This window comes from Chionomys nivalis, chromosome 17 (assembly GCF_950005125.1).
Source record: "Chionomys nivalis chromosome 17, mChiNiv1.1, whole genome shotgun sequence".
Taxonomy (NCBI): domain Eukaryota; kingdom Metazoa; phylum Chordata; class Mammalia; order Rodentia; family Cricetidae; genus Chionomys; species Chionomys nivalis.
Genome location: NC_080102.1, coordinates 46,539,528 through 46,683,706, shown reverse-complemented (window position 1 = coordinate 46,683,706; position 144,179 = coordinate 46,539,528). Strand labels below are relative to the sequence as shown.

The following is a 144,179-nucleotide window of genomic DNA, read 5'->3' as shown; positions in this document are numbered from 1 at the left end:
CAAGGAATTTAAATGATCATAAGCATTAAGTACAGAATACCTATCAGGTAACAATTCATTTCCCTAATAAAGGACTATTGATTCTTGCTATATAGGCTTAAAAATCAGAAGGAAAAACGAATATGTTATATAAAACAAATTTCAAATATTTCTGTTAAGAAATCATGCAAATTGCAATATCAGAAAACAATGCTTTCATGATTTTGACTGCTTACCATCTTTTCCATACAGAGAGAGAGATACTAGAGTTTCTACTATACTAACTGAGGATTTACTTTTTTCACTAATCCATGTTGTCACAGGTCTTTGAACTATACATGGCTTATATTATCATCTAGTCCAGTCTGAAACACCCATTGTGTATTAAGGGAACATTTAAATATTTGCATTGTTTAAATGTTTAAGATGTTCCCATAATGTGGTCTATGATTATGTATATTACATATAATCAACATAATCAAAATATAATAAATATTTATAATATATATAAAACAAATTTCATATACTCCTGTTAAGAAATCATACAATATATATTACAGTATATATACTTTTATATGTAATGCTTATATATACAACAGTGTTCATAAAACAGATGTCTCTGAATGTTTCATTTTAAGTATTTACTATTATATATTTTTTGTATTCCAAATATTTTAACTTTTATAATAATCTTTTGAGATCAAATATTTTTCATTCCAAAATAAACATAGATTCAATTATACTGCATCTGAACTTACTACAACCTTAGTAATAAAACACCAGCTCAGAAACAAAGAAGGTTAAATCAGTTAGTGAAAGGAGGAGAGGAAACAGAAAGATGCAGTATACACAAGAACAAGGTAAGTGTGGCGTTATATTTAAGGATAGGCATAATTACCAACTGGAATTTATCTAATGGGCTGACTTTCTTAACTAAGGTAATACAGGGAGATGAAACAACCAAAATAAAATGAAGTTATTCACTAGTTAAACAGTTGCAAAGGAAATAAGATACAATCAAATATATAACTGAAGAAAAAATATCTGCCAAAGTCCAACCTCCCTTTCTAGTAACATTCTGAATAATCTTGGAATAGAAGGGAGGCAAAAAGAAAAGAAATACCTTTATCTGGTAAAAATATCTGTAAAAAATCTAAAGTTGATATATTCTGTGATGAAACCTTGGCAATGTCTCTCGATGGAAGGAACAGAACTAAGTGATATCACCACTTATAATGGTTATACCAAGTCTCTACCCATGTTATATAGCAACAAGGGAATAAAAGATATCTACATCAAAAGGTAAAAAATCTCAACAATTTTTATTTTTTCAGTTTCATGAACTTCCACTTATTAATTGTTGATCTTAGTGCCTGAGCTAGCAGTATTCTGTTCAGAAAGTCTTCTCCTAGGCCAACGAGTTCAAAGAAATTCCTCTCTTTCTCTTCCATCAGGTCAGTGTATCTGGATTTAGGTTGAGGTCTTTGATTCATTTCTAGTTGAGTTTTGTGCAGGATGATGGATATGGATCTATTTGGATTCCTCTATAGGCAATCATCCAGTTTGACCAGCACTGTTTTTTAAAGATGCTGTTTTCTTTTTCCAGTATGTATTTCTGGTCTCTCTACCAAAAAATAAGGTGTCTATAAGTATATGGATTTGTGCATGCATCTTCACCTTCTATTAATCAACATACCTGTTTTTGTGCCATGCTGTTTTTATTATTTAAAGTCACCTGTGTATACACTCAAATCATGTACAAATAAGGATATTTTGACTTCTTCCATTCCTATTTGTATCCCTCTGATCTCCTTTAGTTGTCTTAAGGCTCTAGCTAAGACTTCAAGTACTATAATGAATGGGTATAGAGAGAGTAGACAACCTTGTTCTTAATTTTAGTAGAATTAAGTTTCCTCCCACCCCTATGATAATTAGGGGCTGTGGTATGACCGATCAGTCCTTCCCTCTCATAACGCTAGGAACCTTTTATTATACCTTACCCCTGGAACAATAAAATGAGCCGTCTCTCTGAAGTTGACCCCCAGTTCTTCCTGTCGTACTCATGGTCAACTGAACCCTACTTACTGCTTCTAGTCCCTTCACCCTTGTGCACTGATGGCCAGCAATGCCGGAGGGAAAGGAGATCCATATTCTAGAAAGTCTTTCATTTCTTTCTTAATCTCTATTCTGATCCAGTTTTCATTCAGTAGTAAGTTGTTCAGCTTCCATGAGTTTATAATCTTTCTGTTGTTCTTGTTGTTTCTAATGCCCAGCTTTAATCCATGATGATTATATAGGATGTAGGGTATTGTTTCAATTTTCTTGTATCTGTTGGGATTCTTTCTGTGTCCAAATATGTGGTCAATTTTAAAGAAGTTCCATGAGCTGCTAATAAGGAGGTATTTTGTTTGGGTGAAATGTTCTATAAATACTGTTAGGTCAATTTGGTTTATGAGGTCAATTAGAGCCAGCATTTCTCTGTTTAGTTTTTGTCTGGATGATCTGTCTATTGGCAGGAGGTAGTATTAAAGTCTCCCACTATTAGTGTGTGAAGGTCAATATGTGATTTAATCTGTAATAATGTTTCTTTGAAGATCTTGGGCACCCTTGTGTTTGATGCCTAAAGATTCAGAATTACAATATCTTCTTAGTGATTTTTTTTTCTTTGATGACTCTTTATCATCTTCCGCTTTTTCTTCTGATGATTTTGGTTTGAAGTCTATTTTCTTAGATGTTACAATGCATACCCTGGCTTGCTTCTTGCATCCATTTGACTTAAATAACTTCTCAGTCCTTTTACCTGAGGTGATATCTATCCTTTATGTTAAGATGTATTTCTTGAATGCAAATGAAGGATTGGTCTTGGTTTTGCATCCATTCTCTTAGTCTGTGTTTTTTGATTGTGGCATTGAGACTATTTGGTGCTAAGAGATACCAAGAAGCAGTGTTTGTTGATTTCCGTTTTTTTGTAGGGTGTTCTACCAGGATCTGCTTATTCCCCTCAGAATGTAACATAATGAGAACAAGCCACAACAGGAGATCTGCTACAGAGCTAAGGATGAAACGGGAGACTGGATTGGAGGGGAGGAGGAAGAGTGAAGATCTGAAGCTTGCCGACATGCTGCACTGGCCTACTTGTTTCTCTGGCAGTCTTGGCTTGTGGGTTCCCAAGGAATGTGTTCTGGAGTTGGGAGTGCTGATAAAGCAATAACCTGGAGGAAGGAAGGTTGAATGAGAAGATCTGTGTGGTTCACTGGAGATGGGGGTATGGAGGGAGGGAAGGCATGTCCTTTGTTACTGAGCTGGGGATGAAACTGGAGGGATTGGGTTTGGAAAGGGGGAGGGAGAGATGAAGATCTATAGTTAGCCTACCTTCTTCCCTGACCCTTATGGTCTGTGGGTTCCCAGGTCTGTACTAGTCTTTCTTTGTTCCTGGGATAATGGAATAACTGGGGGAATGAAGGTTGAGGGATGGACTCTCTATATGAGCCATTGGAGATGGGGGTCAGAGAGGAAGGGGAGGCTATATATAGCATGTGGTCTGCTAGTGAGCTGAGGATGAACCTGCAGGACTGGATTTGGAGGAAAGAGGGGAAAGGTTAAGATCTACAGTTAGCCTATCTTACCTGTTTCCTTGGCTACAGATGAATGCAGGAGTTGGGGACAATTCATGAAGTAAAGGACAGGATCAAGCAGACTCACTGGCTGGATCCTGGAGAAGGATATCAATGAATTTTTTAAAATTTGTCTATATAATAATAAACTTGATATATTACCTAATTATTAGAAAAATAAATTTTACATATAAAAATAAATGTAGTTCTTCCCTGATATCAAAGCTGCCATTTCATTTTCTCAATGAAACTTTAAAGGCTGAGTAGACTGAAAATCGGAGCACTACTGAAGGCAAAGTAGTCAGGCAAAGAGCAGGACAATGGCACAGCACAATGAGAAGATTGATTGGCAGCAGCAGAACACACAAGCTCCAGAATTTCCATGTACCAAAATTCAGATTTACTGTTTGACTAAAGTCCTTTTTCACTGCATGTAGACAAAAGGCAAAAATACTGGCTTATGCCGGGCGATGGTGGCGCACGCCTTTAATCCCAGCCCTCGGGAGGCAGAGGCAGGCGGATCTCTGTGAGTTCGAGACCAACCTGGTCTACAGAGCTAGTTTCAGGACAGGCTCCAAAACCACAGAGAAACCCTGTCTCGAAAAACCAAAAAAAAAAAAAAAAATACTGGCTTATATCTAGGAATACTGATGTGGTATATAAAGTATCACTTTTAATAGATGCAGTATAAACCTGTGTATTAGGATTTGCTTTCAAATACTTCTTTGCTTTCCTGGTCCAATCAATAGTCACAGACACTGATGTGTTTCTCAATGCCCGGACCTTTCTGTGATATCACACCAGAGGGAGTGAGATCAGTTCTCGTGCAGTGGCAGGAAGAGATGAGGAGAGATTGCTGCCCCTAGATGCCAAGGCCCAATATCACTTGGGGTACTATAAAACCACATTTTTTAAAATTAACTTTTCAATAAAATGTGATTTCTTAAGCACATAAATGGAATGTGGGATTCCACTCTGTATGCTGTGAATATCATTGGATAATAAAGAAACTAGCTTGGCCTAATAGAATAGAACAGAGCTAGGTAGGAAAAAAACTAAACTGAATGCTGGGAAAAAGAAGGCAGAGTCAGGAGAAGCCATGTAACCCCACCATAGACAGACACTGAAGCTTTATTTGGTAAGCCACAGCCACATGGCAATACATAGATTAACAGAAATGGATTAAATTAAGATGTAAGAGTTAGCCAATAAGAAGCTAGAACTAATGGGCCAAGCAGTGGTTTAATTAATACAGTATCTGTGTGGTTATTTCAGAGCTGAGCAGCTGGGAACCAACAAGCAGGCTCCTACAACATAAATGGGCTAAATTAAGTCCTATATATTTCTTCAACCTGCTCCATGAGAAGAATTGATTGCTTTATTTCCTTTATTTTGCAATATTACACACATGAATGGGTAAATCAAAGTTTTGTTCACCTCTTTCAATCAGGACATATTCAAAAACAACACTAATTACTTGCATTAATTATGTTGTTATTGAAATGTAAAACAGAATTTTTGGGTGTGAATCTAGATAAAGGGGCAAATCATAGGCTAAATAAGTAAAATATGCATGCTAGAAATGCGAGAAAACAATAATCATTAAAGGGAAAATAAAGGGTAGGAATGGGATAGACACTGCTTGGTTAAAAACCTGTTGAGAATTTAGCATCAGATTACAAATAGGAAAAGGTGAGGACGGAGTCATATGACAAGAGTCTACAGACTCAAGACTCAGCTGGCATGGAAGTCTCCATTGATTAAAGTCATATTTCTGTGGGAAAGGAAAATAGAAACAGAGAAGTAGCCAGGTAAGTTTGTATGGGAGATTATGGAGAGCTTTTTAAGGTTAGCAAAAATCAAAAATCAACTTGGCCTTTACTGTGGGGAAATAAGTACAAACAGTGTTCTGAGGGAAGGAGTGATATTGTATATTTCAAACATTCCAGGCTTACACCCTAACCCTAAACCATCAAGTAAGTATAGCCCCTCCGGTTACTGAACTGATGGCTGATAGAAGTAAAACTAGAAGCTGAAAAAAAAAAACAATTTGGAATAGGACTCAAGAATTGAGAGTGGTTTGGAAAGAAATGACTATAAAATAGGTGGAAAGAAGAGATCTGAGTTTGGATCAACTTTATAGCAAAATAAATAGCTGAATGTTCTGGTCTGAATAAGTTAATAAGTATAGAAAAATCAAGGGAAGGCAACTATCATGAGGGTAAAGCTACTCCTTGACATAGCAGTAATCATCTCTTAAAATCAGATGGTTCCCTCAAGCAGCAAAGCCAGTTTCCTTTTTCCATTTCCTTACATAGGCTTCCAGCAGAAAGCATGACCCACATTAGAGGATTTTCCCAGCTCAAAAGATCCAGATTAAAAGTATGTCTTCTTAATTCAAAGATCCAGATTAGAAATAGATCTTCTCACTTGAAATTAAGCAAAAATCCCTCCTAAGTGTTCCCCTCCACTTGGGGGTTTTAGTTAATTCCAGATGCAGTCAGGTTGACAACAAAGAATTGCCATTGCAGCAACTTACAGAAGAAAGGGTTTGTTCAGGACTTACAGTTTCAGTGGGTGAGAGTCCATGAACATCACATCAGGCAGCATGGGGAAGGATTTTTCCAACTACACATCTGATAGAGGACTAAATTCTAAATGGTATGAATAATTTAAAAACCTGGATGTCAAGAAAAAATAATCCAATTAAAAATGGGTTACAGAGAGTATTCGGAGTACAGAGAGGGAACACAGTGAGTATAAAGCACTTGAACGCTTGTCTTCTTCAGTCATCAGGGAAATAGAAATCAAAATTGCCTTGAGATCTCATTTTATTCCAGTCAAAGTGACCCAGACCAATAAAATAAATGAAATCTCAGGCTGGCTAGGATTGAAGTAAGGGGAACCCTCATCCATTACTGTTGGGAGTTCAAATTTGTACAGTCACTATGGAAATCAGTATGGAAGTTCCTCAGGAAGTCTAATGCAAAACCTAGCTATAATACTCTTGGGTATAACCCAAAGAAAATTCTACCACAGCTACTTTTGTTTGACTGTGTTCATTGCTGCTCTATTCGCAGTAGCCAGAAAGTGGAAATAGTCTAGATGTCAGCCAACAGATTATTGGATTAAGAAAATGTAGTACATTCACACAATGGAATATTACTCAGCTGTTTAAAAAATGACATTTACAGGTAAGTGCATAGAGCTATAAAAATCATCCTGGCTATGGTAAACCAACTCAAAAATGCAAATAAAGTATGTATTCTGTTATATATAATGTTAGCTGTTAAGTCTTTCATAAGCAGGCTATAATAAGCATAACCACATAGATTATGTTTAGAGTAAGGAAATAAGAGGAATGGAAGGCTCTCCTAAAGAAAGGAGAAATAGAATAGATATGAACAATGGGAGTGTCTCACAGAAAGGAGAAATATAATAGATATGAATGATGGGGGTATACTGGAATGGGAAAGTCAAACAGAGAGAAGTGAGTGGTGTTCGGGGAGGTACAGGTAAAATAAAGGACCATTTGAGGGTTCATGTGGAAACAATACATTAGACGCTTCTTAAAATGTATACATACAGAAATTAAACCTAAATTGAAATCACCAAATAGTGAGAGAGACAAATTCCCATCTAGAAACCTCTCATCAACAAATAAGACCTCAGGTGCTGGGAATGGGTTCCATCTAATTGACTTGTTGGCCAAAGGAGTTCCATGGAAATGCACAAACAACCCAGGCTATTGCTAAGACTATTGGTTGCTCTACACAAACTGATAGTAAGGCTCTATTGCTGAAGATGCCTATACAAATCACCAAACACAGAGAAGTAGAGCTGGTGCCAAATTAGAGCCTTCAAACCTACGGAATAGTTAGTGTTCATAGAGCTGGAAGGCACTCTGCATGATGCCAAAGAAGAAAGGTCAACACTAGCCAAGTTATAAATCTTTTGAACTATAATGGTGACCTGCCTGCAAAATCATCTGGTAATAGTGGCAAAAGCTTGTGGGTGTAACCAACCAATATACGACTTGAGTTAAGGCCCACTTCATGAGTTGGAGTTCGTACCTTCTGCATCTTGGGTGATCAAGAACCTGAGACTAGATAGACCATGGACAGATGGGAAAACCAAACACTACTATTCTACTAAAGAAAATATCAATAAAATGACTCCCAATGATATTCTTCCACAGTCATAGATCATTTCCTTGCTCAGCCATCACTGAAAAAACTTCCTCCTGCAACAGAAAAGAGTAAATACAGAGATAACACTGCTGGACAACATGCAGAAAGTGAGGGAACTTGAAACACTCAACCCTAAATGGGATTAGGGTTAACACCATCAATTCCCTCCCTCAGGGTTCAGAGAACCCTGCAGAAGAGGAAGAGTAAAGATCGCCAGAGTCAGTGGGGATGGAGGACACCAAGTGAACGAAGTCTTCTAGACACAACAAAACGGAGACTCATGATTTCCCAGAGCCTGCGGCAACATATACAGAGCCTGCACAGGTCTAAACCAGATTGCTTCTGATGCTGAGAGAGAAAGTGAACCCAAAAGCTGCCTCCAATGAATAACTGTTCACAAAGGAAAAAAATCATTTTCTCAATGGAGTCTCACTGGTGTAAGACCCACACTCACAGGTAGGTGAGCCCCATAACCAACAATAAGTGGTCAACACAAAATTAACCCAGTGGGGTTTTTTTTGGAGGGTGGTTCATTTGTTTTTGTTTGTTTGTCTGTTTTTTGGCCCCCCTTTTGTCTCAGAATGCTTTGTCAGAGCTTTTTGTTTTAATATTACAGATCTTTTGCTTACATATTATGATTCCTGATTTTGTTTCAATGGGTTTGCTGTGTGTGTGAATGTGTGTTTATCAGTGTCAGTGTGTGTTTCCTACAATTCTTCTTTTGCATTTTTTTCTGTTTATTTGTTTCATTCTATTAAGGCATGTTTGTTTTTAATTTATTTTATTTATTAGTAGTAGTATTATCATTATTTCAGAAGCATGTTTGTATTCTAATAAGAGAGAAAAAGAGAGACTGTGCAGAGAGAAGTAGGGGGATCTGGGAGGAGTTAAGAGAGGAGAATTATAGTCATAATATTAGTATAAAAATACTATTTTCTGTAAGAAAGAAAGAAATCAGGCAGTGGAAGCAGAGACAGGCAGATTACAATAGCCAAAAATAACTTAATATATCTTGGGGGTAACACTGACCAAAGAAGTGAAAGACCTGTTCGACAAGAACTTTAAGTCTTTGAAAAAATAAATTAAAGAAGATACCAGAAAATTGAAAGATCTCCCATGATCCTAGATAGGTAAGATCAACATAATAAAAATAACAATCCTACCAAAAGCAATCTGTAGATTCAATGCAATCCCCATCAAAATCCCAACAAAATTCTTCACAGATTTTGAAAGAACAATAATCAACTTAGATGGAAAAATAAAAAACTCAGGATAACCAAAACAATCCTGTATAATACAGGAACTTCCAGAGGCATCTCCATCCCTGACATCAAACTCTATTATAGAGCTACAGTAAAGAAAACAGCTTGGTATTGGCACAGAAACAGACAGGTTGACCAATGTAATTGAATCAAATACCTAAATATTAATCCATACACCTATGAACACTTGATTTTTCACAAATAAGCTAAAAATATACAATAGACAAAAAAAAGCATCTTCAACAAATGCTGGCATAACTGGATATCAATGTGTAGAAAATTCAAATAAATCTATAGCTATCCCCATGCACAAAACTCAAGTCCAAATAGATTAAAGACTTCAATATAAATCTGACCACACTGAACCTATAAAAAAAGAGAGTGGGAAGTAACCTTAAATGCATGGGCACAGGAGATCACTTCCTAAATATAACATCAGTAACACAGACACTAAGAGCAACAATAAATAAACGGGACCTCCTGAAACTGAGAAGCTTCTGTAAAGTAAAGGACATGGTCAATAAGACAAAACGGCAGCCTACTGAATGGGAAAAGATCTTCAACAACCCCACATCAGACAGAGGACTGATCTCCAAAATATAAAAAGAACTCAAGAAATTAGACACCAAAATTCCAAATAATCCAATTTTAAAAATGGGGTACAGAGCTAAATAGAATTCTCAACAGAAGAATCTCAAATGACCAAAAGACACTTAAAGAAATGTTCAACATCCTTAGCTATCAGAGAAATGCAAATCAAAACGATTCTGAGATACCATCTTACACCAGTCAGAATGAGTAAGATCAAATGATAGCTTATACCGTAGAGAATGTGGAATGCTCCTCCATTGCTGGTGGGAATGCAAACCTGTACAACCACTCTAGTAATCAGTATGGTGGTTTCTTAGGAAATTGAGAATCAACCTACCTCAGGACCCAACAATACTACTCAAATATGTACCCAAATGATGCTCAATCATACTACAAGGACATTTGTTCAACTATGTTCATAGCAGCATGTAATAGCCAGAACCTGAAAACAACCAAGATACCCCTCAACCAAAGAATGGATAAGGAAAATGTGGTACATTTACACAATGGAGTACTACTCAGCCGAAAAAAAAAATTACATCTTGAAATTTGCATGTAAATAAATGGAACTAAAAAACAAAAAAAGAAAAAAAAAAAAAAAAAAAAAAAAAAAAAAAAAAAAACATGCTGAGTGAGGTAACCCAGAAAAGTGAGCATGGTATGTATTCACCCGTAAGTGGATACTAGTTATAGAGCAAAGGCTAACAAACCTGTAGTCCATGATCCTAGAGCAGCTAAATAAAGTTAACTCTAAGAAAAACATACATAGATTTGACCTGGAAATAGAAAATAGGTTAGGTCACTTAACAAAATTGGGAGCATGGGAGTGGAGGGAGAAGTAAGAACAGAAGAGGAAGAGAAACAAAGGAGAAATTGAGTGAACGGGACAGCCACGATGGAGGAAGGACAACAATATTTTGATTGAGGGAGCCATTATGGGCTAGCAAGAAACCGAGCACTAGAGAAGTTCCCAGAAATCCACAAGGATGACCCCAGCTAAGACCCTAAGCAAAAGAGGAGAGGGTGCCCAGACTGGCCTTGCCCTGTAGTTGGACTGATGAATATCTTAAATGTCACCATAGAATGTTCATCCAGTAACTGATGGAAACAGAGGCAGAGACCTGCAGCGGAGCACTGGGTTGAGCTTCAAAAGTCTAGTTGAAAAGTGGGAAGAGTGAAAATGTGAGCATAAAAGTCAAAACCATGATGGGGACACCCACTGAAACAGCTTACCTGAGCTAATGGGAGCTCAGCAACTCCAGCCAGACAAGGAAGGAACCAGCACAGGTTCAAACTAGATCCTCTGAATGTGGGTGACAGCTGTATGGCTGAGACGGACCGTGAGATCACTAACAGCGGTACCAGAATTTATTCCTACTACTTGTACTACTCTCTGGATGAATACATTGCTCAGCCTAGATGTGGTAGGGAGGGCCTTGAACCTTCCGCAAAGTGATGTGCCTTATCTTCTCTGAGGAGTGTATAGGGGGTGAGTAGGGTAGTCGGTGGAGGGAATAGGAGCAGGGGAGGGAGTGGGAACAGGGATTGGTATATAAAATGAAAAAAGATAGTTTATTTTCTTTTAAAATATAAAATAAAATAAAAATACCCATTTTGATTTCCTGAAAAAAAAATTAGCCAACAAACTAAATAAAACAAATTTACCAATGAGCTCTAAATTTTCAGCAGGATTAAACACATTAAGAATGCTTGAGCTTGGTAGAACCCAATGCACTCTTGTTGTGGTTGTTATAATTTAATTAAAATTAGTATATTGTGGTATTAGCACATAAACATATCAAATTTTCAACAGAGGTTGTCAGCTAAACCAACAGACAAAATGAAATATAAATAATTACATGAAATTGCTACTTATGAGGACAAGAAACTAAATACGTCCGTTTTGATGGCTATTCTTCATTGCCAACTTGACTATATCTGGAATGAACTGCAATCCAGAAATGGAGGGCACACCTGTTAAAGATTGTCTGCTTGATGTGAAGTGGGTGGACCCAGTTCTAGTCCTGACCTTTGAGGTAGGAAGACATACACCGTTGATCCAGATCTTAAGGCAGAAGACACAGGCCTTTAACACAGATCTTGAGGTGGAGAGAGATACCTTGAATGCTGGAAGTCTATATAAGGACATAGAAGAAGCAAGCTTTTGCTCTTTGCCTGCTGGCTCTCACCTTGCCAGCACATCTGTTCCTTCAATGGCATTGGAGCCTTTTTCTTAGGGATTCCACCATATACAGAAGACCAACTGAGACACCCAGCCTTGTGAGGTGGATTCTTGGTCTTTCCATTCACAGCTAGCCATTGTTGGATTATCTAGACTACAGCCTGTAAATCATTCCAAAAAAATCTCATATATACATTGAGAGAGAGAGAGAGAGAGAGAGAGAGAGAGAGAGAGAGAGAGAGAGAGAGAGATTTCATTGCATAAGTTCTGTGACTCTAGAGAATTCTGACTAGGAAATCAATCACATAAAATCAAAGAAGTGAAATATCAGTTCCAACAGAAAAGCATAAAAGATTCTTTAAATGGAAGGAAAAGGTCAGAAGTAGCATTTATTATGTAAGCCTAAGGCAATATCATTTCTCATTTTAAGAGCTAAGCAACAGAATGGGGATGCCTTTAGAAAGGGAAATTAAGAGAAGTCAGGTTATACAATTGTGTAAGTCAATCTTGGGAAATTCCCCGACGGTCCTGATATGACCCAGGAAACTGCATAAAGTTAAGCCTACCTTCTGTCCAGGGATCAGAGAGAGTATATGGTTAATTTTCTGCCATCAAAAGAGAACAAATAAGAACCTGTTGGTTCTGAGCACAGACGAACGGAGTGAACACTGAAGGAGGTGGGTTGAGCTGCTTTCCCCTAAGAGCTACGAGCACATGCTCCAATGTGTCTCTCTCGTCTTCTATATCCATCATTAGCTTCATTCACATTCCATTCCGGTGATTTGTCTTTCTGCCAAGATCACTAACTGCTACCCAGCTCAGAATTGGCAGTTGGCTTCACTTCATGCTTGCAAGAGGAAGTGTTATAGCATGCACCCTACTCCACCCCTGCTGTCAGCCTACAGATGTGACCGGCTCCCCAGGATCTTCCTGCCTTCTCTCTTCCTCTGGATTATGCACAACCTGGTTTCTTCTCTCAGCATACTGCTGGCATAATTTATCTTTCCAACAATAGCATTCTAATTTATGAGTACCTGAAGGCCTGCCCTCATGTTGTGACTGGCATACCCAGAAAGAATGTGGGCAAGATCATCACCAACAAGCCTATCCAGAGGTTCTTTCCAAGGTGGTCCCAGATCCTGTCAAGTTGACAACTGAGATGAACCATGAACTAAGACTGAGAGAAAAATGTTATTATGGTATTTCCAAAAGATATCTGAAATTCTAAAATGAGTAAACAGTAACTTACAAAAACCCCTCTAAATAATATACATGAAAATATATTTTGCTGAATTATTGAGGTGGTTTTGTGTTTTGGGAATACTTCTGATATTCAAGTAATAGAGATTTTTATTATAGATATGATATATAACATGGTGGATATATGTATATCAAAGATCATTATATTAAATTCTCTCCTTATAATGAAAACAAAGCTTAAGCCTTGCTTAAACCTGGTAGCTCAAGCCTAGTCCTAGCTACTATGGAGACTGAGGAAGAATTACAAATTAAAGGCCTGCCTAGGCAACTGTGTGAGAATTTATCTCAAAGATAAAAAGCAAAAGATCTAAAGATGTCGATTAATATTAGGGCACTTGCCTAGTGTACCCAAGATTAAGGTCCCAGCATGGTAAAGCATATAAAGATTCATTAAAAATAGTTACAGACTCAACGCATGTTTGTTTCACACCTGTCTATCTAAAGCTTCCCAAGGACCAGAGTATATCCATCAAGGCACCACAGTGAGGTGCCTATAATTTTATTGTGTGGTCCTTTTAATATTCATTCATTGATTTTATTTGAGTGAAAATTTAATGATAGATCTATCATATAATCCTACCAATGTCAACTATTTCTAGACCCTATCTCTATTCCTCTATACCTGAAATTTTATAAATTGCCTTTAACTTACACCTACTTTGAGAGTCTCATTAAAAAAAATACTGGCCGGGTGGTGGTGGTGGCACACGCCTTTAATCCCAGCACTCAGGAGGCAGAGGCAGGCCGATCTCTGTGAGTTCAAGGCCAGCCTGGATTACAAGAGTGATGGAGGAAGGTCATTGGTTAAATAATAAAGAAACTGCTTGTCCCTCATAGGTTAGAACATAGGTGGGTGGAGTAAACAGGACAGAATGCTGGGGGGAAGAGGAAGTGAGCTCAGACGCAGGGCAGCTCATCGCCAGGGCAGATGCAATGAACCTCTGACCCAGGATGGACATAGGCTAGAATCTTCCCAGTAAGCACACCTTGGGGTGCTACACACATTATTAGAAATGGGCTAGTCCAGGTGCGAGAGTTAGCCGAGAAGAGGTTAGATATAATGGGCCAAGCAGTGTTTAAAAGAATACAGTTTGTGTGTTGTTATTTCGGGGCATAAGCTAGTCAGGCAACCAGGAGCTGGGGCGACAGGAACACAGCCCGCAGCTCCTACTACACAAGAGCTAGTTCCAGAACAGGAACCAAAAACTACGGAGAAACCCTGTCTCGAAAATCAAAAAATAATAATAATAATAATAATAATAATAATAATACTGCATACTAAGGGGTTTTTCCCCATCTAGTTTTTTCCCAGTATCTTCTATTATTAAAATAATTTGTGGTGCATATGCTCTGGAGAAAACTTTATCTTTCTGTGTACTGACTTGGGAGAAAAGCAAAAGTAGACATAGGAAGAGTGCGTTCCCAGTCACATTTACATTTTTAAATTTTTGACATGGTTTTATTTACCTATTGTGTATACAATGCTGTTCCAGTATGTATGCCTACACACCAGAAGAGGGCACCAGATCTTATTATAGGTGGTTGTGAGCCACTGTGTGGTTGCTGGGAATTAATCAGTGCCCTTAACCTCTGAGCCATCTCTCCAGCTTGTCATGGTTTTAAATATGCAAGAGACATTTTTAAAATGACCCCCAGACTTCTTTTTCATAAACATGAGATGTAACCTCACCATAGGAATAAAGCTAGGTCAGTGTCAGACCAGGTTAAAAACTAACACAACAGTCAAGTGCTGTGTTGAATAGCCTGGTACTACAATTTTGTATGTTTCTCTTATCAAAACAGGAAGAAAAAGATCTAATTCATCCTATCTTACTGATTAATCAGTAGCCTTTATTTATTATTTATGCTTTTCAGTAGTTTTTACCTTTGCTTAAGGGGAAAGTTAGGTGTCATTTTGCCGCAAAATATGCTAAGACCAAGTAAAATGTCCTGTGCAAAACTCAGAGCCTGAGAAAATGGAAGAACACAAACATCAACAATGATTCTAACCCACTACCATTTGAAATGCAACGTAGGGCAGTGAAGGGAATTCTAGCTCCATTGAGCAAACATCAAAGGGACGAATTTATCAGAATATTGCCTTGTTTGACCCAAAACTTCCTGTGAAATGAATCTGTGGGCATTATAACTATAGTTCTTTGTTGACTGTGATACTTTAGGTCCTCAACAAAAATATTGTGTGTTTTGATCATATAAAGATTGTAATCTTTTTTTACTATTATATTATCATGGTTTATTTTTGGTTGGTAGTGTTCTGTAACTAGTATAAAAAAAGATTACCTCCTCTGCTCTGCCTTCTCTGCTAACCAGAGAGCAATGTGTTCCCATGGACTAAGTAAGAAATATGTGAATAGCCCGACTTATTATAATTTGCTCTGTTTTCTCTGCAGTACATCCAGGAGGCAAAGTCAAGATAACATTTAATACTATGTAAACATATTTTCTGTATTGTTTACCAGAAAAAAATTGCCTTCATCTCAAATATGTAAAGCAATTTGAGTTAATAAGCTGTGGTTAATAAGTCTTTATTCACAAATGCCCACCATTTCAAATGGAGTGTCAGAACTATTCTTTCCCCATAAAGAACAATAGATTTTAAAATATGGATTTGGAGCCGGGCGATGGTGGTGCACGCCTTTAATCCCAGCACTCGGGAGGCACTGGCAGGCGGATCTCTGTGAGTTCGAGACCAGCCTGGTCTACAGAGCTAGTTCCAGGACAGGCTCCAAAGCCACAGAGAAACCCTGTCTCGAAAAACCAAAAAAATAAATAAATAAATAAATAAAAATAAAATAAAATATGGATTTGGATGTTATTTCGCCAACAAAGATCTGAAGATATGAAATTATGCTAAGTTACAGTCTACTATCCCTAATTCTCCTTTGAAGTGACACAAAAATTAAATAATTAAAATAAGGTAACATATTCTGATCTTTTTTGGGGAGGGAGGTGTTTCAAGACATGGTTTCTCTGTGTAGCTGTGGCTGTTCTGGAACTCATTTTGTAGGCCAGGGAGACCTCAGACTCACAAAGATCCACCTGCCTCTGCCTCTGCTTCCTGAGTGCTAGGATTAAAGGCATACATTACTATGGCCAACATTTAATATGGGATGTCCTTTTGCACACTGTGAATATATATTGCTTTTATTGGCTGATGAATGAAGCTACATTGGCCTATGGCAGGGCAGAAGACATCTGGGTGGGAACTTCAAGCAGAGAAATGGGTGAAGAAGGGCAGGATCAAGAAAAAAAGCAGTGAGCCACTGGAGCAGAAAGATGTGCTAGAAAACAAGTGATGTCACAAAGTCACGTGGTGGTACACAGATTGTTAGAAATGGGTTAATTTAAGAGTTACTCAGTAATAAGCCTGAGCCATCTGCTAAGCAATTGTATTTAATATTAAGACTCTGAATAATTATTTTATAAGTGGTTGTGGGAACTGGTGGATGGAGAGAAATTGGTCCAGTGGGACTGGGCAGAACAGAGAAAAGCATCAAAGCTACAGGCATTGATCCTGACTTTTATAGTTGAACTAAATACACAAATAATTTATTGAAATCGCCATTATATAGATATAAATAGTGACTGGAATTAGTAAGAAAACAACTTTCTTCAGATTAAAAGTCAGTAGAAGGTCTTGAGATATCTAGCCAGCTCACGGTCTTATTCTCTATGTATGTTTAATATGTATTCATACTATGTACAAATAAACATATGTACTTTATTCTCTTCCCCAAGAACACTTGTTAAGAACATGAAAGAAAATAAGACACTGTTTCGTGTGACTTCAGTTCTTAGACAGAAGCAATGGATGCCATAACCTATTTTCCACTTTATCAGCCTTAATATGACAAATAGAAGACCACAGCCAAGCAAGCTGAGTGACAGTAGATACACTATCCTTAATCTAACTCCCTGACATATACATGTTTGCATGAAAATAAGAGCATGCTAATGAATTATATCCCAATAGTTTACATGTAAACCAATCATGTTAATATATTAGTATAAATTATTCATTTAAGTTTTATATTTTGGTTGGGTTTGGTTTGTGATGGAGTTGAACTTACTATGTAGCCTTGAGCTCCTGATCCTCCTGCCTCTACTTCCCAAATGCCAGGACTGCAAGTATATGACCCCTACAATGACCTCTGGTTAAATTATTCATTCGGGGTGCTTTACATTTTTTCTAATGGAGAATGCTTTATTCTCTGAAGACAGTCTTTTGACATGAATGAAATGTCCCTGATGTTCAATATTATTGTATTTCTATCCTGAGACACCATCACAGTCACGTCTCCTAATTAACCACACAAGTGCTCGCTTCAGGTGTCTTTCCATGGGACTTCATTTCAAATGTGAAGAACGTTTCCCTTTGAGACATGGCCAGTGATACAGCAGAAGTGACCGGCCACTGACAGGACAACACGTCATTGCCATCTGCTAAATTCATGCTCAAAATCTGCACAATCGTGTTACCAAAAAAGAAAAAAGGGTTACATTAAAATGTCATAAACTTCTAAGTAGACCTATGATTTTGCAGGGGGCAGCCTTTATGATTTTCCTGACTGCATGTTAGATTTCTCCAGCTTTCCATTTAGTCTATGGCTTTTTGAGCCACAGCATTGTAACAGCTAGAAAATAATTAAGTTCCCAGCTGATCAAGCAATGAAAATGCCACCTCCCTTTCTACAAGGGTTTCCACACATAATGTAGGTTACACAGGTTTTAGGGTGCCAAAGGAGCAAAAGAGGGTGCTGTGCTAACTCAGGGAAAATAATAGTGGGAAACCAATTATGTGGAATTATGTGGAAAAATTTGTGTTCTCAGGCACTAGGAGTTCAGGGGTAAAGTTTTGAAATACTGGAACTCACATTTTTTTGAAGTTTGATTTCTTTTTTATGTGTTTGAGTGATTCATCTGCTTGTGTGTGGTGCCCTTCTGTGTTCCTGGTGCCCACAGAGGAAAGGACAGGTCATCATATCCCCTAGAATGATCTACAGATGGTTATGAGATCTGTGTAGGTGCTAGCTAGACACAAGAGGTCCTCTGCAAGAGAGAAAGCACCACTTGCTCTTAAATTTTGAGCCAGATTGTAGCCTCTGGAAGACTCGTATTTAAAGAGAAGTATCTTGGTAACCACATCTACCTTAAGAAATTGAAGGAAGCTCTCGGGCCCTTGAGGAAGTATTGGCAGTAAAACATAGCCTTTTCTGATACTCTCTGGAGAACAAGGAGAGCATCCTAAGGAACATAAAGAGTATGTAAATAGGAGCCACTGCCCCCTACAATGACCACTGCTGTTCTAGAGCTGTAAGGGAGTTCAACAACCTAGGGAAGACCACTTGTCTGCCACCATGCTGTCCTGAAGTCGTTCTTGCCCCTAGTTTTTTACTACAGTTCTCTGACCATTGTTCCCAATGATCAGACACCAAGTTCACACATGTGTGCAATGAAATCTAAATTTGAAGAAACAAAAGCTCTTAACAGTTGTCAGAGTGTACCATGTAACTCTAGTTTGTGGCCAGTGTTGAGAGACGCCATGGTCGGAGTCCTCTGATAAATGGACAGCTTTTCTGCTCCAGAACCAGAGAAGAGAGTGGAAGCATGATACGGAGTCAAGATGATAGCAAACTGGTCAAAATTGGCCAACACTTCTCAGAGAAAAAAAGCAAACAAAGTGGCAGAAATGATTGCAAGAATATATTCACAGTTTATGTAGACTTATACCAATATGGCTAATACATTACAAAATGTGTATCGGTTAAAAAATGCATAGGGTCCAAAGTATACGATTTCCTAAGGTAATATATAACCTGATCATTTGATGTTTTCAAGTTATAGAAACAGAGAGAAAAGTGAAGGGATGGCTTAGTGGGTAAGAGCACTTGGTACATAACCATGAAGAACTGAGTTCAAATGCCCAGAACCCACAGAAGCAAATGTGGTCTGATAAGTCTGCAGTCCAGGCCTATGGAAGAACAGAGAAGAGGATGCTAGGGGATTATTGGTAATGTAGGAGAGAGGAAAGACCTTGACCCAGAGGAGGAAGATGAAGAGTGACAGGGTGAGACACACAACCACTGGTCTCCAAACAGACACACGGGTGCATGCGTCTTCACACACAATTGCACATGTACACATACACACAGACAAATACAAGTAAACCTACAGAAAAGTTTTTAAGGAATATATAAAGGTTATGATTTAATCTTTCTTACCCTACTTCTGCCACATAATTTTTAAAAGTTGAATAATTTGTCATAAAAATGTATACTCAAGATATTGGTAATTTTCATAAAGAAATGGAATGTAGCTCACTTAATATCCAGACTTTATTCAGTATACAAATAGCAAAACTGTCTTAATATTAAATATAGTATCACCTTTCAACGGATTTAATTTACCATGTGAGTAGAGAAATATATTCTCATCCCATCCTGAGTACTTGAAAGCAAATAACTAATTTTACTATTGTGCTAGAAGATACTCTAAATTCTGCATATACTGAATTAGGGAAATAAATATGAAGCATCTTAAAAATATGATTATTGCATAATGCAATGGACTTTGTAAACACATCTTAAGATTAGCCAAGATTCAGACAGTCAACACAAGGAAGAATTTGCAAACAACTTACTATAAGACAACCCCTTCATTCTCTACTGTCCCAATGTGTATATCATCACATGACTTGACTTCCTTGCCTCTCTTACCAGAGGTGCAAACCTAAAGGGCTACCTAAACTTGCATTTGAAATTCTGAAACTGAGTTAACTAAACTTTACTATTGTAATAGCAAAACCAGGTAAAGAAGCAACAAAGAAAACTATAGGCCAAATAAATACCTCTGATGAAGACAGATGCAAAACTCTTTAATAAAAAACATTTGCGAAATGAATACAGACATCTATCAGAAAGATCACCCACCATGATCAAGAAAGCTTTATCCTGGAAATACAGGAATGGTTTAACATATGTATGTCAATAAATGTAATAAATCATGTAAATGAACTTAAAAACAAAATCACATGATTATCTCAGTAGATGCAGAAAAGGCCTTTGACAAAAATCTCAGGGTGCCTTCATAGTAAAAGTCTGAGAACAGGAGCAGAATAAACACCCCTCAACACAATAAAGGCTACATATGACAAACAGCAGTCAATATTATCCTAAGTGGAGGAAAACTCAAAGCAATTCCATTAAAATAAGAAATATGAGCTGGGCGGCGGTGGCGCATGCCTTTAATCCCAGCACTCGGGAGGCAGAGGCAGGCGGATCTCTGTGAGTTTGAGGCCAGCCTGGACTACAAGAGCTAGTTCCAGGACAGGAACCAAAAAACTACAGAGAAACCCTGTCTCAAAAAAATAAAAATAAAAAAATAAGAAATATGAGAGGGATATCTACTGTTTCTATTCTTTTTCAACACTAATTCTTTAAGCACTGGGTGTAGCAATAAAGTAAGAAAAGGCAATTAAAGGAATAAATAGAAAAAGAATTACTCAAATTATTTTTATTTACAAATGATATAATATGATATATAAGAAATGCTAAATATTCTATCCAAAATATTGTAGAAATAATCAACAATTTCAGCAAAGTGACAGCATACAAAATCAACTTACAAAAGTACAGCCTTTCTGTATAGCAGCAACAAACACACTGAGAAAGAGATCGTGGACACTGCCATTATCAACAGCCTCAAAGAAAATAAAGTATCTAAGAATAAACCTAAGAATGTGAAAGACCTCTGCACTAAGAAATATAAATCTCTGAAGAAAGAGATTAAGGATTAGTGTGTCCTAAAAAACATGAAAATATCTCTCATGCTAGTAGATTGGTAGAATTACTTTTGTGAAAGTAACAATTCTACCCAAAGCATTTATGTTTCAATGCAATCTTGATCAAAATATCTAGGAGATTCTTCACAGAAATAATAAAAACATACTAGAATTCATATGGAACCACAAGAGAACTAAATACCCAAAGCTATCTCGAGCAAAGGAAAAAAGCTAGAGAGATTATCATTACAGATTTCAAAATATATTACAGAATTATAGTCATAAAAGCAGCATGGTACTGGCACTAAAACTGACATATAGACTAGAGCATGTGGTAGAAGACTTAAACTTGAGTACATTTAACTACCATCATCTGATATTTGACAAAGAGTTGAAAACCACACACTAGAGAAAAGTCAGTTTTGTCAACAAATGGTGCTGGAAAAACTAGATGTCCACATTTAGAAAAATGACATTAAACTCATATATATTACTTTGAAAGATAAAACTAACTCCAAATGGATCAAATTGAAACCTGAAATTTCTAGAAGAAAACATGCAATACCTTTAAGATGCAGTTGTAAGAAAAAAACTCTAGGGGTACAACTCAATTTTCCCAGGAATTAAGGTCAACAGTTGATGAGTAGGACCTCATAAACAAAAAGCTTCCACACAGCTAAGGAAACAACCAATTATGGAAGAAAAAACCCACAGAGTGGGAAGGAATCTTTGACAGTAAATACATCTGATAGTGGGTTAGTATCCAGAATATATGAAGGACCCAAAAAACAAAGAATGAAGTAAACAATATAAATAAATTAAAAAAAAAAAAAGACATGCCGTGGATCCAAACAGAGAGTTCTCAAAAGAAGAAATTAAAAAATGGTTAAGAAATATCTCAAAATTGCTTAATATTCTTGGCAAGTAGAGAAATGAAAACTAAACTACTGTGAGATTTCATCTTCCCTCCGTCAAGATGGCTGACATCAACGAAACAACTGAAGAGCATGTTAAAAGTACCAGAGAAGGAAGACAAATCCTCATTCACTGTTGGAGGAATTGCAGACTGGTGTAGCCACTGTGGAAGTCAAAGTGGAAATTTTTCAAAAGGCTAGAACAGAAACTACCACATGGCCCAGCCATACCACTCCTGGGCATATACCCAAAGGACTCAACTGTCCACCTCACAAATACTTGCGCAGCCATGCACATTGGTCCACCTCACAAATACTTGCACAGCCATGCACATTGCTGAGGTAATCCCGATCCAGTAAGACAAACATCACAAAATTTCTCTAATGTGTAGTTCCTACCCCCAAATTATTAGGTGTGAGTATATATAATTTGGAGTAATAACCAGGAAATTAAAAATAGTGCAGAAGGGGCACTGGGAAGTGGGAGAGCAGGAAATGAGTGCAATGAAGATAAAAGGTGGAACCAGGAGCAGTTTTTTTCTGGGAAGGGGGACGGAGGTCAATCCAGAGAGAGAGGGAGAGCAGAAGGGTAAATAACATTGAGGATGTTTGAAAAAGTCCTAAAGAATCATGCTGTTTTATGTCTTCCTAAGTTTTGCAAATATTATATATAAGTGTGTGTGTGTGTGTGTGTGTGTGTGTGTGTGTGTGTGTGTGTGTGTGTGTGTGGTTCAAATGAAGTTATACCAACATAGCTACTACTAGAGGTGGTCATTTTCCACCAAGACCCATACACTACCTAATAAAAACCCCAGTACAAGTTTGAGAGATCTTATTTCAAACTGTTGATCCAGGAAGTCCAAGACACCCCAAAACAATGCAGGTTATTGGTGTTGCTTTGGTTGCCTTCCAGACAAAGATAAGGTAATTGCTTAACATGGCACATACTTCAGACACAGGATTTGGAGAACTTAATTGGCTCTGCCCTGTCACTCTCTTCCTTGAGGACTAGCTCCCAGTTTCTGTAGGAGATATGTAAGCTGTCAAGGGGGAAACAGTTAGTAGTCCTACCTAGATGTGATGTTTATAAACTACAATAACCACCAGCATGTCAAGATATCCCCAAAAGTGCAGTAGTGGCCCTTATACCTTCTTATACCTCAGAGTTAACCAACAGCTGTCTAATTGGACTTAAGTCCTGTTCAATAGCAACCAAAACCATGCCTGGTTCCACAAACACAGCTTATGAGCACAATGCAGTAACTGTTTTCCATTGATTATTGGTTAGGGTGGATTGCAGGAATGGTATCCCCTCCCAGTGAATTCCAAATGTCCCAACACTTAATTCCCTTATGTAAAATGACACAGTATTTGCACATAATATGCACACCACCTCCTGCGTACCTTAAATATAAATGCATAATACAATATAAATGTTACATGGATTATAGAAATACTGTCATTTAGTGAATAAGAAAGGTCTATACCTGCTCATTTGATGCATTTTTTTCCTAATATTTTCAGACAGTTTTGATCGAACCTAAGGATATAGAATACAAACTGTATTCCATTTTGGAAGGCAACAGTTAAAAAGAGAGCACAAGAATTGAAGTAACAGATTGGAAAACTTTTGAAGGTCTTGATTCAGGAAGACAGGGAGACAAGGGAGAGGCTTAGAGCCAAGGAAAACAGGTGACATTGTCAAAGCAGATGCATGCTGATTCCATTCTTGTAAAACAAGGCCGTCTTTGTGTTCTTACTCATTGTTTTCTATTGCTCATGTGATTTCCTCCTTATTCATTCATTGCCACCCCTCAAAACATCCCATTATCTTTCTATAGAATTAGTGTTTATTAAATGCCTGTAGGGTGTATTTGCTCCATAGAATAGATTCAGGCAAAAGCCAAAAGCTATAGGCAACTCACTCAGAAATCCTTTGAAAAGAAATATGATTAGGATAGGTCACATGAGAGGCAGATCATGTGATTATTGAGAATTACATTGTATGATCACAGTGCCTCCAGAAATGCTTCTAAAATATCACCTTTTCCTCAGCGCCACCTTTCTTTAAGGTTTTCTTCCCTTCTGAGCTCATCTGTGGAGAAAGAAAGAGCAGCCTCACAACTGGAAAGAGCCAGGACATCCATCTCCTCAGGCTCAAAATTAGTGGAGGCAAAGATAATTAACAGATAATGTCAATGCAATGAAGTGTTGTCATAAGATAATGGTCTCCTGCTGCTGTACAAATGTGACGAGGAGCTCATTCTTCAGAAACAAATTTCAAAGTTGAGAAAGGATTTTCATCCCGTAAAATAATAACCTTTACACAATGCTCTATTCCAGCAATGTATTTCTAGCACATTGTACTTTGCGCTAAGAAAATGCTAGAAAAAATAATCATCTTAGAATAGGGATGCTGTAATTGTATCACTGGTTATTTGTACAATAGTCAATGTTATGGTTATTCAACTTGGTCTGAATCTGGTTTTATTTTTGATGATCGTAAAGTCTTCTTGCTAACACAGTTAGTTCTCTATGTATGTGGGTTCCCTATAGAAGCTACCCTTGGTAGTGCTGATTAGAACGGGAGTACCTGACTGGCAGATTTATGCCCCCATTATTAATAAGAGTGCCTTGCTATTAGAGGAACGTTTTAAAATCCATTATTACATTTAATCAGATATTATCAATTAGCATTGTATTAAAATATGTATATTTAGGAAAATAACTACGCTTTTCCTTTTAATAAATGCATCTTGATAACTTCCTGGTAATTAAAAGTACTATCATAGACCAATAAAACAGCAAAGAGGTCAAATGAATGAAGAGGATTATTTTTACCATCAGATATAAATGATCTAAACTCAATTTAGTAGAATAATTTTGTGCCAGGTTTCTATTTACTCTCTCAGATGAAACCTCTCCTTAATTCACTGCTGAGCATCAGTGCAGGTGAGCCCTGAGCGCACACTTCTTCACTAGCTGACACAGTCTTGTGCTTTATCAGTGTTCACTGATGGTGCGCAGTGTCGGGACAGAAAGTCAGGCCTTCTTCCCCATACATAGCTTCTCCCTCAAGGCATGCTTATCATATTTCTGATCTTAGATTCCGATTTTCTTCATCAAGTATGCTGTTATGGGGCTTTCTTAAGTTTTAAGTTCTTTAATACTGTGTGGAAGTCCTTCTCTATCTCACTTAGGGTTTCTATTGCTGCAATAAAACACCATAGACAAAAAGCAAGTTGGGAGGAGAGGGTGTATTAGGCTTATAGTTCAGCATTGCTGTTCATCCCTGAAGGAAGTCAGAACAGGAGAGAGAGAGAGAGAGAGAGAGAGAGAGAGAGAGAGAGAGAGCAGGATGCCAGAAGTAGGAACTGATGCAGAATCCATGGAGGGGCGCTGCTTGCTGGCTTGCTTCCCATGACTTGCTCAGCCCACCTTCTTATAGAATCCAGGACCAACGGCCCAGGGATATAGCACCACCCACCATGGGCTGGGCCCTCCACCATTGATCACTAAATGAGAAAATGCCTTCCAGCTGGATCTCATGGAGGCATTTCCTCAACTGAGGATTCCTCCTCTCTGGTGACTCCAGCTTGTGTCAAGTTCACACACCAATCAGCCAGTTCGACTGACCCCCTGTCAACTTGACACACAAACACATCACTATTAAGCCACAACCCTTCTTTTCTTATTTATTCCCAAGATCTCACATTAAAATCATAAGTAATTTTAAAACTCTACAGTCTTTACAAATTTAATCTTTAAAATTTCAGTCTCTTTAGAACATCCAGTCTCTTTTGAAAGTTCAAGTCTTTTATCTGTGGGGTCTTTTAAAAATCACAATTAAATACCTTCTTCAAGGGGGAAGAATAAGGGCACCATCACAACCTGAACCAAACAAAACCAAACTCCAACAGGATAAATAACTCAGTGTCTGATTGTGTGGGATTTACCCACAATCTTCTGTGCTCCTCCAAAGGGCTTAGGCTATTCCTCTAGCTCTGCCCGCTGCAGCACACACAGGTTGTCTTCCAGGCTCTGACTGTTCCCATCCCACTGCCTCTGCTGTTCTTAGTGCTCATCCCATGATCCTGGAATCTCCAATATGCTGCAACTGGGCTGCATTTTCACCAATAGCCTCTCATAGGCTCTCTTCATGGAGCCAAGCCTCAACTTCTTTGCATGACCCCTTCAGGCCTAGGCCTTCAGTTGCTGCTGAGGCTGCACCTTCACCAATGGTCTTTCCTGGCCTCTCACAGTGCCAAGCCTCAGATGCTCTCCGTGACCCCTTCAGGCCTTCAAAACCGGTACCACTTGGATGACTCTTATACATTACCAAGCACAGTTGCCAGCATAAGGTAGAACCTCATCCCATTTCCCCTTTGCCCCATGCCACCTCACCCGCAAGTTGATGAGAAGCCAAGGACAATGGCACTAGGTTTCGATCCTAATACATGAACTGGCTTTGTGGGAGCTTAGCCTGTTTGGACGCTCACCTTTCTGGACGTAGATAGAAGGACCTTGGTCTTCCCGCAGGGCAGGGAATTTGGACTGCTCTTCAGTATCGAGAGGGAGGGGGAATGGAGTGGGGGGAGGAGAAGAGGAGTGGGGATAGGGGGAGGGAAGTGGGGGGAGGGCAATATTTGGGAGGAGGGGAGGGAAATGGGAAATGGGGAGGAGGTGGAAATTTTAATTAAAAAAGAATAAAAATAAATAAATAAGTAAAAAAAAAAAAAAAAAAAGGTAGAACCTCAACCACGTCTGGAAAACAGCTTCTCTATGTTTTCAGCAAACAAATCCCAGAAGATTTCACCTCAGTGATGCTGGTCTCTTCTTAATCACCATGAATTTCTTAGCTCCAGCTAACCAGCATCAAGTATCCCAGCAAAGCAAAGTTTTGCTTTAGAGGTTTTGATATCTTGTTTTGGTATCTTAGTCCCAGCTAACCAGAACCATAGAAGCTTAATTCAGAATAAACAAATGGCCCTGATAGAGTCTGGAAACTTCACAAACCAGGCCTCCATCCTCTCCCTGCATGCCTCTCAATGTTCTTATCTTCCAAGTTCCCACAGAACATCCCACTGAGTTCTCAAGACTCAATGACTTTTCTAGCCCAAAATTCCAGAGTCTCTCCATAATCCTCTCCAAAACATGGTCATGTCTGCCATAGCATACCCACTATGCTGGTACCAACCTGTCAGAGTTTCTATTGCTGTGACAAAAAAATATGACCAAAAAGCAAGTTGGAGAGGAAAAGATTTATTTGACTTACACTTCCATGTCGCTGTTCATCACCAAAGGAAGTCAGGACAAGAACTCAAACAGGGCAGGAACCTAGAGGCAGGAGCTGATGTAAAGGTCATGGAGGGGTGCTGCTTACTGGCTTGCTCCCCATGGCCTGCTCAACCTCCCATGTTACAGAACCTAGGAACAACACCCTAGGGATGGCATCACCCACCATGGGCTGGCCCCTGCCTTACTGATCACTAAATGAGAATTTAAGTGAATGCCTTACAGTTGGATCTCATGGATGCATTTCTTCAACTGAGGCTTCTTCCTTTCTCATGACTCTAGCATGTGTCAAGTTGTCACAAAAGCAGCCAGTATACTCTCTATCTTAGTTTATCTTAAATTTTTTTATTATGAAAACATGTCAAATTTCATTAAATATTCAATCTAGATGGTTCATACTGGTTGTGAGAGTTATTTCCATGTGTCTCATTATAATGATTTTTTTCAAGTTGAATCATATTGTCATAGCTGAAACAAAACCCTTAGGTCCCAATGTGCAATCCTTTTCATACTTATTAGATTTGGATTGTTAGAATTGTATAGACTATATTTTCATATTTATTTAAAAGGAACTAGTTTTGCCTTATTTTGGTGTCTTAGTATATACTATATATTAGCTCTGCTAATAAGGTAATATTGGCACAAACAAAGTAGCAAGACATATTTCTCTACCTTATACTTTTTGGGAAAGTTACGTGAAAATTAGCTTCAATTCTTAAATGTTTGATAGGAATGAGCTTCAGGTATCAGTCTCTGGATTTATTTTGTTCTTGTTGTTTTATTGTATACACATTGGAGTTTGGCTTATATGTATGTCTTTCACCACATGAGTGAATTGTGCCTGAGGAGGACAAAAAAGGGCATCAGATTCCTAGGAACTGAAGTTACAAATGAATATAAGTTACTGTATGGGTTCTGGGAATGTAACCCAGGTCCTCTGGAAGAGCAGCAATTATTCTTAGCCACTGGGCCATTGCTCTAGCTCCAGAGCATCCTCTTTGGAAGGTTTCTGCTGTAAAATTCCATCAATTTAATAGTGGTGAGTCTATTTTGCTTCTTAAGTCAGTTTTGGTTCCTTAAGTATTTCTAAGACTTTGCCCACCTCATTCACACCATCTAAATTGATACCAGTTATTCTTGTATGACTCTTTATTTCTGGGGATATTTAAGTGTTTGTAAGCCATTTGAGTGTCCTCTTTGAGAATTTTCTGTTTAGATATGTAACCCATTTTTTGATTGGGTTATCTTGATATCCCGCTTTTTTTTTAGTTCTTTGTATATTTTGGAATATTAACCCTATATCAGATGTGTAGTTGACAAAATTTTTCCCCATTCTGTAGGCTGCTGCTTTGTCTAACTGTTGGTGTTTGCTGCCATGCAGAACCATCTCAGATTCTTGAGATCTCATTTATTAATTGTTGATCTTAGTGCCTCTGCTAATGATGTTTATTTAAAAAGTCTTTTCCTGTGCCAGTGAGTTCAAGGTTATTTTTTTATTTTCTCTTCTATCAGGTTCAATGTATCTGGATTTATATTGAGGTCATTGATCCACTTGGACTTGAGTTTTGTGCAGGATGATAAGTATATGTGGATTACTCTATATGAAATCATCTAATTTGACCAGTACCATTTGCTGAAGATGCTGTCTTTCTGCCAGTGACGTTTTTAAATAAAAAGTCAAGTGTCCCTATGTGTGTGGATTTATGTCTTGCTCTTCAACTCAATTCCCTGATTAATGTTGATACCTCCAGCAATATTTTACTGATCAGAATTCTATTGGGGGTGGTGGAACTATCGTCCTGTGTGTGTGTTTCCATACAAAACTGAAAATTATTCTTTTAAGATCTTTGAAGAATTGTATTGGAATTTTGATGGGATTGCATTGAATCTGCAGATTGTTTTTGGCAAAATAGACATTTTTATTATGTTAATCCTACTAATATATGAACATGGAAGATCTTTCCATCTCGGATAGATCCTTTAACTTCTTTCTTCAATGCCTTGGATTTTTTATCATACAAGTTTTTCACTCACTTGGTAAAAGAAACCACTAAATATTTTTATATTATTTGAGGCCATTGTGAAGTGTTTCCTTTCCTTAATTTCTTTCTCAGAACATTTTTCGTTTGTAAATAGGAAGGTTGCTGGTTTTGTGAAATACTTTTGTGTCCTACTTTTCTGAAAGTGTTTATCAGCTGTAGGAGTTTCCCGGTAGAAATTTTTAGGTCACTTATGGATACTATCATGCCATCTGCAAATAAAGATACTTTGACTTCCTTCCTTTATAATTTGTAACCCTTTGATCTCATTCAGTTGTCTTACTATTCTAGCTAAGACGTCAAGCACTATATTGAATAAGTATGGAAAGAGTAAACAATCTTGTCTTCTTCCTCTTTTCAGTGAAACTGATTTGAGGTTTTTCTCCCTTTAAGTAGATATTGGCTTTGGGCTTGCTATAAACTGATTTTAGTATGTTGAGTTATGTTCCTTGTATCTCTAATATCTCCAGTACTTTTATCATAAAATGTATTGGATTTTGTCAAAGGCCTTTTCTGCATCTAATAAAATGATCATGCTCTTTTTCTTTCAGTTTGTTTATATGGTGGATCACATTTACTGATTTTCATATTTTGAACCAACCCTTCATCTCTGGGATGAAGCCTGCTTAATAATCATGGTGGATTATCTGTGTTCTTAGATTTGCAAGCTACTCTTAAAGGTAGTCTGCATGCCCAGAGAAGATGGCTATGTCTATCCTTAAGGTTGAGATATGTTTCTTGAATGCAATAGAAGGATAGATCCTAGTTTCATGACCATTCTGTTAGTCTGTGTCTTTTTCTTAGGGAATTGAGACCATTGATATTAAGAGATATCAATGACGAATGATTGTTGATTCCTGTTATTTTGTTATTATTGTTGGTGGTAGTAAGAGTGGTAGTGTTGGTGTGTGTGTCTGTGTGCAAGTAAGTGTGTGAGAGAGAAAGGGAGAAAGAGTTTATGTGTGTGTGCTTCCTTTTTTGGTTTTGCTGGTATGAGATTATTTATTTTTTATATTTTCATGGCTATAGTTAACCTTTTTAGGTTGGATGGAGTTTTCTTTCTAGTACCTTCCACAGGGCTCAATTTATAGATAGATACTGTTTAAACTTGGTTTTATTATGAAATATCTTAGTTTCTCCATCTATACAATTTTTTTATTTATTTTTTTATTGAAAAAAAAATTTTCGCCTCCTCTCAGCCTCCCATTTCCCTCCCCCTCCTCCCACTCCTCTCTGCCTCCTCCCACTCCTTTCCCCCTCCCTCTCCAGTCCTAAGAGGAGTCAGGGTTCCCTGCACTGTGCAAAGTCCAAGGTCCTCCCCCTCCATCCAGGTCTGAATATGGGAAGTAGACAAGATTGCTGGGCAAAAAATTGGGATCTTGGGGGTGGGGTGGGATGGGGGTAAGGGGAGATGGGGAGAGAAAAGTGAGAAGGGGAGGATGGGGGGAACTTGGGGAAATGGAATGGTTGGGATAGAGGAGGGGTGAATATGGGAGCAGGGAAGTATATGTCTTGATTGGGAGAGCCATCTTAGGGTTGGCAAGAGACTTGAACCTAGAGGGGCTCCCAGGTGCCCAGGGCGATGTCCCCAGTTAGTTCCTTGGGCAGCTGAGGATAGGGAACCATCTATACAATTGAATGATTTTCTGGGTATAGTAGTCTGGGCTGGCGTCTGTGGTCTTTAAAAGTCTGTAGTACATCTATCCGTCCAGGCCCTCCTGTTTTTTAGAGTATCCATTGAGAAGTCGGGAGTTATTCTAATACCTCTGCCTTTATACATTGCATAGTCTTTTCTCCTTGCAATGTTTAATATTCCTTGTTTAGCACTTTCAGTGTTTTGATTATTACATGACAAGAAAATTTTCTTTCCTGGCACAGCTTATTGGTGTTCTGCATGCTTCTTGTGCCTTGATAGGCATTTTCTTCCAGAGGTTAGGGAAATTTTCCTCTACGATTTTCATTGGAAATATTTTCTGTGCCTTTGACCCGAGTTTCTTCTTCTTTCTCCATTTCTATTATTCTCAGATTTGGTCTTTTCACAGAGTCCCAGATTTCCTGAAAGTTCTGTGTTTTAGATTTTCTTTGACTGATGTGTCCATTTCTTCTGTTGTATCTTCAATGTCTGAGAATCTCCATTCTAGCTCTTGTATTATGGTGATGCAGCTTGCTGCTATAGTTACTATTTAAATTCATAAATGTTTCATTTCCAGAATATCTCTATTTGAGTTTTATTTACATTTTCAAGTCTCAAATAGTTTTACTCATTTCTTTGTTTGTTTGTGTTTCATAATTTCTGTAAAGATTCATTCATTTCCTCCTTAAAGACCTCCATCATAGTTTAAAGACCTTGTCTTGTGTATATTTCAATTCTCAAGGCCTACTGTAGTAGGATTGCTGGGCTCTATTGTTGATGAAATATCCTGGCTTGTATTGTGCTTTTATGCTGGTGTCTAGGCATCTCAATTTGGGATAAATGTATTAGCTCTAGGTGCTAATATCTGCTTTTGTCTTGGTGGAGTGGGTGTTTTCTTCCTTGGTTTCTTTTTTCTTTTTTTTTCTTTTTAGTTTTTCGAGGCAGGGTTTCTCTGTAACCTTTTGGGGGTCTAGTTTCATTCCAATAACCCCCCAAAAGTCTTAATTCATTCCAGCATCAACTCATAAGTACAAAATTGTAAGCATCATCTTAATTCAATACGTGTGAGACTTAAGGACATGTTTCATGAGGAAAATTCTTCTCAGGTTGTGAGCCTATAAACAAGTTGCATGCTTGCTTAAAAGCAAACATTAAAATGAATGCAAAAGACATATTGTGTCAAATTGAAGAAATAGGAAAGAAGAAAAGGTGAGTGTAAAACCCAATGAGGTACACAATTGATGTGGGATTCACCTTTGTATGCTGTGAATACCATTGTTTAATAAAGAAACTGACTTGGCCTAGTAGGGTAGAACTTAGTTAGGCAGGAAAAACTAAGGTAAATGCTGGGAGAAAGGAGGTGGAGTCAGAGAGAAGCCATAGATAGACGCTGGATGGAACTTTACCCTATAAGCCACAGCTATGTGGCAATACACAGATTAATAGAAATGGTTTAAATTAATATGTAAGGGTTAGCCACTAAGAAGCTAGAGCTAATGAGCTAAGCAGTGGTTTAATAATACAGTTTCTGTGTGGTTATTTAGGGGCTGAGCAGCCAGGAACAAACAAGCAGTCTTCTACTACAAATTGGCACTCCAGAATGGTCGACTAAATCCATGTAAAACCTGAGAAAACTTAGAAAAGAAATACTAGATACAAAAGAACAGAATTAAGTATGGTTTGGTAGCAGCATTTTCTTTGGTGGGCTCTGTTTGCTGGAAGCAAGCAGAGGAATGCCTCCTTTAAGAGAGGTTTTCCTGACTCAGCAGTAGCATGAAAAATAACCACACTCTTTTGAAATGCTGGATTTCTGGGCCATGCTGCCAATGCGACCTCTGGCTCTTTCAGGAGGCCAAGCATTTAAATGGAGTTTGGGGGCAACGTGCTACAACTTGCTTAATGGCAACATAGACCTGCTATGTGCCTAAAAATGGGGCAATGTACATGACTCTCAGAGGCAGAAAACAGTTCTACCATGCTGGACTGGGCAGGACAAGCAGGAAGGGCCATATATACACTGGCAAGGCTACAGCTTAGATTCTTAAGAAGCACTTAGCATTTTAAGAAGTACTTCTGGTCAGAAAATAATTACAGATCTGCAATAAAGACAAATCCAGATTAAAAAAAAAACTCTAAATGGGTCACAGTGTTGGATAAATGTATGTAGGCTTGCAAGAGAGAAGAAAAAATATAGACAATTATAAAAGAAAGTAAATGGTTTTAAAAAATAAAACCAAGTCTTTAAAGAGACAGAGTACAGACAGTCATAGATTAAAGGAATAAAGATAATAAAATAAATATTAAAAACAAATAAGCCACATAAAGATGAAGTGTGCACAGAGAATCTGGATTGTGTATATTATTGTGTTTTCTTTGAATTTTTTGACTGAAAAGGAAGTAAGTTATCAACATATATACTTTAAAGGTATCTTGTCTTCAAAATTTGAGTTTAAGGATATGTTGCTTTGGAAAAGAGGTTCTTCTTTTGATTCCACAGAGGATGAGAACCATGGATTGCTTCTAGACTAATATGGTTTGATGGACCAAGACCCCCTGAAAGGTTGTTATGAACACCCCTAAAATTACTTTGCCCAACAAAAAGCAGGAAACTGTTTGCAGAGAACTACGCCCATATTCCCAAATATTGTCTGTAAATGTTTGCTTACATTTAAAGGGGGATATGCTATAGAGATTTGCATGGGTATGGATCTTGGTTTATTGATACAAATTTAAGGTCAATTTTGTTATACAGTGTATATGTTTTTCTGGCCTTGATTAAAGTATTGTGTAGGTACAGTTCATTTAAAATGTAATGTATAATTAAGAAATATAGGTTAATAAATATTTATCTATAATAGTCAAGCTTGTAGTCATGTTAGATTTTCTAGATATATAGAGATGTATTTCAGATAGTTAGGTATTCTTCAAATTTTTCAGAAACCTTCAGAATATGGCATTTCAGTTTTGAGAACTTAAGACTTTTCATGACAGTGAGACACATCTGCTCTTCGCAGCACCAATTACTTCAAGAGGAAGATGGGCATCAAAGAGGCTACATATGGAGTTTGTTAGCCATTTGGGTAAGAAACTTCTCTTGCCTGGACTGCTTGATGAACTGAACATGCAGGACCCACAGAGAAATGACTGTTGAACTTGCCTAAAGGTGAGATGATCTTTTGGGGTTCCTGCTTCATGAAAACTCTGCTAGACATTCTTCAGGATACAGAAGAAAGTGACTGACAAACTGCCAATATAAGCAGAACTATCTTTGGAATTTCCTGCTTCATGGAAAAGTCTGATGGATACTATGGGCCTGTAGGCTGAAGATGGATGCCTCATAGGTGCAGAAGAACTTTGGGTGAATGTCCAGGCAGCGAGATGTCTCTGTCAATTCTAGAGTTTTGGAAGTTGCTCACAGTGCCCTTCCTGTTTACTTAAGTAATATTATATCCTTCTGAGGTCTTTGATGGAGTTGAAGAATGTATATTTATAGTTTTCCTTAGCTATGACAAAAGATAAAGTAGATATAAATTGTAACTATAATTCTTACTTGATACCTATTTTGTTATATGTAATTTTACTATGTTAAAGTTAAAACCTTCCTTTTTTATTTAAACAGAAAAGGGGAGGTAATGTGGGATTCCCCTCTGTATGCTGTGAATACCATTGGTTAATAAAGAAACTGCTTTGGACCTATAGCAGGACAAAACTAGCTAGACAGGGAAAACTAAACTGAATTCTGGGAGGAAGAAGGCAGAGGCAGAGGGAGAAGTCATGAAACCGCCACCAGAGACAGATACACCAAAATTTTACTGGTAGGCCACAACCTCATGGTGATGCACAGATTAATGGAGATGGGTTAAATTAAGATGTAAGAGTTAGCCAATAAGAAGATAGAGCTAATAGGCCAAGCAGTGATTTAAATAATATGGTTTCTGTGTGATTATTTCAGTGCTGAGTAGCCAGGAACAAACAAGTGACCTTCTCACTACATACAATAGTTCTTAGGACCTAACAATAATACCCTCTAATTCCTGGCCTCAGTGAGGCTAGGGGTTCTCAGTGCTCCAGACAGTTGATTACAGCTGTGTCCAGTACAGCCCATTCCACAGTTATCACAAGGTGGAGTCAAATATTGGTCAGTCTATAGTTCTTGGCCTCAGGGTAACCCACCCACACAATTTCACTAGACAGCTTAAGTGGGGCCTCTGAAGCTTCCAAGTACAGGGTCATGTAAATTCCATAATCTTTGCTTTCAAGTCCTTAATTCTCCCATCGATTTCTATAATCCCCCATTATTGCAATATTGACGTTGGTCTATCATATTCTTAGGAAGATGCAATTATAGTGGTTTTTTTATTATGAGTTTTTGCATGGGACAGATATATAAATGGAGTATGATGGAAATTACTACCCCTGCATCTATCAAGCCCTTGATTCTCCCATTGATTTCTATAATCCTCCATTATTGCAGTATTGACTTTGGTCTATCATATTCTTAGGAAGATGCAATTATAGATGTTTCTACTTGACCTTTCCCACCACAGTAGCCATCACTCCATGGAACAGGAAAACAGCTGCCTATTGCTTACTACATTTATCCTAACGACATACTTTGTAACTTGAACAATAACTACAGGTTTCTCATAACCTGCTGTGCTCTCTTTGACACAGGCAGGAGCTCAGGATATACTCATAAACTAGGAAAGTGACTCTTGTCAGCCCCTATTTTGATTAGTGGAACCCTTTTTGAGTCTCCAGTAATTAAAATAAACTGAGATCTATTATACCATATTCTCTAGTGCATGGTTAATGCATGGTTCACCCCAGTAAAAAGGAAGGCTAGGCAAAGGATTTACCAGGACAAATTGTTAACCAGATAATGAAACACTTCCTCAAAGACAGCAAACTTCCTCTCCATTCAAGTGATGATGGGGCCATCATCACACAGTCCTGGGAATGAGGGGTTATGGTACTCTGTTCAAGATCATATTCAAGTCATCTTCTGAATATTTGTCTTAGAATTCCTCCACTTATATAAACCACATAATGGCATATTGTCTGTATCTTTTTTTCGAGAAGAATCATAATCAATGTACCAACAAAACAGGTCTATGTCTCTTACTGATTTGGCCCCACTCCTAGCTGCCTACTGCAAAAATCATGGTCCCCTTGTCTTTGGTGGCTGCCAGCACTTGTACAGAATAGTTTTCATTGTGTTCTTGGACTGCTTTCATTAGCAGCATTTCTCATTAAAACTGTGACTCAATAAATAGATAAATAAAATGTAGATCTATAGAAAAAACTCATCCACAAAGAAGAGGGATTACAGGACTTTTCAAAGATGTTCAAATTGTTCTCACAATTTCTCACAGATATAGAGAAAGTTATGTTTTCTATTTGTGCAAGCAATTCTTACATAAGCCCAGTCAGTCATTCTGAACATTCTAAGTTCTTGTATTGTTTCTTTTTAGCTTTACAGAGACTATTCTGTTATTTCACCTTCAGTTAATGTAGGCAAATGTTGATCTATGTTTGAGGCAACCAAACTCCATTAAAGATTGCAACTTCTTGTGCTAAAACATTAGATTTAAAAGCCGTATTTGATGGACCCATATTAATAAATGTGGCCTAATTTAATTTTGTGTCTTGCAACATCATCCCAAAGTTTTAACATCCATTTCACATAACTCTGTATGTATAAAGTAGAACCATCAGGCAGTTTTTGTTTGGGTGTATAGGACACTTCTATCTGGATTGCATTTTGTGCCTTACTCCATGAGAATTTAGTGGAAACTGCATCTAATCATGAGTCTACAAACCCAAGGACTTGATAATGTATTCTCGAGAGCTTGGGGCTTTTTAGAAGACAACTATATCAAAGGAATCTATTCAAGGTTTTGGGTAAAGCAGGCTGAATTTTCTCAGACAGACTGAAAAATCTGTTTCTGCTGTGAAAGAAGATGAAGAGATGAGAATTCAATGTACTGAGTTTTATTGTGGTCTGTCTAATTTTCCAATCCAATATTCAGAATTCCATTCTTAGCCCATTCTCTTAGCTTTGACATACACTGTTAAGTGGAAGTTTTAATTTAGTCACCTATAAAATGAACCACTGAGTCAATTTTGTTTTAGTTTTAGTTTCTTAGAGAGCTGAGCCCTGCACCTACATGAATGAAGGGCTTATTTCAGGCAGACATGTAAAAGTTTACATAGTAAGTGCAACACCAATCTATGATTTGAAACCCACAGCTTTTTCCTTTCTACTTTTCTTGTGGCCACTAGGAATGACCACCTGAGCTGCTGAGATTCCTCCGAATGGAGAAATGTTAACAGAGGTCCAAAGGAACTACAAATAGATAGGAAGATACATAGGTAAGCAGGCAGGTAAGTAAGTAGAGAAACATGGTTTAAAACTATAGTAATTAGAGTTATACTATAAAGTGATAAGGCTCACCTGGGAAGCTATAGATTATCAAACAAAAGCCCAGTGACAGACTAAGAATATTTCCCTTCAATTTGTTCATCAGGAGATCCCAGAAACCCCCAAAACAAAACAGGGTATAGTACTTATGATAGCTTGAATGTAACTGATGCCCATGAGCTCATAGGGGGTGAGACTATTAGAAGATGTGGCTTTGTTGGAGTAGTTATAGCCTTGTTTGAGGATGTGCATCACTGTAGGGGTGGGCATTGAGGTCTCATACATGCTCAAGACACTCGGTGTTTCAGGTCACTTCCGATTGCCTATGGGATCAAGATATAGATCCTTCTCTACTCTCAGCTCCTTCTCCAGCACTATGTCTGCCTACATGCTCATGTTCTGATGATAATAAACTAAACTTCTGAAACTGTAAGCCATCCAATTAAATGTTTTCCTTTATAAGAGTTGTTATGGTCATGGTGTCTCTTCATAGCAATAGAAACCCTAAGACAGAAGTTGGTACCAGAGACTGGGGTATTTCTATAATACAATAATTGTATTTTGGTTTGGAGTAATATGGACTTTGGGAGTTTGGATTAGGAAAACAAGAGAATGATTTGAGCACTGCCTAATGGAATATTCTAGTAGGAGCATGGAATACCATGGTTCCAAGAGTTATTCGAACTGTGGAGGCCTGACTGAAGCGGTTTCAAAGATGAAGAATATTAATATGTGACCTAGAAATCATTCTTGTGATACTTAGGTAAAAAATATGGCTTCTTTTTGTCCTTATCCAAAGAATATGTCTGAGGCTAAATTAAGAGATTTTGACTAATTCCACTGGCAAAGGAAATCTCAAAACAGTCTAGTATTGATGCTGTTGTATGGTTATCATTGGTCATTCTTATAAAGATTTATAATGAAAAAAGCTGATCAAAAAAAAATACCAAACATACAATTTGAGGAGAAAAGGATCAACAAGAAGTAGAATGAAGTTAGTTCTGTATTCACGGAGATAAACAGATTAAGAAATGGAATAAATGGAGTGATGACCTCAGGGCAAGATCCTGCCCAGGTAAATTTCCAACTTGTGAAAAGGAATTAAAGAAAAGTTTAAAGCAAGGTGTGGTGGTGCACATCTTTAATCCCAGCATTCAGAAGGCAGAGGCAGGAGGATATCTGAGTCTGAGACCAGTCTGGTCTACAGATCCAATTTTAGTACAACCAAGCTTAAGCAGTGAAAGAGACTATCAAAAATAGAAAGTTGGTGAAGATATAATTGAATGAGAGGTCCATGTTCCCGCCCCAGTTAACTGCAGAACTTGGTAACTTCAGGGACGTGATTTTGGAGTTAATGATAGAAAAAAGGGGTTATGGAATTTGCCTCTGCAACTAAGAAAATCTGCTGAATCTAGGCATGTGTTGGGGTGTCCCTGAATGGAGGCTTAGTGAGGTCATTGTGTAAAGCTTTAAAGTTGAAGCCTCGATTGCATTAGAGACCCCAAGATACTGGAGATACCAGAGCCATGGAATACCTGCTGTGGAGAGCTTCTAATAATGGGTAGAACCAGTCCAAGGGAAGAAGTGTGTTTCAGTCAAAAAAGGCTAAATATAATTGGAGATCTGAAAAATATTTTGAAATAAGTCATGGAGATGCAGAGTTTGGAGTTTGCCCAGATGTTTTTTGGTCTTCTTTGGTCCAGTATTTTCTCACTATGCCTCCTTCCCTACATTTTGGAACAGTAATATGTATCCTGTGCCATTATATGTTAGACCTTTTTTTAAAAAAGTTTGATTTTAAAAGAAATTACAGTTAAGAGATTATATGAATCTCAGGAGAGACTTTAAACTTTAGACTTTTAAATGTTGTAGAGATGTTATAGACTATAGAATGTTGTAGAGATTGTTATAGACTTCAATATATAAGTTTAACTAAATGCATCATGCATTATGATATTACTATAAGCTTATGGGGGCCAGGGAGTGGAATGTGGTAGTTTGAATGTAATTGGCCCCCATAAACTCATAAGAGGGGCACTATTGGGAGGTATTGTTTTGTTGGAGCGGGTATTGTCTTGTTGGAGGAAGTGTGTCACTGTGGGGGTGGACATTCAGGTCTCATATATGCTCAAGCCACACCTAGTGTATCAGATCACTTTCTCTTGCCTATGGGATCAAGATGTAGCTCATTCACCACTCTCAGTTCCTTCTCCAGCACCATGTCTGCCTGCATGTTACCATGCCTACCATTATGATAACGGACTAAACTTCTGAAACTGTAAGCCACCCAATTAAATGTTTTCCTTTATAAGAGTTGTCGTGGTCATGGTGTCTCTTCACAGCAGTACCCTTCTTGGTTACCTGCTAGAACTAAATGATAAGTCTTTTTGCAAAAGATGCCACAAATTTTGATCACAGGGCATTGAAAGAAATCAACCTGGTATTGATCTGCAAGTTTCTTCACTGCTGGATAGCTTTCAACATTTTCAAAAGGTGTTATGCAGACTGTGGAGGAAGAAAAGTCATCAACAGTCTTACCCAGGTGTGAATTTTGTGAGTTATAGTAATGACCAGCCTGGAAATATATGTCCATTGGCACAAGAGTGTCATAAAAATCAACAACTTTCTGATTGAATTTAAGACCCACTCCACAGGAGGAAACTCATGACTAGTACTGTAATTCTGGCTAAGAATTCCTCATGGCTTGGGTTACAGTCACAGAATCTGGTGGTCATAGGACCTAAGGGCAAAACCTGTTACTATTACTTTGACAGAAGGACATAGTATCAAACTTCTTTCCGAATACATATCTTTGTGTCAATAGATTACAGGAGCATTGACAACTCAAAGACAGCTGCATAACAAAGCACCAACACAGCAGGGGTTGCAAGAGCATGTCAAGAGCAATGGACCTCTCTTGACAATTTGCAGGCATCTACAGAAGTCATAGAGTTTTCTCCCCACCACAATCACTACTGCTCATATAACCTCGGTGAGGGGCTTTGTGAACCACCGTGATTTAGAAGTTTTGTTTACTTTCAGAATCTTTAGAACCTCCCCTTCCCATCTAGGAAGGAGTGGATTCAACTCAGAGGTAGTCGCTACACAGCACAAGGGAAGCACAAGGGGGAAAAAAGGAAGTCTTAGGAGGGGTGTGTGTGTGTGTGTGTGTGTGTGTGTTTGTGTGTGTGGCTGGGGTGGAGTAGTATAACTCACTGACCTGAAAGAGCAGAGGTGAGTCAATAGGGTCTGGTAGTGAAGAGGCAGGGGGAAACAAACAAAAACAAATTATTATAAAATTTTATAGTAAAACCTATTATTCCATATGCTGGTTTTAAAAAAGAATTAGTGAGAAACTAAGTAAAAGAAAATAAATTGTGTGCATTATAGCTCATATCTGCAAACCCCATACTTGATAGATACAGACAGAAGAATTGCAAGCAAGCCTGAGCTACAAAGTAAATCCCTATCACAAGTAAATGATTGAACTTATAAAGTAAGTTGTTTGTTTTTCATATGTTTATATAGTTTTAAAATATTTTCTTCTCTAGAGTCGAGAAGCTAAATAAGAAGGTGAACCCAAAGAAAAACATATAAGCATCCCCCTGAATATTAACCTTCATCAGGCGATGAAAGAAGACAGAGACAGAGACCAACATTGGAGCACTGGACTGAAGTCTCACGATCCAAAGGAGGAGCAGAAGGAGAGTGAGCACGAGCAAGGAACTCAGGACGGCGAGGGGTGCACCCACACACTGAGGCAATGGGGATGATCTATCGGGAACTCACCAAGGCCAGCTGGCCGGGGACTGAAAAAGCATGGGACAAAACCGGTCTCGCTGAACATAATGGACAATGAGGACTACTGCGAACTGAAGAACAATGGCAATGGGTTCTTGATCCTATTGCATGTAATGGCTTTGTGGGAGCCCAGGTAGTTTGGATGCTCACCTTAATAGACCTGGATGGAGGTGGGTGGTCCTTGGACCTCCCACAGGGCAGAGAAACCTGCTTGCTCTTTGGGCTGAGGAGGAAGGAAGACTTGATTGGGGGAGGGGAGGGAACGGGAGGTGGTGGCGGGGAAGAGGCAGAAATCTTTAATAATTAAATTAATTAATTAATAAAAAAAATCAGCAAGGAAAAAAAAATAAAATAAAATAAAATAAAATATTTTCTTTGCAATACTAGGCATGACTTCCCTCTTGTTGAACCAGTCTGAAGATCAATTAGACAACTGTTGTTTACTACCAAGGTACACACACCACATCTTCCCCCTCAGGGTTTCTGTGCCATGCTGTTCATTGTTGTAGTTCATAGGTGTCATAGCTGTGTAGGACTATTGGCTGTTTCCCTCCTTTGGAAGCTCATATGGTACCTCTGTTGCCATGAAAACTAGGGAGGAAAACTCAGGGAGGAGGTTTTCAGGTCATGTCCATCTCAAGTACTCTAGTGCAAAGTGTCTTCAGAAGTAGGGACTTACCTTCCACCTCTGGCAGGCAACCAAGGCCAATGCCAATAGTCTTTAATGTTTGGGGGTCTTTTGGACAACCCTAACCAACAACTAGATGGATTAGTGTTTCCCTTACTCCACATCCTAACCAGCATGATCTGGCATTTGTTTTATTGATCATGGACATTCTGTTGAATATAAGATGAAATATAAAAAAGTTTTGATTTGAATTTCCCTGATAAATAAGGACATTGAACATTTCTTTAAGTATTTTTGAGCCATTTGAGTCTCTTCTTTTGAGAATTCTATGTTTAGGTCTACACCCCCTTTTTTTTTAATTGGGTTATTTGTTTACTTGATGTCCAGGTTTTTTCATTCTTTACTTATTTTAGAAACTATCCCTCTATCAGATGTGTAATAGGTAGAGATCTTTTCCTGTTCTGTACGCTGCCTTGTCCAAATGATGGTGTCCTTTGCCATACAGAAATATTTTGGTTTCATAAAGTTCCAATTATTAATTTTTGTTCTTAGTGCCTATGCTATCAGTGTTCTATTCAAAAAGTCATTCCTCTGTGTCATTAAGTTCAAAACTTTCTTTTCTACCAGACCCAGCATATCTGGCCTTATATTGAGGTCTGTGATCCATTTGGAGTTGAGGCTTGTGCAAACTGATATGTATGTATTTACATTCTTCTATATGCAGCCTTCCAGTTTGACCAGCACCATTTATTTTCTCTCTTTTTTCAAGTGCTAGGATTAAAGCCAGAGCCTTTCAATGCTGACCATGCATCCTGCCACTAAACTAGATCCTCAATTCTTGTCTAATGTAATTTTAATGGTATCTTCAAGCCCACGTCTTTACTCACGGATCATTTTATGCACCCCCAATAAAAGTTCTCCCTTGAAAATATTAAATTATAAAGGTCCCAATCTCTAAACAATTAGTCCAAGAGAAGGCACAGTGAGACTTCAGAAAGAAACAAACAAACAAAGGAATGTTAAATAAAAAGAAGACTTTATTACTCAAGACCTCTAGTGAGAGATCATTTTTAAGGGAATAATAGCATATTTCCAGAAAATAAATATGGATGTCCTCTAGTGAGGGGCACAGGTCAGTTCATTTGCATATTTTGCTGATGTAACTAGGCTTTAAACATGTATTAAATGGAGAACCAATGATCTAGACACCCCCTCATAGACCCACTAACATAAAGGACAACAATATAACAACAAAAAACAGAGAGACTTATTTAAAGGAAAAAGACAAAAAGCTAAAAGACAGTATTGGGAGCTAAAAATATGTTATTAGAAATCTGGGGGTATAGTTCAGTGTTAAATTGCTTGGTTGACATGTGTGAGATCTTGAGACTGATCTCCAACATGATAGGAGAACAGGAAACATAATTAACATGCTCTATGCATGTAGTAAGGGAAAGTGTCCATGGAGAAAACTGACTGCAAGGATGGGGTTAAGAGAAAGATTAAGACTTAAAATGTCAAAGGCTGAAGCACTGACTAAGAAAGATGAATGAGAGGACATATATCTGGGGATGAGATAATTCAACTAAGCTCAGAAGAAGAAGGACAAGGCTCTGGGCCAGTGATGGCAGGCTGGATGCCCTCAGCCCCCAGAGCCCTTCTGTAAGTCACAATGGTCCGTTCGTACTTGTTCTAATGTAGTTAGGTGCAACGGGCCAATTTTAAGCAGGTATGGTTCCTAACAAGAAGTTTCCAGCGATTTCAGTAAGTGACTCCAGAGCATCCTGTAGACAAGGAGTCCACGAAGAGAAACTGCAGCTGCACCATGATAGCTCTGAGAACAGCAACACAAAAGCATCTTAGTGTTCTGGGTGCACTTGAGAAGCTGGGCCAGCAAGCACACTGAGCAAGAAATTCAACAGGATTTTATTACAACACAGGAGTACTGTATCTTTTTCCCATTGGTTGGGCTCTAACCTCACAGTCTCTTGTGGATAGATCTCTTTAAAAGCATAAACACAACGAAAATGATGAAAAGGGGGAAGGAGTTGGGAGCTCTGGGCCCTAAAATTCCAGTAATGAGTACAGCAGGGCCTTTGAGTAAACAAATGTTTTACCCTTTGGGGGAAGATTAAAATATTTGCATGAAGGTTTTTCAAGGTTGGGAGATTAAAGGATTTTAAAGTTCCAAAAGGTGGAGGAGGCTGATGGATTATTGGCCATTGGTGGTCTAGCTGAGTCTAATAGAATGAGAAAACAATGTTTCTCACATACCTAAGACAAGTAGTTCTCAACATGGTTTGGGGCGCAAACAGCCACCAGCCACTCCCCACCCTGTCGAACATTACCACTGCTACTGAGGAGAGTTTGCCTTGAATAGCCACAACATGACGAACACAGTCAAGAAAACTCCACACATGAGGCACAAATGGAGAGCACAAGAGCTAGCCAGTAAAAGACAGGGAATAGAGCCAAAACAAAGGGTCAGGCAAGGAGGCTCAGCATCCAGGCCAGTGACTTCACTCACTGTTTCCAGCCAACTCTCCTCCCTTCCCTTTAGCTACATCTTATTTATATACCATTGTAGGGCAGTGTAGTAAGGCAACACCGTTCACAGACATCCCCAGTCCCTTACTCTCAATCCTCCTTTCTTTCTTTCCTTCTTTTCTTGTTTTGTTTGTTTCCAGTATCCATTCTTCTTATTACATTTCCCAAAACCCAGTGGCTGACTTGGTTTATAATATCTGGATACTGATATTTATGTCCTTTTTTTAGTCTATTGTTAAGCCAACCTCCCACATATTCATCCCATTTTTCCCCTTTGCCTCAGTTAGTCTCACTTCTCTGTATGTGCCTCTCCCTACTTTTTCTAACTAATACTAAACACTAGTATCACCATGTGCTTACATCTTCTCTTTTGCTTTTTTTCCCACTCAGACTAACATATTGCTACACACAGTATCATTGGGGTCACTTACTCTATAACTAACTGTCTAAGAAAGTGTCTGTTTTGTATGCACCTGCTACTCTAGGGTAAGAATGGGTAACTACTCTATAATGACTGTTGCTGCAGACAATATTCAGTCCACAGAGGCAGAACTAGAGATGGAGCCCTGTATCTGGAACATGAGTCTAGCTGATGAAAATATCATCCCCACTGTGCTGCAACAAGTCTCTCTTGAACACTGGAAACCCAACCACTGAAAGAAGGGAAGTAATAAATTAAAATAACAAAAGCAACAACAAATCTTAACTAACAATCTAATCCCAGATGGGCAGATCCCAGGGCAAAAAATACATGGAACATAAAAACCAAGATACTGTCTCTTCCAAAAGTTAAAATTCCTAGTAATGACCCAGAAGAGAATGACTGAGATGAAATTCCAGATGAAAAATTCAAAAAGAATGATTATAAATATGTTAAACCAACTCAAAAAGATTCTAAGTATTTTCATAAAGGACATAAATAGACACAAGAATGAAATAAGGATGTCAATCAATGATATGAAAATAAAATTTAGCCAGGTGGTGGTGATGAAAGCCTTCAATCCCAGCACTCAGAGGCAGAAGCAGGCATATCTCTGAGTTCAAGTCCAGCCTGGTGTACAAAGTGAGTTCCAGGATATCCTGAGCTACATAGAGAACCCTGTCTTCAAAAAAAGGAAGGAAGAGAAGGAGGAAAGAAAATAGAATTTAATAAGGGATAGAAATACTGTAGAAAACACAAACCAAAATGATAATGGAAAATCATTGAAATAAAAAACACAGTAGGACAATTAAAAAGTTCAGTGAAAAGCCTGACCAATTAGAATGAATCTATGAAAGATAGAATATCAAAGATTTGAAGATGAAAATGGAGAAATAAAAACATTTGTTAAGGCTGTTGATAAATTTTTAATGTAGAAACTGAATATGTAAAAATTGTTGGGACCCATGAAAAGAAAAATCTATATATTAAAGTCATATAGAAGGGATAAGAATTTCATGTAAAAGGTACAAAACTATTTTTAATTACATTATAGAAGAAAATTTCTCAAATCTAGGGAAAGAAAAAATAATCAGGATGCAAGAGAAACACAGAACACCAAACACAACAGCAATAGAAATTGAACTTTATTTATCATATTATAGTTAAAACATTAAATGTATAGAACAAAGAAAAGACGTTGAAAGATACAAAAGAGAAGGGGGAACTCACATACAAAGATGGTCCATAAGAATAATTGCTGATATTTCAGTCCAAACCATGAAAGCAAGATGTACTTGGTCTACTGACTTTCAAATTCCCAAAGATCACAGTTGCCAACCCAGTCAAATATATCCAGCATCATTTTCTATAGTAATTGACGGTTGTGGTGACTTGAATGAGAAAGGGCCCCATTGACTGTATCTGAATGCTTGGCTCCCCATTAGTAGAACTGTTTGGGAAGGATTAGGAAGTGTGGCCTTGCTCCATTGTCAGAATAGATGTGGCCTTGTTGGAGGAGATGAACCACTGGAGATGGGTTTTGAGATTTCAAAATCCTATGCCAAGCCTAGTCAGTCATAGCCAGCCCCCCTGCCACCTCACTCCCCTGCTTGCTTCCTACATATCAGGATATGAAGATTTCAGTGAATGGTCCAATGCTGTGCCTGTCTGCTCCCCACCATGATGATCATGGACAAACCATATAAAGCTATAAACAAGCCATGATTAAATGGTTTTTTAAATAAGAGTTGCATTGGCCATAGTATCTCTTCACAGCAATAGAACACAGACTAAGATAACAGTGGAAGAAAAGGAGATTAAGGAATGCATGAACACTAAGTCAGCACTACAGAGGATGGTAGAAGAAATACTTCGGCCTAAGGAGGAAGATAAAAACGCTCAAGGGACTTTAGGAGTTAAAATAAGTGGTGTCTTGTGACTCTTTAAACAAAATAAGACTAAGAAAATTCCAAATAATACAAAATCAAGAAAATAACAGGTGGCAATGTATATCTTCCAACAATACCTCTCAATATCAATGACCTAAATTCACCCATCAAAGAACATAGACCAACAGATTGGATTAGAAAACAAAATCCCTCTTTCTGATGCCTCCAAGAAACACATCTTACTGCCAAAGATAAACACTATCTTAGGGTAAAATGACAGAAAAATATTCCAAGCAAATAAACTAAGAAACAAGTAGGTGTTAGTATTTTAATACCTGACAAAATAGACTTCAAAACTTTTTCTCCAATAGAGATAAATTGAGTTATTTAGTGTTGATCAAGAGGTCAATATATCAAGAGAAAATTACAATTCTAAATATATGTGTACTGAATATAGATAGGCTCATCCAAATTTATAAAGCAATTATTGCTATATTTAAAGTCACAAATTAATACCAACACAATAAAGTTGGGAAGTTCATTACCCCACTCTCACCATTAGACAAAATGACTGTTAAAAATGAATAAAGAAATACTGGAATTTATAACATCATAAATCAAATTTACTTAGCAGAAATCTACAGAACATTCCATCTAAATACCAAAGAATACACATTCTCTTCAGCATCATATAGACCTTTCTCTAAAGTATATTAAATATCAACACACAAATAAAGTCTAAACAAATATTGGAAAATTAAAACATCTTATGTTGTATCTTAAAACAATGAGATAAAACTATAAATCAACAGCAGAAGAAATTACTAATGGAGATAAAATAACATACTACTGAGTGATGACTTGGGTCAATGAAGTGTAGACAGAATTTTCCTGCCCTGCAGTAGCTCTTAAATAAACACACTGAGGTTTATAATAATTACAAATGCTTAGCCAATAGCTCAGGCTTATTACTAATTAGCTCTTAAATTTTAAGTTAGGGGGAGAGGAGTGGGGGGAGGGAGAGAGGAGTGGGAGGATGGGGAGGGAAATGGGAGACTGGGAGGAGGCAGAAATTTTTTTCAACAAAAAATAAATAAATAAATAAAAATGAACAGAGGAAAAAAAAGTTAACACATATTCCTTATTTACGCTCTGCCACATGGCAGTACCTTTATAAACATGGTACATTCATCTCCTGCTTCCTCTGCATCTGGCTGGCAATTCTAGATTCCTCTCTTTTTCCTCCCAGAATTCTCCTAGTCTGCTCTCCTGCCTAAGCTTATTCTGTTCAGCTATTGGACAGTCAGCTTCTTTATTAAACCAACCACAGCAACATATATTCATACAATGTAAATTAATATTTCACAGCATTGCATAAATCAATATATAAATTTTAAAAAATATAAAATTAAGTGAAAACAAGATATCCAAATCTGCAGGATACAGTGAAGACATACCTAAAAGAAAAGCTTGGAATTTTAAGTGTTTACATTTTTAAAAATCAAGGAGATAGAAAAAAATGTAAAAAGGCAAGAAAAAATCTGATGATGCACCTAATGGCATTGGTAAAGCCAAAACAAACCAATACCAAAAGCAGTAGATGGAGAGAAACAATGAAGAAAATAAGAGCAAAAATTAGTGATAGTGAAAGAAAAAAATAGGATTAATGAAACATAATTGTTTCTTTGAAAAGTTAAAACTGACAAATCCTTAGCCAAATTAACCAGAAGAAAAAAAGAGGGAAAAGACACAAGTTAATACAACTAGAAAGGGAAAAATAGATGTTAGAACAGATACTAGGGAAATTCAGAGACTCACAAAGATAATCACTAAAATAGGGTCAAGGGCACTGGAAGAAAACCCACAGAACCAAGATAACCCAGGCTCATGGAGACTGAACTGACAAATAGGAGCCTGTGTGGGACTGACCTGGCTCCATATGTGTTATGGATGTGTAACTTGGTCTTCTTGTAGGACTCCTGACAGTGGCTATCTCTGGTTCTATTGCCTGATTTTGGGATCCTTTACTCCTGCCAGATTGCCTTGACCAGTCTTAATAGAAGAGGAAGTGCCTGGTCTTATGGTCAGTCTTACTGCAACTTGATATACAGTGGTTGGCTGGTGTCCTTGGGAGGCCTGCCCTTTTCACATTACTCATTATTGCTTGCGGGTGTTAATTAATTAAATATTTAAACAATCCTTTATATCCCTCTATGGAAAAACAAGTTTAGGCCATGTATTTAGGTCATGGACAATCACTTGCCCTTGTCATTGTACACAGCCTGAACTCACGAGAACTTGGCTCATGTAATTCTTCTTACCCCTCAGAGTATAAATTGTCTGATGCTCTCAGTAAAGCTGGCTATTGTATGACACTTTAGTTTGCCTCATTTCTTGGCTTTATTCCTTGAGGTCACATCACCCCTAGAGCAGTGACATAACCCTATTTACAGATAGCAAGATTCTATACACAAGAGACGCCAAAGACTCCACCAGGAAACTCCTAAAGTTGACAAACACGTCTAGCAAAGATTGCAGAACTAAAATAAACAAATTGGAAACCTTCCTATGTAGCAAATATAATAAAAACCCAGAGACAGATATTGGGGTTCAAGTTGAAGATCAGAAAAGCAAAGCAGCCAAGCCACTAGAGTGACCTTACCTCTACCAGGACTCTACAAAAGGATGATCCTGCCTCTACGAATCCTCAGATTAAAACTGAGTTTGATTCCTGTCTCCTCCCATTTCACAGTCCTCTCTAGTGCTGGGATTAAAGGCATGCAACACCACTGCCAGCCTCTATGGCTATCTAGTGTGGCTGCTGGGATTAAAAGTGTGTGCAACCACTGTCTGGGTTGTATGGCTGACTAGTGTGGCTGCTTTGCACTGATCTTCGGGCAAACCTTATTTATTTCAACACAAATAATATACCATCATATTCCTATATATCAAATACAAGCAGACTGAGAAAGAAATCGGGGAAACAATATCACAATAGCCTCAAGAAAAATGAAAATATGTGGAATAAACCTAAACAAAGGCCATGAAAGACCTGTACAATGCCTCCTTTCACATACTGAAGAAAGCAAGGATGTCAGAAAGCATCCTTTCAATTACATAGATTTGTATTACTAGTACTGTGAGAATTACTGTTCTACCAAAAGTGATCTATAAAGTCAATGTAATTGTCATCAAGATTCCCAGACAATTTTCAAAGAACTAAAAAAAAAAAAAAATTCATATGGAAACACAGAAGATCCTGGGTAGCCAAAACAACCCTGAATAATAAAAGCACTGCTAAAGATATCATCATTCCTAATTTGAAGTTACACTACAGAATCAGAGTAGTAAAAAACAGTATGGCACTGGCATTAAAATAGATATATTAATATATTAATGAATGGAATAGAATCAAGGACCCAATATAGGTTCATATACTGACAGCTGCAGGGGGCTAATGAAATCCTGGTGCTTAATAAGTGTGTAGCCATGTCAAGGACCCCAAAACCTTAGACCTGACCTAGGCTCAAGAAAAGGCAACGCCTTCTCCTGGTCCATGTGTTGGTGTTGATAGTGTGTGCAGAAAATGCCCACCGTAGCTTTCTTCCCATGGATATTTACAGCCTGAAAACAGCTTCTATCATCTATATTAGCTAAATCTGACTCTTTGTTCAGTTGTATATAATAACTGACCCTTTGTTCAGTTGTATATAATAACCATGCCTATTTGTTTAGATGAATACAGTAATTCTTTCTCTGTGTTCAACTGTATTAAAATAAACATGGTTATTTTCCTAGGTACTGCTGCTTCTTCACCAGAGAGCCCAGAACAACCAATACCAATTTTTCTGTCCATGTGTCCATGAGTCTGTCCTTTCCTTGTTCCCTTATAATTAGAGTTCTAGAATCCAGCCATGAAAAGATACAGCAGACAGCCACCTGTTTTTAAACATTTTTGTCAAAATACATATTTGTAAAAAAAAAAAAGCATCTTTAGCAAATAGTGTTAGGAAAACTTGAAATCAACATGTAGAAGAATGAAACTTGAAACTGCACACAAATCAATCCAAATGGATAAAACTTCTAGAAGAATGATTAAAGAGTACAGGATATAGTCTCAGCTAAGGACTTTCTTGAAGCATGATTAATAAAAACTCAGAGACAGATATTGGAGTTCGACCTAAAGATCCAAAAAGCAAAACAGCTAGCCATTTTTTCTTACAATGACCTTAGTCTGAAATGGCGATCCTGCCTCCAGGAATCTCAGAATGAGACTGAGCATGAGAGCTGTCTCCTCCCATTTTATAATACTCTCTAGGGCTGGGATTAAAGGTGTGCACCACTGGGATTAAAGGCATGCACCACCTGGTTTCTATGACAAACTAATGTGCCACCACTGCCTGGTCTGTAAGACTGACCAGTGGAGGCTGTTTTACTCTCTGAGTCTCAGCAAAGTTTTATTATCAAAATACAAGTGAAACGCCACCACACTTTCTGACTAGTGTTCCAGTTGTTTAGGAAATAAAACCAGCAACTCAACCAATAAAGTCAACAGCTGGGACTTCATAAAATTAAAGTTTCTATACATCAAAGAAAATTGTCAATCTACTGAAGAGGCAGCCTATAATAGAATGGGAAACAATTTTTGCCAGTTATACATAAAGCAGGAGATTAGTGTCTAGAATAAATAAAGAACTCAAAAACCTGAACACCAAGAAAACAAAAGAAATCTAATTTTTTTTAAAAAAAAAAAAAAGGTTCTCAGAAGAAGCACAAATAGCTAAAAAAAAAAAAAAAAAAATTTACCATCCTTGGCCATCAGGGAAATGCAAATTAACAACTACTTTGAGATTTACCTTATCTCAGTCAGAATAATATCAAACTGCTCTCTAAATTTACATCTCTGTACCCATACATTAGTCATCTCTCAGACCTCATCAGAGATGTGGTCTGTGCAGTGGGTGATGTTTGTTCAGAAACTCACAACTGATAAAAAGTGCAAAGTGTGAGTATCAGAAGAGTCCTAGACATAAAGGAGACATCTATTACTCCCCCCCACACACACACCACATACACACACCAAAAAAAAGGTAAGCGCTAGAGGCCAGAGACAACTGATCAAAACAATGTCTTCTAGCTATGACTAGACTGATGTACTCAGGAACTCATACCAGTTGTGGTTGCCTGAACAAGACCTCCACAAGATCCAGCTAGTCAACATTCTAGCACAAGGGAGGAAGGGTTTGTGATCCCTTCCATTCAGTTGAGAAACTAGTGACAGTTGATGGCTTCTGGAGGTGAAAGAGACATTTTAAGGGCAGAGCCCTTGGTAGAGCAACCATGCTCTAGAGGGTGGTTTTATCGCCAGGAGTATATGGCCAACACAACCTGGACTTTGTGGGGTATTTTCTTTAAAAGTATAAAAAGAAGACATGAGATTGAGAGTGGGTAGTGGGGGAGGGACATATCTGAGAGGAGCTACAGGGAGGAGTAGGGTGTGGATATGGTCAGAATACACTGTATGAAATTCTCAAAGAGTGAAAGGACCCTGTAAACAAAGGAGCAAGACAGTTATGATTCTGAGTTGTGTGTAGAACATAGAAAAGGAGAACATTTGGACAAAATTAAACGCTTGACTATGATCTTCATTCAAGCTGAGATTTCTTCTAATCGTCTTCTTAGTTCCTTTATTGGGGATGGGATCAAGTAATAACTGAAGTCTAGTCTTGGGAAAGATTCCCATGTATCTCTTATGATTCTTCTTCTTTGAGGATTGGAAAAGGGTTTGAAAACGGGAAAAGAAGGAAATGGAAGAGACTTGAGTAAATGGGGGGGGGGAATCACAGTATTGAGTGCTCAACATTACCTCTAGGGATTTCTCTTAGAACCGTCATCTCCAAGCCAGTTTCTCTGACACATCATACAGAAGCCACGGGAAAGCAGGCAGTGACAGAAGTCATTGAAAGGAATGGCTTTGTAGTGCTGTTGCTGCTGCTGCTGTTGTTATTTGACATGATTTCATTATGTAACCCTGTCCGGCTTGGGATTCACAGATATGAGTGCCACCATGTTAGGCATGAGCAGCAGTTTTAAACTAAGGTACAGTTGAATAATGTACTTGTAACAGATAGTGCTCAATGGCTGTCACTCTAAACAGTGCACTACAGCAGGATTCTCCTGTGTGGATCAGGGACTCGAAGGCGTGTCTGGACTGAAGGCATTTACTTTTTAAGCTGAAATAACTGGCAAGAAGTAAGAAAAATAAAGACTACATATTTAAATTCTTGTCATCTTAACCTCCAACACCAGAGCAGGGGACGACTTTGAATGTAGTGCTTTCTCCCAACTCCTACTGAGATATTAACAAACAGCAGGAAGCAATGTCTTATGAATGATTTGTGGAAAGGACCAAACAACAGAGAGAAGAGACAGGCCATAAGGGCATTCATTGAAGAAGAAAGAAGACCTTCAGATGAAGGATCGCCTGAGGCAGCGATTCTCTGTCTGTGGTTCCAGACCTCTCAAGGGTGAAGTGACCCCTGTGAAGGGGTCGCTTAAAACCATCAGGAAACACTGATATTTACATTAGGATTCATAACAGTAGCTAAATTACAGTTATGAAGTACCAACAGAATGAATTGATGGTTTGGAGGGGGGGGGGTCACTTAATACAGGCACTGTATTAAGCCACAGCATTAGGAAGGCTGAGACCCACCAAGACGTTTATGCAGGTTACAGAAACACAAATGAGCGTAGCAGTGGGGCCAGGACACTGCAAACAAACACCCTCACAATGTGTTTACTTAATGCTAAAGCAGAAATCAAACATAAGAGTGTTATTGGAGGGCTCTGCATCTCTCTGCATCTGCATCCCTCACTTTCCTTAAGCAAGTGGATGCTGGAAGCGGTATAAAAGACAAATTACTCATCTGTCCCTCCACACAGCGTTTTGTGCAGCCAGTGCCTTCAGAAGCACACAATGCGCTGCACACTGTTCTGCCCAGACTGCAGATACATGGAGGGCAAGGACGACTGGAAAAAGCTCTACTCAAATGTGTCGCTTAACTTCTAGCGTACCGTAGATAGCCAGTATTTTTAAACTAGCAGTTTAATTATTTTTTATTTCTATCTAGAAACCACCACTCATTATGCAATAAGGAAAAAAAATCAAATAAAGCCTGCAGATTTTAGTGTCTCTTAATCCATGGTAAAAATAGTCTCAGACCACCCAATTTTCCTATGAATCAGGTAAAAATGATTCAACTAATGACTACTTACTCACAGCACTGCAGTGCCTTGTTCTTACTGTGAGCTTTACCATATCGTCCATCTGACAGACACAAACCACGGATTGACTAGTAGCTTAAAATAAAGCTATACATTTTACCAGAATGGGCAAGCAAACATGTTCAGGATGTTCCTTTTCAGAAATTATGTCTCCCTTGCCTAATAATAGATAATCAAATCCCCGGGTTACAATATGGGAACAAACCACAGGAAAATGTGAGGGTTTTTTCTTTCTATTTTCCTTTTATTGAAATATATTTCTTATTAGCACAACATTATTCTGATTTTTACCTTCCCCCAGCTCCTCCCAGATTCTCCCCGACCACATCTCCCATACAAATCCACACACACCCTTTCTTTCTCTCTCTCTTGTCCAAAAACAGGCATCTAAAAACTAATAATAAAATAAAAAAGATAAAATGTGGAATATGACAAAACAGAAGAAAAAGAGTTAAAGGAGAACACATAGAGATGCAGGGATGCATACATAAATCCCATAAAATACAAAACCATGAACCATAATATATACACAAAGGAATTGTAAGATTAAAACAAAAAATCCTGAGCCAAAGAACCTACAAAAAAAAAAAATGCCAGTGAGTTAGTTTAGTGTTGACCATCTACTGCTGGGCATGTGGCCTGGCCTTAAATGTGATTTGTATCCCCAGTGAGACTCTTTTGGAGAAAACTAATTTTAATTTTCAAGCAGTTACCAATTGGAGATAGTGTCTGGGTAATGGGTGGGGGTTTGTATCTACTTCTTCTCTCAGCACTAGGACCCCGAATGTGGCCCAGACCTGTGCAGGCTCTGTGAGTTTGTATGTGTGCTGCTCCTGTTGTGTTTGGAGGGCCTTGTTTCTTTGGTGTCCTCCCATCCACTCTGGCTCTTACAATCTTTTTGCTTCCTCACCTGAAGGGTTCCCTAAGGCCTGAAAGGAGGGATTTGGCGGCAACATCCCATAAAGGATTGACGACTATTCTAGAGTCTCTCTTTCTATGCACATTGTCTAGCTATGGATCTTGTATTTATTCCTGTCTACTGTAGAAGGAAGCTTCTCTGATGATGGCTGAGCAAAGAGGTACCGATCTATGAGTATAGCAGAATGCCAATTGTAGTTCCTATGTAATCTAACTAGTCTGAGGTTCTTGGGCACCCAAGCACCATTGTGTATGAGTTCCATCTCCTGGAGTAGAATGTGCATGCAATCGGATATTGGTTGGTTATTCCCACAACTTCTGTACCAATACTACCCCAGTGTATCTTGCAGGCAGGTCACAATTGTAGATGGAAGGGTTTAGAGCCGGGTTGGTGTTTACCTTTCTCCTTTGGAAGCATGCAGAGTACCTGCCAAAACCATGAACACTAGTTCACAGGGGCGCAGGCCCTAGATAGGTGATAGATTCCCTTCTCCATGTTCAGTGAGTGGTGTAGGTGGTGTCTATCAATTAGGGCTTCACTGTCAACAACAGATTGGGGTGTGTGGGAGTTTCCATAGGGTTGCTTTGGACAACAACTCTATTAGATTTAACTTATTCCTGGAACTGGAGGCTCGTTTGGTGCTAAGAGATGTCCAGGTGGGTCTCTGTTTCCTCTATCATTTGGCAATGTCAGTTAGATCACTTTCATATATGTATAAATTTTAGAAGCTTCTACTGTATTAAGTTTCTATATGAACCCCCAAGTGGCTCTTAAGTGTCCCTCGCCTATTCCCTCTCTCGCCTCTAGCTTCCCTCCTTCTCCCTCTTTGATAGTCTCTCCCAGTACCCCTCCCTTGTGGTTGTTTGAACAAGAATGGCCCCCACAGGCTCACGGATTTGAATACTTAATCACCTGGAAGTGGTACTATTTGAGCAGATCGGGAGGTGAGAGCCTGTCAGGTATGGCCACTGGGGTTCCTGGGGTAGAAAGTCTTTCTGGATACAGGGAGTTGACCCAAGAAATGGGAACAGGCTAGAAGGAGTAGTGGGGCTGAGGGGGTTCGCGAGGTGGAGGGAGGAAAGCAGGGTCCGCAGCAGGATCTAAATAGTCCCCTGGAGATAAGGATCTGAGAGGAAGGAGAGGCACAGCAGGTGGCCTGCTTCAGGTCCCAGCGGAGGGTTTAGGTAATCAGATTTGGAGCAGAGAAGAAAGTGAAGATCGCCTACCTGATTCCCAGACTAGTATAGCCAGATTTCCAGGGAGAACCTCCGGAGTTTGTAGGCTGAACCAAAGGGGTCCGGTGAAGGTCTAAGACTGTAGTAAGGCTCTGTTTTATCCCTGGAAACCCTGGGAAGGTGGCCAAGAGGGAGGCGGGGCGACAGCAGCTGGCCTGCTCGGCAGCTGAGGATAAGACTGGGGGAACTGGAATTGGCGGACCTAAGGAAGGTGACGATCGTCCACCTTGACTGGCCGGCGTGAAAATGGTTTTTTAAACTAAGTAGTTGCATTTATCAAAGCCTGTGGCAACTGTTTTCTAATTTTATTTTGTATCTTCAGCTTCATTGGTGGTTTACACCCATTTGAATTAGAGAAATTCAGACAGGGGGAGTCATGATGCCCCAATTAATGCCTTTTGTTCTAGACAGGCTGAGAAAAAAAGACTTCAAAACAATGTCTTTACAAATAAACCCGTGCCGGTAGCAGACTGCATTTACCCTAATCCCCCACACCCCTCCTTTTGTCACGGAAATCTTGTCTTTGCACTGTTGAAATCGCTAAGAGGAAGGGGGATCAAGTCGCGCATCTCCGCCACCAGTTAAGATTTTAATAAATAAAACCCTGACTGGTGACATGTTTCGTTCTATTATCTACCTGAGAGGGCTGAATGCAATGAATTAAAGATGCCATGTTCTCAGCACCAGGTAAACCAGCTTCGGAGGAACCAAACTGCTGTTGACTAGATGTTCTCACCTAGAATGCTCCCTATCCCATAATCATCATTGTCCCAAGTCGTTTGAAAACAAATTTTAAACAGGTGTCCCTCCGCTTTGCATGGACCTGTCCTCTGGTTACTCTTGCATTTAAAAAAAAAAAAATTCATCAGTTCTGGAATGGGGAATGACTTTTTTTTTAAGAGATGCAGACTCTGGGAGGGACCAGGGAAAGTTGGATTGCAAGGGGAAAATGGGAAGAGGGTAGCGGGGCTTCAGGTGGGTGTGGGGGAACCGCGGAAGGGTCGAGTCACTGCTGCCCCCGCTGCCCGCGCGAGCCTGCGATTGGCCGCGCCGCCTAGCACTCGGGGAGGCGCCGCTCCGCGCGCCACCGCCCCTCGCTCCCCGCCGGCTGGGCTCCGCGCGCCTCCGAGCGCTCCGAGGAGAAGCGCAGAGCTGGCAACAGCGTCCATCTGTGCGCGCTGCCCTCCTGCGCCCTAGCCCGCCATGGGGCCAACTTGCAACTCCTAGGGCTCAGCTTCGGGACAAGAGAAATCTGAGAAGCATCAAGCAGAAACCAAGATGAGTTTCCGCAAGGAGGATGGCGTGAGCAGCCTGTGCCAGAAGGCACTGCACATCATCACCGAGCTGTGCTTCGCGGGCCAAGTGGAGTGGGACAAGTGCTCGGGCATCTTTCCCGCCGATAGGGCCAGCCAGGGAGGAAGTGGCACAGGTAAGGGGATCGACCTGAGCTGTCCCGGACAAGAGGTATCTTCGGGGCAACCTCCTGACTGGCGCCTGTCTCGCCCGGCCAGGGCGACTTGCTCGCTTAGTTTGTCGCCAGCACCTGCTGGTCTCTGCTCCTTGGCGGATCTCGCGCTCTCCCACCTGCTGCTCTGGCGCCCCAGGGACTCGGTGCCCTGGCTCGTCCTGCCGGTCGCAAATGGGACCACCAGGCCTGGCGGGAGAATCTGCACTTGGCCTCAAGGAACCTGCTCATAGAGGTCGTAGGACTGAGTCGGTCCTAAAATGCAGAAAGGGTCCCTCAGCTGTAACTTTCAGATGCAACCTGTCGAGCTCTCTAAAGCTTCCAAGGCCTTTCATAACGCACATGTAATTTTTTAGTACTTCTTGGCAGCGCTGGCTAAAGGCTAGCGATTATTGATACCTGCCGCTCAGGTCACTTGTCAAGGAAAAGAGATTCTAAAATCCTTTCCACACTACTTGCTGGTCTCCAGAGCCATGGAAGCAAATGATGGGGGGCGGGGGGAAGCGAGGGGGATGGGGGAGAGAGGAGGAGATGTGATCAAATGACCCCAGGGTCACTTGATCGCTTTCGGAGATGCACTGTTTCCTTATGTAGAGTCCTTGTGGCATTCGCTTTGTTTTCTCCGGTCCTTTTGGTCCCTGGGCAAGGGTTTCTGGCTTGAGAAGGGAGGATAGCTAGGGCAACAGGTAAACGCAACCCCAAAGTCAGGCTCAGGAGAGAGGTACGAAGATGAAGGAGAACACAGTTACTGCTCCATCATCCACCCTGGGCACTAGACAAAGGAAGGGAGAGGTGGTGGGGTAGGAATGGGTTTGATTTAGCTGGGACTTAGGGCTGTTTACATGGACCGTCTCTAAGGTTTCAAATGCTCTGCCGATGGCAACAGAAGCAGAGAGGGGGGGTTGTCTGCGCCTGTCAGAGCCAGGGATTCATGAAGCAGAATGAAACACTATTGCTGCTGTCAGTGTGATAGGGGCAGGCAGTTTTTGAGTGTATGAACACAATCCAACGTCATTTCTGTTGTTTAGTGGGTGTTAGAGTCTTGAGAGTAAATGAAACTGAACAGTGGAAGGGGCCATTTAAACAGTGTGCGTGTGTGTGTGTGTGTGTGTGTGTGTGTGAGTGTGTGTGTGTGGTATGCCTGATGTGCTAGAGTGTAATAAATACCGACGTGCCAGAACTGTAGAGATCTCTAGAAAGATCTCTAGAGCTCTTTTGAAATGTCTTTAAGCGACCATTACGCCAAGGCTGAGAGCTCAGGAAGCCAGCGAGAATACTTCATTCTAAGGACATGCGTCTTTGTCACTTACATTTGTTGCTGAGGCTACAGCTCTTAATTCTTATTCTTTCTTGACCCTTGTGACCACACACCAAGAAGTGGGTTCCTGGCGCTCATTGGCAGCAATGTGGAAATTGCTTGACGACTGGAAACTAAAACAGGACTGGGTCCTAAACTGTCCAAAATGTGTGATTGTGTAAATTCGGGGTGAAACACATTATATAAACCGGAGAAAGAGTTCTGAGTTTATCCTAATCACTACACTCTAATCACATCACTCTAGCCCTAATTCCGTAAGACATTCTCTTCTCTCGGGAACAAAGATGAAGAAAAATGATTCTTAACAATGGTGTGACTATTTTTCTCTCTTTAAGGAAAACATGTACTATAAAAGTGGGGTGCTAGGTCTAATATGTGAACATACAGAACAGCTCTCACTAGAGAGGGGTAGTTCATAAACTGCATATGACATATGAAGATAGACAAGATTCCTCTGCTTTTTCCCATTTGTAACTTGCAAAACAGTTAAAAACAAACTGCTCTGATTTTAAAGTAGCATTCCAAATTTAATGGATCGTTGAAGCAGATTCAATGATTGTTTGCTAAAGGTTTAATCCCATCAGCTAGGCACTCGGATGCACGTTGTTCTGTAGATTGTCTTACAGTGTGTTCCTTTTATTACAGCTCCTACATAAAAGCACTTCCAATAGTTGATGCCGACTGCATTGTAGACAGAACACCAGTGACTGCTATTGAAACAGCTAATGGCTCACTTTTAAAGAAACCATCACATGGTATTAGACTTACATTACAGTAACAATCTCAAGATTTGAAATTGCATCACTGTTCATTCCTTCATATAATGATAGCAAGAGAAAGGGTCACGTAATCCCAGATAACGTCATCACCACAGTAAGGGAGCTAGATTTCGAGTTTATCACTAAGAGAGAGATGCGGCCCCTGAGGGCCCACAGGCCAGCCAACCAAGCCCAGGTATTGGTAAATGTTTAAGATTTAGATTGTTGCGGCTAATGCTAATTAAACTGCCCATTTAAAATACTTTATAAAAGTCACTCTATGAATCAACATAGTACTACGAAGTCCATCATGTGTAAGTTTTAGAAAATTAGATGTGGGAGAAGTTTAAAAACAACAACAAAGAAAACCAGTGATTGATTGGTGTCTTCTTCCCCAAAACGGATATGTCACCCTACAAATTCATTTAGTGCACAGGATATAATTGAGAAAACTTATGAAAAATGCAAAAATATTAGCTTTGTCTTTGGTATTATTTCTAAAATATACCATAGTAGCATGCAGAATCATGTTAAAGTGGTTTTAGGCTCATTTCTGGATAGTCTTTGATTGCTACTGAGATGTTTATTGAGTTTAAGAAGCTTGAACTTTCTGAGAGTCAGAGCTGCTAATCCACAAGCTAATCAAGGTCACTGAAGTTTAACTTCACAGCCACACTCACACCATAGCTGTGGATAGCTAACCTTAATATAAGTATTTTAATGAGCATTTAATCCATCAGTGTTCAGATTTTTTGTGTGCAATTTCAATATGTGAATACAATTCTTTAAAAAAATGGATAAATTATTCCAAGTTTTTTTATTCTTTAGAGACACATTAATGAGCAGATATTTAACCAAAAAAAAATCTTTCTAGTCGACATTGATACAGTTAATGTGCACGTTAAGCCCACAAATATATGCCTAGAAAAATCTGAGTGCATTCTAAGGACTCAATAAATATTTGCGTACAGTAAAATTCTAGCAAAGTAGGAAGTCTGTATAAAAAACAAATACCCTTTGAGTTATAATGAGGAGGTGTCCCAGTTAGAAGCTGATAAAAAAATCTGAAGTGCACTTAATAAACCCAGTCTACTGAGCTGGAAGTGCAAACACTTTATCTTAACCTGTACTAGATAAACTCAAATCATTACTTCAGCCTACAGCCAAGCATCACAAGATTATACCGATATTGCTAACCTAAGAAAAGGCCAGCATTCCAAATTCAAAATATGATCTCTACCTTATGTCTTGTACCATTATAAAATAAAAAAATCGTGAATCAGAGCCACTCGGTGGCAATTGTCTGCATTTTGAGAGTGTAATGAACTCTCTAGATTTACACTGATAGGATTAATGTGCACTTTAAATCACTAGGAGCCTATGTCTTCAAAGACAGAGCTTTGTTTCCTGTAACATCCCCATACTGGAAAGATCCGGAGCGCAGACTAGAGACTGGATAATTTGTTGAATGAATAAAATGGCTTCCGTAATGACCCCTAAGTGAAGGAGCATGTGGCTTAAGTAGCAAGTACTTGATGCAATAAAAACCCATCACTAAAACTTTTGCTAGTTGTTCAAGCTTAACCAGGAATCATTATTTTGTAGATATGAAAACAGAAGCAAACAAGAAAGAGTTTACACTTTAATTACAAATCACAACTAGTTACTGATGAATATATTTAAGAACCTAGACCTGCCGGGCCGGGGTGGCACACACCTTCAGTCTCAGCACTCGAGAGGCAGAGGCAGGCGATCTCTAAGTTTGAGGCCAGTCTGGTCTACAAGAGCTAGTTCCAGGACAGACTCCAAAGCTACAGAGAAACCCTGTCTTCAAAAACAAAAACAAAAAAGAACCTTCTTAAATCCTAGCTGTTATAGCAAATACTGGTAAACTGGAATTTTAACTATTTTTTTAGATTTATTTATTTATTATGTATACAACATTCCTTCCATGTACACCTGCACACCAGAAAGGGGCACCAGATCTCATTACAGATGGCTGTGAGCCACCATGTGGTTGCTGGGAATTGAACTCAGGACCTCTGGAAGAGCAGTCAGTGCTCTTAACTGCTGAGCCTTCTTGCCAGTCCCGAATTTTAACTATTTAACTATTCCATTTATTCTGTTCTCTATAATGTATGAGAGGGTACCAATAAAATTTCCCATCTAAAATTAACTCAAAGCCAGGACCTTTCTTCATGTTAGATTTCCTTCCCTCCAAATAGAACATAGGTTATTCACTTGTCACACTTGAACATATGCATTCATGTACACCTAAGTGTGTGCAACTATCTGCTCATAGTCTAGTCTAAATAGAATTGATTTATATTAATTCTATTAATTAATTCTAAATAAAATATTATATATTATATAATATATAAATTTTTATATATTATAAATCTAATATTAATTCTAAATAAAAGCATGTAAAAGATTACCATTATTAATGATATTATTGTTATTATTTTATGTGTATTGGTGTTTTCCCTGCATATATGCCTGTGCCCCATATGTGGGAGGACCCACAGGCCAGCATGTCAGAGCCCCTGGAACCAGAGTTACAAATGACTGACAATTGCAAGGTGGGTGCTAGGAACCAAACCTGGGTTCTCTGCTGAGCAAGTTCTCTAACCCAATGTAAAGGAGTTTACAGTATTAAATGTAGGTAATGTTGAATTCATACAGTTTCACATATGCCTCTTTTTATCTGCTCATAGGTAAATGTATAATGGAGAAAGATGTTAGAACAAAATAAATTATTTTTTCTTATTCATAATTATTTTTTCAAAGATCAGTAAAAACTCTGATTTGTATATTTTCCTGTCAAATTTAGGAACTAACAGTCTCTTTTGTTACTAAAATGTATTTATTTATTTATTTATTTATTTATTTATTTATTTATTTTGGATTTTTGAGACAGGGTTTCTCTGTGGTTTTGGTTCCTGTCCTGGAACTAGCTCTTGTAGACCAGGCTGGCCTCGAACTCACAGAGATCCTCCTGCCTCTGCCTCCCGAGTGCTGGGATTAAAGGCGTGCGCCACCACCGCCCGGCTGTTACTAAAATTTATAATCGTGAAACCATGAAAGCAGAATGACAGTGCAAAGGAGCGAAATTCCTCTTCTCAGAGGTCCTGAAATATAATTAGTTCATGTGCCAAGGAGACGGGACTCTCTGATAACAAGTATTTTAATAAAGGCCAATAAATTATACTTTCTCATTTCTCACTTGTACAGTGTCAATTCTACTGACCAAGTTTAGAAATTTAACCCCGGTGTGAAGGTATAGTTTCTTATTACTAACAATAGATTTCCTTTGCTTTATAGCATCAAATCTACCATAAGGACCCTCTGAGCTGTAAGAACTGAGAGGAATATGGGTCTAGCAGACTGTCATGGAAAACTACATGCACACATTCTATTTCCTGTATGCTCAATACAAAGTCAGCCCCATAAGTCCATGGGCTCCACACTAGTGGATGGGAAAGACTTAGAGAAACAACTGCGTCAAGCTTGCGCAGATTCTTCTCCTTGCCATTGCTCTTTGAGTGAGCAGTGTAGCGGCAATCTACAGAGCATTTGCATAGTGTTAGGTACTGCAGGGAATCTAAGGATGATTTAAAGTGCTCTGAAGGATGTGTACTGGTCTGGCGATGTCACCCCAATTTATGTAAGAGAATGGAACAGCTAGAGGACCATTTCCACTCAGTGCTGTAGAGTAGTTCATTTTCATCTCTCTCCGCAGCCCCTCCCTCTCCTCTGTGAAGTTGTGCTATGAAGGATACAGCCATCTGGGATGGATGGAAGGAAGAAAGGACCACTTGTTATGTTTTTGTTGAATAAGAAACATTACTGCCAGTTCTTAACTGTCACCCTCTCCTTGGTCTTCCCTTAGTCCTGTCTCAGAACTCAGAGAATTATAGAAAAATAGGCTAAATATTCTAAATTTTATTGTAATTTCTAATCTACTGCACTAGGAGTTGATGATACATCTGAAAGACAGTTTTAGCCTTGTGCTTTTATTCAAGTGTGTTTTGAGTTCTTACTGTGTGAAATACGGTGCACCATTATTTTATACAACACCAAGAAATCTAAGAGAATGTTGTCGATAGATTAGGTGTCAATGCTCTCATTTTAAAATTTAATTTGATTTATTTTAAAAGTTATTATTTTTTATTTTAGAGCATATAATGTAATTACATCATTTCCCCTTCCTTTTCTTCTCTCTAATGTGGTTGTTCTCAACCTTCCTAATCCTGCGACCTTTAATACAATTCCTCGTGATGTGGTGACCCCCAGCCTTAAGATTATTTCATTGCTACTTCAGAACTGTAATTTATATCTGTTTTTTGATGGTGACCCTTGTGAAAAGGTCATTTGGCTTCAATGGGGTTGCGATCCACAGGTTGAAAACTGCTCCAAACCTTACCACATACAAAAATGCATGACCTTTTTTTATCATTTCTTATTACATGCCTATAGGTACAGAATATATGCATATTCCTAAACAGCACCTGTTCGATCTATAGGTTATTTGCATGTATGTTTTCAGGCTGACTGCTTGGTATTGATAACCAGTTGGTGTGCTCTTCCCTGGAGAAGACCACCTCTGCCAGTCCCAGCTGTCTTAGTTACCTGTAGTTCTTTTTGTAGGGAGGAGGCCTCCAGGGCTTCTCCCTATCCACTTTGGCATGTCTATTGCCATCCTTGTTCAGCTCATGTGTAGGAAGTCATAGAGACTTTATGGGTGTAGCTTCTGACGTTCCGAAGAGACCCAGTCTCACAGCAAACTCCCTAATACTCTGGCTCTTCAGCAATATTTCCTGAGCCTTAGGTGTGATCGTTCAGTGTTTTCTCATCACATGAAATGTTAATATCATACATATAGAAAGATATCCTTTAAACTTAAGTGCATTTTTTAAATTGCGTTTCCTAAACATGTAAGAAGAAAAAAGTCCAAAAGTTCTAAGTTGATTGGAGTAATTTTAAAACTTAACTTTTTGTTTGTTTGTTTTTGTTTTTTCTAGACAGGGTTTCACTGTGTAACAGCTCTGGCTGTCCTGGAACTCAGTCTGTAACCCAGGCTGGCCTTGAATCACAGAGATCCCCCTGCCTCTGGTGCCCAAGTGCTGGGATGATAAGCTGTGCCACCACTACCTGGAAAAACTTAACTTCTTTACATTTTCCCTTAAAAAGTGGAGAATTGAACCCAGGGTCTGTGTGTACTGAGCAAACAATCTTACCACTGAGCTACATCTCAGGCCTCAAAGCTAAAATTCTGAGTCCAATTCCCATGAGTCGGTTTTTAATTCAGAATCAATATTGTACTTGTTTTTCAGCCATTTTCAGACTGTGTCATGGAGAGAATTGACGCATCATTTCTTTCTAAAAGGAATTCATATTAATATAAAATCCATTACTTATTGTTTCATGTAGCTTTCTGTGCAAAATGTTGAATGTTAACAACATGGCCAATAAATTTTATTCCATCACCTTTATTAGCAATTCCCACTAAGAACCTAGTGTGTAAGGATGAAGTACTATATTACCATTTGCTGAAGTACATTTCTTCACGCTGTAAAATTCTTATATGGATTTGTATATGGGTGTGTTTGTTTTACTGCAGATGTGACTACACCATAGTCCCTTCCTGGCTATTAGAAACTTTATTAAGCCATAACTACTCATGCATGTTGCAGTGGTTCTCAACCTTCCTAATGCTGAGACCCTCATGTTGTGATGACATATAGCCATAAAATCATTTCATTGCTACTTCGTAGCTGTAATTTTGCTACTGTTACGAATCATAATATAAATATCTGATATGCAGGACATCTGATGTGTGACCCTCCCCACAAAGGGGTTGCAGCCCACAGCTTAAGACCTACTAATATATTGTGACCTCGGCAACAGGAGATATTTAAAAACACAATTTTATCATCAGTTAAGTATGGTATTAATGCAAACATTTTTCATTTACTGTAACTCAAAGGAAGGGCAAGGGGAAATGAAATTAAAATGGAACTCCTCAGAGGCACTGCGCAAGGGCATGCTGATTGTATTATATGCCTAATGCAGAAATGAGCAGTAATTGCTTGCCAGTGTTCAGATCCCCTTTCCATCATAGAGAACTCTTGGTGCCTAGTTCAGTCTGTGGTGTGACCACTGACTAACTTGTGAAGGTGGGGACATCAGAATGTGAGCCTCGGTCTGAAGTGTCAAATACAAAGACTGTATCCTCCAAAACCATGATGAGCTATCCCCTCATTCTCCTTTCCCCCGGATATTTTCATTCAGACACCTGGGATGTGGGCTTGGTAGCTTTCCCTGGAACCCTGGGAAATAAAAACTCATCAGGGGAGCAAAAAATTCCTTGGTGTTGCTGAATCTGCCCTTGGCTGCTTAAATTTTCACTCTTTCTCCCTTAATGAAAGAAACATCCCCCTGTCTAAGTCAGTATGAACTTGGTGCTTTGTTACAGAAACCAGAGCTGTGGCTGAACTATTATAACACGAATACCCAACGAATAGTATAAATAAGTGAACTTCATCAATAATCCCCCAAAATCCTTTCATTTAATGAAATACACTGGTTTGAGTTTTACTCTCGGCTCCCTCTCTCTTGTGGTATGGTGCCACAAACAAAGGTGTGGTCTATGGTCTAGAATCTGTGGTCATGCAATGAAGAATCAAAGAACCACCAGCAAACAAAATACTTAAAACACCCCCGCACAAAACTACAGTTGCTCATTAACTTTAAATTTTCACTGTGACACATTTTGAAAAACTAAAATGAGTGTAATTTCAAAAAAAAATAAATAAAAGCTAAAGTAGGAAGTCATGAGTTTGAGAGGGAGAGGAGACAAGTTAGGAGCTTGCAAAGAAGGAAGGGACAGGTTTGACGTAGAAGCATTGCTCATAAATGAAGCTATCAACAAAATACTAATAACCTAAAACAATCAGAAAAGGTTCAGGCAGAAACAGTATTAATGAAGCAGAGGCTGTTGAGGGTGTGACATTCAGTGTATGCTTTTCTAAGCGATTACCACCAACTGTGTAGGTCAAATGTCAACAGATCTGACCTACTCACAGGCCATAGTGAATCCCGCACTTCGAAATCTGAAGACCAAATTATTTGGTCTTCATCAAAGACTCCGTTCATCTGGAATCTTCTGCAGACACATGCCTCCTTAGAGTGGTCTGACATCTTTTTTCAGAACTCTGAGGCTTTATTTCGCTGTGTTAAATCATGCTAAACCGTAAAGTTAGAGCATGCGCAGTCGCACGGACGCGACTACATACGTAGCAATAGGACAGTGCTTATGCAAATGTATGCACGCAAACCACAGTTCCAATAGTTTCATCTGATTGTCTGGAAGCCTAATCTAATTTCTGTAAACTTTATTTACTGCCAATCTCATCAAGATATAATGCAATGACAGTTGTGTAATGAAATCTTTTAAATTGTCTGGAGACTGAGATTTTCAGCTCCGGGAGGCCTACTCCTCAAGCTCGCCTGTTGTAGTGAGTAGCTTGATTCGAAGGCAAGGTGTTCAGACTGCCACCCAGGCATAGACGCTGAGCCTCTTTGCTTAATGGTCTCCCCATATCCCCCTTTCCTCTCTTCTGTAATGATCTTGTGTAAACTGGGGTGAACAACACTACCACAGGTTTACAAATTCAAACATTCCAATTCTCAAACCATGGGCCAGGCATCTCACTTGGAAACTCACACCCGTTAGCCAACGTCTTCGCACGAATTCCCTTACTGAGGACAGACCCATACTGGGTCATTTCATAAATGCACGCACTTATGCCCTTGGAGTTTATCACATTCTCCTGGAGAGCCGAACAGCAAACAAGTAAAAACTAGAGAGACCTGGACAGCTGCAGCTGAGTCTTACACTAAAGCAATCATGGCTTCCAGATTTCTGAAGCAGACAGGCAGGTGCGTGTACAACCATCCCGTGCTTTTCTATGGAGTTTTCTCCCTCCTTTATCTAGAGACTCCATTTCTATTTTTTTACTCTCTAAACTTTTCATAGACTATCGCAAATTGATTGACGATTGACTGGGAAAACAATAACAAGAACATTTTACCTCTCCTGTCCCGAGACCTATTCTCCCAGCAACTTTCAGGACCATCCTGGAAAACCAAGTGGGCCAGCTCTTCCATCTTTGCCTCAGACCTTCCATGGGACTTCGGCTTTAGCGCTCTGCCTGCGCCTCTGGTATTGTTTACCAATTCCCTTCGTCAATTTTAAGCGTGCTGAAATGTTTCATTTCAACTAGAAAGAAAAGCCTGTGTCCGCGCCATATGCCACTCTAGTTGCTGCCCTTCCTTCTATTCTCTCTCTCTCTCTCTCTCTCTCTCTCTCTCTCTCTCTCTCTCTCTCTCTCTCTCTCTCTCTGAGTACAGTTTCTTGAAGTGATTATCTCTGCCCACAGAATGCAGTCCCTCACTATCACTTATTTCTTTTTATTAAAATTTGTTTTTTAGATTAATGTTATGCATATGAGTGTTGGATGTCTGTGCGTCACATGCATGCCTGGTGCCCAAAGGGGACACCAGGACATTGGATTCCCTGGAACTGGCGTTAGGACACCTGAAGCTCCATGTCGGGACTGAGAATGGAATCCAGGTACTCTGCAAGAGTTCTTATCCTTGGAGCCATCTCCAGTCCCTTTCATTTATTTCTTAAACCATATTAATCATGTTATATCACAATTACAAAAATACCATTGAAAAATTTCTGGATCTTTGCTTAGCCCTTCAATGGGATTCTTACTTTGTTGAATTAATTTTGTTGTAAAATATTAAATCATAAGGACCTGGGCATCAAGCCTTTGCTCTCATTTTGAATATTTATACAAAATACAGTGCTAAATAATTTCCCCCAAGTTTCTCAGTGGTAGGATAGATATCGACACCAGTATCTGAATGGTGCTGTAAAACAGGTCTGTTGTTCTATCTTCCTTCTAGAAGACTCTGCACATTCCCTCCAAATGACCCTCTAGCTCTCTAGTTAGCCAGAAATCAACAGACAATGGAGGAGCTCTTTAAATGGAAAGGTTTAAATCTGACATGCTCTGCACAAAGCCATGTATTCTATACCGCCCCTCCAGCTAGTGATACTGCTTCAGAATGTGGTAGAAACTACAGCAGGCACAGCCCAGCTGGAGAAAGTAGAACACTAAGCACTGAGTCTGTCTTTGGGAATCAGGTGTGTGTGTGTGTGTGTGTGTGTGTGTGTGTGTGTGTGCAGTTTTTTGAGCCAGCATCTCACTGTATAGCTCAGGCTTCCACAAACTTATTCCGTAGTCTAAATTTATTGCAAACGCCTGTGATGTTCCTTCCTCAGTTTGCTGAGTGCTGGGATTAGAGGCATGAGAGACCACTCCTGTCTTTGGAGGCCATCTCTATCTTAGCCCTGAGCCCTTTTGCATTTTCTACTTCCTGTGTACTATAAAGAAATTACACATGCCAGATGGTAGTGGTGCATGCCTTTAATTCCAGCACTCAGGAGGCAGAGACAGGCAGATCTCTGTGAGTTCGAGGCCAGCCTGGACTGCAAGGAGAGTTCCAGGACAGGCTCCAAAGCTACAGAGAAACCCTTTCTTGAAAGAAAAAAAAAGTGTAAAAAAAGAACTTGCACGCTTTCATCATCATGATGTTCCGCTCAAGCATGTGCGGCTAAGTGACCATGGACCAAACCTTCTGCATCTGTGATCCAGAAATCTCCCTTCATTTGGAGGTGTCTTGTCACAATGAGAACACCAGCAATCACATGACTTCTAATGCATGTTTTCAATTAACTCCGCATGACCATGCCATAGAAAACAGTCACTGAACACAGAAGGTTGAGTAAGTGTGTCCCTGACTGGAGGACCAAGTGGTGGGAATATTGGTAAGACGACACTGGTGCCAGAGGGACAGCAAGAGTCAACCCAAAGTCCCTCATCCATATATAAAGCCCTCAAAACTCTGAAAATTGATAAAGGGTTTGTGAACGGTACCAGTCTGACACTAGTAACTTACCTGACTTGACATTAATTAAGGCCGTACATTATTATGGCCTATAATAATACCACGTATGTTATGTGGTTACAGATATTAGTATTGTGCTTGACTTCTGGATAATATCGTAGGTAGTGTATATATACTGATATCTAATATCAAAATAAAAATATTTTCAAATACATTGCATTTTAACAATTTGGGTTAAAAGAATGGCAAGACTGGTCAATTCATAATGATAATACTAGTGTCTAGTGTGTGTGCATGAGAAGGCCGTGGAGTAGAAGAGGCAGAAAGGAACCCATGGGAGTGACATCATTGGCCTTACTATTATAGGATGAACAAAAGAATGCCCCTTGATAAAACAGAAAGAAAAATGCATTGAGACTGCAGGAAGCCTCTAAAAGTCACAACCAAGTAACACTGATCAGAATAAAGAACAGACAGCAAAGCTGAACCCAAAGCCAGAGGCAGAAGCCCAGAGGCACTGTCAGATGTCCAGAAAAGTCTGGGTCCATCGAAAGGTACATGAGATCAAGAAGATGGAGTGAGCAAGCATCTCAGCTGCAAAAACAAGACTTGTTGCTTTCTGCTGTCTTGTTTGTGCTGATAGGATAACCTACCACTATCAGAAGTGTTCTGGTGGTTTTGCAGAAGTATTTGATGGCTCCCAAACTGATGTGATAATTTTAGAAAGAAAAAAATGGTAGAAGAAAAATAGAAAACATACTCAGGTTCACACAGGGCTCTGAACTAAATTAGTACTTTGAATATCAAAGCTTTCTCTCTGGGACAGTGCTACCACAGAATGTTCCACTCAAAGGAAGAGAAGAGATATTACCAATAACCACTGAAATCCCACATAATCCTGTGGGTCTCCATCTTTGTTCTTGGCTCCAATTTTGTTAGAATAACTGTTGGGAACTTTAGTTTTAAAGTGTACAGAATAATATAAGGTAAATGGTACCTTAGTTTATAAGGTACCATTAATTAAGGTAAATTAAGACCTCAGAGTTGGATCTGTTTTTATGTTACTCCAATAATTACATAGTTGGTAAATAAAGACTTACTTCATAGTTCTAAAACTAAGAAATTTGATATCAAGGGCCTTCGTGCTGGGCCAGAATTAGCAAGCTGAACAATTACCCTTCAGTTACTAACCACTCTTGGAATGACATCAGTCCATGACTGAACTATGGACTGACCCTCGTGACTATGGCCCCTCTTATTTGGCCGCACTTTGCAGCCCAACTGCTTTTGTGTTAATGTTTGCAAGATAAAAAACCTTGGGGAATACTTTGAAAGCCTAACAGACATGCCATCATCTTTATTCATCTTGTAAAACATAGTTAATAGACAGAAAGCAGTTTAATCTCACACATTTTTCTCTTTTCCTCAATTTATGGTGATAATATATAATACAATGGTAAAAATTAAACTCTAAAATGTGAAGCAAAGCCTTCCTTATCAACAGGCTGTGAATAGAAAGCTGCTGTAGTAGTATAGAGACATATCAATGCCTATCACAATTAGGCAGTAGTAAGAAAACTGGAAAATGGCCTCCCATTTCAGTTAGGAGAAAAACAAATCTTTGGAAGATTAGTAAAAATTAAGAGACAATATTTCTCTAAAATTGTAGAAATTTGTAACCTATATGGTATCTCTTTCACAAGTAGAACTATGAAAATATCCAATAAAACTAAATATATATGAAATACATGCCAGTAATTCCTTTTTAGAATATTAGTCACAAACAAGAAGAAAGATACAAAGATGCTCAATGTAGCTGTGTTATACTCCCAAGCTGGGCTTAAGCTACATATCTGTTATGATTAATTATTATAGAAAATTATATCAACATGAAATTATAATCCATTACTGGGGGGAAAGGTAAATTGAAGGAAGAATTATGTAGCAAATAATTTATATAAAATATTATGTAATTATAAATATTTAAAATTTTATAAGATACTTTTTGTCTATAAGTGCCAGACTTACACATATGTATCCAGTTAGTGTCAATGATTAATTCCAAAGATTGTGACGCAATGTAACAACAACCATGTTTAAAAGAATTTGAAGCTATTCACCTTTGGTGTCCTGGGACTGTCATAAAAATAGACTCCAGAATGAATGGTCTAAAGAACAGCATCTTACTTCTCCATTCAAGCAGCTACAGTCTGAGGTCAAGGTATTGGCAGGGTTGAGACTGCTGTTCTTGACCAATGTGATGGCTAGAGTTATTTCAAGGGATACCAACTACAGCTTCTGAAAGGAGGGAACCTCAACTGAGAAAATGCTTCCATAAGACTGTAGAGTCAGCCTGTAGAACGTTTCCTTAATTAGTGATTGATGGGGGCACCAAGCCTATGGCAGGGGGGACACCATTGGTATAGTGGTCCTGGATTCCATAGGAAGGCAGGCCGAGCAACCCGTGGAGAGCAAGCCAGTAAACAGCTCTCCTCCATGGCCCCTGCCTCAGCTCCTGCCTCCAGGCTCCTCCTTGCTTAAGTTCCTATCCTGACTTCCTTTGATGATGAATAGTGATAAGGAATAGGTGAGTAAACCCTTTCCTGCCCAACTTGGTTTTGTTGTTGTTGTTGTTGTTGTTGTTGTTGTTGTTGTTTTGTCATTGTGTTTTGTCGCTGCAAGAGAAACCCTGACTACCATCCCATCCCATGTCTTTATGTGATTTTTCCATCTGGATGTATCTGTGCCCTCACCTCTCCTCCTCTTTAAATGTGTCAATGGGTAAGGCTGGATCATATTACTTGATTTTACCAAAATTCCTAAAAGTTGCTTTTCTCAAATAAAGTCATGTTTTGAAGTTATTACATCAAGAGATAAATTTAGATAGGGATAAAAGACAGACTTGATCAGTTTGTGATGTATTCCTAACATTTTTGCTTGAAGCAAACAGAGGAAATTGGATTTATATTTGATATTGAGGGTAAACAAATTTGGTAATAGAAAAGTATAAGGTTAATCAAATCTAGAAAAATTGTCTTTTATTGAGAATCTATTTGACATTAAAAATTTAAATAATGCTATAATGCCACGTGGCTAGTTTAGGTTTCTTTAGAAAGACGGAAATGGGTAATGTAAAGATTAATTTGTTTTTGTTTAGTCTTCATGTTTTCTAACAGTTTCAGAATTATGGAAAAACAACATAGTACAGACTCCTGTCATATCCATGTTCAGTTTCTCCTAATACTTATGCCTTACATTGAAACAGCACATTTGTTATTTATTATTCATACACTGTTATTGGGAGATTAACTAAATCCCATATCTTTTTCTTTGGGCTTTCCTTCACCTTTGGATAACGGCTTTTAACCATTCCAGGACCTTATCCAAGATGATCTACAACATTTGCTGGTTAAGTCGACTTAGAAGCTCCTTGACTAGGACATTTTCCCGGAACTTTTGCTGATGACCTTGATGATCTATGGGAGTACTGGTTGGGTGTTTTTAGAATGTCTACTTCTCGGAACTTGTTGAATTTTTTTTTTTTATCATGATTAACTTGGACTATTGGTATAAGGCATGAAGGCTACAGAAGTAAAGAACCACTTACATCATTCCATGCCAAGGTTGGATACCGTCACCACAGGTCATCACTGTGGACTTCCATCACCTTCATTGTCAGCAGTACTCTTGGGGGGAATATCACTAAGAAGGTATGCAGCCCACACCAAAGAAGTAAGGAGCTGTGCTTCCTCCTGGAGAGTAGACTATGTACATAAACTGCTTAGAAGTCTTCCAAAAGGAACCTTGCTGCTTTTCTCCACTTATCTGTTTATTCAGCCTCAACCTTTAAACTATGTTTCTATCATTTTACATGATAAGCATATATTCGTGCTATAATTATTTTAATGTGTATATTTTTAAATTCCCGAATAACAATATTTTAACCTATTCAGATTGCTTTTGAAAAACAGTATTAACTGGGCAGCATATAAAGAACAGAAATATGTTTCTCAGAGTCTGCAGACTGGGAAGTTTAGGATTAAGTATGGGCAAATTCAGTAGTTCATGAGAACCTGTCTTTGTTTTCTTTTACCACTGGAGAATACCTAAGATTGGATAAGTGTGAAGGTAAGAGATTCATTTTGACTCATCATCCGGAGGCTGGTAAGTCTACCTCCACCTAGAGAGGGCCTGCTGCCACTTGGGCTCATAACAGACCTTTAACGATGCAAAGCAAGGAGCAGGCTTGCTCTTTTACAAGTCCTCTCTCTAACCTAGTAGTCTGGTCCCCAGAGAGGTAAAACTCCAGTGTTAGAGTGGAGCCATGCCTAGATGCTCCATCCTTATCACTTGCACACCTCCCAAAAAGGTCCTGTCCCCAGCACTAGCATTAAAGAACTAACCTAATCCACACATTTTAGGCGAAATGCATTATAGTCGAGCTTTATTCTTGGTTCATAGCTGGCAACTACTTTCTGTAGCCTCGTGTGGTAGAAGGACACAAAAGCTCCCTTGGACCTATCTTAAAGGGCACTATAATCTCATCCACGAAGACTCTCCTCTCATGACCTAGTCACCTCCCCAGAGGCTGTTTCTTCTATGTATTAACATCCATTACCATGGTGTTTATATCTGAGAGAACAAGTTGAGGAAAGGATTGGTTTACTTCGTGTTTCAGTTCATCATGTTGAGGCAAGAGACAGAATAAGAATGTCAAATCTCACCTGACTTTTTCTTTATTTCCTATTTGTTTATTTGTGTCTCTAGACAATGAGACAGAGTCATTACAATTCTAGGTAGTTCATCACCCACCCCCTCCAATTAGTCCTATCAGGAAAAGCCCATAGTCGTGCCCAGACAAATTCAGACAAGGAAATTGAAGGTAACCATCACATCCCAATGACATCGCCTGCCTTGGGATTTCAGGTTTAAACCTAAGAGTTTTAGGAGAGCACAGACATTCAGATGATCGCCCAATTCATTTATTAACTTGGGACTTAAAATTGTATGCATACTAACTTAAAAGTGCATACATACAGAATTATTAGAAAACACTTGCTGAGTTTGAAAGCCTTATTATGTTCTCATAGCATGGTGCTTTTCTTATTTAGAGTACAGAAAGATGAGCCCAGTACTTAATGCTGTTCTCTACATAGAAGGGGGAAAGAGATCGTTCAATGAAAGAGGAAGTAAATAGTTTCTATTATACACAGCTTCGGAGTGTAACTTTCTGGCTTTGTGGCAGGAGATAAGTTGGCCACGTTTCACTTGCAAAATCTTGAATCTCTTGTGGTGTGCTTAAGTATGACATGCGTATGTCATGTGTTTCCTGAATCCAGTTGATAACTTCCCATTTGTATCGCTATTTCTGCTTCGAATTTATAATGCCAATTGATATTTCTCTTGGTTGTGATTTTTTTTCCAGATATTTCAGTCAGCCTATTAGCTGTTGTCGTAAGCTTCTGTGGCCTAGCCTTGTTGGTTGTCTCCCTTTTCGTCTTCTGGAAGTTGTGCTGGCCATGCTGGAAGAGCAAGCTTGTGGCTCCCAATGTCAGTGCCCTTCCACAAAGCATTTCAAGTGCTCCAACGGAAGTTTTTGAGACTGAAGAGAAAAAAGAAGTAGAAGAAAACGAAAAGCCAGCGCCAAAAGCTATTGAGCCTGCAATAAAAATCAGCCACACTTCCCCTGACATCCCAGCGGAAGTTCAGACCGCTCTAAAGGAACATTTGATTAAACATGCTCGTGTACAAAGACAAACCACTGAGCCTACATCTTCATCCCGGTAAGGAAGGGTCCTGTCATGTGTCATCCCATGAATGGTTTCAAAAGAGCAAAGCCACAAGCAGAGAGAGAAAGCAGAAAAGAAACAGGAAGAGTCAGTAGCAAGAATGGGAGAGAGGGACGAAGGGAGGGGGGAGGGAGGAAGGAAGTGGGGGAGGGAGGGAGGGAGGGAGGGAGGGAGGGAGGGAGGGAGGGAGGGAGGGAGGGAGGGAGGGAGGGAGGGAGGAGAGAAACAGGAAAGATGGAAAGGTAAGTATATCAGACAGTCAAAAGACAAAGGGTAGGACACAGAAGGGAACGCAGAGAGAAAATCAAGGGCAAAGAAGCTGAAATTGAGTGGTGTATGACAAGGACTTGGTAGTGTTTGATATCTCAGTGAGATGATAATACACTAGTTATTTGACTCTTGCCCTTCAAATGTCATCAGCTCATAGCTGGCACTTGCAAGTTTTCAGTTTAGTTCTGTTAGCTAGTAAGTAGTGTACAAACAGTCATTGAAAATGCATATTACAGAAGCATGAGTATACACAAACACACACACAAAACTACCGAACCACTCGCAATAATAACAAACAGAAGGTAGTTTTTAGTCTGCAGTAGTCAGCACCTAAACTGCAAAATAAAAATGTGTTCTTTATCTGAGCCCATGTAGATGAAACTTTTATACCAGGTAATTCTAAATGTCATGGGCATACCGTGAAGCACACACTTCTTTCTGAAATGTGTCCCCGAGAGGGGAGTGAGAAACTGTTACCAGTGAGGTCAGGAACTTCAGAACGAAGAAAGCAGGTAGAACTGTCCCTCGGGATAGCCTCCTGTGCTGGTTAAAATTTATAATCCAGCCACAGATGCTAACTAGTTATTTTGAGAACATTTTTAACCAGTGGCGTTTATGGTCACTTAAAACTGTTCACATGTGTGAAATGATCCCATATGCCTCCTTCGTTATTATGCTATTATTCCTGAAAAACACGAAGCAATTTTTTAAAGGAGCAGATCCCCCTGTCCACCAGGGATATGTTCTGAGACCCCAGTGGGTTCCTGAAAGCACTGAGCTCTATGAATGCTATATTTTCCTGTGTGTACACACCTATAGTAAAGAGGTAGGAACAACAGTGGTCAATAATGAAGTAGAATGGAGATAATTATAACTGTATGAATCTGGTCCCTTTGTCTCAAAGTACTCTACATATATATATATATATATACATATATATATATATAATAGTTTTCTTCTTGTTGTGATATGCAATCATATTTCCTCCATGATGCAATAAAGGGAAATAAATGATGCAGGTATTGTGACATAGAGTTGAACTTCTACATCAGAGTAACTTGAGTGAATTGTGGCGGTACATAGATACAGCAGTGTATCTGGGCACCAAGATGACATGTTAGTGACTGAGAAGCAGGCTACACAAACTGCATGGATGTGATGAGCAGAAGAGTGAGCTGCATCCCCTGGGACACAGAGCAAAGTGAACAATAATTCGTCTCACCAGTCAGAACAGTATTCACTCACTCATAAATTGATAAGTTTATGAATTGTTTGCTTCCAGAATGTTACATTTAGTATTTCCAGCCGTCGGTTGACCACTGGTAACCAAGACAACAGTTGACAAGGACCAGAAAACATAAAATAAGAGAAGAGGAACTGCGGTTCTAACAATTATGAATAAGTGATTAGCATGATGTTCAGAATTAGTCAACTGCAGTTGATAAGTATACACCTCACATAAATAAATTCAGGTAGTAAAGATGATGCAGGTATTCTCTTTGGGGGAGTATCATAAAGGTGAAATTTTATCTCCAAATTACTATCTTTTGATTATAAAGAGGCCATCTGATTATCCCTAGTAAACGGAGAATGACAGCCTACGACGTACTGAAAACGCACGCGAAAGCCAAGCTTTAGCTATGGCATAGCCTCTTGCAGTCGATACACATAATTTAACCTGGGTTTTTCAGTAATTATATGCAAAAAACAGCAATTAGGTCAGAAAACTTTTCCTCACTCAGTCTTATAAAACATAAAAATAGTTTGTACACATCTGGTATTCTCTAAGTGAAAAGAAACTGCACAAATCAACAATTTGGCCGGAATGTTGCTGTTTGATCTGCTTCTTGAAGTGCCCTTGTCTATATGGTAGGTTGTGGAAGAAGAAAGAAAACCCTTTCCTTGCTATGCCTTCACTATTCTGCAGAAATTATTAGTAATCATCTCTATTATTTGTGAATTATCCAATGCCCAGGGGGATTAAATATTTTGCCTGACATAAGGAAAACTTCCAGAACTAGTAATTCAAATTTATCGAGATGGACGGAACGTTTCAATTTTTAAACATAATCTTGGTTTTATGCAAAGAAAATGGAGTAACAAAGTCGGCTGAAGACAGGCAGTTTGGAGTTGAAAAATACCTTCCACTTAATCAAAGGTCTGAAATGGGGTGTGGCTCCTGTGAAGGATTAGAGTCAGGATTCCAAATCTGCTTGGCATGGGGATGGATGCCTTGGAAAAAATTTTCATCACTCCTTCTTCTCAACATCCCTCATCTTCATCCCTCATCCCTCATCTTCATCCCTCATCTTCATCATATTGTACGATCTCTTTATACGAAGAAGAGGAGATTGTAGAGCTCATTATGCCGTCACCCCGGACATGACATGGAGATTACTTTTTAATAAATCAAATTGTCCAGCTCAAATGCCAATTCTGCCTGACATGGCAAAATCAAAGCTGCATGCATATGCATGCACACGTGTCCAAAACAAACTTAGCTTTAATTTTTCTCATTTCCACATCTTATTAGTTCAGACAAGAGATGACATCATGTTTTTTCAAGGTTCAGTTATCCCTTTCTCTTTTGAAGTAACTTTCTGACAAGTCTAGAAATTAACGGCATTGCTGGACACTGGAAAAATTTCTCCCATTTTCAAATGCTGGAAAGTTTTTCAATTTCTCATCCCCATCTTCAAATCCCTGGACGTTTGACTCCTCCAGCTGTTGGACAAACTACTCAGCTTCATTTGTGTGTTTCTTTGTCACTAACGTTCTCGTATGCCCCTCCTGATTGGCCCCACACTCACAGTAAACACTTACATGTTTACTTCCAGATGAAATAAATGTGCTCTGTCCTCTGTCCACTCCAAGACTCTGAGAGTCTCTAAAGAGATTTACATCCTGTGAAACCGACTTCAATGTAAGCAAGTTATAAATGTCACTTGTGTGGTAGAAAAGGCGAACTTCAGAGTACAGACGGAATATTTCCAACTGAGCCATAAAGAAGCGTCACTAAGATGAGAGGCAGATAGGAATCCATCTATTACATGGGAATTACATCTCCCATGGAGATGTAAGAGTGCATTGCGATAGAAACACACAAAGTCATAGAACACAACGTACGGTTAAGAGCGATTTGGTGGCATCGTAATATATGAGGCCTTAAAATTATGGTTGAGATGTTCAAAGGCTGTCGTTGCCAATATATGTTCAGTAGAAGTCTCTTGTTTCCAAGAGTTACGTTTTGGGATAACTAACTCGACAGCTGTTTATGGGAAAGACTGTAAGGGACGGTGTGTCTTTTGAAACTAATGTAGTCAATTTAAAAAGAAACATGAGTCCTGTATCAGACTTACTTAGGTGATATGTTAGTGATCATCTGTCTCGTCCAAGCTTTCGGAAACTTGAAACTACAAGATTTTACAATCTGACTTTACCTAAATTCTGAATGTTTCTACGTGGATAGCTCTGTGCATTTTCCTGATACATTTCATGTCTATTCTGCTTTTCATAGTAGAAAATGCGCTACAGAAACTCTGCATGATGTAGTGAATTTCAAAGTCAATGAATGAGTTCCATCTCCTTTTCTTGTCCATCAAAATGGATCATGTTGTTTTCCATCTAAATTATCTTTTATTTACTCTAAAATCCTTACTGAAAATATATCTGAGTCTACTTTTATTGCAAGACATATGCTGTTATCTCTGCTATTTAAAATTAAAGTTATAAGCTGGTATAGTGTCTTATTCTTGAGCTCGTAGAACTAAAGGCTAAATTCTTAAGCTACAAAGACGTGTGACCTACTTTTATACCCTCCTACAGTCCAGCACAGTATAGGCAGGTGCACAGCAATTGTCAAAGGGTGTTTTTGATTGATTGATCATTACTTCATTTCACTTTATTCTGCTAGATATCAGGTGGTAAGGCGGCACTGTGTTCACATAAGGAGGTTAATGGTGCTGTGTTCACAGATGAGTATAAAAACCAATTTTCTGTTCATTCATTAATGGTGTAAAGATTAAATGAATAGTCATGGGTTCATCACTGTTCATGGTTTCTAAGGACCCATCGAAATGATGAGAAAACAGGAGAGATCTAATCAAACGTGAACAAAAGCAAGGAAATGTGTATAAGATAAATGCTGACTACATGTTCTGATGGAATTAGCTATGACTGATTATAAAACAATTCATAAAATGATCATGTACAATTTTACAAAGAATAATTCAATGTACCTTGCTAAACGGAAAGTGAAAAATTATGTAAAACTGTGAGCACTGTGTAATTTTATTTACTGTAAGGTTTTTTATATAAATTAAATTTCTTTCAAAAGAGAACAAAAAACTGAAATTACTCATTCCAGGTCATTGTAAGGAATAGAAAACAAGATATAATAATAACAAAAAGGAGCATTTGAAAAAGATGTAGCTAGGAGATCAAGAAGCAATTTTTGCCCAGAAAATAGATGAGATTAAGGTCAACCTCTTTGAGCTGAAAGTTCGTGAGGCAGGTGGTCATGATTCAGTGCATAAGCTGTCTGGTAAAGGGGGTGTACTTGGTGTGTGCACCTACTGCTTTTCTCAAATGGGGTACCTCCTTCGATCACGGCTGTACCTAACAAAACAACCAGAAAAAAAAATCTTTTAGTTTCCTGGTCCTAATAAATAATATTTTTTTCCGTAGAAGCCCTACTTTTATGTTGATTGGATGCTTCTTTATAATTTGATAAGTCTTAGAACATTTTATGGTATTCGTCACAAGGACACCAGCATAAATCATTTATATAAACAGTCATTTGTATGGCTCCATAATGCTTTTAATTGAAAATATAGGAAGATGAATAGTAATTTTTGACATTATGAACACCATAGCCTATTAAAATACTGAAGAACGGCAGACAGGAAAGAAAATATGTAATTCCAATAGATCAAGGACTTTGCACTAAAGGACAGGAAGGGCAGAAAGGTGGCAGATGTGTGGGGGTCAATTCAGCTCAGGTGTACGACTGTTCTTCAGAACCTAGCTCGCTCAGCCAAGAGCTGGGCTTCGGGTGGTCAAAACAGATCAATTTATAAGGCAAAGCCTAAATTGGAGCACTGAGTACAGAAATTTAAGGCCAAAATATTTTCAGCCAGAATACTTCTGAAGGTTCTAGAAGCAATATAAAGTGAGTCTAAGATTTGTTATATTAATCATGTTGTTGATAATTTTTAAAAGATTACTATTTACTTTTGAGTTTTTAATGTAGTTGCATCATTTGCCCCTTCCTCCCGCCAAACCTTCCTATATATCTCTACTTGCTCTTTTTTAAATTCAAGGACTCTTTTTCGTTAATTGTTGTTTTATATGGATATGTATACTTACATGTGCATATGTATACCTATAAACACCATCTGCTCAGTTTATGTGAAGTTTCACGTTGTCAGGGCTGACTGTTGTAGAATAAGCAGTTGGTGTGCTTTTCCCTGGGGAAGACTATTTCACTTGCTCTCAACCCTCATTAGCTGTCTGAGCTTTGTGTAGGGTTGAGGCCCTCTGGGCTTCCCTCATCCACGATGGCATGTCTATTGTTATTCTTGTTCAGTTCATGTTGCGCAGTCAGTCATGTTAGGGAGACTTTATGGGTGTCGCTTCTGACATTTCTAGGAAACACAGTCTCACAGCAAACTCTTTGATCTTACTTTTTTTTTTCCCTCCGTTCTTCCACAGTGTTCCCTGAGCCTTGGGTGCAGGAGTGTTTTATAGATGTACCATTGGCCTCTATATCAATGTGTTTTGTTTGGTTGTGGTTTTCTATAATGGTCTCCCTCTATTGCAAGGAGAATTCCCTTGATGAGGGCTGAGGGTAAGAACTATTCCTATCTGTGGGTATAAGGACAAATATTTACAAATTAGTTTAATGATTTTGCAGGCTTACTAATGTAGTTGTAGGAGCTCTAAGATGTATGACTTCCCTAGTCCTGCATAGTTGGCTAAGTTTTCAGTACCAGGCATGGTTTTCCACTTATTGAGTGGGTCTTAAGTCTTGGATAACTGTTGATTACCTCCAAGGTGGCACTAAGACACCTTTAGAGTTATCATGCTATCCATTGTTATGGTTTATAAGCACCGTAGCTGGGTAGGTCTACCAGTTGCTTCCCTCCTTTGGAAGCTTGCATGGCAACTTCTGGTACCATAAAAGCTAGTCCTCGGGGTGTGGACTTTCAGGACTTATCCATCTCAAAGCTTCTGGGTCCTGCGTCTAAAGCTCATGAATTCTTCATCAAGAAGGATTTCCATTGCAGGGGAACAGTCAAAGGCAATAACAATAGCCTATAGCATTTAGGGAGTCATTTGAACTATGCTCACTCAAAAGAGGGCTTCTCATGACTGGTGTTGAGGTTTTTGTTAGATAGTCGTTGGTTCTTGGAAGGAACATTGTCAGCCAGGAGAGGAAAATTTAATTTAAAGTATGATACACTGACTTACTTACATTTATAAGTGTTTTTTTATGTATGTAGTAACTGTATTATTGTTTATGACTTTTTCAGACATCCTTACTCTGTTTTTCCATCCTCAATCTTCTGTATTTATCTCCTTCATCCTCCCTAACTAGAGTTCCACCAATTTTCTCCTTTTCCCCTTCAGATCACTGGTACTCTGGTAGTTCCCCTCCCTGCTGCTCATCCACCCTGGAAATGGTCCCTTTTTATCCCTTTTATTTTCCTGGGTTTTGTAGTTATTCCAGGATGTGTACTCACATCTGAAGATCTGGAGTTAGGAGCCTCAGAAGAACATGTTGTGTTTGTCTTCCTGGGAACTGGGTTAACTCCCCCAATATGATCTTTTCTAGTTCCATTCATCTACCAGCAAATTCCATGGTTTCATTCTCTGTGTAGCTGAATAGTATTTCTTAATGTTCATGTACCACATTTTCATTATCCATTTGCGTGCTGCAGGACATTTAGATTGTTTCAATTTCCTAGGTATTGTGAATAGAAAGAACATCAACAAACAAGAAGGCAAGTATCTGTGGAGGAGACTGTCTAATCCTTTATGTATTTGCTAACAAGTAGTGAAAGCTGGTTCATATAGTAGATTTAATTTTAGGTTTGCTTTTTTAAGAGAGACATACATGGATCTAATATACATGGGAAGTAGAAAAAGACAAGATCTTCTGAGTAAATTAGAAGCATAGGGATCATGGGAGAGGGTAGAAGGGGAGGGGAGAAGAAGGGAGGGGAACAGAGAAAAATACATAGCTCAATAAAAAACAATTTAAAAAATAGAGCTGAGACAATAATGGCTTGTGTAATTTTTAATAAAATAATCAAACCTATCATGCAAAACTAAATGCAAAGGGACTGCTTCTATTTGTATGATCTGGATATGGACAAATGAAATCTCATGGTTTCCAGAGCCTGGAGCAGCTTCCAATCCCCCAATGGTGAATGACGATCATTTTCATCACCCCACCCAACCTCCTCATCTCCTCCAGTATTTGTTGATCTTTGTCATTCTGACTGGGATAAAATTAATCTCAAAGTTGTTTTGATTTTCATTTCCCTAATTGGTAGGGAAGATGAACTTGTTATATATATATATATATATATATATATATATATATATATGATATGATATATATAAATCTTAGTTGTTCATCTTTTGAGATCTTTCTGTTCAGGTACTAGGCCTGTTTTCTGAATGAGTCATTTGTTTTAGGACTTTTGCTTTTCTTAGCTCTTTGTGTATTCTGGATATTAATACTCTGCCAGATGTGTAACTAATGAAGTTTTTCTCTCATTTGGTGTACTTCCTCTTCACCTGGTTGATTTTATTTTAGCTGTGCAGAAACTTTTTAGTTTTATAAAGTCCCACGTGTTAATTTTTGGCCTTACTTCTTAGGCAAATGGAGTCCTCTTCACAATGTCCTTTCCTGTGCCTCTGTCTCTGTTTTCTTCTAGCAGTTTCAGTATTTCAAGTTTGACAGTTAAGTCTTTGATCCGTTTGTGGCTAGTTTTTGTGCAAGTTGATAGCTATGGGTCTAATTTCATTTTTCTACATGTCGACATCCAGTTTTCCTAGAACCGTTTGTTGAAGATGCTTTCTTTCCTTCATCTTACATTTTTGGGATCTTTGTCAAATATTAAGTGGCTGAAGTTGTCTGTACTCACGTTTGGGTTTTCAGTTCTGTTCCATTGGTCTTGTGTCTGTTGTTGTACCAGTAACATATTGTTTTTTACTATGGTTCTGTAATATATTACTTGTGTCTTTTGATGGGGGAATTGAGACCATTTATATTTAAAATTATTATTGAAGTGTATGTGAGTTAATTGCAATCATCATATTTTTGATTTTTGGTGCTTGTGTTCTCAGTGGTACTTCATGTTTTAGTAATTATGACTTTGTATTTATTTCCTTGTTTTTGTTATGCTCATTCCTGTTTTCAGCCTGAAATATTGCTTCCTGTATTATCTTTAGGTTTGGCTTGTTGTATATAGTTTTGGACTATTAATATCATAAAAGTTTTTCTTTCTCTTTAACTATGAAGAATAGTTTTGCTGGATATGTTAATCAAGTGTGACTATCATGGTCTTTCAGGTCTTAGAATACCCTGCTCCAGGCTCTTCCTGTGTTCAAAGTTTTCATTGAGAAATCCTGTTATTCTCATGAGTTTTCCTTTATACACGATTTGCAGTTTTTTCTTTGCAGCTTTCAGTACATGTTTCTTTTGTTCTATATTCTTAGTGTTTTAATTATAATAGGCCACAAGGATTTTCTTTCCTGGTCTTGTCTACTCATTGTTTTGTGTGCTTCTATCTGTATGTGCATGTTTTTTCATAATTTGAGGAAGATTTCTTCTATGATTTTGTTGATGGTATGTTCTATGACATTGACTTCATTTTCTTCTCCCTCATCTATGCCTATAATTCAATGGAATATTCCTTGCTGATTCAGCATAGATCTTCTGCTTTGCCTATGAGTCCTGATAGTCTGTCTTCTGCTTGATTTATTATACTTATAAGACTTTCTATCCTTTGAGTTTTGTAGTTTTATTTATACCTATGAAATTTGAGTTTTGGTTTGATTTAATTGTGATTATCCCCTGGTTCTTCATTCTTGGAATAAGAAAATATGTAACTTGTTTTTTATTTTATAGGAGCCCACCCTTGAGAGATTTTGAATATTTTAAAGAGATTGAACTTTTAAGATGTTTGAATTTTTAAAGACTATGGAACTTCTAATGTTATTTATGCTTTCTTTTTTTCATAATGCTAGTGTTAATATGAGATCTCGAGGTCGAACAAGAAAAGAATATTTACCATTGAATAGGGATGTCTCTGTGTACTAACTTTCACAGAGTCAAGTATCATGGGGTTTTTGTTGTTGTTTGTTTACTTGTTCATTTTTGTCGACTTGGCACAACTTAGAGTTATCTAAGAAGAAGAACCCCTATCTTTCAAATGCCTTCATCCAGACTACCAATAGCAAATCTGTAAGGACTATTTTCTTGATTAATGATTGATGTGGGAGGGTCCAGACTTTTGGGGTGGTGCAACTTCTGGGATAGTGGTACTGGTTTGTATAAGAAAGCAAACTGAACAAGTCATAAGAAGCAAGACAATAAGCAGAACTCCTCAATGGCTTCTGCTTCCATTCTTGCCTCCAGGTTCCTGCCTTGAATTTCTGCCCTGGATTCCGTCAGCAATAGACTGTTCCTGAGAAGTACAAGATGAAACAAATCCTTTCCTCTTCATGTTGTTTTTGGTTGTGATATTTTACCATAGTAGTGGAAACTCTCCCTAAGACAACCATGCCTTAATCTCATACTAGATCGTCCCTTGTTGCTGAGTTTTATTCTTCTTTTATTCTCCTTTTAAAATGTTCCTCTCTGACTCAGCATCATCACTTCTCTTTAGTTGATGATAGGTCTTCAATTTCAAAAGATCATGGAAAGTAGGAAACAGAAGTATACTCAAGTTGGAGCTGTGGAATAGTTTCCAGTTAACGGTAAAACAGACTCTAACTATTTGCATGATAGTGACTAAGATATAAGGCATCACTGTAGGGAAGTAGATCATTAAACTTAGAGATAAAACTTGGGAAAAAACAGGTGTATGGCGGCAATCAGAACAAGTGTCCAAAGTGATATGGAACCAGGAGACTAAAATTTCAAGGGAATGACTTGAGTAGCAAGACACAGCTAATAACAGGTGATTACCATGCTTAGCTAACAAATCAGAGAGTTTTATTTCTGAACTGCATAAATGTGGTAATGGGAGACAAGAGCTATGGAGCATTCCAGACCAAGATGCAGTGGAATAAGGGATGTCGGGAAAGCATCAGCAACCGTATGAGAAGGCTAGGATGGGTTTCCAACGAACAAGAAAGTGCACAAAACCATTCCTACCCTCAGTGTTTTCTGCAGTTAGCCTTTCTATATCAGACACCTGAGGACCAGCTGCAGTCCCTCACGGTCCAGCGCTTCTCCCAGAGAGCCTGTGTGGGTCTCTGGAAGCTGGAAGGGTCAGAGGTGCAGTGGTTCACATTTTCATTGTTTGAACATTTGCTCCTCACTGTCATTCCAAAAGAGTAAAGGGGGAAGAGGGAGCAGCTGCGTGTTGTCAATGGCGACGGTTCAGCACTGTCGCAATGAGTGCTTTTCTTAGCCTACTAGCTGAAGTGACACAGAATGTGTGCCATTTACCCTGTAATTAGGACAGGGCTGCCTGAACAAAGGGGATGCTACAGTTTTCACTCCATTGAAAGGAGCCCTGTAGAAGTGAGTCCCGTTAGTAGCTTTACAACCGTGCACACCACACTCAGAGACACGAAGAAGAAATTTCTTAGTTTTGAGAGGACAGAGGATTAAATTATTACCTTTGAAAGTCTTTGAAATTATGAAATAAGCTGATGAGATTCCGTAATTCCCTCCTTTCAGGTTCTGTTCGTACAAATCAAAATCTCTGGACAAGTGAAAGTGATTTTAATAGAAACATTGTTGTTTAATGAACCTTCTCAAGAAGCTAAGGGCTGCCCCATTACGTAGTGATTAACACCCGAGACTTTGTTGCAAATTGGATTGTAGTGGGCCACTTTCATGGTTCATAACAACAATGGAGCCTATGGGAACGTTTTTCCTGCTGTTTCATAAATTCTCTCTGGCCTTACTCTGAATATAATCCAGGCTTCTGACCTTTTATTTTGTGATAAGTTTAGGGTCCATATTCATTACATGGAGTGTCTAGTGAATTATAATGGGATAGGTCTAAGGAGACAGATTGCTTCAAGGTTTGCAGTCAAGTCTTAGTAAAGACTTTCATATACATGTTTATATGCTCAATTACAGAAACTGAAGTACTGAGTCTTAACTATAGTTTTAATTAAAAGCTAATTTTTATCTGACCTAAGATTCCTAGTTTATTTCTTTGCATGAAAATAATTTTTCCTCAAAAAAACAAAAGTAATAATAATAATTTTTAAATTATGGTCAAATTTTAATGTGGTCAATATTATTATATAATAGCAAATTGTTACATATTTATATTACTGTTTTCAATATATATTGAATATATAGACATAGTACAAAGTATACTTTAATAATATACTTAACAGAATTTTTTACACCATGGAATCATTATACTTTGTCTTACAAATTCAGCATCCTTTAGCATTTTAGTTTTAGATAGCTATTTAAAGAAATGAAGGAAAAACTCTAAAATTATACTTTAAGATATTTCAACCAAGTAAGCTTTGAAATTTAGTATGTTTAAGTATGTTACATATAATGTTTAACCGAAAAAGTTGTATCAAGCATATATGAGTATTTTTAAGTATTTTTATGGTTGCTTAATACAACACATTACTTAGAGCTATTGGTGATTATAAGAGAGGAAATTGCTGTGGCAGCAAAAAGGAGAAAATAATGAATTTGCTTGAGTTTGGGGGAGGGTTGTTAGGACATCTGTTCTGAAATCCTAGAGATTTGGAGACATTGGGGGAGAATCTTATTTAGCAGGGACTTATCTGAGGAACTATCTGACTCAAATAGGAATTATAGCCCAAACCTGTAATTTTTTGCTAGATAGATTGAAGAGAGAAAAGAACAAAGACCTGGAGTGAAGACCGCGGGAGGCTCCCGGACTGGCATAGCTCATGCTAGATGGAAACCCCAGAGGGTGTCTAAGGAAAAGGATCTCAGTCCCAGTTAAACAGACTTGACACTCATGACAGTCAGATGTGTAATAGCTGGAATTTTTATTTAATTTTTAAACCATCTTTTCTCACCAGGTGGTGGTGGTGCACACCTTTAATTCCAACATTCAGGAGGCAGAGACAGGCAGATCTCTGTGAGTTCCAAGCCAGCCTAGTCTACAGAACAATAAACAACACTGAAACAAACAAACAAACTTTTCTCATTTTACTTAACTATCCCAGTTCCCACTCCTTCCCCTCCTCCTGCTCCCCCTACATTTCCCCTCACCCCACCCCCTATCCACTCCTTAAAGATGATAAAGCTTCCCATGGGGAGTCAACAAAGTCCAGCACATTGCTTTAAGGCAGGACCACCCCACTCCCCCATATCTAGGCTGAGCAAGGTATCCCTCCAAAGAGAATGGGCTCCAAAAAGCCAGTTCAAGCACTAGGGAAAAATTCTGGTCCCCCTGCCAGTGACCCCACAGTCTGCCCCAGCCACACATCTGTCACCCAAATTCAGAGGGACTAGTTTGGAATTTTTTAAGACTCATTTTTACATCATTAAAATTGTTCACTCTTATTTGTCCTTAAAGTTTTGAGGCCCACTCCAACTTAAATAAGGGGAATACACTCACTTGGGTTGTCACAACTCTATTGATTTTAAAAACTAGTATTCATCTAGTTATCTTAAATATGAAAAGTGATTGGTGTGTAAGAATATGTTTTTATAGAATTTTATTTTAGTAGCGGAGTTACTAAAACATAAAATTCGTATATCCAGATGTAAAGAAGACCAAATGAACAACTGTCTTCAGTGTGGATGTGAGCAATGGGCGAAGACATGTAATGTTTGTGGAGTAGAACGCCATTGAGACTCCTGTTTCTTCACAATGGTGTTTAATGAGGTGTTTATGAGTGAAAAATACACAATCTCTTCTAAAATGCGCAACTGTGTGTTTCAACTGTTTGTCACATTTTAGACTTTTCCTTTGACTGCTGTCACTCTGGCTTTTCACATCCACCCTTTGCATCACGTGAGGATGGGACAGTGTTGACACAGACATAGGTTCAATAATCCTGAGTGTGGACAGTAACATTCTTTCCTGATCCTGGATGGTGGGGAGGGTGTGTATGGCACTTCGTAACTACTATCAGAAGTGACTAACCAAAGCGATTTTGTGTATGTGTGTCTGTATGTTTACAGCCACAATTCCTTCAGGAGACACCTACCAAGGCAAATGAACGTCTCCAGTGTTGACTTTAGCATGGGCGCCGAACCTGTTTTACAAAGAGGAGAGACGAGGACCAGCATTGGGAGGATCAAACCAGAGCTCTATAAGCAGAAATCGGTTGACTCCGAGGGCAACAGAAAAGACGATGTCAAAACCTGTGGGAAACTTAACTTCACGCTCCAGTATGATTATGAAAACGAACTCCTAGTCGTTAATATTGTCAAAGCTTTAGAGCTCCCAGCTAAAGATTTTACAGGCACTTCTGATCCTTACGTGAAGATCTATCTTCTTCCAGACAGGAAAAAGAAATTTCAGACGCGCGTCCACAGGAAGACGCTAAACCCCCTGTTTGATGAGATATTTCAGTTTCCAGTGGCCTATGATCAGCTAAGCAACCGGAAACTACACTTTAGCATATATGATTTTGACAGATTTTCCAGGCACGACATGATTGGGGAAGTGATTCTTGATAACTTATTTGAAGTCTCTGATCTCTCCAGGGAAGCCACAGTGTGGAAAGATATCCACTGTGCTACCACGGTAAGCAATAAATCTGCCAACTTCTATTTGGCTTCTGGTGATATTTAAGACCAGTTGTTGCCCGTATTATTAGATTAAACTCAAAAAAGCTGTAGAACGTAAACCACAGGTTCCTGCAAAGTGCTGTTTGATTACATACCAATATAACTTGGGTACCTAATACAGCATAGGAAACATTTGCAGGGATAAAGGCAAGGCAGCTTTTATACATGACTCCAAACTGAAAGACTTCTCTATTACAAAATACTTACGTGTAACCTGTTCCCCATACCAGTTTCTTCATGAGTGATGCTGGATTTCATTTTTTGAAGTGATTTAGTTTCACAGGTAAAACCTGAGATGTACACTGATACAACATGGTTTGACCTCAAACAGTCCATGACTTTAGAAGCTTCCATGGAATGCACATGGTTACAGTACATGGGATGCTAAAGAATCAAGAGATAATTCTCCATACTAAAATTATTTTTTATGATATGTATTTTTCAATTGCAAAATGATATCAACTATGGTATTGAGATTTTTAAAAGCAGCAAAAACAGTAGAAATAAAGCAATCAACAATGTTACCAATTAGGTAAATGTTTTTGGGTGTTATTTTCCTGTTTCTGCTCTGAATACATTAAAATAATTGTGATTACACGGAGTTTTTATTTTCGCACTGATTTTGTTCCATGCTAATTTGTTTCAGTGCATGATCTTTATCATTGAAAATTTTAAACTGTGTGTGTGTCTGTGTCTGTGTGTGTGTGCAGTGATGTGTGGTTACATTTACCATGGCACACACTTACAAAAGACCGAGGACCAGTCTGTGGAGTTGGTACCTTTCTACATTTCCATGGGTTTCCACAGGTTGAATTCAGATTCCCAGGCTTGCATTGCAAGTACTTTGACCTGCTGAACGATATTGTTGGCCACATAATGCATGATATCTAAATATGCTATCCATTTATGTAACCATTTTCTTGTTACACCCTCCAGTGAAGCATCAATTTTGTTTTTAAAGAGTGTGTTTTTTAGCTCACTTTTATAAGTCCATGTGTCTGACAGAATTACAGATGAGGTATTGGAAAATTGTTCTCAGGTTAGATTATTAACTTGTTTTGATTCACTAATTTTAAAGTTGGACCATTTTTTTGTCATCAGATTGTCTTCATACATTTAGCGCTTTTTCTTAACATTCATTTTCTAACTCAGCATTTGCCAAGTATTATGAAAAGAGTCAACCTTGACTTGAAAAGTAAAAAAGTAAAAGGAATATCTTGTTCCTGGGGCCAGTCATTCGGAGTTCTGAATGCTCCCACTGACCTTCCAATTGAATATAAATAAATACATTTTATCATCTACTATTAAATTTCTTTGAGTACCGAAGTTTTCTTAAGTGGATTTTCTTATTTCTGAGGCTGCATTCTTCATTTTACCTTCCGCTGTACTAGATCTGTCACAGGACCAGAATGAGGCTATTTTTTTAAATTTTCCTATTAATGAATTTTCTTCTAAACTCTGAGATGATATATTCACCGATACAATTTTCAAAATGATCAAATTTCAGTTTCCTTTTAAGTATAAATGTGCGGTAAAAGGCTAGTGACTTGGCTCTTTGTCTCATTGCTCACCGGGTGGACCAGTAGGCAATATTACAGGCGGGGGCTGCAGGTTAGCAAAAACTCTTCCCTCCTGCTAATTTGTATAAGCCAAGGAAATTGGAACTCATCCTGACAGCAGAGAAAATTGAAGCGGAGATAAAGTTCAGTTGACTGGGTGTTTGCTTTCTAAGCACGACGCCCGAAATTGCATTTCCAGCATCTTATAACTGTGCGTGGTGGCACACACCTGTCATCCCAGCACTGAGAAACGAAGGCCAGAGGATGGTGAGTTGAAGGTCATCCTTCCCTACTTAGAGACCCTGCCTCACAAACCAGGAAAACAAGCAAACAACACCAGAACCCAGAAAATGCAAGTTCATTAGATGCTTCGGAGGAGAGGCCATCTAGAATATGGCTAGTGTTGTCGATGTCATTTGAACTGTGTTAGATGAGGTTGCCCTGGAAATCCTTCCTGCATGGCCTGGCCCTTGTCCATCCTCCCATCCCAGAGCCTCTGTGAATGTTTTCACTGCTGCAATCCACCCTACTTTTCCTCAGAGTATTTGTCACTCTCCATTGGAAATTAGATACATTGGAAAGAATTAGGTTGTATTTTTTAAATCATTGTTCTATTATTTAAAAACCACCCAAATCCCTAAGATGCTTTAAGATGATAAAGACCCGTGTTTTAATTCTGTGTTGTCCCCTAATTAATTGTGTGACATTTTGAAAGGTCAAGATACTTGTTCAGAATCAGCCGTAAGAACCTTGGGAGACAGCATTTATCTTGATCACTAGTGTCCCCATGACTAGCCAAGTGCCTGGTGTTTGGGAGTGTTCTCACTAAATGTGAGCGTGATGGATGAACAAATCTTTAAAGATTGATAGGGTATTTGATACAGTTGAAATCGGAGCTTGGGAAATGTGAGAGAAAAATAAGAAATTCATAATGATAATGAAATAAGCCAAACTATTAGGGACCTGTGTGTGTCATGATATGAAGTTTGGACTTTATATTTTAAGATCTCTGTAAGATCACGGCAGATCTCTTTGAGGGTTTTAGCAGAATCAGGTATTACTGGAGTTGTTGAAGCCTGTGACTGCATAGTCCCAGGAAGCCGTATCAGGCCAGTTATTCTTAGTAAACCAACTAAGAAAACAGATAGCAGTAAAAAGCAGATTCAAGATGGCCATGCTGGGGAAAGGGATAAAAAAGATTCAGTGACATCACCCCTCCTCCTCCCCTCCCTTTGCCAAGTCCATCTTCAGGGTTCTGACACAAGGGTAGATTGTAAACAGAAGGAAGAGAGATAATCATAACTAAGCAGTCTTGCTTCTGCTCAACATTGACCCAATCTGTCTTCCCTGACTAGCAATCTTAAAAGTTCTTGGTAACAACATCTTTCAGGACACAAGGTCCCTCTCTCTGGAAGGCACCAGGATTCGGGCTTTCCCTTTGCCCATTGTGAGATTGCTTGGAGAGAAATCTCAAATGCCTGGGTGCCTTGTTTCAATGGTCCAGATTGTTAGTACGCAGGACACCAGGTCTTTTTAGAATGTCCTTATATCTTCCAGGCATCCTAATTATACAAGAACAAGGTAAATAACACTGTACATCCGTTAACCTTCATGGCTTTCCTCACTAATCTCCACTTAAATGAACTTAGATGCTGACTGGTTTTAGGGTTATTGCCTCCCTCATCAGACACATTTTTGCAGCAACTGAAGTTTTGTGATCACGTTTTCTTCTCTCGAATTTGAGCTATTAAATCCAATGATCCTTTGTGGGCTTTTCTGGCTCTCTACCAGCTATAGCAAAGAAGCCTGAAACGGTTGTTCTGACATTATTTTATTATTTTAATATATTTATTTTATGGGTGTGGGTTTTTTTGCCTGAATGTGTGTCTATGCACTGTGTGTGTGTGTGTGTGTGTGTGTGTGTGTGTGTGTGTGTGTGTGTGTGTGTATGCTTGGTATGGGGAATCAGAATAGGGTGTGAAATCTTTTGAGACTGGAGTTACAGGTGTTGTGGGCTACTGTGTGGATGCTGGGAATTGAACCCTGGTCCTCTGGAAGAGCAACCACTTCTCTTACCTGCTGAGCCTTATCTCCAGCCCCAGGTTCATACATTCTTGAACATGCTCCAACTAGATATCCTCCATGGGCCTCATTTTTACTAGTCCTAGTAGTTATAACATTGAGTTGGAAGACAAATTATTTCACCTTACTGAACACTTTCATTTTAAACCAAGGACAGAGAGGCCAAGTAAGGGTGGGTTGATTGCTCAAGATTAAATTCCATGAGCTGTGTCAAGAAAAACATAATAAGAATTTTATAGTTCCTTGAACCCTGTACAGCATTCTGATTTTCACTATAAATACATTTCCTTGGAGGTGGACAAAGGGCTAGTAATTTGATGAAGGAGCTCACTTGATCTGCTTAGTAGCACATCTTGCTTTTAGCAGTAGACTACAGAAGAAAAAAACCATCTGTTTTCTTACCCTCAAGGAAATGTGGAAGTCAGGCTACATTTAGGGTGCTAAGTTGATGTGATGACTGCTGTAACCATAGCAACCAGTGGCTTTCTGAAGGTTTTTTTTTCAATATGTCTTCATTAGTGCACTTCCCAATATATCCTTGAATTCAGAGGAAACTTTTCCTGAGCCAACACCCCCATCCCTATTTCACTTAATTTCCCTCTTCCCTCTCTTCTCCTAACCTAGGTCACAAAATATAAAGATGGATTGCAAATAATATTGCTGTCGTTATTGTGTTCTGTGTATCTGTTTACATAAAGTGCTTGTTTGGCCTTGTAAGGTAAAAGTTATTCCCATTTTACTTGCAAATAAACCCAGTTTAAGAAGGTCAAGTTTTTTGCTTTATGGTTGGGAATTAATTCATGGAAGATGTACAGTTTTTGTTGGTGTTTGTGTGCATATCCATAATTCCTCCTGGGATATGGTGTTGTCTTTGATTCACTGTTTTCCCTGATAGAGGCAAGTCCAAAGGCTTTCATTTGGCCTTTTCAACCATAATAGCCCTAATTCCACAAATCAGGGGATCAGTGTGGGAATTCTGCCAACTCGTAATTATATGTTACCCAATTACACATTCTGGAACTGGAGAAATAGCTACAGGGTGATTTTAGGGAATCACTGGACCTACTGTGACTTGGACTTCAGCCAAAGCAATATTAATCACCTGACTTCCATAAGCCCCTACTTTAACTGGAGGGTGTCAATGTGTCTTTGAGTCTCCAGGAATCAGTCTCATTTCTGAACCAGTATCAAACAGATTCCAGAATGTCTGAATGGATGGAAAGACTTCTATTTCAACAATGGCTGTCTTCCAATGGAAAGGCCAAGAATCCGGTAGTTGTTCAGTCCATAAGGATTGATGTTTCAGGTGGTCTTCAGACTCCCAAAGAAGGTTCTAATACCAATGAAGAAATGAACTTATCAGAGAGAGTGAGAGCAAGCAGGCAAAGAGCAAGAGTGTCCATCTTCCATGTCCTTTATATAGACTGCCACCAGAGGTGTCACCCTGATTTAAGGTGAACTTTCCTACCTCAAAAGATACGGATTTAGGGTGGGTCCTCCCACTTCAAGTAATTCAATTAATAAAAATCCCTCACAGGTGTATCCAGCTGCTTGAATTTTAGTTCATTCCAGATGAGTCAAGTTAATAACCAAGAATAGCTATCACACTACTTATTCTTTGACAGTTTCATACATATATACACTGTGTTTTGATCATATCTTCCTCCAAGGATCCTCTTCGACTCCCGAGCAGTTCCCCTTCCCCACTGACTCCCCCTTTCCTTTCCAACTATTGTGGTTCTTTCCATCTCCCATCTCTTTTTGTTTTTCTCTTATATTTAAGATAGATTTTTTTTCTCACATAATATATCCTAATCTAAAAAAATCTTAAGAATTTTTTTAACACCTTAAGATGGCTTTGGAGCAAGGAGGATGATGCAAATGTTCCATTTAGGACTGACCACGTTACACTCAATTATTCTCTGCATATTGGCCAGTTGTGGGTCTTCGTGGTAACCCCTGTCTACTGCAATAAGAAGTGTATCTGATGAGCGGCAAGAGCGTCACTAATCTATGGCCTAAGGACAAGTAGAGAGACTCGAGAAGGCACAAAATATTAGTAGTAGGTTCTGCCCTTGGGACTGTGACCTCGTCAGCCAGGGGTTGTAGTACCAGCCATGAATTGCCTTGTATGGAGCAGGCTTTAAATTTAATTTTAAACATTATGCTGATTATCCCCATGACTTTATGTCACTCTGTCACCTAAGGGCATATCTTGTCATTGCTGCTGCCGGTGCTCACAGCTGGATGAGACTGGTTATGACCTTTCTCCCTGGACAGCCTTCACAGCACCTTCCTGCCACACCACCCTGAATGCACCTGATCCTGTCTATTCGTTTTTCATGCTTATTTTAAGTACACCTTACCTCATCACCCTACATCCACATCTGCCCAGCCCTCTTCCTGTTTGGATCTTCCCACATTCAATTTACTGTCTCCTCGCCTTCATATTATCTATGTGCTCTTCCATGTGCTGCCACCCACTTCCTTTAAGGCAAGACACCTCTAGACCTTTCATCTCTATTCTAGTGGCCTGGTTTTCAGGGAACCCCAAATTAAGCACCCACAATCAAAGAGTTGGGTGAGAGAACACAAGCAATTTTGTTTCTGAGGGTAGTTTACCTCATTCAGTACATTTTTTGTTTAATTTTTCTTTATAGCTGAATAAAATTCCCAGTGTGTACATTTGCAACATTTCCATTATCCATTTGGGCCTCTGGACTGATTCCATTTTCTGTCTATTGTGGATCGAAGGGCAATGGACCTGGATGTGTTAATATAAATATCTCTGTATTAAGATAGTCATTTGGGTATATGGCAAGGACCGATACACCTGTATCGTGTGGTCTTTGGAAAAACCTCCAGGTTGGTTTCCAAAGAGACTGGAGTAGTTTGCATTCCCGCTGACAGAATATAAAGTTCTCCTGTCCTCATACCCATCATCAGTGCCCTTGTTATCATCAGTGCCCTTGACTGAGATATAATCTCAGACTAGTTTTAATCTGCATCCCCCTGATAGCAAAGAATGTCGAATACTTTTTGAATGTTTCCGAACCATTTGTAATTCTTCTATTGAGAACTTCCTGTTCAGTGCAAAATCCCGTTTTCCAGTCGGGTTGTTTTCTTTGAGTTTAGCTTTGTGAATGTCTTGTATATTCTAGTTCCTAATCCTATATCAGATATATAGCTAATCTGAAAAGATTCTCTCCCATTCTACTTACTCCCTTAGCAGTTTCCTTTGCTGTAGAGAAGCTTTTTAGTTTGATGAGGCTTTATGTGTCAAACATTGGTCTTATTTCCCAGGTAACTGGAATCCTGTTTAGAAAATCATTACCTATATTTATGTTGCAATCAAGGCTACCGTGAACTCACAACTAGACTCCTCCATGGGTAGAAAATGAATTTTTTTATTCAAACTGCCACGGCTATCTCTTGGGATTCAGAGATAATAGAAAATGGTGGGGAGATTCTTGACAGTTTTAAGGGGTTATGTTGCAGCAGGAAGTAGCCGAGTTAGCTGGAACAGCCTGGGAACGAACAGGGCACTTAGGTCTGCTGAAGGTTTTGAGTTAAAAGGGAACTAGATGCCCATGCTGGAGATAGTTAGCTGAATGGGACAGAGAGGGAAGTGATGGCTCTTTATTACAAACAGAAACCCACTTGTCAAGATTTCTGAGGAATGCTGGTTTTCAGCAGCAATCCTTCTGTGTACCTGTGAGAGTCCAGCCTGAGCTGCGCCCAGACTGTCATTTTGGACATTGCCAGTGGCCTTGCCATTTGGGAGGTTGGGAGCCCACTTTGGACCTAGTGTATATTTTGCACTCCCCTGCTTTTACTTTTAACAGTTCAAAGATATCTGGACTTTATAAGATCTTTTTAAAAATTACAGAATTATTAAGTTTTGTGCAGGGCAAGATAATATGTTTGTAGTTTCATTCTTCTACATGTTAATGTCCAGGTTTCTAGAACCATTCACTGAAGATGGTGTCTTTTTTAATGTATATTTTTGGATATTTTACAAAAAAAATCTGATAGTCATTATTTGTACATGTATCTGGTTCCTCTATCCTATTTTATTGATTTATGTGGGGGTTTTAGTGCTGGAGTCATGCTGTTTTTATTACTATGACCCTGTGCATAAAACGTATAATCAGGTATGATAATAATACCTCACACAATATTATTCTTGCAAATGACTGCTTTAGTTATCCTTGGTCTTTTTTGCACCCATACATATTTTAAGAAGTGTGTGTGTCTCTGTGTGTGTGTGTCTATGGAGTATGTCCCTGGGATCTTGATTGTGATTTTTTTGAATATATAGATTGCTTCTGATAGAATAACCATTTTCATTTTGATTCTTCCTATCCATGAGTAAGGAAGGATTTTCCACCTCTTAGTGCCTTCTCCAATTTCTTTCTTCAGTGTCTTAAAGTTTTATTATAGAAGTTGTAGAAAGGTTTTTTATCAGACTTTCTTTAGACCACCAGCCCACCAACAATGACAAAGAAACTTATTATTAATTATGAAAGCTTAGGCTTGTTTCCACTAGCTTTTACAACTTAGCTAACCTATATTTTTAAACCTACGCTCTAGCACATGGCTCCTTTACTTTCCTCAGTACAGCTCATCTGACCTGTTTTAGTGGCTATTTTGAATGAGATTGTTTCATCAATTTCTTTTTCAATATATTTGTTATTAATATGAAGAGAGTCTACTGATTTATGTCTGTTAATTTTATATTCTTCCTTTTCTGCAGGTTTTTTTTTTTAGTTTTCAGAGCCTTTTGCTAGAATCTGTTGGGTGTCTTATGTATAAAATGTCATCTGCAAAAGGGAACACTTTGGTTTCTCTTATTTGTATCACTTTTATTCCCTCCTTCTGTCTTGTTGTTCCAGATAAGACTTCAAGCCCTTCATTGAGTAGGAATGAAGAGGATATGTATTCTTGTCTTGTTTCTGATCTTTTTTATTTTATTTTTTAAAAACTATCTTTTCTCATTCTATCTGCCAAATCTAGTGTCCACTCCCTCTCCTCCTCCCACTCCCTCCACCTTTCCCTTATCCTATCCCCATCCCACCCCCATTTCACCCCCATCCCACCCCCTTCCCAACCACTCAGAGAGGATAAGGCTTCCCATGGGAAGTCAACAAAGTCTAGCACATTGATTTAAGGCAGGACCAAGGCACTCTCCCCTATCTCTAGGCTAAATAAAGTATACATTCAGAGAGAATGGGTTCCAAAAAGCCAGAACAAGCAGTAGTGATAAATCCTGGTCTCACTGCCAGTGGCCTCTCAGTCTGCCCCAGCCATACAACTGTCACCCACATTCAGAGGACCTCGTTTGGTCCTATGCTAGTTCCCTCTCTATCAGGTCAGAGTTGGAAGGCTTCCACCAGCTCAGGTAAGCTGTTTCAGTGGGTAACCCCATCATGGTCCTGACCTCTTTACTCATTCTCACTGCTCCCTCTCGAACTTTGGGAGCTCAGTCCAGTGCTCTGCTGTGGTTCTCTGCATCTGCTTCCATCAGTTGCTGGATGAAGGTTCTAATGGTGACATTTAAGATAGTCATCAATCTGACTACAGGGCAAGGCCAGTTCAGACACCCTCTTCACTATTGCTTAGGGTCTTAGCTGGGGTCATCCTTGTGGATTCCTGGGAATTTCTCTAGTGCCAGATTTCTCGTTAGCTCCATGACAGCTTCCTCAATCAAGATATCTCTTTCCCTGTTCTCAGTCTCTGTCCTTCCCCATCTCAACCACCCAGTGCCCTCAAGTTCTCCTCCTTACTCCCCTTCTTTTCTCTTCCCCCCTTCTGCATTCCCTTCTCCCCGAACTCCATGCTCCTATTTTTCTCAGGTGATCTTGTCTATTTCCCCTTTCCCGGGGGATCTATGTATGTTTCTCTTAGGGTTCTCGTTGCTACTTAGTTTCTCTGGAGTCATGGACTATAGGCTCCTTGCCCTTAGCTTTACAGCTAGCATTCACCTATGATTGGGTACATACTATGTTCATTTTTCTGGATCTGGGTTACCTCACTCGGGATGGTTTTTTCTAGTTCCATCCATTTAATTTTGCATTCTTTGTATATTCTAGATATTAATCCTCCATCTGATATGCAAGCAGCATAGATTTCTCCCATTTTTACATGCTGTCTCTTCACCCAATTGTTTCCTCTTCTGTGCTGAAGGTTTTTAATTTGATAAGGTCTCATTTGTCCACTTTTAGCTTTGTTTCCCAAGAGACTCGATTCCTAGTCACATAATCCTCCCAATGCATATATCTTAAAAATGTTTTCCCCACTGCTCCCTCTAACAGTTTCAGAGTTTACGATCTTTATTCTGTTTAGATTTGATTATATACAGGATAAGAAATAGGGATTTTGTTTTATTCTTCCATATGTGCATATACAGTGTTCTCGGCACCATTAGTTAAGAGGTTGTCTTCTTTTCCACTGTGTGTTGCGGCCATCACATGGCTGTCGCTGTGGGGTTTTATCTGGGTTATTCTACTCATTGATCACTCTCTGTTTGTTCCAGTACTTTGCTTGTTATAGTTTATGGCATAGCTTAAAATCAGCATCATTTTACCTCCTGAATTAATTCGTTTTGCTCCAAATTGTTTTCACTATCTGAGTTCTTTTGTGTTTCCACAAACTGTGGCCACCATTATACTAAATAGGGAAAAATATCCAAGCATTTCCACTAAAATCAGAAACAAGACAAGGCTGTTCACTCTCTCCCCTAGTCAGTATTGTGCTTGAAAGTCTTAAGTCTTAGTCAGCAGTAAGACAAGAGAAGAAATACACAGGAAGAGAAGAACGTTCAGAGTTCCTGTTTGCAGGTGCTGTGATTCTGTACATGAGACCCCAAAGACTCCTAGAAAGTGAAACCCTTTCAGGAAAGTGGCAGGATACAAGCTAACAGACAAAAGCCAACAGCCCTCCTATACACCAGTAAGCCACATGCTAGAAAAAGATCAAGGAAACACTCCTATTTAAAAGGAACGAAGAATAAGCACAACCAGGGAAGGAAAGACCTTTGCAATTAACCTTTAACACATCAAAGGAAGAAAAAGACACAAGGAGATGGGAAGCCCTCCAAAGCTCATGGACTAATTCCAGAATCATTTCCACGGAGGTTGCTCTGCTACCAATGCAACCCACAGACTGAATGCTATGCCAATCCAAATTCTGATTACATTCTTCAGAGAAATAAAGATTTCCAAAATGTTTTATGTTTTTCATTCCAAGCTGTAGTCTGACATCTGACTTCCACAATGCACCTTGTCATACATGTAACCATGCCCGCACACAAAACAAATGACTGAGCTCAGGTTACCAGGCTTTGAGGCCTCTTTCCAGCCCCAAGAAACAAAGAACTTTGAATAACCTACTTCAGTGCTCCTGAGTATTAATTAGGAATTTATTTTCTCCAAATTAAATCTACTTCAATTTTTTTTCTTTAGGAATAATTTCATTGAATCTTTTAATTCACCCTTAAAGCAAAATCCTTAATTCTCATAATGTACTCAGTTTTCACTGTTTGTCATCTATGCAGTGACAGCATATAAATCTACATCAGAATTCTAGAAACATGTCTAATGTTTTATCCAGAATAATTATCCATCTGAGAGCAGAGGATACAGCTCATTGGTTTAAGCTCTTGGTCCCCAGAATACACATAAACAGCAGGTGGGTGTAGTGGTTCACCAGTAATTCCCAGCCTTGGAAGGCAGAGACAAGATTCCCATGCAAAGCCGCCTTGTAAAACCAGCTCTATCGTGCTGGTGAGCTCTGAGTTTGATTGAGAGACCTTGCCTTAAAGACTAGGGTAGCAGATCGATAGAGGATGATTCCTAACATCCATCTCTGGTCTCTACATGCATGAATATACAAAGGCATATGCAATAAGAAGAGAGAGAGGTGAGGGGACAGAGACCAAGAGACATGCAGAGAAACACACACACGGAGAGAGACAGACAGACACAGAGGCAGAGACAGGAATAAAAGAAAAAGAAGGCAAACAACTGAACATGAGAGATGGCTAAGTTCAACAAGCAGCCCCTTCAAAAGCAGAGGCAAGCGACACTTGATTTGTGGGAAAAGCGGCAACAGTGCTTATAACAAGACTGGGCTGGTACATTAGAGATGAAGCAGAGAGGATCCTATCAACATGGGTTCAGTATAGGGCTTTTCAGTGTGTCGTCTAAATGAAGACCTACAGAAAGGAAATTCTTCACAGTCACGCTAAGAGGGTTGCGAATCAAGAACTTTCCAGACACATTGGAGCTTGTAGTCATGCCCTGCCGTGTGTGTGTGTGTGTGTGTGTGTGTGTGTGTGTGTGTGTGTGTAAAATTTGCTTTTCATTTCATAAATGATCACTTTGCTATGTGAAGCTTAACTTATGGGGTGGGAGATGAGTTTCATAGGTCATTCAATCCTGGTGGGAGATGGTGGTTTGAACAGTCATAATAGATCCCCGAAGAGTCAGTAATAAATGGCATGTTTTGACAGTAGTGTAGGGAAGAGCTGCTCTGACTTGGTTGGATGCAGAGTAAGAGGAAACGAAGACTCACTTCCTAGTAGGAACCTACTAGTTTTGGCTTCAGCCTCTGAGTAAGCCATGCTGTCATTTGTTCCTTGTGACAAACTGAAGACTAAGGTGGTCAGGGGGTGGAAGCAGCAGTTTGCTAACTTGCAGATGGTAAGAGAGCAGCTGGGATATGTTCTTTTTACTAACTCCATTCACAAAAACAAAAGAACCAACTTGTAACAATGATCTAAATCCTCAATGAAATTATTTAAAATTTTATAATATTCTAATAATGTGAATTTTCTCAGTTATCTTCCCTTTCGTTTTGCTTTCACTGTGTGTTGTCTGAAATTGCTAACATTACCAATTGCCAATCTAGGAAAGCATAGACCTGGGCGAAATCATGTTTTCCCTTTGCTATCTGCCAACCGCTGGGCGGATGACTTTGACAGTGATCAAGTGCAGAAATCTGAAGGCAATGGACATCACCGGGTCATCGGGTGAGTGCACACACATCCCTACATGAATAATTTCTCATAATGAAAACCATATGGCCTTTAATTACCTCTCTGCTATGGGATAAAATAAAAGCAGAAAGTAAGATAGTAAATCAAAATGTTACAAATCACCTTTTAAAGGTAACATTAAAATTATGAAATCTTTAAAAACTATCAATAGATTGACTTTGAACTTTGGTTTTTGCCTTTCTTCCCTAATCTAGTCTTTCTAAATGCCTAATTTATTTTGTTCTCCCAAGCTTCAAACTAGTCTGTTTGCAAGACAAGGTCCTTAGACTTTCAGCTGTCCATACAAAGATATGTTTAAATTGAGTCTACTTCTTTTATGTATCTACAGAGAAACATAGATGTAAGCTCACCATTTGTGTTTGCATCCTTGACTCCTTTCCAGTAAAAATTTGGAACATCTAAAGAAACTATGAGAAACACACAAAAGCAGTATGTCAAGAAGCGCTAGAGAAAAATTTCTCTCGTGGGAATTTTTGACAAAGGAGTGGAACACATGGTGCACCCTTCACCCTCCCTTTTAGGTGTCTGAACATAAATTTATGTTGTGGTATTTTCCCGGAGAATTATGAAGCAATGCAAAGCAGCAGGTGGCAAAAGGACGGGACCAATTATTAGAGAGGCTTTGACATCTTAATGTAGGGACCATATTAAGGACTACCCATTCCTTTCTTAAAGTTTGCAGAATGACATAGAAGAACAATTAAATTTATTTTGGTGAAAACCTTGTGTCAATGTATATCACTGAACATCAACAAGGGACCCAACAAGTTATTGCTTATTCTATCCTTTATAGGACATTTTAAGCCAAGCAGAGCAGTGCTAGAATTGTTATGAAATTTGAAGTTGTTCCCTGGTTATGTGAAGCTTTTCCTGGTTATGTGAAGCTTTTCCTCATCAGAGTCCACGTTTGAGAGTACTATCTCATTCTACCTCGCAGCAGGCATATGCACTAACCAAGGAGCCACTGATGGTGTTTTAGGCAAAGAGTGTCATCAGAGACGTAATGGAGAGCAGAGACAAGAAGACCTCGTTCCCTTATTAGGATGCTGTTGCTCACTGCAAGAATGTCTCCCTTAGAATTGTCTCCCAAGAGTTAAAAAATAAGGTTCTGGGCAGGTTAGATATTAACATTGCCTCCTTACATGCACAGTATGTACATAATTCCCATAAGGAAATACCTTTTATTTCTTGAAATGTTCTAGATACAGATACATTTCCCTAGAGTTTAAAATGTACATACTTGCTCAACAAATTAATATCTTATTCTAAGGAAGCAAAAGTTATGACTATAGGAATAGACAAAATAAGATCAAGAATCTATTGTCCTAAAGTAAGTAATTTTAAAACTATCAATACTAAAGGGTTCACACACACTTTCTTTGTTTTATTTAAATAACTTTTCCACTATTTTACATACCATCCAGTTTCCCCTTCCTCCTCTTCTCCCCTTTCCCATCTACCCCCTCCTCCATCTGCATTCATTGAGGCAGGACCTAGCTTTCCCCCTTAAATCTAGGTTCAGTGAGGTAATCCAGTGTGCTGAACAGGTTACCAAAAGCCAGCTAAGCACCAAGGAGAGGTCCTGCTCCCACTGTTAGCAGCATTACTAAGGGACCAAGCTACACAATTGTCACACTCATGCAAAAGGCCTTGGTCTGTTCCATGCAGGCTCCCTAACTGTGGATCCAGCATCCATGAGCTCTCGTGAGCTCTCTGTGGGTTCCGCAATAATGGCAACCCTGGCTTGTACAATTACCCTTCCCTTTCTTACTCAAGACTCTTGGAGCTCAGCACAGGGCTTGTCATAGAGCTCTGCCTCTGTTTCCATCAGTTGCTGGATAGAGTATCTCTGATGGCAATTAGGGAAGTCACCGATCTGTTTACAGTAGATGGCCAGATCAGGCCCCCCTCTCTACTATTGCTAAGTGTCTTAGTTGGGATCATCCTGTGGCTTCCTGGAGGTTTCCCTGACACCAGGTTTATCCCTAACCCCAAAATGCCCTCATCAAGACATCTCTTTGGTTATTCTTCCCCTCCATCCTGCCACCAACCCACTTCCTGCACCCAGTCTGGCCAACCCACTCCCTCTAGTTACCATCCTGGCATCTCCCTGGCCTCCTGCCCCCAGTTTACCCAGGAGATTTTTTCTACTTCCCCTTCCCAGGAAAATCTACGAATTCCTCTTTTGGGCCCTCATTATTATTTAGATTCTCTGGGACTATAGATTGTAGGTTGGTTATCCTCTACTTCATGTCTAATAACCACCTATGAGTGAGTACATATCATGTTTGTCTTTCTAGGTCTGGATTACCTCACTCAGAGTAATTTTTTTTCTAGATCCATATATTTGCTTGCAAATTTCATGGGGTCATTGTTTTTTTATAGCTGAGTAGAGTAGTACCCCATTGTGCAAATGTACCACATTTTTTTATTCATTCTTCAGCTGAAGGGCATCTAGGATGTTTCCAGATTCTAGCTATTACAAATAATGTTGCTATGAACATAATTGAGCAAGTGTCCTTGTGCTATGATTGTACATCCTTTGTATATATACCCAAAATTGGTATAGCTAGGTCTTGAGGTAGATTGATTCTAAATTTTCTAAGAAACCACCATATTAATTTCCAAATTGGCTATACAAGTTTGCACTTCCATCAGCAATGGAGGAGTGTTCCCCTTATTCCACATCCTCTCCTACAGAAGCGATTATCAGTGTTTTTTATCTTACCCATTCTGATCGGTATAAGATGGTATCTCAGAGTCATTTTGATTTGCATTCCTTGATGACTAAGGATGTTGAGCAATTCTTTAAGTGTCTTTCACTGTTTGAGAATCTTCTATTGAGAATTATCTGTTTAGATCTGTTTTTTTAATTGGATTATTTGACATTTTGATGTTTATCTTCTTGAGTTCTTTATATATTTTGGACATTAGCCCTCTGTCAGATGTGAGGTTGGTGAGGATCTTTTCTCACTCAGTAGGCTGCTATTTTGTCTTATTGACAATGTCCTTTGCCTTATGGAAGCTTTTTAGTTTCAGGAGGTCCCATTTATTAATTATCCATCTCAGTGTCTGTGTTACTGGTATTATATTTAGGAAATCATCTCCTGTGCTAAAGCATTCAAGGCTACATTCTCACTTTCTCTTCTGTCAGGTTCAATGTAACTGGATCTATGCTGAGGTCTTTGATCCACTTGGACTTGGGTTTTGTACAGGGTGATAGATATGAATTTATTTGCATTCTTCTACATGTCAACATGATTATACAAGCACCATTTGTTGAAGATGCTTTTTTTCTTTGTATAATTTGGCTTCTTTGTAAAAAAAAAAAAAAAAAAAGTGTCCATAGGTGTGTGGATTTAAATCACAGCTTTAGATTCTATTCCATTGACCCACATGTCTGTTTTTATGCCAATACCGAGCTGTTTTTATTACTATAGCTTTATAGTAGAGCTTGAAGTCAAGAATGGTGATGCCTCTGAAAGTCCCTTTATTATACAGGATTGTTTGAGCTACCCTGGGTTTTTGTTTTTTTAATACACACTTTCTTATTTAGTAAAAATTAAATATGGTGTTTTGTGCATAGCATGAATGCTTTAATTTTAATAAAATTATCTCCCTTCTCACAGATCCTTATGTCAAAGTGTCTTTGATGTGTGAGGGCCGACGACTTAAAAAACGGAAAACGACTACGAAGAAAAACACTCTCAATCCTGTGTACAACGAGGCCATTATTTTCGACATTCCTCCAGAGAATGTGGACCAGGTCAGCCTGTGCATCGCCGTCATGGATTATGACAGGTGGGTGGAGGCTGCTGGCCCTGATGCAGATCTTCAAGTTGTCATAGCCAGGTCACATCTGCTTTCCAGGTTACTCACTGTTACAGCAGATCTCACTTGAAATAAAAACAGGGCAATGATGCATGAGAATCTATAGTTATAGTTTTCTTTTGTTTTCACCTCCAAAGCAGTCTTTCTTAACATTCACCTGAGGCTGAAGAAAGGTCTGCAAGTCGTATGAAGGACTATTTAGATGTGGGGTTGGTGAGGACCTTTTCTTCAGAATAACAAACATTGCAGTCCAGAGTTGACTTCACTAGAGGGCTACCACACAAGGATAGTGATGCTCACCCCAACTCTATAATGAATTGGCTTTGAAGGCCAGCATGTCTTTGGGATTCACCTTCTCCACTGGGAAACTGTTAACATGCTGTGGAACGTGGGGTGATGATGGAACCGGAAGATGCATGGCAATCAGCTCAATGCTTTTATACATTGCTTTTGATAACTCTACCACTTGTGTAGAACATGAATATAAAATGCTTAAGAGAATACTCTTAAGCATTTCATAAGGAGTGGTAGCAATGTGTCATTTAGTGTCTCAAAGCCAGCCCCTAAAAATATAAATAAATTAATTAATATTTTCTGATCTACTTGAATTTATATTAAAGGAAAAGGATCTGTGATAACTTTTCAGTAGTAGAAAAATCTTGAATTATCCCATTCTTCAAATGTTAAACACGTTATAAATGTTTTCATGAACAGCCCTATTTTGCTTTAGTACCTACCCCTATTGACTTCTCAAAGCAGTGGGTTTGAGTAGGTACAGCTAAGCATGTCATCAACCCAACGTTAAGGAAATAAATATTAATGCCACATAAATCAGTAAGATAAAAATTATTCCTATAAATATGCTTGTTGAGAAACTTCATAATGCCATGAATTTACATAGGAGAAGACCAGAAAAGCATACTGGAGCATCCTAGAATTACCCCCAAAGCCTCCTCAGAGATACCTATCCAAGTGATTCTGTAGAAAGTCTTTCAGATTCTTTCATATTACATTCTGTTTCAAGAACTGGCTTTTGAAGAAAGTTGGGATGGCAGAGACATGTAAGCTTAACACTCGGGGGCGCAGGCAGGAGGCTCAGTTCAGCTACATAGTAAGTCTGAGGGCAACCTGGGCTGCATAAGACCTGACTTTAAAAAGATTAAAAAGAAGCCCAGCATGCCAGGTGCTGTCTTAACTTTCCTGATGGGAACCAGCTTCCGCCATTGACTCTTCTGGGCCTCCAGTTTGTTATGAAATGAAATGATAGTAATATTACCCAGAGTGAGAGTCATGGGCTTAGGATTATGTTAAAATGCTTGGAAAAAACTATCTTTACATAGTGAACTCTCAAAATATATTAGTTATCCCCAGTCCAAATGGATACATCTATAGAACACTTCCATACCTAAGATTCAAGAAACATCGCAGAAGAGCAGGTAGAAAGATTACAAGAGCCAGAGAGTCGGGGAGTTTGCTGTGAGACTGTCTCCTAGTAATGTCAGAAGCTACACCCATGAAATATCACCAACGTGACTGCATAAATGTGAGCTGAACAAGGACTACAGCAACTGACAAGCCCAAGAGGATAAAGAAAATACTACAAGGCCCCAACCCTACACAAAGAACAAAAGGTGACTGAGGAATGCTGGGAGCAGAAGAGGTGGTCTTCTCCAGGGAAGAGCACGCCAATAGGTTGTCCAATGCCAAATAGTCAGCCCTGGAAACATACATACAAGTAACGTTATACAGACTGAAGAGCTCATATTTAGGAATGCATATGCCTGAACATATACCTATGTACATACAATAGCAATTAATGAAAAAAAGAGGCCATGAATGTGAAGGAGAGAGGAGAGCAGTCTCTGAGCCTGTTTGGAGAGAGAAAGGGGGATATGGAAATACAGTATAATTATATTTTAATATCAAAAATAAAAAAGTAAAAATAAATATTAGCTATCATTTTTATTGGTTGCAGTGAAAGTGGGGCATAAATAGAAAAGAGTAATGTCAAACAGTATGCTTTGTTACGCAATGATAAATCATAGTGGTGGGACTAAACACAGCCCCGCCCCCCTTAATTATACTGCCAGCAATAGCGCACTCACGCATATAATTTAGTCAGTAAAATAGAGACTGTTATGCCAGAAAGTGAGCACTGTCCTCCTGCCGCACAGTCTAAACACCGTCACAGAGCAAGCCTTGTGAAAAGAGTAGGGTTTCTCCTGACAGCGTGGGGGTTGGGTAGCACTGCATCCCAGAAAGCAGCATTGTGGAAGTGAGGGGTCTGCTGGTGTCCCAGGCACACACTTTCCTTGTCAACGTTGCAGAGAGTTGAATAGGTTTATGAGTCTTTTATATGTAAATTCATTTTGTATGTTGATATTATTTAGTTAACTATCTTTGGGCTTTTTTTTTTTTTTTTTTTTTTTTTTTGATCTGGTTGGTTGGTTGGTTGGTTGGTTGGTTGGTTGGTTGGTTGGTTGGTTGGTTTTGAGACAAGATACCATGTACCCCAGACTGGCCTCAAAACTTTCTCTGTAGATAATGATGAACTTGAACTTCTGATCTTCATGTCTCTACCTCTCAGCCAAGCCCCACACCTGGCCTACTTAATTTTTATTTAGAAATTTTCATTTACTCAAAACTGCTACACAACAATCCCTTCTCTATAGGGAATATGTTCTATCATGTTCCATAGATTATGGAAAACAAAGACAGTGGTGAGCTCCATGTATTCTGTTCTTCCTACATGTACAGATCTTCAGAAAGTCTGCTTTATAAATTGTGCACGAGATGCCAGTAACAAGTAACAAATAATAAAATAGGGCAATTATAACAAGATACTGTATAAAGCATTATTTAATATTGATGTGTTATTTGTTTCTAGAACTTTTCATTTGATATTTTCAGACAGCGATTGCCCATGGATCACTGAAAGTACAAAAGTGAGATCTGGGTCTGGAGACTACCATAGCATGTAGAATCTGTTGCTTTTGATGACGTGTTAAAAACTGTACTGAAATGTGGACCATTCCACTTACCTTTGAATTCTGACAGTGAAAGTATGATATTCACAAATCCTAGGGTAGGTCACAATGAGGTCATAGGTGTGTGTCGAACTGGACTAGACGCGGAGGGTCTCGGGCGAGACCACTGGAACGAAATGCTGGCCTACCACCGGAAACCGATCACACACTGGCACCCCCTGCTGGAGGTAAGGATGTGGGTGCTGCCTCTGCCCTCGGTTATATTGCTGTTACTACTTAAATGTTTTTTACCTGCTAACTTTCATTTGACATTTCCCTTATTTACCTTTCAAAACAATTCTCTCGCTTTTGTTTCAGAGTCTCTAACATCATCTATTCCATCCTTCTGTGTGCCTTGAAGGATTTTTAAAAAACACTAGCTATCTGTGGCTTCCTATTCAGGAAGCCTGTGAAAGGAGTGTGTCATTTTCTTTCCATAGCCTTAGGCTTACGTCAGTGACCAGGGGCCATTGTCTTATGTCCATTACTCAGTGGGAACCGAGCTCTGGTACTGTTCTCTGTGGGAAAAAAAAAAAGCCACTTTATCTAAAGCCCCTTTCCATTTACAAACCCTTCATAAAACACTGCTGTCTGATACACCTGTGTAAGGAATATGGGTGCCCCATCCAACTCCGGTCAGAAAGAATATACAGAAATTTAAAATATCAAGGCACCAACTTAGCTGTGTTCCAGGCCTGGCCATGCCGTGCGGCTTCTATTATAAAGCTTTGGTGAATGACTTGACCTTCTCTGAGTGTCGGCTGTGCCTATTCAATAGGAGGAACTTACAGTGACGATGGTGAGCACAGTGCAGCACAGATTGACTCAATATGAGGTCTTTACAGCTGTGTCCATGCTTGAGTTATGTTAGTAAAGATGAGTACGTGTTTCCTCTTAGTCAGTCTACTGGGCGTAATAAGTATCGCTTGGCTGAATGCCTTTCTTTCCAACAAAGACAATTGCTGAAACCACCTCAAGAGCCACAATGTAAACAGACATGATGTGTTACAGAAGGATGAACTTCCATAAAATGAATACTTACGAAAGCCACAAAATAAATAAATAATGACTTAGCCTTTTTGAGGGGTAATTGTGGCTTTGTATTTTGTTGGATGTTTTTACTTTTTACTACTCTTATTACTCTTTTGGCTTTGGGGAGACCCTTTAGCTCTTAGAGGGCCTGCTACCCAGCTCCCAAATAAATCACACCGACTCTTATTCTTTCTTATAAATGCCTGGCCTTAGCTTGGCTTGTTTCTAGCCAGCTTTTCTTAAATTATCCCATCTACCTTTTGCCTCTGGGCTTTTTTCTTATTCTTACTTCTGAGTATCTTCCTTTCGCTCTTACTGCATGGCTGACTGCGTAGCTGAGTGGCTGGACCCTGGTGTCCTCCTCTCTTTCCTCTACCTGCTTCTCTTTCTCTTCCAGATTCCTGCTTCTATTTATCCCCTCTGCCTGCCAGCCCCGTCTATCCTTTCTCCTGCCTCGCTATTGGCCATTCGGCTCTTTATTAGACCATCATCTGTTTATCACAGCTTCACTGAATCAAACAAATGCAGCACAAAAAAAAAGCAGCCCATCTTTACATCATTAAACAAATGCTCCAGAGCATAAACAAATGTAACACACCTTAAAGGTTTTTCCACAACATTTGCACATGAAGCTTTGGTTTAAAACTGGTAGAGGCTGTGCACTGAAGCTGACTGAATGTATCAGTAAGACTGGGTTTCAGTCTCAGCTTAGTTACAAGAATGAGACCTTGGCTGTCTTGTTCAAATTATTTTGTGGAAATGGGGTGAACATGTCATGCTCAGGCCCTGGAAGTTAATTGCTGTCACCGATTACATTTATATATAAATGGCCCAAAACTTTACTTGACTTCGTAATTTAATGTAAATCATAAGAGACAGACACACATACATAGACAACACATATACAGACACATACACACATACAATAGATATGCACACAGACACATACACACAGACATGCATATACAGACACATACACACATACAATAGATATGCACACAGACACATACACACAGGCATGAATATACACGTATACAGACACAAACACTTGTACCAGACTCACACATACATAAACATATAAACACATGGGCACTTACACAGATACACACATGTACATGTACAATCATACATGCATGTATAGGCAAAACCACCTACAAACAGACATGCACACACAGACACATATTAGTACATGTAATACACAGACTCATACACACAGACAAAACAGGCATAGATATACAGAAACATATACACCCATATACATATATACACAAAAAATGCAAACACATACGCATATATATATATACAAAAATACATACATACATGCATGCACGCACACACAATCACACAGAGTATTCCCCTGAAATCTTTCAGAAGTAGAGACAGGTGCATTTGCTGGATATCTCAACACTCACTGAAGTACATTTTATTTGGTCTCAGTGGTAAGTATTGTCTAAAATACACTTCACTGCTTGTTATATAATTGTGCTCTTTTCCCTGGGTCTCATCTTTAAGTTGGAAAGGGGAGCCTGAGCTCAAGAATATAGAAAGGGAAAGAAAGCCTTGCTTCACTGGGAGACACGCTGATGGGAAATGTGGACTCTGGGCTTGTTTCTCCAATATCTGATCCTGGAGAAGCTACGTGCCCTTCCATGCTGATGAGCTGGTGCAGGAGAAATGAGAGCAGATGAGCAAAACTTAAACAAGTGTAAAGAGAAGCATATAGTCTGAAGTATATTATATATATCATATATGCATAGAAACACAAAACTATCTGATAAAGAACACCAGGCATATGTTTGTATCAGGAACAAAAATAAAAGAATCCTTTTCAGTCCCCCTTCAGTTCCTATGTATCAAAAGATACATAAGAACACAGTACATAGCATGGCATTAGATCACAGATAGTTTTCTAGTAACTGGATCAGGGACAACTGGCATTAAAAGACAAATGTACTTTACACATAACTTTTTCCATCCCCTATGTCTTTATTTCGTAGACAAACAGATTGTCTGGACCAGAGGCATATGCATGGCCTGAATTTCGCACTACAGGAAAATGAAGAGTGAAATTATATTTTCCTTGTTAGAGGAGGAATAAATGAGAAAGTAGTAGTTATTGAAGAGCTGAGTAAGTTGGTAGGCAGAGGTGAAAGCCTCACTTAGAAAAAAATCTACTTATTTCAACTTTATTAATCAAACTTCATTAAACTCTCAAAATACAGATATGTAAGGATCACGAGACTTACCCTTGTCATTGGGGTTGCCACCTGACAAGCTGGCCTTCCCATTTATGAATTCCCCAGATGAAAATCCCCTCCTACTTAAAAGAAAAAGGAACACAGCCTTGAATTAGTGTTACAGTTCGTTGCTGTAATAAAATACCAAGACCAGAAGCGATCTCTGGAAGACAGCTCTTTCTGGCTTATGGTTCCAAAGGAATATCCGTATGGTGGAGAAGCATAGTGGCAGGAGGTCAGGGAAGGAAGCAGAGAGAGCCTGTTTCTATCCACAAACAGGAAACAGAACAAACATGAAGAGGGTTACTAAGGCTGTAAACCTCCAAGTCCACCCAACAAGGCTGTCCCTTCTAATGGTTCCATAAGCTTCCCAAACAGTCCTCAAATATGGGAGCCTATGGGAGCCATTTCTCATTCAGATTACCCTAAGTCATTGGTGTCTACAATTTCTTGCTGCTCTTACCCTGCACTATAGTCAGTAATATTACAGAAAAAAAAAAAAACTAAGCATCTCCTATAAAGTGTGGGACCCTTCTAAAGCCATAAAAGGAGCAGTGAGACATTGTTCTGTGTACCTTCTATGTTTCAAACAGTGTGTGTTACAGGAAATGTTTGTGTTTTCTCTCTCTGCCTTAGAAGGTAAGTTCTGAAGAGTGTGAAGGTTACAGAAATCTTCTCTTCAGAGATTTACAAATTGTGCATGAATATCACTACTAACAGAGAGAAAAAGAGAGACGATTGTCATTATATGCTTTGTCATCATTGGATCAGATTTTATGAAATTCCTTTCTTTCAGTTACCTGGCCGGGCAACCAGCTTTGATAGTCAAGGATCCTGTTCTTCTCCAAGACTACCGTCCACACCGTAAAGCCTCCAAATAAAACCATGTCACAGAAAGACCTAGAATCATGTGCTCATCGAATCAGATACACACAGACACAGAACATTTGTCTTCTTCATATAAAATATACCCATGACAATGAATAACTTGTTGTATAATTTCTGTTTGTTTTACCTCTTGGTTTATTTCTGTTTTTAACTTTGAGCATATCAATGTATTTTATCTGAGTACTAATAGTCCTTAGTTATATAAGGTATTTTATATTTCACGTCATTTATTAGCACCATTTTTGATATGTTTTAATTCTTTGCTTAAATGAAGAAATAAGTTTTTTGACAAGAGAACCCAGTTGTGTGTAAAATTAAATATAGTTTATGCCTGTGCTGTATGAAATAGTAAAATGTATCATTTCCAGATGTACAGGCTCTATGTAAACTTTAATGAACACATTTAAATTAATTCCACAGGATCAACTCCTTCAAGTTCTAATTAATGACACTTGTATGATAATAGATTTTTCCTTCACAATCATCATTTTTGTCATTGAGGTTTATCCCTCAAACTTCTTATTTGGGACACTCAGCTAAGCTGCAAAAACGAAAACTCACTTTGAATATAAATGTACAAAGTGACATTGAGTAGCAGGTTGTCAACAGTAGTTCAGACACCTGCTGTTATGCTTAGTTGCTAGTTCTGAAACTTCTAGTCGTCTTCACCTCAAGGGTAGCATTGGTACCCACCCTAAGTGGCTACAGTCATAACTTCATCTTTCAAGGTTCTCCTGTACTGTGCTGTGTCTATTCTGTGACTTGGAGCTGCCGTGTGCTCCCATGCTTTTGATGGATTGCACTTAACAGAAACCAAAAGTCCAGCCGCTCTCAGTGCCATGGTCCTTTAGGTAGACAGGTGGTGACTCCACCCACTCAGGAACTCACTGGAGTGGAGAGTCTCAAGGAAAGCATGACTTGTTGCTCATCTAAATATAGATGCATGTTACAAACAGTACAACTTTCACACTTAATACAAACAAACATATTCCAAAGGATTAGATAGCCAGTCATTGACTCTCAAAGGGATTAATTAATAAAACCATTAGAGGAAAAAACTATGCAAATGTTTTTTTTTTTTTACAAGAGAACTTTCTTTGAAATCAGGTCAGCTTTTTATTGTCTCATTTTAAGACCCCATTGGACGAAATCTGTATGAAATTAACCTTACTTTTGAGGTGTGCGTATTTAAAGTTTATTCCACAATAAGGTTTCTTTAAAGGGAAGAGAATTTATATTTGGAATTTTAAAACAAGTTAATCAGGGTGAGAAAGTTTTAGACAATGAATTTTTTATATTTGTAAAATCCCTTATTTCAAATATTAGGAAATATATTTAAAAGTCTTGAAATTTCTCTCATCAAGATTCAATTACTGTTAACTAGAATGAAAACACATCGCACACTAATATTCTCAGTGTAAACTCAGTTCTGCCTAAAACTTTTCAAAAATGCCTATGTCAAGATAATGTAAAAATATTACTAAACTTTTTCTCATTAAAAATAAGAGAAATATGTCTGAAAACACTTGACTCTCCTGTCAAGTCAAAACAACACAAACAAACAGAAACAAACCCCACTTGTGGCCGACTGAGAGACTCAAGATAACAACTAATCTTGAAGTCTTTGTTTCACTGTAAAATAATAGCTGTTAGATGGAAAGAAACACGCTAGAATCCTAGTGTGCTAACATTTATGGAGATACTTTAGCAGTAGATATAGCTGTGACATTTCTTAAGTAGATGGTGTAAGCATTTTCATTCAAAATGATATCTTATGGACTTACTCCTGGCAAGATCACAGCTAACTTCCTAAAGAGAACAGGCTAAACCTTCCGAGGAACAAAAGGGAACTGTCAGATAACCAGAATATTTTAAATAGGAGGCAAGTAGATGAAAATTAGATTGGAAAAAAATTAAATGCAAAATTACACGAGAATTAAGTCATTTATTTCTCATGAGAAGTACGTCAAAGCATTTGCTAAACCTAGGAAAGAGATTAAAGAGAGAAATTTCACAACTTTCAGCTAATGTGTGTGAGTTTTCTCTCAGAGTACTGCACAAATTCATTAGAACGACAGTTCATGCTGAGAAAAAAAAAACAATCCTTATGTGTCTTATGCGACACCCCCTCATTCTCCCCTTCTGCGCACAGAACCTTCTCTCTGCTTGTGAGGTACTGTTAGCTTCTCAGTGTTTAAATACGGGTCAGTGTTCCAGATGCCCCCCAACTAGCCTGTGGGATGGTATGTGCGGGTCGATGCAGCATGAAGCTGTAACTTAGGTATACAATAAATTCCCGATTTCAGGGACGCATTCAGGGACTCACGAATATATGCATCTAGGGGAAAAGATTCAGTGTTGCCTTGTGGGCCTGACAGCGCAGTTGCTAAGTACACTAAACATGAAAGATACCAGTGTGTGTCTAGTGCACACTCCTTTCACAAATCCAGCAGCTGATTCATTTGGGATTTTGATTTGTTCCTCATTGGTGTCCTACATTACATTTTAGTCAAAAGGTCCAGGTATGATCATCTACTTCCTAATTCTCTTTTCTCACTGGTTATTGATTACTTTTTCAGGCCACCCTGTGTTGCTGGTACCTCAGATGTAAAACCACCGTGTTCATAGACACTCAGTTCAGTACCAAATGTTAGGACAAACGCCAGGGAAGTAATGGGAGGAAGCAGAGCCAGTCATGCACCGTCATGTAGTTTTGTGGTGTGCGCACATGTTAGTTACTGCAGGGAGCTCACAAGCAATCAATACTGACTCAGGGTATATAGTAGAGCAAATGTATCTGAGAGATTCGGTTGTGACAGTTAATTGATACAACTATGAGTGTTCTTTTGTAGTGTTTATTCTTTTAAAAATTTCCAGGCTCAGTAAGAAACTCTCAGTCTCTTGAAGCTTTCATTCAGGAGTTACTTCAAAAGTAAAAGAGTCGGAATTCCATTCCACTGCCATCTCTACTATCTATAAAGCAAATCATAATTTATTCCAAAGTAAGATGTCCAAGCCCAGGAATTACTACAATAAAGGAACATAAAATCATAACATTGAACACACACCAATTTCTTTCTACCTCTTCAGAAAAGACTACTTGATATATTCTTGAGCAGAATTTGTCTGACTTTTTTCATAATAGCTGAGATATTACCAACCAGGTTAACTGCTAATAGTTAGAAAACTGGGTTGGTATGGCCTTGGGCAACCACTCGGCGTATTTGTTAAAGGTAAAGAAAGCATGAGCAGGTGTCACAACTTGTTCTTCTAGCAATTACAGTTTTTCTGAGATGACCGAGTTGGTTTCAATGCTTGTAGTTTTCAGACTAAAAGTGTACTGTTGTCAGCAAGTAAATTTTTAAAAACCTGAAAATGAGATAAAGAAACCATATGGCTAGTGAAAAAGATATTAAAGCATAGGAAACAAATATATTGAGGTGTCAAAGAAAGGAACTCCTTTGTATTTTAAGTCTTAGTGGGCAATAAATTCTCAAATAATGTTCCAAAACTCCATAACTTAGCACTTAATAATTACTCAGAGACAAAGTTCAGGATACTATTTATCTGAACCTGCCGTAAAGACCTAGTATTAAGGAGAAAAATGAGTTTTAATACTTTACATGGGAAAAAGAGCTAATTAAGTAAAATGCTATTTCCAAAACATTATCTCTTAGGTATTCTATTAACTAAGAATTTTCTTTCATTAAAAGATCAATATTTATCCAATAATCTGACAGTTAAGATTAAGGTAGCTACGTATCATCAACCATTAAAGTTACTCAAAAAGATGTATTTGAACAGTGGCCCTGCATATTTGATCAAAATGCATTCTCATTTGATCAAAATGCATTTAACTGTTTTTTTGTTTTTTGTTTTTTTTTTTTTTTTTTTTTTTGGTTTTTCGAGACAGGGTTTCTCTGTAGCTTTGGCCCTGTCCTGGAACTAGCTCTTGTAGACCAGGCTGGCCTCGAACTCCCAGAGATCCGCCTGCCTCTGCCTCCCGAGTGCTGGGATTAAAGGCGTGCGCCACCACCGCCCGGCTGCATTTTTGTTAAAATGCAGTTAAATCGTTATTTTCCTTTCATCATGTCTATCAAGCAACTATAATAAGTTTGATTTGGTAGCATTGTAGTGCTGTGCTAAAGAGATAGAGAAAAACATTCAATTAAGGACCAAGGTAAGCCTTAATGATTTACTTAATGAAAATATTTGAATACTAAAAAGCAGTGACTGACAAAAAATAAGTAAAAGATGTTTAAGAGAAATGATAGTATTTTGTATGTCCGAGATGATTAGATACACTCCTCCCAGGGGGAACTATTTATATAAATTCTATTTTTATCTCTATTGTGATGAGAAATACGAGTTGCTCTTGATATATTTATATGGAAATATTTTCATCTCAAGCCTACAATAATTTTTGATGTAGACCATGAGACCCTTTCCAAACAGTGACACTATGTCTGATTTTATCACAGAGGGTAAAAGTAAACCATTGTCTTCTGATGTTCTGTTGAGTTACATACACTGTGCACAGAATGTCATACTTACTGAACATATAACTGAGTTTGAATTATCCAATCTCATGAGGATTTTGTTTCTTGAAAATAAATTACTGAATATTGATGCAATTTACAGATATGAGTCAAAGTTCACTAAAAATAAGTTTTGATGTTGCAAAGTTAATGTATAAAATGGATGGATTCGCTAAGGCTTGCCATATTGCTTCTTGTGTGCCTCATCTGAGTATTAAGACAGGGAATTATATCTTTCCATGATTTGCTGAAAACTTTGCACACTCCTAATAACTGCTATCCCCAAGATTATGTAAAACAACAAAATAGTCATCCTCTATAAATACTTATGTAAATTATCTCATAGGTTTCATTAAGATTTGCTGTTTTTCTTGTAGAGTCCTTTAAGCTTTGCATTTAAAGAATTTACTAGTATCAACATGAAGAGCTCACTGCATCAAGGAGAAGCAGGCAAAACTCCAATATGTAAAATATTTGCATTTCTAGCTTGTTCCTTAAACAAAGAGTACAACATGCAGGTTGTCAACATTAGCTGTTATTAACCCAACAGAGCAAAAATGGGGTTCACATTCAGAGACGGAGAAATCACAGAACACTGTGAATTCAGAATTAAGATAAATCGAACTAGAAAAGAACTGGCTTCTGTCATAAACATGATGTTTCCTCTAACTCCCTTACGAGTCAATAGTAGCCATGTATACTGATAGGACCTGCTAATCCTCTTCTTCCCACAGAGCCTCAGGCAATTTGAATCCACCATAGTTCATCTTTTTTTCAATACCTTTAAGTCGTTGTTCTTAATGTAACTTTTCAAGTGAAGTTTGTGATTTAATACTTAGCCATTGTTTAAGGCAGTATCTTTGACTTCTACATTATAGAACAGAAACTGAAGTCTTGAAATTTCGCGTCTCTGACTTTGTACATGGTGACCAGTCATTTGCAAACCTTGACATCTTATAATCATATTCCTTAGAGCAAGTGTTTCTGTAAACCCTCTGAAAGGTGTTACACATTGTATTTTGGTATTTTTCCTATGTCTTCTTTAGAGTGTACGAACATATTTGTCAGGATCAGATGAATTATGTAACAAAGAAACCTCAAAGTTGTTATGAAGGGTAGTTCATAATTACTTTTGTAAAAGAAATGGAAAAGCACTTGAAATATAATTTTGTTTCATATGTATTTTAAAAAAGAAATAAAGTGATTATAAATAATTCTATCTGTTACTAAAAATATCCTTCTTCTCAATTTAATTTTGCAAGATAAATGTGAAGCTTTTCTTGAATATGAATTAAGCACAGTTTCCAGTTGCCTTTAATACTCCCTAAAGTGGGGGCTGGAAAGTGTAGCGCTGTTCTGCACCGTTGTAAGTGCCTCTGAAACAAAGTGCAGGTTACTAATAGAAGAATGTAGCGGGTTGACCTAATGGTCCCCAGGGCTGGAATGTAGCTCAGTCATAGACCATTCATCTGGAAAGCCTGAAGCAGGGTTCCAACCCCAACAACGCAACAAAGAAAGCTGTAACCTGGGGTGAAAGCCTTCAGCTAAGAACATCCAGAGACCCAGAAAAGTGACTTCTGTGCTTAGCTCTGACGATCGGACAGCTGTAGAAATGCGGTAGTGCTAGGAAGACATGGTTTGATGCTAAAACGACAACCTAAAACAAAATTTAAAAATCCAGACAGAAATCACAAATGGCACAGGTAAGTTTCCCCTTGCTGTCACTGCAGCTGACAATATTATAAGATATGCTTTTCTTGAAATAAAAAAAAAATCACCCAATACTAAAATTACCATAAATTTTGGTAACAGAAATCAATTGCCTTTGTTAATGTATTTAATGAATCTGATTAGTCAGGAAGAAGGCTTTGGTTCTTTAGAGGAGTATCTTTTTAAAATAAATTTCCATATATATACCAATAAAATATTTACCTTACTCAAAGGGGCCACCAAATTCTGCAGCGCCAGCACACACTCACAATGTATGTAGTGTCTGTCTGAATGGTGCCACCAGGAAACGCAAAGCCAAACACTGTTGCTTAGTAAATAGTAAGGTACAGGCGCAAGTAAAATCATGGAACTACTGGAACTAAAGGCTATCACTGGAAGATCAAATCAACAAGAGTTTAAATTCAGATTATTTCAATTGGTTATATTGCCTAAAATAGACAGAACATGTGTCATGAATCAAGCTTGATTACATATCTTACTTTGTATAAAACTTTAAGTATGATATTAGGATCATTTTAAAAAGTGGGAGAAAGCTGTGTTGATACACAGTAATTAATGACAGAGAACGACGTTGCTCTAAACTTTGAAGTGTAGATCAAATCTGAGCTTTTATCTTACATAAGTCATGAACTATGAAAGTAAGTACTTTAAAGTCTTTCACATACATTTCTTGAACCCTAAAACAATTCCTCATTTTCATTAAACAAAGATAGTAATTGTAATTGAGAAGTTAAATGAAAACCAAAGGTCACATAGTTGGGACTGGATTTCAAATCTAAGTCTTTCACTTGCAAGTACACATACATGTTATAACCTTGTGCTTTGCCGGGGGAATTCATTAGACAGACGATAAAATAAAAGAAAATGTTTTTTCTTGGATAAATCGTCAAACTCTCGTTTGCAAATGAAAATCAACTGTCTGACCAACAAAAAAGGGAAGAAAAAAATTTCAAAAACTCTACAGTGTGCCCAATGAAATCAAATCCGGATACCCAGTTAGTCACTTCTTTCATTTTAATTTTCTTATTTCCACTATCCAGTTCAGTCTTTGCAGCCCATTTCCTATATTTTCTGTATAAGCCTTGAAAAGTATTGCTAAAACTCCTGGATTCCCATGGACAGATCCTGTAACAAACAGCTCTACCTCTTTAAATGTGTTTATGGGTGCCCTATAAGCTTCCTCACAAACTTTAAATGAATTTTAAATAAGTAAAGTGGTACCATAACAGATGGAACTCTGAAAAGTAAAACAATTTGAACTTTGACCCTACTCTAATAGATACAAACAATTCCATATATATATACCCTCTGCCTTGTTCCTCCAGCCCTACCAGTTGATTCCAAGTTGACCCTATAGTCGATTTTCCCTTGCAGAGTCTTTGGAAGGCCAGCTTCATCCCCTACCCTACCCCTTCCCACAGCCTTTCAGTTCTCCTCACCTCCCACCACTTTCTCAAAAGCTCAATTCTTGTTTTCTTACCTAGATTTTTCCATTTTTGGAATGCATGGATCTCCTTGGGAAGGGAAAATAGAATAGATTTTGTGGGTGAACTGGGGACAAGTAGAGATGGGAACAGGAGGGATCAGGTTAGAGGGTTAAGGGGAGAATTTGGAGGCCCTTTGAGGAGTCAATGGGAAATCTAGTACAGTGGGAACACCATAAAATCTACAAGGGTGACCCTAATGAAGATAACAGGGGATATCCCCTGAATCAGCCATCTTCTGGAACCAGGTGGAACTGGGATACCAACTTGATGCGGGAGAATTGTCTGTAATCTGTCAATCATGTTTTAAATAAATGCTGATTGGCCAGGCAGGAAGTATAGGCGGGAAGACCAGACAGGAAGTAGAAATGATGCAATGAGAATAGGAGAATTCTGGAAAGGAGAAAGTTGATTCATTCCACTCCTGCCTAGACCACCAAAGAAGCAGCAAGATGTGATCTGCCCCACTGAGAAAGGTACTGAGCCTCATGGCTAACATAGTTCAAAAAAAAAGGGGTTAATCCCACACCAACTCAGCCACAAAACCTTCAACCTACAATTTGTCCTGCCTGCAGGAGGTACTAGAATAAAAGTGGCACCGAACTTGTGGGAGTGGCCAATCAATGACTGGTCCAACTTAAGGCACATGCCACAAGAGGAGCCCATGCCTGACACTACCCAGATGGAACCAGAGGCTGCATAGGGCCAGAGAATAGAGGATAGAATCAAATAGGACTGGCAAAAAAAAAAAAAAAAAAGGAAATGAAAAAAATGGCTCTTAATGATATTCTTCTATACTCATAGACTGGTGCCTGACCCAACTCTCATCAGAAAATGGGCCATCTACCAACAGATGGGAGCAAATGCAGAGATTCACAGCCAAACCCTAGGCAGAGCCAGGGGAAAAACTGCAGAAGAGGGGATGAAGGATGGTAGGAGCCAAAGGTGATGAGGATGCCATGAGAACATGGCCTACAGAATCAATCAGGGTTAAACAACATCAGGAACTTTGCCAACATAGTGCAATACACTCTGCTTTGGATAGAAAGGGGCCTTGTCAGCCAGGTTAGGATTCCAGAGACAGTTTGGAGAATTAGGTTTAGAAGTTAGGGTGGTAAAACCTAGAGTGCAGGAATGAAGGAACAAAGCATAGGAAATTAGCAAAGAGTTTCGAAGGCAAGGCATTTTTTTTTTTGCCACTCTGTCTTATGAAGTTGTCCGAGGAAGTGAGATTTTGAAAGTCAAAAGTATTATTCAGTTTGTGCTGGGTCCAGACCTCAATCAGCAGGCATATTAATGTCTTGAAGTTTGTTTCATGCAGGTCAAACATGTGCAGGAATGGAGATCTTGAACCACATTTTAGGCAAGGTAAGGGTGAGGCTAGTTTCTCCTAAAAATGACTGTGACTGGAAAGGGTGTCCAGGCGCTGGCGTGGATATCCTCAGCTCCAGTGACTTGGTAGGCAAAGCTGGAGGACCTCCTGGATCTGGACTAGGGTGCCAATCGATTGTGTCTTCGATTGAAATGAATTTGGACCTTACCTTTGTGTGGGGGTATTGAATGGCAAAAGCCTATACTCTGGTGGCCACAGAGAGAGACAGGGAGAGACAAAGGCACTGGGTATATATGACATACCAAGCACCCAGAGGTAGTCACCACTGGCAGTCATTAAGCCCTAGAAAACTTAAGCAGGGGGTCTTGGGGTTTTATAGATCAGAAAAGGTGGGGACTGTAGGAATGGAAGAGTCTGCTCCCCCAATAGTCTGGAAGTGGTAGATCCCAGCTGGTTTGCTATGTAGATCTCTTGATCAGAAATTTAACTTTAAGGTCTTTAATAACAGAGAGGAGGGACTGGAAACTACTAACATGGTTCAGTGAGCAGGAGAGCCTGCTGCTGAGCCATTTGGCCTGAGTTGAATGCCCAAGACTTACATAGCAGGATGAGACCAGGGGCTAGATTCCCTAGTAGGCAGACAGATCTGGAGATGAGCTATGGCTAAGTAATAAAGGTGATGAACTTTCTAGGTGGCCAGCTTCTTCCTCACCCTACTGACCTGATACAAAAGACTAGCAGCTTAAAACAAAAATCGTCTAATATCTATTGGTTTTCTTACTCCCCCCAGTAGGCACCCTGCTGATGGAATGGATGGACAAGTTAGAAGCCCAGTCAGGACACACTACATAACCACTAGGGGCCGGTCAACTATCCTAGCTTTCTTCCAACTAATCAACCCTAAATAAAGGAAAGAAAATGCTTCAGAGATTTTAAAACCCAGCCTCTGAAAAGAGTCTGGGTGTTGTGCCTACCCCGTGCTTGAAGAGGCTCTTTTTTCTCTGTGTGTGTCTGCTACATGCCTCTATTTCCCCACCCCTGATAAATGCCTTTTCTCAACTGCCAGTTCTCCCTGCTCTGTTTGTGATGTTTAAGGTTTCTCCTTTCCTATCTGTCATGCTTGAGATTTTTCCCCATGATTTTTAATTATTTAACTGGCTGAGAAAGCAACCCTAGTCAAGACCACTGGATTGTAGCAGTGGAAGGAGGCAACTGACTCCTCCAGTTGGTCCTCCGACCTCCGTATACACGCAGTAACCTTTGCATACACACACACACTCTACAGAAACACAATGAGTAATTAAGTGTAATAGAAAAAAGAAAACATCTGATAGAGGCTATGGCCCTCCAGATGTGTCTACATCTCTTGGGTCACTTACTTGCATCAGTTCACCTTGGTCCTGGACACCATGACCACTATCTCCACTTCTGAAGGTAAAGGCCCTTTCTTGTTTGCTTCCTAGTGCTGTGATAAACACCAAGACCATAAGAACTCGAAGGGGAAAGAATTTAATTTGGTTTCCACACCCCAGGTCACATCCATCCAGGAGAGAAGACTGTACAGGAACTCAAGGCCAGAACTTGGAGGTAGGAGCTGAAGCAGAAATCGTGGAGGAACACTGCTTACTGACTTGCTCAACCTGCTTTTTCATATAACCAGAACCATCTGAACAGAGCCGCATCTCACAGAGGGCTTAGCCTTCACACATCAACAGTAACAAAGAAAATTTTCTCACAGACAGTGAAGTATTCCCAGGTGTCTACAGTTGATCTCAAATTAACAAAAACACTGACCAGCTCAGAATCCAACAGTAGGAACAGCTCTCAGGTTTTTTGGTTTCTTGGCCCCCTAACTGTGGGGAACTATAGGAATGAAGTAAGGCATAGGAGAAATGTCTTACAGTATAAAGTGAGGCCACAAGGACAGGAGGCACAAAAGGAAGAATTCAGACAAGGTAATCAAAGATACTGCTTGATCAAGTTCTGCTTTAATGCTGTCTCTGGTGTCTAGCTAAACAGTACACAAGCAACATTGGAAAAAAATAAGTTATTCATTCTTTTTTTGAATCATTATATTTTATTATGGAAACCATTTTTTTTATTAAAAATTTCTGCCTTCTCCTCGCCTCCCTCTTCCCTCCCCCTCCCCAGGACAGGGAACCCTGACTGCTCTTCAGACTGGAGTTATTCATTCTGGAAGTGACCCCAGAGCCTTTTGTCTCTCTCTATTACTGCCTTCCCAGGAGGTCCCTGCGGTACCTAAGGCTGCACTGGCCCTGGAAAGCAGTGCTAACATGGGGCTTGACGGATGCTCATCTACTCAAAATGCAAATCAATCTAGGTTTGGACAAATAGTGTGTAAGCTTGGGGAACACACTGATTCATGACCCATTAGAATCCAAAAACGCGGAGAATTCGGAAAGTGTCTGAAAACATTGCGTCTCTTTACTTAATCATGTGTTGAATTAAGAGAAGTCAAAATTGCTGAGGGTGGCTGGATCAAAGTTTAGGCACCAGTACTGGGACTAGTGCCTGCTTTCTGGAGAAAGGTTTGAGATCCTGAGAACTGGCAGAAAATGGAAAACAACTGCAAGATAGAAACAAGAGCAAGGTGCATTAAGTCCTGTGAAATCCTTCAGCGTTTGGCATGTTGTTGTTGCTGCTTTGAGTCCCGGGGAAACACATGTAAGTTGCCTGCCAGGAGCCAGATAGTAAACAGATTGCTGCCATCTTATTTGTTTTGTTGACTTATGAAAAGGCAAGTTCCTGTAAGGCCTCTAAATGTTCTAAATGTAAAAATAAGACCTTGCCTTTTCTTAGAGCTAACAGGACTCCTACTGTGATAAGTAAGCTCATAAACAGATTTGAAAGAAAAAAAAAACATTTGAAATTACCACACTGTTATAACAGACTTAAAAATTGCTTTTTACTATTCCTTTTTGCTCTATTGGTACTTTAAAAAAAACACTTACTTTTTTAATGACTAATTTCAATGATCAAACACCTATGTCCCATGATTTTAAGGGAAAAACAGTAAATAAAAAGGTTAAATAGATATGAAATATTAATTTTTTTTCTTTTTTTATTCACTTTACATTCCAACCACAGTTTTCCATTTCACCCCACCCCTGTCTTCCCTCCAGGCCATCCTACATCCACTCCTCAGAAGGATAAGGCTTCCCATGGGGAGTCAACAAGGCCAAGCTCATTAAACTGAGGCAGAACCAAGCCGCTCCCCCCTGCATCAAGGCTGAGCAAAGCATCCCACCCACAGGGAATGGGTTACAAAAAGCCATCTCATGCCCCAGGGACAGATCCTGGGGCCCCTCAAATAAATCAGGCTACACAACTCTCTCCCACATGCAGAGGGCCTAATTCAATTCCATACAGGCTCCACAGCTGTTGGTCTAGAGTTCATGAGCTTGGTTCAGCTGCCTCAATAGATTTCTCACCCCTCACCCCCGCATCCTGATCTTGACCCCGCACCTTGCTCATGTAATCCCTTCTCCCTCTCTTCGACTGGGTTCCCAGAGCTCAGCTTGACGCTTGGCTGTGGACCTCTGCAGCTGGTTCCATCAGTTACTGGATGAAGGCTCTATGATGATAGTTAGGGTAGACACCAATTTGATTACTAGATGTAAAGCAAAAAATAAGCAGACTACAACCCACAGAGAATCTAGGTAATAAAGAGGACCTTGAGAAGGATGTATGGATTTCCCTGGGAAGGGAAAATAGATTAGATCTCCTGGGTAAACTGGGGGTGGAGGTGGGGGGCAGTAGAGGTGAAGGGATGAAGGATGAGAACACGAGAGAATGGCATGGTCGAGTTGGGGGAGGGATGGAGTGGGAGAATGTTTGGAAGATATGTCTCCATAGAGGGAGCCATTATGGGCTCCTAACCTGGTGCCAGAAAAGTTCCCAGGAATCCACAAGGTAAGGAATTCCTATTTAAGACTCCTAGCAAGCCAGGTGGTGGTGGTACACGCCTTTAATCCCAGAACTTGGGAGGCAGAGGCAGGTGGATCTCTATGAGCTCGAGGCTAGCCTCATCTACAAGATCTAGTTCCAGGACAGGCTCCAAAGCTCCAGAGAAACCGTATCTGGAAAAACAACAACAACAACAAAAGACTCCTAGCAATAGTGGAGAGGATGCATAAACTGGCCTTCCCCTAGTAAAGATTTTTTTTTAATGAAAAATGATTTATATATGAAGGTTTCTATCAGTAGTTCTCAATCTGTGGGTCAAGACCCCTTTGAAGGTTGCATATCAGATATCCTGCATATCAGATATTTGTAATTCATAATGGTAGCAAAATTACAGTTATGAAGTAACAACAAAATAATTTTATGGTCTGAGATCACCACAACATGAAGAACTGTATTAAAGGGTCACAGGATTAGGAAAGTTGAAAACCACTGGTTTAAATGGATGGATGGTATGTCCAGGTCTAAACTTACATGCATACATACATACATACATACATACATACATGTATGGTTTGGGAAGTTGTAATAAAGGTTAAAATGAATGTATGTTTCCAGAATGGAAAGGAAAAAGTTTATAGAAGTTTTGAGGGTGTTGGTTAAGTGATTTAAGGTATATAAAGTTAAGACTTAAAGATAATACATATAATATTAAAAGTTTAAAGTTTAGTATATTTATATTAAATCACTATTTAAATTAATGAAGTTCTTATAAGTTATTAATCTACCTTTGGTAACAGTTATGAGAGCCAGCTAGTAAGGCTTTACAAAAATAATTCAAATCATTATAGATAAAGGCTCAAAAATTTAAATCTCCCTTGTTCACATTAGACTGACAACTTTTCAAGCCTTATTTTTGCTGCCACTTAAGCCTATGAGTCTGATTGAGCTGTTTACAGACACTTATTGACTGCTCTTTCTGTTGTGAGGATCTCAAAACAGATTAAAACAGACAGCAATGCTGCATATACCAATAAAACTTTTATTTCCTTTCATCAACTTTGGGAAATTTGTGTCTCTCGTGGTGTTTTCTCTAACCCCCAAAGACAAATCAAACTTGAACAAGCTCATTTATTCCTAAAATAACTAAAGATATAAACAAAATGGAGGTGGTAACAATTAACTACTCAGAAGTAATAAGCCAAAGCAACTTTAGGGTTTCTGCTAGTTAGGGTTTCTGTTGCTGCAAAGAGACACCATGACCACAACAACTCTTATAAAGAAAAACATTTAATTGAGGTGGCAGCTTACAGTTTCAGAGGTTCAGCCCATTATCATCACGGTGGAGAGCATAGTGGTGTGCAAGCAGACATGGTGCTGGAGAAGGAGCTGCTACGCACTGATATGCAGGCAACAGGAAATAGACTGACCCTCTAGGTGTGGCTTGAGCATTTATATGAGACCTCAAAGCCTGCTTCCGCAGTGACACACTTCCTCCAATAAGATCACACCTACTCCAACAAGGTCACACCTCCTGATAGTGCCACTCCCTCTGCGGGCAATTTTCTTTCAAGCTACCACAGCAACTTATACTTTAAATTTTAAAAATGTTACCTCTCAGTTTTACCCTAACACCTGCCGAAAAGCATCCCAAGAAATAAGACGTTCTATTCAAAATCATGGTTTTATATAAACTCCCTCACCTAGGTCCCATTCCCTTCATAAACTGGAGCTTGGACTTCATGTCTGCACTTTCCTACAGGCTTCCTCTGGATTCCAATAGTAAAGCCATACAGTGAACTGACACCAGAAGACAACAACCTGGTAACAAAAGAGGGACCTCTTCCTGAGTTCCAGCTGCAGGTAAACTGTCATATCACTTCTATTTCTTACCCCAGTTACCAAACTTCTTTTCATTTCACTGAGTCCCTGTACCTTATTTCATGTACTTCTTCTTGAATTACTCAATGTATTAATACCTTCAACTCTACTTTTATAACATTAAAACAACCTTCCCTTATAATAAATCTAAATATCCAAGAAAATGGTTAAGAACCATCTCACTGGAGTATGGTCTCAACACAACTGATGACCTTGAACAATTACATTTATATGAACATTCTCATTTGTCAACAGTTTAGCCAACAGTTTGCAGGTGAATTACCAAGAACCTTACAAAGTCTCAATCCATTTAATAGTTCATATGATCAAATTACTAAAATCCTAATAAATTTAGTAGTTATTGTTTTTATTAGCCTATTTCTGTATCCAGAGAATCCAGAGAAGATTTATTACCCAAGAAAAAGCTGCTTATATTATCAATACCATAAAGTCAGAATGGGGGAGCTGTTGTGATCCAGTTGCTCTGCAGTTCTTTCTCAAGCACAAACTCTGACCCAGATGTAACCCATGACTGTGGAAAACTGTCCTCCAAGGCAAAACAAAGCCAAAGGGCAGGGAAGTATGGAAAAAAATCTCAGATGGGGGGAGGGCGAAAGATTCTGTTTGATCAACTTCTCTTTCCATTGTTACCTCTAGTTTTTAGATAAATAATATAATCAGCAGTGGAAAAAAACAAAAATTGTTCATTCTTGAAGTGAACCCAGAGTCTTGTATCTCTATCTACGATTACCCTCCTTTCCAGGGTGGTCGTTTGAATGTGATTGGCCCCTATAATCTCATAGGGAGTGGCACTATTAGGAGGGGTAGCCTTGTTGGAGTGGGTGTGGCCTTGTTGGAGGAAATGTGTCACTATGGGGGCAGGCTTTGAGGTTTCCTATGCTCCGGATACTGCCCAGTGTCTCAGTCAACTTCCTGTTGCCTGCGAGATGTAGGACCCTCAGCTATAGCTACAGCAACACATCTGCCTGTGTGCCACCATGCTCCCTGCTCTAATAATGGACTATAAGCAAACTACCCCAATTAAATGTTTTCCTTATAAGAGCTGCCCTAGTCATGATGTCTTCTCACAAAAATAAAACCCCTAAAAGACCAGGTCTCTGTGATGAACATAGCTGCCCTGGCTGTGGCATATTTTAATTATAATTTAAATGAAACTGTAGTAATTGCAGTATTATAATCACAATTTTGCCACAAAATTGGAATTATATTACTAATTGAATTTACTTTAGATGTATTTGATAGTTATATATTTTCTGGTAAGTTCAAATCTGTGTCCAGTTTGCCCATAGCAATAGTACAACTTACAGAAATATAAAATATATTCATCATAGACATATTTTTCCATTTAGCTGTGGACCAGTAACCAGAGCTTGACAATCATTCTTTTCCTTAGACTGTCAGTGCTCCTAGGGTTGACCCATTGTCCCTCCTAACATATGATTTCCTATAGAAATATTAACTGCTAGAAGGCCCATTACAGTATGGGGTTTGACACAAAAAAATATGATTTATTGCATTAAAAGTAAGTTCTCATTGTATATATACCAAACATTCTTTACATATTTGTTCTCAAGCAACTTTTAGATTGTTTCCATGACTTGGCTTTTGTGGATAGTACTGCAATGAGGTGGAGAGGGCAGATATTTTAGGAGGTGAGGATATAACCTCCTTTGCTATATACTCACAAGACAGACTACTGGGTCATATGGCACTTCTAGTTTTTAATTTCTTAAGAAACTCTGTTCTCTTTTCTGTAAAGGCTTCACCAGCCTACATCCTGCCAACAGTGTACTGGAGTTCCCAATACCTATCTTTTTTTTCACAGCTGTCGTGATAGGGAGTGAGTTGGTGCAGCAGATGAGAGTATGATTAAGAAACAGGAAATGGGGAGGTGTAGACCTCAGAGTATAAAGTAGCAGATATGCAGAATGGGCAGATCTGGGGCTCCAATGCACAGCATAACACTATAGATAAAACTGTACTCCAATGAGATAGTCTTGTTAAATAAGTAGTTTGCAACTATGTGATATGAGAGATTATGAACTTCCATTAGTAGCCGACCATTTTTACTACCTGTATGCATCATATATCATGTCTGATATATGCATCATATCACTGGTGTCATGGGGTTTTTTTTCCTGTTTCACTATCATTACTAACAAAATATAGAAACATCTTAGCATCTGAATCTTCTTTTTTTTTTCCTCACTGCTACTACGTCCTAACTGTCCTCACTGGAGAAGAAGACAGTGACAACTAAGAAAGAGAGCTACAAGGGAAGTCCTCAAAGTATGCAGAAGGAAAATATACAGTATTCTGTGGAACATGGGACTAGAAATGAATACTAAGTGAGAGTGGAGGTAGGGGAAAGGTAGGGGAAAGGTAGGGGAGGTAGGGGAAAGGTAGGGTTGTGTTTCTATAGAACAGTAGGTGGCAAAGCTAAGAATTGGAGCCTAGCTGGAAGGTCACTGGCCCCACTCTGATCAAATCAAGATTCCTCAGGGAGAGCAATAGAAGCCTTAAGAGAAATACTACACTGTGCCTGCAGGAAAAGAGGTGAGGTAAAGAGAGTCCAGGAGTCAGAAAGACTTACAACTTCCCCCTACCCCATCATAGGCCACAAGCGTATGAAATACAGAGACCAACTGCTCCCACTGACCCCCCACCTGTTGCAAGAGCCAGAGGCATCTGAGAGCTGCACCATTCAATTCAGAGCAGCAGGGGCAGAAATTAACCTCCACATGTGTCCACTTTGTCTCTCACACTCTGTGACTTACTCTCCACTCCTGCATACGTGGCTCATAACAGTTTCACCCTTGACTGTATATTTTGCAGTTAGGGCTTGGAATTGTTGCTTCTCTACCCAGTCTACTTAAGGCATCTTTTTAATCCTTTTTTTAACTTTTGTGATTACAATATATTTACAGAATCCCTTCCTTTATTCCCTCCAATTGCTTCCATATACCTCTCCTTTCAAATTTATGGCCTCTTTTTTTCCTTTTTTTTAAAAAGTTTTTTTTTATTTTACCATCCAATCACAGCTCCCCCTACCTCCTCTCCCCCTACCCCCTCTACCTTCCCCCCATCCAACCTCTCATCCACTCGTCAGAAACAGTAAGGCCTCCCAGGTGTGTGTGCCTGTGAACACACGTGTAGAGGCCAGAAGAGGAAGGAGGGTGTCTTCCCTTATCACTTTGTCTTATTCTGATGAAAAAGAGTCTCTGACTGAATGAGTTTTGGTTTTTGGGCTCCACTGACTGGGCAGCAAGCTTATGGGATCTACCCATTTCCATCCCCTAATGCTGAGGTTATTGGAATGTACCGCTATGCCTGGCATTTTGTTTATTGTTTATTTGTTTATTTATTGTAATGTGGGTGATAGAGCTAGGAATTTGAACTTGGGTTCTTACACTTGTTATAGCAAAGGGTCTTGCCCACTGAGTTGCCTTCCAAATCCAATGCTTGAACTTCCTAACAGGAAAATGAGCAGTCTGTAAACAGAACTTCTTGGTTATAATTCTAAATACTTGGTAAATTACAGATGTGACTTTAAGAAGAAGATACAAAAGGAAGGATATCATTGATTTAGGAAGAAGATTTAGAAGAGTTTGCCCCACATACTGACTCTAAGTAACTGAGAATCAAAATAACTATTTCAGGCAGATGTGTGTGTGTGTGTGTGTGTGTGTGTGTGTGTGTGTGTGTGTGTGTGTGTGTGTGTATCAAGCACAAAACATTTGTTTAGAGTAGTTCAGAATAAAGAGATTAAATCATTGGGTCTTGAAAGGAAGGTTTTGAAGTAGTTATAGGAACGGTACATGAGCTAAGGTTGATACTGAAGAGTCAAATCATAAAAATAATTGCTATGCTAATCAGTTAATATATGACAACATAAAATATACATTTCAATAAGTGTATGCCCTGGAGTTTTAAGGTAGAATGATGTGGAGTGACAGAAGGTAAAAGTTGCTTTCATGAATGATGAGGATCTTGAATAAAGAAGAGAAAAATCTTCCAAAGCAGTTGGTCCAGAAATTAGCAGCCTGAAGATTCCCTTGATCTGACCTGAGATGAGTGTGGTGTGAATAGATTCGCAATCCCTGATAACTGTGAGATGCCACAGGAGGTTGGGGCAAGCATTTGGAAATACATGAGGCTGTATAACACTACGGACCGTCTGTGTAGAATACAAATGTCACAGTGAAAATGTTTAGGGAAACAAGAAGAGTGAAAGAATTAATTAGAGAAGAGGTGCCCCAGAGTATGGTTTGATTGTAAACTTTGGGTTTATTGATAAGATCTAAGCCGAGCAAGAAGCGATAGATTCTGTTTTATATCTGGCAAGAGGTGAACCCCAGCTCTAGGGCTGCTGCAGACTGGAAAAGATGCCTGATGTACAATGATGAAAGCAAGGCGAATTTCCAGCTCTCTGGAAGACAGCAACAGGATGCTCCCGTGGAGTTATCCGCTTATTCGATTGCGTTACCCAATATGCATAATTATGCAGAAAGTCTTTGTCAATGTTAACAGCTTTCTGAAAATGGAAGACTAATAGCTCTTAGTCAGGACTGGGAGCATGAGTCAGTTCATCCCTAAAGTGTCATTCCCTCTTTTGTGGGCCAATCTTCAAAACAAGCTCTCCAATGTCAACTAGGTGTTTTTCATTTTCCTCTGTTCAATGGCATTTAACTTTGGGAGAAAATGGTATGTATCTCTACCGTATATGGGGACTTCAGATGAGAGCCAGTCTTAAATTAATTGGCTCTCTTCTTGTAAGTAACTTCTGACAAAAATCAAATTATGCACCCATTTGGGCTCAGTGAATCATTGCTTCACTCTTTTTAAAAATTTACCTATATCAGGAAAGCAAGGATTGACAGGATTGACAGTGTTCAACATCAATTTACATAATAGCTTTTGTGCACCTCGGATAAGAATTTTTATAACGTCAAACAGTAAAGACACTGAGTTGTGGAGAATATCAGAAGAAAGTGATCATCTGAGCTTCTCAGGGGAAACAGCACTAGGTGAAATTTGTCCCAAGGCTCTGTGGGTCCTTGATGCCAAAAATCTATCCAATTTGAATAATAAAAACAGCTTAAGGAAGGAGAGGTTATTTCTATTTTAATTGTTTTTATTGAGCTATGTATTTTTCTCTACTCCCATCTCTTTCTTCCCTCCTTCCCTTCTACACTCTCCAATGATCACCACGCTCCCAATTTACTCAAGAGATCTTATGTTTTTACTTCCCTGTATGTCTCTCTTAGGGTACCCATTGTTGTCTAGGTTCTCTGGGATTGTGAATTGTATGCTGGTTTTTCTTTGCTTAATGTCTAAAGGACACTTATGAGTGAGTACATATTTTATTTATCTTTCTGGGTCTGGGTTACCTCACTCAATATGATGTTTTCTAGATACATCCATTTGCCTGCAAATTTCAAGATGTTATTATTTTTTTCCGCTGCATAGTATTCCATTGTATAAATTTCCCACATCTTCTTTATCTATTATTCAGCAGAGGGGCAGTTAGCGTGTTTCCAGGTTCTGGTTATAACAAATAATGCTGCTATGAACATAGCTGAGTACATGTTTTGTGGTATGACTGAGCATCCTTTGGGTATATACCCAAAAGTGGTATCGCTGGGTCTTGAGGTAGATTGTTTCTTAAATTTCTGAGAAATCACCATATTGATTTACAAAGGGACTGCACCAATATGCACTCCCAACAGAAATGGAGGAGTATTCCCTTTACCCTACAACCCCTTCAGCATAAGTTATCAGCAGTGTTTTTAATCTTGGCCATTCTTCCAGGTGTAAGATGAAATCTCAGAGTTGTTTTGATTTACATTTCCCTAATGGAGAAGGATGTTTGAGCATTTCTTTAAGTGTCTTTCAGTCATTTTAGATTCCTCTGTTGAGAGTTCTCTGTTTAGGTCTGTACTCAATTTTTTATTGGATTATTTATGCTTTTGATAATCTATTTTTTGAGTTCTTTGTATATTTTTGAGATCAGCCCTCTGTCTGATGTGGAGTAGTGAAGATCTTTTCTTATTCTGTAGACTACCATTTTGTCTTGTTGACCATGTCCCTTGCTTTACAGAAGCTTCTCAGTTTCAGGAGATCCCATTTATTAATTGTTTCTCTCAGTGTCTGTGCTACTAAGGTTATATTTAGGAAGTGGTCTCCTGTGCCAATGTATTCAAATGTAATTCCCACTTTCTCTTCTATGAGGTTCAGTGTGATTGGTTTTATGTTGAGATCTTTGATCCATTTGGATTTGAGTTTTGTGCATAGCAATAGATATGGATCTATTTTCATTCTTCTACATGTTGATATCCAGATATGCCAGCACCATGTTGAAAATGCTTTCTTTTTTCTATTTTATATTTTTTTACTTCTTTGTCAAAATCAGGCGTTTGTTGGTGTGTGGACTGATATCCAGGCCTGCAATTCCATTCCATTGGTCCTCTGTCGGTTTTAATGCCGATACCAAGCTGTTTTCTGTACTGTAGCTCTGTAGTAGAGTTTGAAGTCAGGGATTGTGATGCCTCTAGAAGTTCCTTTATTGTACTGGATTGTTTTGGCTAACCTGGGTTTTTTTGCTTTTCCACATGAAGTTGAGTATTGTTCTTTTGAAGTCTGTGGAGAATTATGTTGAGATTTTGATGAACATCGCATTGAATCTGTAGATTGCTTTTGGTAAGATTGTCATTTTTACTGTGTTAATTCTACCTATTCAAGAGCTTAGGAGATCTTTCCATTTTCTGGTGTCTTCTGCAAATTCTTTCCTCAAAATTTTAAAGTTCTTGTCATACAGGTCTTCTGCTTGTTTGGTTAGAATTACTCCAAAATATTTTATGTTATTTGTGGCTACGTTGAAAGGTGATGCTTCTCTGATTTCTTCCTCAGCCCATTTATCATTTGTGTAAAGGATGGCTACTGACTTCTTCGAGTTAATCTTGTATCCTGCTACATTACTGAAGGTGCTTATGAGTTGTAGAAGTTCTTTGGTATAATTTTTGGGGTCGCTTATGTAAACTATCATATCATCAGCAAATAACAGAAGTTTGACTTCTTCTTTTCAAATTTGAATCCCCTTGATGTCCTTTTGCTGTCTCATTGCTCTAGCTAGAACCTCATGTACTATATTGAATAGATATGGAGAGTGTGGACAACCTTGTCTTGTTCCTGATTTCAATGGGACACTTTGAGCTTCTCTCCATTTAGTTTGATGTTGGTTGTTGGTTTGCTGTATATTGCCTTTATTATGTTTAGGTCTATTCCTTGTATCTCTACTTTCTCCAAGAACTTTGTCATGAAGGGATGTATTTTGTTGAAGGTCTTTTCAGCAGCTCCTGAGATGATCATGTGGTTTTATTTTTCAGTTTGTTTATATGGTGGATTACATTTACAGATTTTCATATGTTGAACAATCCCTGCATCTCTGGGATGAAGCCTACTTGGTCATGGTGGATGATTTTTCTGATGTGTTCTTGGATTCGGGTTGCCGGTATTTTATTGAGTATTTTTGCATCAATGTTCATGAATGAGATTGGTCTGTAATTCTTTTCTAAGTAATATCTTTGTGTGTTTTGGGTATCAGGGTAATTATAGTCTCATAAACAGAGTTTCACAATATTTCTTCTGTTTCTATTGTGTGGAACAATTTGAGAAGTATTGGGTATTAGTTCTTCTTTGAAAATCTTGTAGACTCTGGTCTGAAACCATCTGGTCCCTGGCTGTTTTTGGCTGGGGACCTTTGATGACTATTTCTATTCCTTTACCAGTTATAGATCTATTTAATTTGGTTCTCTGGTCTTGATTTAATTTTGGTAAGTGATATTTATCCAGAAAGTTGTCCATTTCCTTTAAGTTTTCCAATTTTGGGGAGTACAGGTTTTCTATTTATAACCTGATGATTCTCTGGATTTCCTCCATGTCTCTTGTTATGTCTTGTTAGCTCTGTGTGCTGGCACCCAGTTCGTGAGCTTCGGGCAAGGGGGCTGGAGGTTAAAATACACAGACACACACAGACAGAGAGACAGCAACACAGGTCATCCTTGAATTCCCCAAGAATGCCCCCTTTATTGTGTTCAGGGGCAGATTATATAGAGATAGCCACGCCCAAGCCAAACCCACCAGAAACCACTTTCCTGCCATCAGGAACTCCTGAAGGTCTCACGCTCGGAGCAGCTGTAGGCACTCAGATCAGGGGATTACAAGAAATTCAGGATCTGGGGTCTCACTGCTCCCAATACCCCCTTTTATATCTGATTTTGTTAATTTTAGATATACTTTCTCTCTTTCTCTGTTTCTGTCTCTCTCTCTCTCCCTCCCTCCTTCTCTCCCTCCCTCCCTCCCTCCCTCCCCCCCCCTCTCTCTGTTAGTTTGGGAAAAGGTTTATCTATTTTGTTGATTTTTCAAAAAGAACCAACTTTTTATCTCATTGATTCTTTGTATTGTTTCCTTTGTTTCTATTTTGTTGATTTGCGCTCTTAATTTGATTATTTCCAGGAGGGGGTTATTTCATCACATAATTATGGGTACAATTCATCACAGCAGGGAATTCAAAGCAGAAGGTCATTGAAGTACCTGGTCAAATTGCATAGACAATGAGAAGAAAAGAATTCACCCAGCACACAACTTCTTCAGGACCTACAGTCCATGATCTTCCTGTCCAGTGAATGGTCCCACCCACAGTGGACAGGTCTTTCCACTTCAGTGAGTATAATCAAATGAATTCCCAGAAGAAATGCCCAGAGGTCTGTCTCCAAGTTGATTTTAGCTTCTGTCAGGTTAACAAGACTAGTGGCCCCAGAAGTTCACACCAATTTCAATTCATCTGAGATTCCTGCTGCTTTACCGAACGAAGGGGAAGTCAACCTAGATGTACACAAACTTCTCAAAATACCCAATATACAAAACATTTATGATCCCAGAAAATTTTAGATTAATTCTTTTTTCTTGAATACTTCGTCAAGCATTGTAGTTGTAGGTTGCTTGTTCATTCCTAGCCACTCAGACTCAAAATAACCAAACAGAAACTGTATTAATTAAAACACTGCTTGGCCTATTAGCTTATGCATATTTCTAGCTAGTTCTTATATCTTAAATTAACCTATTTCTATTAATTTGTGTATTGTCACATGGTTGTGGCCTACCAGTAAATTTCCATCCAGTGTCCGGCATCTGTCTCCTGCAGAGGCTACATGGTTTCTCATTGACTCTGCCTATTCTTTATCTACATCCACCTGCTTGGAATTCCTGCCTTGCCCTATTCTGTGCTGCAATAAGCGCAAAGCAGATTCTTTATTAATCAATGGTATTCACAACACACAGAGGGAAATCCAACATCAAAGCATAATAAAAGGAGAAAAAAAATGAATGAGACAAATTTAGAAATAATGTGAAAACAAAGAAATTCAATATGTAAAACAAGATCCTGGGAGGCATAAAAGTAGAGACTAAAAATTTGATGGCAAACAGGAGTCCTGTAGAAAGAAAAGCCTTAATCTCTTAGTGACCTGTGCAGAAGAGAGGAAAATGATGGACTGTGTAACTGAAAGATCACTGGGATGTCAGCTGAAAAACTGAAAAATAGGCCTAAAAAGGTGCACTAAGAGGTGCTGGCAGGAGGGAATAGTAAACATGAGAACCGGAAATCACGAGATAATAGACTTATTCTGAATTGCTAAATTAATGACAATAGTACATCACAGGAGCATTTGGTTTCACAAAATACAATTCAATTAAGAGTGACGGTGCATTTCACTTGCCCTCAGCTTGTTCAGAATAGGACTTTTTCTGATGTTTAAGCATGCTCGTTTACTCAACATATATTATAATTATTTGACAGGAAGAATCAGTAAGTTCAATAAGAATGAACAAGTGCAATCTCTTGATAAGAGTCATTCTACGAACATTTCTGTCGCACCTGCCTGAATAATGGTGCACCTCCCAGTAGACAACCCGATGTGTCAGGTAGATATAATATACACATAAATGGTCTGGTGAATGTAGTACTCACAAAAAGGGGGTGAGTTTTCTTTTTTTAAAAAAAAAAAGATTTATTTATTTATTAAGCATCCAATGTACTGCTGGCAAGGAAGGCACCAGGTCTCATTACAGATGGTTGTGAGCCACCATGTGGTTGTTGGGAATTGAACTTGGGACCTCTGGAAGAGTAGCCAGTGCTCTTACCCTCTGAGCCATCTCTCCAGCCCGGGGGTGAGTTTTCTTTCGCCCAAAAGAGATAGATGTCCTGCTCTATCCTCTTATCATAATTCACATGAACACTGAAATTGTTTTACACATTACAGAATAAGACTTTCCTAATTCCCCCAAATCCTCGTTTTAAATAGCAATTATTCACATCCATAGTTTTTGCTACCTGCAAATCTTAAGAGCCCTGCCTTTCTTCAGGCATACCATCCCTCCTTGTTGTTAGACCAAAGTTTTTCCAACACCTTCTCTAAATACCATTTGGCCATTTGCCGTATCAGTGATCGGCCTACAGCTTCTAATAGTTTCTGTTCTCCAGTCCAGACATTAAGGACCTTAGAGGCACAAATGAAACAGCCTACTGAGCTCAAGGCCGATTTATTTATAAGAACTGAGCAGCGCAAATGCTTTTAGATAAGAGATAGAATTAAATAGGTATGACATCAATAATCTGCTTTTTCACCCTATCATAAATAGAAGGTTATATTCATAGGTAATCTTCACTAGCATAACAAGTAAATGCTACTCTGAACTTCTTGACTGTCTTTCCAGGCTTCTCTGGAAACTGTAGATAGTTGCTACAAACCTCTGTTAAATGAGTAAACCCTTTCTTTTCTGAGAATTCAAGAAGTGCAGTTATTCTTGTTGGGACTCTTTAGTTCTTCCATGCTTTTGGTTTTGCTTGTGAAAGTTTTGTGTACAATTTGTAGCATTTTAAACACATACGTTCTTTGTGGATTCTTGGATCATTATTAGAAAGACCTCAAGGGAGGGAGAAACAGATATTCCTAAAAAATAGCCATATGTTATTATCTTAAGTTTTGTACCTATACTCAGCAAAATGCTTTGTAGGCTTCCTTTGACAAGAGGTCACATTTCATGTTATTGTCTTTAGAATGGACCTGTGAAGTGGAGATCTCACTCTCTGGTGGCAAACATGATCCAGTAGTGGCAAACACCACAAAGCTCCCATGTGCAGTGCGCTGAGCCAGTTGGATGCCAAGTGCAGTATGATGCAATACCAAAAGTTTCCACTCCTAGCTTACTTCACAGGCATCTGCAGTACAGTTCTTTTGATAAAAATAAGTGCCATTCTGGTGTGAATATTTTGAAAATAAAATTACTCAGAATTACCCAAATTGAACTCACAGTTTTTGAGCACTTATTATATACCAAAATTATGTTGTGTGCTCTCAAGAACACTTTTTTTTTCCAGGAACTTAGAATCTAGTGAAGAGGAAGACTGTAAACCAAGCAAGGCAAACTTAATGAATTGCATAATAGGGTAAAATAAAGGAGTTCTGGGAAAACACAACGGTGTCCTGCTCCAAGAGCTTACAAAATGTCCTGACAAGGAAAGCCTACTGGAGCTAGCTCTAAGTAGAATGACTAAGAGGTCCATTATGAGTCCCAGGTTCATCGGTTTCAAGTATACATATTTGCTAAGCTTTTTCTGTTGATCAGCATCTATGCACAATGTTGGAATATTCATTAGCTATTTAAATGCAAAGTAGCATTAATTCCGAGAAAAGATGAAATGTCAGGTAGATATAGAAATGGAACAAGCATTCATAATTCTGTCATCTGTTCTGGTTTGTACCAAAACCTCTATTTTCCATGGACGGTAACAAGAATCCATGGGCATCAAGCCATTACCATGAACAATACTGTTGGCTACTTCAACCCATCAACCTGAAAAATACGAGAATCACACACTAATAAGGATAGCCAAATAAAAATGAGTCAATAAAAATATTTCCCATCTTAAATTTTTATTTATTCTACACTTTGTTTAGTACAAGAAAGGTTTTGTGGAAAATGTCTTTTTCTTTCCTTTCGCTGAACACAGATTTATTCTCACGCAATCTATTCTGGTTATGGTTTCCTCTCCCCTACCTCTCCCAATTCCTTCCATTTATAGCCATACCCTTTCTGTCTATCCTTAGAAAACAAACAGGCATCTAAGAAATAATAGCAGTATAAACAAGATAAATAAAAATCAAAAACATCAGCATAAGACAGAACATCTAAACAAGAAGAAGAACCACAGAAAAAATGCAAGAAATGTATACAAATGCAGAGATACACACACAAGAGTCCCATGGAAATGCCAAACTGGAAACCATAATATATATCCAAAGAACCTGTAAAGTTAAAATTTAAAAAATAGTAATAATTAAAAAACAATAACTGGCTTAACATAGAAGCCTTTGAATTTGTTTTGTGTTGGACATCTTCTGTTGGGCGTGGGGTCTACCCTTAAAAGTGTTTTGTTTTGTTTTTTCCCAGTGAAACTCCCTTGGAGAAAACAGACTTTTTATTTGCAAGCGGCTATCCATTGGAGATAATTTCTGGGTTAGAGATGGGGGGATCTGTCCATTTCTTTCAGCTCTAAGACCCCATCTGGTGCAGATTCATGCAGGCCCTGTACATGCCATCACAGTCACTGTGAGTCCATACGTATGACAGGCAGTTGTGTCTGGAAGGCTTGGGTTCCTTGAGAGCCTCCATCCACTCTAGCTTTTACAGCATCTCTGCCTCTTCTTTCACATAGGATATTTAACTGTGAGAGGAGGGCTTGGACGGATACACCCTTTTTAGGTCTCTTACTCTCTGTATATTGTCTGGCTGTGAGTCTCCATATTTATTCCCATGTGTCGGTGAAGAAAGCAACTTTGATGATGGCTGAATAAGGCACTAATCTATGAATATAGCAGAAAATCTTTATGAAGTGTTTTATTGCTTTATTCCTTTAACAAAACAGTAGTATTTGGTTTTATCTTAAGTAGGTCCCTGACCTATTACTTTTTCCAATGTATGGTTTATGCTTTTGTCCAAAATTGGTTTGCTAAATAAATATTTTAAAAATTGTTTAACATCATTGACCATCAGAAAAATGAAAATCAAAATGCCCTTGCGATTCCATCTCATACCAAAGAAGCTAGCTATTATAGAGTGAAGAAATGACAGATGCTGTCGAGGATGTGGAGAAAGAGGGCTCCTTATTCACTACTGGTTAGATTACAACTTATGAATATTATATATCGGTGTGAAAATTTCTTTAAACAGCTGGAAGCTTGGTCTTATTGTGAGGTTTTCTTCATGACCAAGGACAACCGAAACACTGGACGAGACAGTCAGTAGCACCTAGTTTGCAGATTTTCCTTGTACATCAGCCTGTCCTACAGGTCCTGTGTATAGAGCAATGGAATATAAATGACAGAACCTATTGATTAAAGTCCTGGATACAGCTTTTGCTATGAGTGAGGTGTCTCAATTACTCCAAGCCCTACCAATATTTTGTAGCCTGTTTGTGAAAAGAAGTTGACACTAGCTAAGATGCTCCCCAGCAAGTCTACACTATCTGTAAATAATGAAAATTTACACTATCTGTAAATAATGAAAATTTGATTTCTTCCTTTCCAATTTGGATTCCCTTGATCTCCTTGTGTTGTCTTATTGCTCTAGCTAGAACCTCAAGTACTATATTGAATAGATAATGTTCCTGATTTCAATGGGATCACTTTGAGTTTCTCTTTAGTTTGATGTTGGCTGTTGGCTTGCTGTATATTGCCTTTATTATGTTTAGAAATGTTTCTTGTACCCCGATCTCTCCAAGACCTTTATCATAAAGGGGTGTTGGATTTTGTCAAAGGCTTTTCCAGCATCTAATGAGATGACATTGTGGGTTTTTTTTTCTTTCAGCTTGTTTATATAGTGGATTACATTGATGAATTTTCATATGTTGAACTATTCCTGCATCTCTGGGATGAAGCCTACTTGATCATGATGGATGATGTTTCTGATGTAATAGGAAAAATCTTTTGGAAGATTTAACATACTGTGGCAGGGCAAGACACTGTAGAGGTTCCCATCTTGTATTCTTGCTGAGATCATTTCGGGTTTAACAAGAATTTGATCTCCTTCATGGAGAATCTGTTGGAAAAATACCCAACTCTACTCTAGGAACCTGAGGTCAAGATGCTCCAGTCAATTTCTCTTGGCTCCTGTTAAATTGCTTGCTTGTCCAAACCAGCTAACCACTTATCTTGGTTTGTTTAATTGCTTAGAGGAGCCCTTCAACCCACTGCAGCTTCCAAATAAATGCCAGGACAATGATTCTGCCTTCAAAAGCCTGGTGCTCTGGACACTCTGTTCTGCACTTGGTCCCAAAGAACTAAGTATAGTCCAAGCCAGCTGGAATAAAGAATTTCAGTTGCTTGTGAACTGTGGCTGAGGGTTCATCACTGGTGGGCTCCCCATAATAATACCATAACTTTTCTTCAAACAAAAGGCTAAAAATGTGATTGGATAGAATCTGAACCCTTCAGCAGAGACTTCTTCCTGTGATTTCCACTTAACTGATAGTTCTACAAAGCAGACGCCATGACTCTTCTCTCCGAGACGGACACTGGTTAGAATCATGCCGGTAAGCCACAGTCAAGTGACGATACAGATTATTAGAAATGGGTTGAATCAATATGTGAGAGTTAGCCAAGAAGAGACTAGAACTAATGGGCCAGGCAGTGTTTAAATGAATACAGTTTCCATATAATTATTTCGGGTGTAAACTAGCCTGGCAGCTGGAAGCTGGGCAGGAAGCATGCTGCCGATCCTTTCGCTACAGCAGCCCACCCTCAATACTACAATTCATTGAAAAGAGAGTTTGTTCTGTCGGCATCAGTCTGAGGCTCTTTTGAGACATTTGATCTCTTGTGGGGTCATTTGAATTTCTGTGTTTAGGGTCCTTGTGAGTCTGCTGTTCTCCTGGAAAACTTTCACTTTGTAATTTTGTGTCAACAGCTATCAGTAGAACGGCCTCTTTAGATGAGGAAATATTCTAAAAAGAGACATACATCTTTTCCTTTGTCTACTGAAGCAATGGTTCCCATTGAACTGACTTTCCTTAGGAATCCCGTGCTGCTGGAGAGGGTGGAGAATGACCATCAGGTGCTTGCCAGAGTAAAAAGTGAAACTAAGATATTTCTATATAAACTAAAATTTACGTGTTCTCTCTCCCTGTCAGAGAAAGAGAGAGTAATAATTTTTTATTTATATAAGTCTATTACCCATCACTCCCTCTTTTTCTGCTGCAGCCTCTTTTCAAAAATAAGTTACTCGAGTTCCTTATCTTAACTATGCCTAGATGAAATGCAGGAACTGGAGTCAATGAGAACTTAGAACTGAATAGTCAGTCATTTTCCAGGAGAGCTGTGTTCACCTGTTAAAGCCCACAAAAGGCCTCTAAAAGACTAGCCACAGCGATGGGAAATCTGATCTGTTTCATGCCATCATGATTTGCGTGAATGCATCAAATGCATGAATTTGCATTCAATTCTCTTCTGCAATGTACTTGAAATCATTAACAAGTCAGTTCTTATAAACTGCCAAAGCCAAGCCTAGCCTGATTACATGGCTAGAGCAAGGGATTTTGCCCTAGAATTCAGTTCCATGAAGACTACAGATTTCCACTGTTAGGGTAACTCCTATTCTTTACTCCTTTATTGCTTTGCTTTGTCAATAAGATATTTTGAAGAATTATGACTGACTCTTCCCCCTGACACTCAGGTTATCTCAGATATTTTTAGATCCCTCTTTACATTGTAGTTCAACAGAAGACAGACATTTCTCGTGTCAATCATCCATAAGTTCTTGACATTTATTTGCACCTAAGAGATACAGTTCTTCATGACATATCAATCAGCCACTCAACCTTCCCTACTAGTTCTATCTCCTACTCTTAGAGACTTAGGCTGAGGGTTGGGTTTTGTTGTTATTGCTCTATTTGTTCATTTGTTCATTTTTAATTTCATGGCATATGAAGGGCAATTTCATATACACG

The 144,179-nt window shown here is 38.9% G+C and overlaps 1 protein-coding gene across 2 annotated transcripts; it reads left to right on the top strand.

Annotated features, from left to right (window-relative positions):
- The first annotated feature begins 57,100 nt into the window (after positions 1–57,100).
- On the top strand, positions 57,101–113,996 carry Syt10 (synaptotagmin 10). 2 transcript variants are annotated; one of them, XR_009058475.1, is made up of 7 exons: positions 57,101–57,340; positions 74,862–75,219; positions 88,880–89,447; positions 102,043–102,163; positions 105,820–105,956; positions 109,106–109,235; positions 113,113–113,132. XR_009058475.1 is itself a non-coding variant. In XM_057792059.1 (7 exons), the coding sequence occupies exons 1-7, from the start codon at positions 57,190–57,192 to the stop codon at positions 113,182–113,184; spliced, it is 1,572 nt and encodes a 523-aa protein (XP_057648042.1). In that variant the 5' UTR covers positions 57,101–57,189; the 3' UTR covers positions 113,185–113,996. The 2 variants fall into 2 exon arrangements, 1 of the variants encoding a protein (XP_057648042.1); XM_057792059.1 differs by having other exon boundaries at positions 105,820–105,991; positions 113,113–113,996.
- Positions 113,997–144,179: the final 30,183 nt, after the last annotated feature.

Bases quoted from the DNA above. Each gene is read 5' to 3' on its own strand.
- Syt10 (XM_057792059.1), top strand. From the start codon at position 57,190: ATGAGTTTCCGCAAGGAGGATGGCGTGAGCAGCCTGTGCCAGAAGGCA. The intron at 75,220-88,879 runs GTAAGGAAGGGT...GTATGTTTACAG, and splicing joins GAGCCTACATCTTCATCCCG to CCACAATTCCTTCAGGAGAC. The intron at 105,992-109,105 runs GTGGGTGGAGGC...CACAAATCCTAG, and splicing joins GCCGTCATGGATTATGACAG to GGTAGGTCACAATGAGGTCA.